This window comes from Gymnoscopelus braueri (genome assembly GCF_963280865.1).
Source record: "Gymnoscopelus braueri genome assembly, chromosome: 4".
NCBI classification, from domain to species: Eukaryota; Metazoa; Chordata; class Actinopteri; order Myctophiformes; family Myctophidae; genus Gymnoscopelus; species Gymnoscopelus braueri.
Window position 1 is genome coordinate 27316570 of NC_137605.1, and position 143572 is coordinate 27460141.

Here is a 143572-nt window from a genome sequence, read left to right on the forward strand (position 1 = left end):
TCCCATGGAGTTGCATCATCTTCTCAAAAACATAAACCAAAATGTTTGAACAGATGCTGGTGCTGTAAATTTAAGTTACAACTTTAAGACAGTATTTACCAACAACCTGTCTGTAACAACTACACTGACTCTTGTGCAAACCAAACATCTAATGATTGATAGATACTAGTGCGCTGGTAAATATTTATATTTATAAAAGCAGTATATTCCAATATAGTAAAAAACTAAAACGCTCATTTTGTTTTTATGGAAAACATCTTTAATTGTTATTTTTAGAGTACGGTTTCATCAAGTGAGTACATATGGATACAAAGTCAATGCATTATTCTAGCTATAATGAAGTCAAATAGTCAGGAATCTCCAGAATACTCCAGAAAGAAGATTCCATTACTTACGTGTGTATGTATAGTGTATTTGTGTGTCAAGACTGGAATCAAAATCCCCAACTTGATATCAGGCATTTTGACAGTGAAATCAAAGTTGAAGGTCAATGCAAGTCCAATGTCAATGCAAGTCAGTGTCAGGGAATTCCACAACATATACAGTACATTACAGATACAGACACACCAAAATCAAAACAAACTGTGTCTGAATGCCTTGCTTTTGTCCCCCAAAGAGGGAAATTGTAAAGAATGTGGCTGTATTTTATGTCTACTTGTAGAACTCGTGTTCCTGCTCATCCTTCTTGATAACAGTCTTGTAAGCTTTCTCAAAGTCTTTAGCCAGGACGATGTATCTGTTCTCACGAACCGCTAACATGCCAGCCTGAAAGAGCAGAAGAACAGATGAACACAGATTAAGGACAAATGTGGCTAAGGGAAAACGGTGCATATTTTTTAGTGTTGTAGTTCTGTTACAAGGATGTGAAACGCCGTCAAAATGTTTTTTATTTAACAAGGTGGTTGGCAGAGATGTTCCAGTGTCTTTGAGAGACAAGCTCTTGACACACAGAACACACATTGGTTAAGTGTTGCATCAGATTTTCATGTCTCATCACAAAAGAACGTTAGGGTTCAGATTAAAAACGTTTTTGTTTTTGGTTGAACCTTAAAAATAAATGAATTATGATACGCCTCCAGAGACAAACAAGTGTCCATTATGAGTACTTATGCTCCCACTCACCTCCTGGCAGATTGAGTTGATGTCAGCTCCTGAGATCTTGTCTGGTCTGGCCACATCTGCACATTAGTCAAGGATAACGCTCTCTCAAATTACAAAATAACAATTTCCTAATAGCCGACTTCTGTAGAAATACACAGGAATTAGTTGGGGAATTATAACAGTCAACATTTGTGTTTTTCAAGTCAACTAGGTGAGTCAATCTCCACCAGACCGGAAATATGGGATGTGGAGATTATGTTTTAATCCCTGTTTGTCTATGTGTGCAGCTAATCTTGGAAACACCTGGACCGATCAGGGTCATACTTCATGCACACTGCCAGTAGCCAAGGAAGGCACTAAACCTCAAATCTTTCAAATTGGCCTCATGGTGGCACCTGGCCGCTTTACATTTCTTGACCCTTGTTTGTACAATCAGCATTTTTTTCCCCCAGGGTTCCATGGATCATGATGCAACTCCCCCATATAGCCTTGCTCAAGTCCACTTAACTAGATGTTCTGCTATTTCACATTAAATTCAAAACACACTTTTTGCTACTCCTCCAACCGATTTTGACAAATGCACATAAATCACTACACATTTCTGGAGTTATTGGATTTTTAGTATTCCATTCCAATTGGCTATGGCAGCCTACCAGGTTTGCGGGACAGGCCAATAAAAAAAAAGAAGAGTGAAGCCAAAAATCATAAACATATCATCCGATCAACCCCAAATTAGAATCACACATTGAGGGACCTCTAAACACAGCACCAAAAGGTGTTGTACAGAGGAACTATTTGCCCAATAATGGGTGTTATTGTGTCAGACAAAAAGAGGACCAAAAATAAACATTTGAATGTAAATATTTGAATATGATCTCCTATTCAGCCGTGAGCTTCTTTGTTCTGAACAGGAAATCCTGGTTTGCGTTTCTACAGGCATGGGTTTCACTTGAAAACACACATTGTAGAAAATATTTATTTGCCACCCACAACATACACCAAATTATGAGGTCACTAAAGTGCTCTTAACATAATTTAGAGTTTACTGTAACTAACTGGAGACAAATCGTAATGTTTAATTCAACATTTGCTTTTCTCTCCGGTCTACACTTTACTGGGATCTTTGCAATTCAAAACATCCTCTTGTTTTCAAGGTATGACTGAAAGGACTACTATGTAGCTACTAATCTCTCAAGACGGCTCCACTGTGTCTGCCAGCACCACTGCCCTAAACATTTAATGTTGTTGTTAGTAGGAATAAACACAGAAGCACCTGAGAGGAAGTGGACTAAGAAAGGGAAGGATCCAAACCCAGTTCCTGTTTCTACACAAAAAAGGAGGTGGTGCCAAGGAGGCAAAAACAAAAAAAGGGGGAAAAACAAAATTCCCCTTTTTTTAATCGAATGGGTTCCGAGATTGTGTAGCTACACACACAAAAAATGACAAAACATGTGCACAGGGGCCATAAGGATACAGTCTTCCAGGTCGACCTCTTCAGAAAGGTTCATCTTGCTTGTGATGGTGGAAAAGATCAGGCGTTTCTGTCTGCGGTCTGGTAGGGGAAACTCAATCTTCCTGTCCAGACGTCCAGGACGCAGTAGGGCCGGATCCAGTGTGTCTGCTCTGTTGGTGGCCATAATGACCTGAGGGAGGTCAAACGTCAGTGGATGTGATCATGACAGTGAGCTCAAAAGGCATGAGTTTATAGAAACTTTTGTATTTAATGCAGTCACCCTTGTTAAAAGCAATACATGTGGTTTAAGTGTCTTTTTTTAAACTGCTGACAGTGCTGATAGCTCTAAGGTTTTCTGGAAGGGAATTCCAGAGTTTGGTATTCATCATGGACCTAAAGACATTTCTGAGGTGATCATATGCCATTATAGAAACTTAGATGACTATCGAATAGAACGTCTGGATTTCTGTTGTGGTTTTTGGCCTTCAGACTCATGGAGTCTAAGAAGTTTCAGTTGATATACTTGTGGGCATCAGGTGCTAATGACAGTTATAGCCGAGTGCACTGCCATCTGATAGACACTGCTACATCAGCTATTTGAGTGACATGTCTAAACCACGTGAAATTGTCTATAGTTATTTATGAGTGGGACCAAACACAAGCTTAATACAATCAAAGGAGTTTCTTAGTCGTTACCTCAAAAGTTTTAGAATCTGTAGGTACATCCATGTATGCATATAAAAATTCTGGATAACAAATCCCCAAGCTTGTCTAGAAAACCTGTGCCAACTCTTGGTGGGTGATAGGTAACTAGCATGAGAACTAGCATGAGAACAGACCGATTACGTTCATTTATATAGCTAGGTATTCAAATAATATAAATTCCCCAAGAGACAAACTCCTTAATAACCCTTTGCTTGCCTGCACTCTAATGTTACATGGAGGCATTCTCTGACATCCCTACATATCCTCTTCATTGGTATTCCCATGGGCTGAGTCCTGGGTCATCTTATCTTTCTCTAAAATAGACTATTTGGGTCGATAACCATATCATACAACTTCTCCGACCATTGGGTTGGGGATGATACTCAACTACACCAAGGGCACCTCTATCTCACGCTATAATTTTGGGGTTAAAGTTATATTACATCTGCTATCATGGCGCTGAGGTCTAAAAGGATAGAACCTCAGTGCCACGATAACAGATGTAATATAACTTTAACCACATCTATGTAATACTGGGAATTAAGCTCATTCTAATCTAAGTAGCTAGCATTCAACCTAAAAAAACTGAGGCTTTCGTGGGAAATAATCTGTGGTGTACAAATAGCTGAAGACAAACAGTCCATTTGAAGAAACGAGGAGCTTCTAAATAAACAGAACAGGCTTAGTGACTGGCATATTGAATGGGAATGTCAGGGCAGAGGTACTGTAGTCTTGCTGCTGTCCATCCTGTACCCCTAGGGGAAATAGCAAACAGCGTTCTCAAATGAACCGACAAAGCTCACCTTGACGTTGACATTCTGGTCAAAGCCGTCCATTTGATTGAGCAGTTCAAGAAGGATTCTTTGAACTTCCCTGTCAGCTATTGGAGAAGGAAGGGAAACAAGGTACGGCTTTTAAGTGAAGGCTTTTATGGCAAACCTGTTCATACTTCTCCTTTTACACCCCTTGTTAGCGGACAAAGAATTTAACTGAATGAGTTTGCATACACTGAACCTTCAATCCATCCGTGCTGAAAATGGATATACTTAATCCATTAAGACCTGGAATGCGTCATTTTCAGATTTCTTTGGCCATTTAAAAATAGCAGATATACAAGCTCATAGCGCGGCACAGAGTGCCGCGCTATGAGTTTGTAGATCTGCCATTATTTTTTTATTTTTTATTTGTGCAAATCTTTTAATATATATATTTTAAAGTGAACATTTGTAAAATATGTTGTTCCAGGGACCCCCAGAAGCAAAGATTTGAGTTATAAATGTTCACTTTAAAAATCTATATTTCAAAGATTTGCAAAAAAAAAAATCAATTTTTCAAGCGCGCAATGAGCTTGTATATCTGCTGTTTTTGAATAGCCAAAGAAATCTAAAATGACAGAGATGCATTCCCGGATTGAATAGGTCAAGTATTAGCACAACATTGGATACATACAAAATTGTCTGGGGGGACAACAAGACTGAACGGTACCTCCAGTCTGTGCATCAAAACGCTTTGTGGCAATGGCGTCAATCTCATCAATGAAGATGATGGCGGGGGCGTTCTCCTTTGCCAGCCTGAAAACGTCACGCACCATACGAGGACCCTCACCCAGGTACTTCTGGACAAACTCAGAGCCTACAACGCGGATGAAGGCAGCTGGGAGAAAACAGAAAGTTTATAGATAAGTTGCTACTCACAGGATCTACAGTAGGGTTTCACATGGGTGGCAACTATTGATTTTTAAATCAAAAAGCGTATATCACAAGTATATCACAATCCATATGTTACATAAATTAACACAATGTCAAAACTTGCGTTTGGCTTAATCTGGAATACAGAATAGACATTGAATAGACACATCTAACACATGAGCCAAATTTCAAGTATAGTCTTAAGGGCCGTTCACATCCAGCACGATAACTATATGTGAACTGATGAACGATATGTTCTGTAAACAGTGGCACCAAACAATAACACACACTGTGCAGTCCAGCTGTGAGCCTGTGTCTGTGTCAGAGCCCACATGGAGAGGGCGAAAGAAAGAGCTCCATCTCAGTGAGGCTGAAAGACGCATGCAACAGGATATATGGATAATCTGACTCTGATCAGATTATCATAATAGTCTCCTCATCTCCGTTAATAACAAAACTTTCCGAGGGTGAATGAATCCCAGATGTCCTTCTGATGGACTTTGAATGGCTGTCTGGATGGATGTATCAATCATTCATAAAATCAATCAGAAGATGATCCAAACCATATCTTTTACAATTATCTTTGTAGTTATAATCGTGTTGTGGACTCTTGCCATCCACTTCACTTCGAACAATTTTTAAAACAACATATATATTTGCAGTTATCGTGCTTGGTGTGAACGGCACTTTACAGAGGAAGAGCAGTTTGATGTCAGATGCATAGACACAGTAAAATCCTCATTTCATTTCAATGGGCACGGAAGATTTGACTGTGTGATGCCTCTGCAGTGAGGTGTGTCTACCTGTGGTGTGGTGAGCTACAGCCTTGGCCAACATGGTCTTTCCACAGCCTGGAGGGCCGTACATGAGGACACCTCTGGGTGGGTCGATGCCAATCTGAGAAGAGGAACAGTCGGTGAAGATCAATAATGGACATGGTCCTCAACAGGTTGTGTCAACAAGGTATGTTAACTCTCTCAGTGCCAATGAAATAAAAAAATATGTTCATACTGTGCCAGCAATTTTTATTTTGTTTTCAAAGTAAGGAAGCGAGATACAGCCTTTTTCAGTTATAAGTTAAACAAGGAGTGGATGGAGCTGCAAATCTTTAGATAATGATATCTTGGGTTCTGAACTTTTTCTTTCCCAAAAACTCTGGATAAATCGTTCTGGCACTGAGGGCATTCAGAAAAAAACTCTGGATAACTCGTGGCTTGGCACTGAGAGAGTTAAGAGTCCACAACCATAATTACTCTACTGGCAACAAAAATGTATTTCTTAGACATCACCTGTTTATAGAGATCAAAGTGTGTGAGGGGCAGCTCCACAGCTTCTCGGACTTCTTGCTTCTGGATGTCCATTCCTCCAATGTCAGCATACATGACATCAGGCTTTTGATCTAGAAGGACAAACAATCAAACTAATGCAAACTGATGCACAGCATAAAAGTGATGTTGGTCATGCCACCACATCTACACTAAGATGGTCATTATAACATAATGTTTTTAGATTGTTCTTTTGTATCTGTTATGACTTTTCAGTTCTAGAAGACAAAATGGCGAATGGGTAAAATGTCCATGTGAAGGCTTCTGAGAGGGATATACCAGATGTCAGCATCATGATGCTACTGTCAGCCTCTGGAGGCAGCACATCCACCAAAGCATTGCTGTGCTTGTGCAAGGCCACAGAGGCATTGGGCTTCAGCAGTTCTCTGTCAATGGTGCTCAGGATACGCACATAGTAGTTGGAGCCTGAGGGGGAAAAGATTAAAAAAACCTATGTCATCTTTAAGAAAGGAATCATAACAGACAATATGACTGCAGTGCACATAGATCTGCACACGGTTGACTGGTGTTAGCTTTCCACTATATACCAGTGAATGAAAACACTGCATGTACAAATAATTCCAAAGCAATTACAGAAATAAAAGTCAACCAAAGTAATAATTTCTTAACAAGTTGATCTGGTTTCAGCCCTAGTTTCAGACACATGGTGTTTTATCGTTTAGGTCAGTGAAAATGAAATGGGGAGAGAGAGATTCTTTTTTATTTTATTTCAAAGTTTATAATTTAACCCAGCCCACTGGATCCAATTAAGTGGATGTGATCTTTGTGACCTACAGGCCAGGTTGAAGAGCAACACTATCATACAGTATGATACACGTCTCCTCTCTGAATATTGGACTGCCCTGGGCCTGGGAAGTTTCACATTTAAAAATAGAGTGCTGAGGGAAGCACGCACATCCCAACAAAAACTTTTCAGGTGCTGAACAACAATACGTACTTAGGAGGAAAGGAAGTGTATGTAACATGCCCTCTTCATGTAATGTATCAGACCTGATGAAGACCCACAGTGGTCGAAATGTTGTTTATACTAAATAAATGTTCTACTGGGAGCTACAGTTTGCAAACAACTTCCCTCCCTTTCCTCTTAAGTTTCACAATTAAACAGCTGGCAGAGTGAACAATAAATCAATGGCTATTTACTGCACAGTAGTATTAGCCTGCATATTGATGGTAACTAATCAATACATTTTTAAAAAGAAAAGAAAAGAAAAAAAGAATCTAAAATCTAATTTGCAATATGAAAATAGAGTGTGGAGCCTGGCATGAATATTTGTAAATTCAAATATTCAAATGTATGAATATTTGTAAATTCAAATATTCATGCCCATCCCTAATGTCTGTCAACAACATATTTGAAATCAAAACAATGCAAATAGATTTTCTCAATTCTGTCTTTCAGCATATGAAGAACTACATTAGCTCTCAAAGGGATTACATGGGTTATAATGAAATCGTTTCATTCGTTTGGCTTAAAAAGGAGTAGTTCACTCACAAAACTACATATTTTCTATCAATTACGCACCCCATGAAGCCTTGAATTCATGGAGATGTTTTTGTCGCATTCCTGAACCAATAATTTGATGACCAGCGGAAAGATGCTAATGACTCTCACAGGACCGCGACAAAAATTAAACAATCTCCATTAATTCAAGGCTTCCTGGGGTGCATAATTGATAGAAAATAAGTAATTTTTAGGGTAAACTACTCCTTTAAGCATTTAAAAAAAGAAAGTACCAATGGTTCCCATTCCCACGATAAACGGGGTCTTGAATATATTTCCGGATAATCTTCCTTTTAGCAGTACCTGTGGTGGAGCCAACAATGGCAGTGTTTTGATCTACAGCCTCCAAGAACTGTCCGATGACTAGCGGGATGCTCTGTATCCTCTTCACCTCCTCCTGGGCGTGAAGGAACTCCTTCTTCAGGTTCTTCTGTTCGTCTTTGATGTACTCCTCCTGCACCTCCAAAAATTCCAGCTCCAGCTGCAACTTCTGCACCGACACACAACAAAGAGGAGGAGAGGCGTGAAGGGGTGTCAAGAGACCGGAGGTGAATATCAATATCCTGGCTACAAAATCTGTGGGTGAGATTCCTTGGCTGTACAAATTGTTAGGTTGGTATAGTAATGTCACCAGAGGGTTTAGCCATAGCCATGTAACGGTACAGAACTACAGTCACAAACCATGATAAATGGTAAAAATGAGGTATTTATGGCATATCTCATTACAACATGTCGGGTTGTAAGCGTGTACATTTCTGTAAATGTTCGCCCCCCAGAATAGGTGCTTTAACCCATTTAGACTGATACCCAAAATGATATGTATTTAGCCACGGACCCCCCACCCCCATCACAAAATATTGTGCCAAAGTATAAAATATGGATAGAGTGGTTCATGTGGTTAAGGGGACAAAGATAGGGCTCGCAACTCACTTTTGTGCTCCAGGTTTTATTTAAACAAAACAGCTGTTTTGTTTAAATAAAACCGGGAGCACACAAGTGAGTTGCGAGCCCCATCTTTGTCTCATTATCACTGTTCTTATAGTTAAAGCTCAGCACCAAAGAACGGAGGATGTGCGTTAGTTGTTTTTCTAGCATTGGAGTCGTTTTAATGTTTTGCCAAGAAACCAGACAAATGGAATAAATGGATTAAGCAGCGTGTTATTCACTAAGGGCTGAATAGTAAGATATGCTTGTGACTTCTTTGCTGCATCATAAGCCTAAACAAAGAAAACCAGGTTAGTTTTATACTTTCAACTTGTGACATGTTGCCAACATCAACATGACCACCATACAAGAGATGACAATAAGAATACCAACATAAAAATATTCAGGGAGTACGTTTTGGCCTCAAACCTTGTATCTGCTGTAGAGGTCTTCAAGATCTTCTGGTTCTGGTGCCAGAAAGGACAGACCTGTCTGAGGTCTGGAGCTCACCATGGCTGGCACTTCGTCCTGTGGGCAAGAGGATGGGATACTCTCAGTGGTGGAAAGTAACTAAGTACATATACTCAAGTACTGTACTTGAGGACAATTTTGAGGTATTCTTTACTTTACTTGAGTATTTCCAATTTTCAATACTTTTACTGCACTACATCTCAAGAGGCAAATATTGTACTTTTATTCCACTACAGTTATTTGTCAACTTTAGTTTCTAATTTAATTATTATTACAAAACATACATTAACCACTTCAGCTATACATTTCTGCCATTTGAAAATAGCATTGTGAGCTTGTAGATGATCTGCTATTTTCGAAAAGATTTTTATACATTGGAAATTTGACAATTTGCACAATGCGTACTTTTACTTTTCGTATTTAAGTACATTTTGACACAAATACTTTTGTACTTTTACCCAAGTACATTTTGAATTCCGGACTTTTACCTAAAACAGAGTATTTCTACATTGCAGTATGGATACTTTTAGTTAAGTAAAGAATGTAAGTACTTTTACCACCACTGCCTGTAGGCAAGAAGATGGCATAATACTCTTCTTAACATAACTATATTATCTGAAAACAGCACAGCAACAAATAAACTCCTTTCATTCATCCTTGTAGGTTACAGCTATAATTCATAAACAAGTGAGCAGGCTTAACTTCAAAGGATCAAAAGATAAAACATAATCTGCATACAATAACAAAAGAACGCAGGTATAGGCATCGATACTGGTACAAAATGATATATTTAAGGATCAATATTTGTCATTTCATCTCTGCTTGAGCTCATGCTAGCAGCTAAATGTAGTTAGCTTGCATGACATGGCAGTTGCATTGACAGGACGCACTGGCACCTTTACATTTAACTACCGTTAACTAAAGACCACGACAAAACCTAACATACGGACAATCTCGAGCGTGTGTGTTTTCAAGTTACAATTGAGAACGATTCATTTGTGAAATATCTGTCAGAATGTAAGTAACTCATACCGGGTTCTTTTCTACAGCAACGATATCCTCCATGTTGAATTTGTCAGTGCGATCTGTGTGTGTGTGTGTGTGTGTGTACCTCAATCTATCGCGAGACTATACATGCACTGACGTTTACGTAGGCAGATGGATTTATGGGTAATGGTGTTCTGGCTCTCAACCTTTTCAGGCCGTGACCCCCAAAATAATCATATTTGAACTGGGGACCCCCCACCCCTGACAAGCACTTGAAATGTAGGCATTTCATAACTCAGTTCCACAGATAAATATTGTGAAAATAGCCAATTTGCAAGGTCACATCGCCTCTCGTTGCGAGGCATTGTGAGCTTGTAGATTGTCAATTTTCACAATGCCTCTTTCTTATATTATTTGACAATTTGGCCAAAATTTGACCAGTTTTTATAGTATAGTTTGCTGATTACTTTTTATGCAGTAATGGTCTTTTTTCTTTTCTTTTTTTTTGGGGTATGTCACTTCACTCACTGTCATTTGGGGACCCACCAAAAATCATGTTGGGACCCCCATTGGGGATCCCGACCCACAGGCTGAGAACCACTTCTGAGCAGCAGTAGGCTATCAATCTCTTTCAACATTTATTTCATTGATTTTTGACAAAATTACGTGCACATTACAAAGACACACACTTAGGACAACATACACACAAAAAAAGAAGAAAAAAAGAAAAGAAAAACACAAGACAGAATCAACAGCAAGCCAGTAGGCCAGTAGGCCTGATGGGGACATTCAGTAGCAGCAACAGCAGTAAGCATGAAACACAGTTACAAGAGCAGAGAGATAAGAATAAAGGTCCTTAGATTAAAAAAATAAATACATAAATTGGCCTGTTTAATTATTCATTAATTAATAATTATGATAATTCATTCATTCACAATTCGAATAATTAATAATGAATTAATTCATAAATCCTTATTAGGAGCACTTCACCAATTTTCAACAGTATCTTCATAAAATAAAGCAACAACCCCCACAAAAATGTTCATAGTCAGTGCATGGGGTCAAATATTAGTATCAGATCTTTGAGTCAAATGTAACTCTCCTTACACATGTAACACTCACCTGGCAAATAAGTATTGCGCTATTGCCTAATAAAGCCATTTTTCTTCAGAGTCAGTGAGAAAAACAAAGTGAGATCAAATAGTGCTGGCATCATGTCTTTGGGGCAGTGAGGAGTTGGCATAGCCAATTTCATACAATCATGTACGTACTGTACACTCACCTAGTCTGAGAAGAGGGGGGGCCGGGGGGCATTTCCTAACAGGGAAATCTATAATGCCAAATTATGCATCCCGGTTTGTGTTTGTTTTTCAGAATGACTGGGGTTAGATAGTGCTCCCATCTTGTCGTTGGGGCTGTTTGGATTTGGCATGGTGAATTTCACACATTTAACACTCACCTGGTCTGAGAAAAGGAGGGGGGATATTTTGTTGCTGTCCCCCTTATTATATTTGTACAGCATTTCTTATTTTTTACATTAGTTGTATCTCTACTCTTGTATGCATTCTCTTTTTCATGCTACTGTAGTGCTGCAACAAATCCTGAAAGGTGAGTTTAAGTAATTTTGAACATTGATTGATTTATAGATTGCTATGCATCTTTGCCCCCGCCTCTCTCTCAACCCACCCAGTTCAGGCTGATGGTCGCCCACCCTCTGTTGTGTTTCATTTCACTGGAACTTACATGTACGATCGTTTACAGGAAATTCTCAGTTCTCTATGCAGTTGTTATTTCTGAACTTGGGGGATCTCTCACCAGTGGAGGACGACATATAGTTTTCAAAGGAAATAAAAGCGTGGTAACAAAACCAAAGTAGAGCAACAGTTTTTTTTGTGTTTTGTTTTTCAAAAGTGTGAGAAAAGAAACTATAACTTTTAATTTTTCGTAGGAGGTTTGCACAAAAGTAGGCCTATTTCACCCACTCCCTTGTACCTGGGTACCTAAATCTTATACAGTTGAAGTCAAATGTATTGTAATACTGCAGTACATGTGTGTGTGTGTGTGTGTGTGTGTGTGTGTGTGTGTGTGTGTGTGTGTGTGTGTGTGTGTGTGTGTGTGTGTGTGTGTGTGTGTGTGTGTGCGTGCGTGCGCGTGCGTGCGTGCGTGCGTGCGTGCGTGCGTGCGTGCGTGCGTGCGTGCGTGCGTGCGTGCGTGCGTGCGTGCGTGCGTGCGTGCGAGTAATTATGGATTATAAATAAAGCATTTTATCTGTTTCCTAAAAGAAAGATACCAGATCAGACGAAAGCAGAAACAATTTCAATGAAGAGCAAGAACTGCAACAAAGTACTTTACTTTATTATAATGTGCTCTGATGCTGTAATAAAATATAATATACAGTACCAAGCGGAATATGAAAGGAAAGTCTGCATTTCTGTGAAAGTAAAGCACGGTCAAATTACATTGCAACATTGTACCATACAATGACATAATGTGACATATCAGGCCTGCTCTCTCTCGCCTGGTGGCACAATGACATGGTACAAAGCATCAAGCTATGGAATTATAACCTCTGTGTTGTGGGAATATGGGTAAAAACACCCCCTCTGGAGTCTGGAGACTGCAGCATGTTGGCCCCCCTTTGACCTGGCACATTTACAGTGGCTCGTTTACCATGATGATCCTTGCCATGAGCCTCCTTACTTCTGACAAGTTATAGCCTGCTTCATCCACATACAGTACATGATAATACAGTACAGTATGTGGAGTTTCATCGGCTTCAAGCTCCATATATTGTGGAATAGAGTAACAGTAAAATAAATAATTATAAATAATTATGAATACAATATATACACTACATTATAAAATATTCCAGCTGCCTGCATATCTCTGCTGTCGGGCAGAAACACAACACTGCCTCATCAAAGTTGGTATGGTGACATTATACATTGTCAGATACTTGAATGTGTCCTTATATTATCATCACTTCACCCAAATACAGCTCAAGTGGAGTTCGGAGGTTTTCAACCATTAATGTGGAGATTGTATACTAGTATCTCTTTCACTCAGTCAATATTCCTCTATTGAGCCGTTTCATTCCCATCTGATGTCATTTACAGTAAGGATCTGGTCAGTGGTGCCTACACTTACACTAATGACATTGGCAAATACATAGTGCTCCTGAATTACTGCTGTCGGGAGTTCTTCTTCTTGTAATCAAATAGCACCTGCCAACAATGTCATTGAATATTTGTGAGAAGAAAAGGCAAAGGTATATTGATGATTAAGTAAAGGACATTGACAGAAAGTTTGTTTTACATTATTGTATATATTGTAGTAAGAAATACATTAACTTATAATAGCATAGTCACTTACTGATTAATCATTCCTGAATATTCATACTATTGATGATGCCACAGTTGATCTTCTGAGATTGGGCCGCTGCCCAGCCTCTCTCATTGAAAAGTCTTGATTGATTACATGATCAATGGCAGTATGGCATGGATTTAATCAAAACATTGACACTTTGTCTTCCCCCTTTGAGCTAATCTACCACTGCACATCCTTTATAGCCCCTCTTCCCCTATGGGCCCCTCTTCCTCTCCTTTGCACTTGTCCTTGATCTCTTACTTGTTCCATTCTTGCAAACATCAACTCAGAGGTGACACTTTTATGCATACTGTGTAAGGCCTGTTTGTGTTTGTTCATTCTAAAAGGATACAGGGTTTTCAAGTGGTGAATCCAAAAACATTCCTTTGTGCCAGTAATTCTTCAATATTCCCTCCTCTGTTTAAAACAGACGTTTTCAATACCACTACATTCTAAATCCTTTCAGCATTTGACCTATTGTATGTTATTATGTTATGTGTGATATACTGTCATTGTTATTGCTGCTGTTTTGTCCAGGTCTCCCTTGTAAAACAAATCTCACATCTCAAATGGAAAGTTGAGTCAAATAGAAAAAATAGGAGTGTTCAGAAAGCTCCAAACCACACTCTGCAAAGAACAGCACAAAAAAAAGAACAGCGCTTTCACTTTGTAAGTCGCTCTGGATATATAAGCGTCTGCTAAATGCCCAATTTGTAATCGTAGTTCTACAGTTGTACTGAGCAACACAGGAAGGAAGGTGATATCTTCATTCAAGATGTTTACGGTTGTCTTCTCTATTTTGCCTCACTCTTTAATCTGGAAGAAATGTGTGCATTCTTGGATTTCTCTCTACTTACTGTTCTCAGGTGAGAATTTAGTTTAATTCTTAAAATCTGCAAAATCAGCAAGTTGGGTGGAATTACAAATAAATATAATGGAAAACTAGAATAAATATAATGGAAATATAATGGAAAACTAGAATAAATATAATGGAAATATAATGGAAAACTAGAAAACTAGAATAAAAACTAGTTGGTCTACGCCAAGCCGGGTTGCCTACCCAGGGCCTGCAAACTTTGGTTATAGCCACTTGGAATGGGATCTAAAAAACTAACTTATACACGATTTGTGTGAGTTTTGGATACAATCTGTAGGAGTAGTAGCAAAAAGTGTGTTTTGAAGAAACGATTCCAGCCCTCAGCAATGTGTTGAAGTGTTCCTGAGCAAGACAACTCCTAAATGCTCCCCGAGTGCTATAACCAACGGGTGCTCACTGCTCCTTGGATGGGTAAAATGCAGAGGACAGATTTCATGTAATATGTGCAAATATACAGTGACAAACACTTCAAGGTGTGGAGACCAAATTATTATATATAAGTTGTGTCATGATCCAAGGAATCCAGCAAAAGAATATCTTGATTGTAAGACCTATGTTCAAGAGTTATAAGCCAAAATGCTGCGTCCACTCCTGCAAACTTTGGAAGCCAATCTTAGCTAATCAGGATGGAATATGAAAACTATTTCCAAACTGAGTGTACTTTAGACTTTCTAATTACTGAATGAAGCCTTTCTTGCCTGTTTTGCTAGTCAATAATTTTCTACTGAAATTTATCTAATTTTCCTGACCATTTCTGGTTGCTTTTTTTCACTGTCTCTGCCTGTATGTTGTCAATGTGATATCAGTCCCAACTCATCATACAATATCTATTATCCTGTGTATCCCCCATGTAAAATCATTGTGAAGTACAATAACAACATTGGTTAAACATTTTATGTATGAGTAATGCCTGTGTGCGTGCGTGCGTGCGTGCGTGTGTGTGCGTGCACTCGTGCACAGGGGTGTCTCAGCTTTTGTCAGAAGTAAGAAGGGGGCTCCAAGGATAAATGGATTGGAACCACATATTTAAGTTATATGAAGCGTAAATTTTAGTACCTCAGCCCATGGCTTTCATCATTGATTAGTCCCGTATTCATCCATCCCACTCTTTCAAAACACTGACATTATGCTTATTCACTCAAAAATTGCATTTAATCTCATCATCAGTTATTTTTATTTCTGTGCTGCAACCCACCCACTCAGCTGTTACAGTATCTCATAGTCTCAGTGTAACATGTTTTACATTTATATTCATGGCTCAAAAACACTCTCATAAACAAAGACACAAATACAAATATAACAAAAAGAAATATAGAAAAACTAAATTGCCCACAACATTTGGAGCAAGACAGGAGACAAAGTTTTAAATGTTTTTCTACCTTCAATACAATATTATTGTCTCCGCCAGGCCGAAAGGCATGGCGAGAGAGTATGTTTTGCCCCCCCGTCCGTCTGTCCGTCCGTGTGTCCGTCCTTGTCTGCGACCAGCTAATCTCCGCCACCGTTGGCCCGGTCGCTGTGAAACTGCACACACACACTCCCTGGATGTCCCAGCAGAACCTCTGCCCCACATTTTTCAGATCAGGCTGTCATAGCGCCACCATGAGGCCGACTTTTGCAAAACACATTTTTGGATATGACTCCTACAGATTTTCTCCAAAAAACACGCAAATCAGTACGAAGCATGCGATTTCCGTGACATTTTCCACGTAGATTCCCACTTGGCCCAGAAAGAAATGCCACTTGAAAACTTTCCTAACAGCCTCATGGTGGCACTATAATAGGCCGATTCACGTTTTTCCCTATAACTGCACCGATCTGCGTGAAACTTTGCACGCACACTCCCCAGAGGCCAAGGAAAAACATCTGCCCTGCATTTTTCACATCTGCTTTTTATAGCGCCACCATGAGGCCGACTTTTGCAAAACACATTATTGGATATTACTCCTACAGATTTTCTCCAAAAAACACGCAAATCGGTACACAGTATCTCTATAGTCATGTGATCAACACGGATCTGTCTGATTTAGCAGATTCCATCCTGATTGGCTAAGATTGGCTCCCAAAATGTGCAGGATTGCTTCATTTTTAACACAATGCCTAAAATCATGAACGAAGCATGCGATTTCCGTGAAATTTTCCACGTAGATTCCCACTTGCCCCAGGAAGAAATGCCACTTCAAAACTTTCCAATCAGCCTCATGGTGGCGCTATAACAGGCCAATTGACGTTTTTACCTATAACTGCACCGATCTGTGTGAAACTTTGCACGGACACTCCCAAGAGGCCAAGGAAAAACAACTGCCCTGCATTTTTCACATCTGCTTTTTATAGCGCCACCAGGAGGCCGACTTTTGGAAAACACATGTTTGCATATTACTCCTTCAGATTCTATCCAAAAAACAAAAAAGCAAATCAGTACACAGTGTCTTTATAGGCACCGCTGGCCCGGTCGCTGCGAAACTGTGCACACACACTCCCTGGATGCCAATTCAGAACCTCTGCCTCAAATTTTTCACATGGGCATGTTATAGCGCCACCTGGAGGCCGATTTGTGCAAACTATTTATTTTTACATTACTCCTACAGATTTTATCCAAACTTCATGCAAATCGGTACACAGTATCTCTATAGTCATGTGATCAACACGGATCTGTCCGATTTCCCATATTCCATCCTCATTGCCTAGGGTTCGCTTCCAAAATTTGCAGGATTGGTCCGTTTTGAACAAAATGCCTCAAATCATGAACGCAGCTTGCGTTTTTTGTGAAATCTCACAAACACATTCCCACTAGGTCAAGGAAGAAATGCCACCCTTTTTCACATTGGCCTGTTATAGCGCTACCAGCAGGTCTAATTTAGCAAAACACATTTTTGGAACAAAATGCCTCAAATCATGAATGCAGTGTCCGATTGCCGTGAACGACCTAAGAATAAATGCCACCCTTTTCACATTGGCCTATTATAGCGCCACCAGGAGGCCACAATAACGTACCTGACCTGGCGGAGACCTGTGCTCCGAGGAGCACTTTGTCTAGTTGGCTTTGTAATGCAGCACAGAGCAGTTTAAGTACATTGACAGGAATTGGTTACAGAAATGTACAGTAAAAGGCTCGTTTCCTTTTCTTTCAGTAACAAGCGGCCTCATGTCTGTCAACCAGGCCCCTGTGGTTGTGACTGAACTCGGTCACAGTGTTACCTTACCGTGTGAGTTCTCTCACTCCCCTGAGGATAGTGTGACCAGCACTATTTTGTATTGGGAGTTTGCAAATTCTACTGACCAAGCTACCTGGCCCAGATTATGGCCCATGAATAAAAAGGTAAAAGAATATCAGGAACGTGTGGAACGCCTGGGCCTGAACCAAAGCTCACACAACAAGTCCATACGCCTCAGGAATATCCAGTGGCAGGACAGTGCTGGGAAGTACATATGCAAAGTTTCTGTTAAAACAATCCACAACACTGAGAGGAAGAAAGGAAATGGCACTATACTCAGAGTCTATGGTAAGATTACCTTCATTATCTTACTACTTATTTTGTATCTCTTTAGTTTCATGTTTGTAACATAATTTTTCGTAGACATTTTGACTGGTTAACGTAATATAATATAATCTCATTGTTGACAAGAAATCATCCATGGAAACACTACATGCTCACTTCTGCTTGTTTGTTTCAGATACCATGCTCTTCAACACCACCGGTGACAATGTTGACCAGCTTAGATGTGACATAAATGTGTCTCAGGATCCTGGCTTTGTCTTGTCTGTGGCTCATGGTGGACTGATCCAAACCGATGACAAAGCCCAGAACAACCATGACCCATCTCTGCCCTATGTTAAGCTTTCTGTGAGCATCTCTCTGAGGAACACAGGAGAATATGAATGCCTGCTCAACCTGAACAGCAATCTGATACTCAAAAAGATCTTTCTTTTGTCTGCCAACACCACTTTTGTCTCCTCTGGTAGGAACCTTTTTACTACATTGACTGATAAGCTATTTAATGTACTTGTCGCACACAACATGGAAGATTAACTGGTAAAAACATATTGTATTACATATATTGCTTCATTCCAGTGTATAAACTTCAATGGCCCTGAATTAACTTTGATAATACTGTCTGTGTTAGTATCTGATATGAAATATCCCGTATAAATCCTGACAAGGGAAAAACACAATGTAAGTAGATATGGTAAAAACACAGTTGTTTGTACTCACGTTGAGTTTTTATATCCCTACCGTATGTTGTAAATTCCATGTAGTACTACTTACACTTGCTTACAATAGTTTTCCCTATACTGCCACTGTAATGACCATTTGACCTGGCAGCAGCCTGAGGGATTAATGGCAGGCAAATGAATGTAATCAATGACAACTATTTTGACACTGCCCCCCAACCCTCTCCTCAGTATAACATAAGCCAAATGTACCAGGTAAATAAGGTCAAGGGGCTCCAATTTAATGTACAGTATGGTGACAATGACGTTCACACCAGTGGTTTTATGTTTCCAGAGGAGCAGGGGATGAACCCAGAGCCATGGCTGCTATACGTACCTCTCCTCCTGGTCCCACTCACCATGCTCCTGGCCCTGCTTACAGCCCTGCTGGTATGCACACGTCGGGCAAATACATAGCCTTCAGGTGACTAACAACGCGGACTTGAAGCAAACCAGGAACACCTTCTCATGAGTGTTCACATACCGGTATGCACAGAAAATAGCTGAGTCATGGTCTGAGTCTACCTCAGAGGCTGAAAGGAACAAGTTGTAAAACACCATGAGAGGATTTTTTTTTTAAATGGGTGAAATTCTCGGTCTTACAAGCTCCCATCATTTGCAGTTTCAAGACAAAACCCATCAGTAGATATTTCAATCCCTTCAGTTCAAGATTTGTTTAGGAATGTGAATGCTAGACTACTACTGCTGGTTCTGATTATGAGCATCATCTCTGGAAATGTAAAGGATCTGCCCAGTGTACTGTATAGGTCCTTGGATAATTCTTCTAAAGTGTGAAAACCTTGTTATTTGAACAAAGAGGGCTGTGCTTTGAATCATTAATCACATGAAACTTAGTATTCCTATTCTAGGGGGCGAACATCCGGCGTAAATAACAGATCTACAACCTCACAACGTGTCACACTGTGATGAGTTGGTGAGCTTGTAGATCAGCTTTGTTCTGTGAAGAGATTTGGTGTAGACAGGAAAAAAGGAGGTGACCAATAGTATAGGCCCCTGGGGGTCTATGGCCAAAATATAGGGTTTAAGTGGTTAATTGACGCAAGATTCAAGAAATATGTCACTCTCATAAACACATAAGTATGTGTGTGAATTTCTGGTGTGGCATTATCCGTCAGACTGTTCTAACCAATATATCTGTATAATACAGAGGTATAATATATGTACAACTGAACATTGAGAGATAATGTATAAAGTATACAAGTGTGTAGTTTGAGTCAGTATGTACATTGTGTAAACTGTAAAGTGTGATTTGTTAATAATAACTATATAGTGTGCAAAACAAATCAATATACTGTATAATGACAATTTAGGACTGGAAAAACATACGCAGAAAAGATACATGCAACATAAGGCTGGCCAAAGTATATAGTGCAAAAGCATAATATTGTGTGTAATAATGGCTATTGTTGAGTTATGATTTCACTTGAACGGTTACCATAGCTCAAACTGCTCATACTGTATTGCGTCTATGATTTATTGTGAACAAGAATTTCCACATGACTCATTCAGAAAGTTACAAATAAAAAAAGACGTTGGTTGTGGTTGTGATGCTCTATAGACCCAACTTGTGGTGTTTATTAGTTCCCTCTTCTCTGTTCTTCTTTTTCATTAAATTCAAATTACAACAATGTGTCAGACTGGAAGGAAAGAAGAGATTCAGGCAGCCCAGTTCTGAGGGGCCTACCACACAGCACATCAACAGTTTTCATATTCCAGTCAAGCAACGAGGTGTGGTGGCACGGTAGATGTGGACGCATACAGAGTCTGTTTCCATGGACAACTTGCAGCATGCGCAGCACGTACAAGTATAGCCTTTTCAAGGGCATGCATGAAACATTCAGCCTCTGCATTGGCCTGAAGCCACAGTGGAGTTATCTTCCTAATTCCTATCTCTGAAATCCAAGGCGTAGTATGCTGTAATGTCTACATATTCTGCAGTGTAGATGGGTGGGCCATTGTCTGTTTTAACCTCAATTGGAATTCCCAGTGTAGAGAATATTTTGTCAAGCTTAGGAATTGTGGACTGTAGAATATCTACCTCTGTATGCCTGCAGTATTCATCCAAAACCACCCAAAAGTAATCACCACAGGGGACTGGACCACAGTAAGCCACACCAACCTTTTCCCCACAGTGATGATGGCAGCCCAGACATGCAGAGGTTCTTTTGATTGGGCACAACATCCTGGGATGCAGCCAGCTATCCATGGTTTGGTTTCTACTTGTCTGTAAATACCAGGCAGGGAATCAGACTTTATCTCTGATGAACAATTTAGTTTTGACCACCCCCTGGTGGCCTTAATGTGCAAGTGATATTGCCCTGATTTGTAAAGAATGGGGGACAACAATCATTGTGCCTCGACACACTGCACAGTGCCATCAGTCACAGTCACTGTCAATTCATCCTTTATTTTCTAGAACTAGTGCAGCGTCAGAGGAAGCTACTTAGTACGCAGTACCTGTATTCAGAGTACTTGGAGGCAGTACAGGTCAATTATGTATGATGCACCAACCTGGAAAAGTTTGGGGATCTCCATATATGGAGACAAAGTGGACACAGACAGACAACACAGACACACAGAAAGGCCTTTATTATATTATATACAGGTGGTATATAATAGATACTGAGACCTAGCATTGCCCAGGTTATTTTGCTCAAGGCCAGTCTATGATGTCAGAAATTGTGTAAAAACGCATTAAACATATTGGAAAGAAAGAAACGGTTGTCTAACAGTGCTGAATTGTGTGTATGATCCGCCCACACAGCATGTCCTTATTTGGGCCTGATCCGGCAGTTGGCCTGGCTGCCCGCCACAACTTAAATATTTATATAGGCCTCCCTAGACATTAGAGCAGCAACATTACTCCGACATAAAAGCCTGCTTTTCAGACAGCAGTCCCCACTCCTGCTTTAAGGAGTCCAATGACTGAGCACAGTAGGGGTCAGCATTTGCTGCATCGTGAATTTCAGACAGTGTCATGGGACAGCATTTTGCAGTAATGAAGTTCATATTCTCAGTTGTTGCTTTTTTCAAGCATCCATGAACCAAGAGCCCATAAAGAGCTCATTTTAATTAAACACAAGAAACATGACATGCATTATACAGCAGCTTAAACATTACAAACCCTGAACACATTTGTACTACTAGCCATGCTTTGCTGCAATAACAGCTTAAAGATTAAAGATGTACCAGCTTTGCACAGTATTTGAGTGATTTTCCTCCATTTTTCCTGGCAGATTTGGTTGTTCAGACTGATTAGAATTAGCTTGTAGACTGCAATTGTCCTACCACAGAATCTTGTTTGGATTGAGATCTGGACTTTGACTTGGCCAGTGTAGGGCATTCATCCATCTTTATGTTGTGCTTGTTGAGGCATAAGCAGCATTAGGTTTGCGCCACACATAGCACTTTTGGTAAAATAGTTATATCTTTGTCTCATCTGACCACAAAACCTCAGTTGCCTCACATCTTAGCCTGTTATGCTTTCTGACAAACTCCAGATGTGGTTGGATCTGTTTTTTTCTTGAGTAATTCTTTCATCCCTACAGGCCAGTTTTATGCTGAGCTCTTGATAAGGTTGACTGGTGCCCTTCACTCCACTCTCGCAGACTGAAATCTGTTGCTTCTACAAAATTATTGTTGGCTTCCCTCTCTCTTTGCTCAGATGTGGAGTTTTGATGAACATTTCTTCACTATCTGTCCAACAGTGCTCACATCAGTTATTTATTGTTCACAAAATATCTTCTAACACTAGACACGCACGCACGCACGCACGCACGCACGCACGCACGCACGCACGCACGCACGCACGCACGCACGCACGCACACACACACACACACACACACACACACACACACACACACACACACACACACACACACACACACACACACACACACACACACACACACACACACACACACACACACACACACACACACACACTAATTATTTATTTGAATCCACAAATTAATATGAATTTACAGGGAAACAAATTGAATGGGGTTAGACAGTCATGGACACCTAAGGACAGATAATAATAATAATAATAATAATAAACTTTATTTGTATAGCACCTTTCATGACATGAAATGCAGCTCAAAGTGCTTTACAGAGCAAGAATACAATTACAGTTAGATAGCACCTTCTCCTCCACAGACAAACTGCCTTTAACAGCTGAAACAGAGCAATATTCAGCAAGTTGTTTGGCTTTGCTCTTTGTCATGACAGCGATTGTCAGCCCACTCGTGGTCAGTTTATATACATGGCCCAGGCTTCCAAATATGAGTTTGCATAACGTACATCTGTAAGTTTGTTATGATTCTAAGTATCTGTTCATCAGTTGGGAAGCCTGGTCCATGTAGGCTACAAATGAAAAACAGCTCACTTCCATAATGAGGACCTCCTTGTGACTGCCTGGTGTCAACAAAAACATCATCAGGTGTATTAGACACACACACACACACACACACACACACACACACACACACACACACACACACACACACACACACACACACACACACACACACACACACACACACACACACACACACACACACACACACACACACACACACACACACACACACACACATGACACAGGCAATAAAAACAGTTACCATAACAACAGCTACATACCTCTCCTCCTCCTCATCTCACTGCTGCAATGCATCACTCACTCTATTCCTCCTCCCACAGACATCATCCTCCCCCATCATCATCATCCCCACAGGCTGATCAGCGCTGGATCCTTACACTGGTCCATACAGCCTCAGTTTCACGTCTAGGCTACAGTTTCACGCCGCGGTCACCTTTCCCCAAAAAGGAATATATCATGGATCTTGGACAGACATTACATTTTTTCAAAGCGCGTCTGCATCTTTAGCAGCGACAGTAGAAGGGCTTTCTTTTGTTCGAGTACAAACATTGAAGCCACGCTTCGCCTCAGGCTGCAGCGGAGCAGAGGTTGGTTGGTGCCGATGTGACGGAACGGACCATCTGACTGACTGGGAACAGGAATTACCACCTTAAACCATTTAATGGGACAAGACTTGAGCGATACTATCACAAAGAAGAACATATGAGAGAAAAGGATTTCTAACGAGATTTTCAATAGCATTTTTAAGTAGCCTACACTAGTGGAGCAGGAGGTTTTACACCATATCTGGGAAATCATTGACAAACGGCTGCCAAGTTGCCAACCAATTTATTTAATTAGGATAAAGTGTCCGGATTTTTACACTCGTCCGAGTTGATTGCTTTCTTATTGGTGTTCTAGTGTAGTTACACATAGGCACCTCTTGAATGCATCATTTCATATTTCACATTTTAAAACATTGAAAAATACTTACTAGCCTATTGATTATTTACTGTAGGCTATGCCGTTTTATTTAATTTTCTGATGAATGGCATTTCGGACCGATGTGGTAGAAGGCTATGATAACTGGTCTGGACAAGATAACAAATAATCCGATATGGCGTAACCTCCTGTGTGCAAGGCAGGCATATTATGTAAATATATATTGTTTTAATCTGAAACCAACTGTATAATCATCTCAACGTAGCCTACAAGAGACTGTCACTAGATCACTGCATATGCCATATTTCAAGAGGTAGGTTACATGGCTTATGGTTCTGTTATAGAAATAAAACTATAATATTGGTGGTAATATTGATCTTTTTAGCCTTTCCCATCTTTTTCTCATGTCATAGTTAATGTTGAAGGAAGGACAGGAAAGTGTTACAGAATGTATTCAAGTAGATATAGACCAATTATTTGTTTACCAACATTGAGACTGGATGCACAGGTGATTGTTTCATGCAATCAATTCTCAACCTGTTGTTTCGGGGTGCGCAACCCTCTCTTGTGTGTTGGCTAGTGCTGCTTAGCGAGACCTGACAGAATGGGTTTCATTTGCAACCAGTATGACGCTTGCAACCAGTGTGACGTTGTCTGTTAAGGGGTCTATAGGTTAGTCACTGAGTTTGAATTGTACTTCACTCAAGCTCCGTTATTATGCACAGATTACACCAGATCCTGTAACATCATCCTCAATCTCATCAGCCTAAGAATAAAACCCTGTAATTTAGAATCATCAAGCTGTAATTTAGAATCATCAAGTGCTGCATAAAACTAAGGGTGTGTCACTCTAGCACCTTCTCTGGTGGCGGATTATAAATAGTTTAACAAAGGCGGAAGGAGAAGCATGATATCTGAGGCCCTGGGGTGCCCCAGTGGTAACTCTACACACTCAGAACAGTGCACACAGATTCCCAAACTGAAGCATCTGAATTACGGATTCTCTCTGTCCAAGTTGAGTGGGAGTGTCACCAACCACCTGCCACATATTTCTGGTGTGAAATTGCTGATAATAAGCTTGCATGCCACACCTTAACTCCACCTTTTACTACTGGACTACTTCCAGTGGCAAGTGAACACTCTGTTGGCATAAAGTAAGAGCAAGAGAAATGGGGGGGTGATAAGAGCAAGAGAAAGGGGGGGTGGGATAATCTGACAGTGACCCGAGTGTCACCAACAGCAGACTTGAAGAAAGAACGGACCTCCTCCATGACCTTTCTATTTTCCGGGGTGGGAAGTGGAGGGTGGGTGAGAGTGGCTTAAGTATCTCTGAAGTGAAAGTGCTTTTTCTGTGCTTCCTCTTGTTGCTCTCGCACACCTGAGACGCACAGACCTCGCCTCATGTCTGTCTCTGCATTTTCCTCAGCATGAGAGTGTGATCGTGAATGTGTGAGAGGGTGCAAGAGAGCGTGTGTGTGTTCCAGCAGCATCGAGTGCGGCCAATCCTTCCCCCAGTGAGGATGTCTGAAGTCCGGCTGCTGCTGCTGCATCTGACCATTCTGGTGCTGCAAGGTGAGTGGGGCAGTGGGTTTGTGTGTGTGTGCGTGCGTGCGTGCGTGCGTGCGTGCGTGCGTGCGTGCGTGCGTGCGTGCGTGCGTGCGTGCGTGCGTGCGTGCGTGCGTGCGTGCGTGCGTGCGTGCGTGCGTGCGTGTGTAAACATTGACTATGTGCTCATATGCATTCATTGTATTCATTTGTGTGTACTGTGTACACATGTGTGAATATTTGTGAAGTACATTTCCCTTATTGTGCAGGGTTGTTCACTAAAAGCTTTAACCAGGTGTTCTCATTTCAAAGCAGAGCAGTGAGATAAGGCCATGTGGCAGAATCTAAATTGAAGCAGTACTCTCACGTACACAAACACACACATGCAGAAATACAAATATGCGCCTTGATTAGTATTCCCCGAATGTCATCCAGCTAACGGGAATGTCGGCAATAGTTCATGCACATTTAATCAACATCTTTCAAGCAAAAAACACTTAGCCATATATCTTGCGTTCATTTGCATTTTAGCCAGTGTGGAAAAGCTTAGCCTGAACAACAGCCTTGAGTAATAGTTTGTTTGAAATTCCAAGCCAGTAACATGGCATCTATTCCTGCTAGACAGATCAGTGCAGTTATAGGTAAAAACACAATTTGTGTTTTTACCTATAACTGCACCGATCTGTGTAAAACTTTGTATGCGCACTCCCTAGAGGCCAAGGAAAAACCTTTGCCCTGCATTTTTCACATCTACCATATAGCGCTACCAGGAGGCCGACTTATGTAGAACATATTTTTTGATATTAAGCCTTCAGATTTATCCAAATTTCACACAAATCGGTACACATGATCTCTATAGTCATGTGATCAAGACGGATCTGTTTGATTTTTCATATTCCATCCTGATTGGCTACGATTGACAAAATTTGCAGGAGTGGCCTGTTTTGAACCAAATGCCGCGAATCATGAACAGAGCGTCCGATTGCGGTGAAACTTTGCACGCACATTCGTGCTACATTGAGGAACAAATGCCACCCTTTTACATTGCCCTATTATAGCGCCACCAGGAGGCAGAATTTTGCTCAACAATTTTTTAAATATTACTCCTACAAATGTTGTCCAAACATCACGCAAATCGGTAAACATTATCTCTATAGTCAAGTGATCAAGACGTTCTGTCCGATTTTTCATATTCCATCCTCCAAATTCCGAACATTGCTGGCCCACAATAACCTACCTGACCTGGCGGAGACCTGTGCTCCGAGGAGTACTTTTTCTAGTTTTGATATGCATTAGGCCACAGACCTACATTTGATACCATTACAGGTCTGTAACTGAGAGTGTTAATTCATCATACTGTGTTGCATGGTGAACACAACTTTGTCAAAAGCTCAATTTGATAATGAGCGACATAGTCTTGTGACTAAGTATCAATAGACTTCCCGTATTTTTCATCTGAAATCATATTTAGACTCAAGACAAGCCCAAGACTGTTATGAAACTCACAATGCTGCCATTTGTAAACACAATGACTATACATTTACAATAATGCGATTAAGTGTGTGTGTGTGTGTGTGTGTGTGTGTGTGTGTGTGTGTGTGTGTGTGTGTGTGTGTGTGTGTGTGTGTGTGTGTGTGTGTGTGTGTGCGTGCGTGCGTGCGTGCGTGCGTGCGTGCGTGCGTGCGTGCGCGTGCGTGTGTGGACCTCAAATCCATATTTTGCTCCATCCGTCTCCATCCTGCTCAGCTATTAGATCTACTAAATCAGAGCAGCAATCTCATGCACTTTAAAATCAATGTCAATTTGACTGAGAGTGTAAACATGGATCTGTAGGGGGTCCATTTTTACACTCAAGAGTTAAATTGACATTCAGGATTTTACAGTGTAGGCAATAGGCATACTGTAAGTGCTCCTGCCTTTGCTCCTCATATGACATACCATAAACCATCCCGATCAATGGACTGAGTCACCCCTCCAGTGCAAAGGCTCATAAAACCCAGTGCGGTTAATTGAGAGCCTTGGTGAAGGCAGCCGCATCGACATAGAAGCATTTAGGCAGCAAATGGTGGAAAACACAAATTGACAGCAGAAAAGGTGGTCAGTGATAACCGGATACTGGATATTGCCATCTTCTTAACAAGGAGATATGTCTCGTCAATTAAGCCAAACTGCCAAAAAGGCCAACGCCATCTGTTCATAGGTCATTCTTATTTAATATGTCTTATGTAGCTAATGTACCAAATTTGATTTTTAGAGTTTCTTTAAGCTCCCAATCACAAGGTGACAGCGTTGTGAGCTTGGAGATCAGCTATTTTCGCCAAAGAGGTTTGGTGTAGAGGGAAGAAACAGGGTGCCATGGATAGATCCCTGGGGGACCCCGGTCAATGAAGTACAGTATATACTGTAGGGTATACGTGGTTAATGACTTATGTCATCATCACCGTATACAGTGCTTGTACAAGCCTCTGTTGTAAGCCTCTCTGTCATCATGTTGTAGAATGGATGGATCTATATTGGTGGGTGGTGACTAGCAGCAGGTGGTCCAAACAAAGGCATCTTTCGAGTGGCCTCCGATCTCAAGAGGAATGTGAATGCACAGATGATCTTTCAATCAGGCCCCAATTGTGGTTATTGTAAGACTATGCAGTATGCTTCAGTGGTAGAGTCTAATGTCATAAACGCCATTTAACTTAGACATTTAACTCTATCATTTTGATTGTCAGATCTAATAAATCGCCACAAAGGGGATGTATCGTACGTCACTAATGCACTTTAGTGTCGTGATCTAATTGCATGCCATTGCTGCATGTCCCTTATTCACTAACTCTTTCTCCTATTCTCTCCGCACGCACACAGACACGGACAGACGCACGCACACACACACACACACAAATTAGCCTTGTTCCTCCAGCTGTGGCACAGAGGATAGGAAGGAAGTCCAGGGTGCCTTGTAGCTGATGGAGGGGGGGAATTTAATTATGAAAATAGGGCTGTGAAGACCTCCAGTGTCATCAAGATAACCATGTGACAGAGTATGATGTACAAATTAAGTCAATCTGCACTGTGCTAAAAGGAACTCGTCCAAAATACAGCTCTGTGAATTGTTCAGTAAGAGACAGAATCCGAAAGAAAGAAAGAAAGACGGGAAGTAGGAAAGAAACAATTAAGGAAAGAACGAAATGACGAAATAAATTTGTGTTTTAAAAGCGTCACTCTCTAGAAAAAATATATGTTGTCAAGCAAAAAGTGTGAATGTAATGAAATGTTATGCACATAGAGCACAAGAGCTTTGGTTAAAAGGCACTATAGAAATGCGGACCACCTTTCATTCTTATGGAATTAATCAATCAACATAAAAACATTTTATTTTATTTTTTACTGACACCAAAAAGCTAATTACTATTCACTCTATTCTACAGTATATTTGCCTAAGCAGCACAGGAGTGCTTCTTAAAGTCCAGATTGAATGGATATTCTACAGTATATTTGCCTAAGCAGCACAGGAGTGCTTCTTAAAGTCCAGATTGAATGGATATTCTACAGTATATTTGCATAAGCAGCACAGGAGTGCTTCTTAAAGTCCAGATTAAATGGATAGGCAGGTGGAACAGAATGTTGAAGTGGGCTTGCCATAATAACAAACATGGAGAATTACAGTTGAAGATTGATTGATGGGTGGATGTCATGATATTATTGGTTGAAATTGGTTGGTTCAAGCCTACAAAATACATCATATTTTGTTTTGCAGAAAGAAAATATTATTCGATTTTGATATAAGACTACAAAGATTCTTTTTTTTGGGGCATTATTGTTAAATAGGTGCTTGATATGAAATAAAAGGGTTAAAAATATATTTTTCATTTAATCTTGATTTTAAAAAGGAAGAAAGTCGTTCTAGAAGGACATACATGGCATGCAAGGAATGTGGTATCCAAATAAAGGAAGACAATGCAACTTCATCTGTGAAAATAAATACCTACTGTCTATTTAAGTTAGAAGACCCAGACTGTTGAGATGTAAGAGATGTAACATGGATAAACGAAAGATGACAATGCCCATTTGGAGCTCAGAGTCAACAAATCCCCAAGCTTGTTGTTGCTACTGCTGTCACTTCACTAGATGTGACAGCTGTTCTGGATGTGACAGCTTTGTGGAGTAAAATGGAACAGACCTACTGTAGACCTACTCACTCCAATGGAAAGTTCCTTGCTCGCTTGCTGTCAGGGGAAATGTCATGGATGCTTGGCATTCCCCCAGGGTGTGTGTGTGTGTGTGTGTGTGTGTGTGTGTGTGTGTGTGTGTGTGTGTGTGTGTGTGTGTGTGTGTGTGTGTGTGTGTGTGTGTGTGTGTGTGTGTGTGTGTGTGTGTGTGTGTGTGTGTGTGTGTGTGTGTGCGCGTGCGTGCATCTCTACTTGTCTGTCCTGTATGTGTGTGCGTGTCCATGCATGCGTCACTGTACACAGGTGGCAATCCCAGCATGGAAACGGATTTTGTCCTCATCTGTCTCTGAAGTTGGTTCAAGCAAACAACCTCCACCCTATCTGTATGTTCCTAGGCATCTGAGTCAGCTAACCCGGTGGTGATGGGTTATCGTTTTGTGCAGCTTAGGTTATAAATCTTTCGTTTTTGGCTGTGGCAGTCCGAGGGGTATATACTGTAGCAGATATGAGGGATTAGCCCACACCCCGCCCCATCAGTAAAATCTCCTAATCTGCAGTTTGTGGAATATCATTGCATAACCCTGAAAACCAGTCATCCACAGATTAAGCAATGGATTTGAATATTGCACGCTGTGTGTTGTGAACACTCTATCCTTAACCTCTTTCTTTGTCGTGCCTTCACCTGTCCCGTCTACTCAGCTTGCTGGTTCAGATCCCACTTCCCTCTCTGTGAGCAGTCAATATACCAGCCATCTCAAACCCTTATAGGCGTTTATATGCATGGAATATCCAAGTTCCTGTTTCAATCTGTGCCTTTCTATCTTTACTGTACTTTCTCTTTCTCCATAACTCCATAACCTCTGTGTTTTGCTCTCTTCGTGTAGTGTAAGTTGATGTGATGGAATTGTCTTGTAAGCCTGGATCAAACAGTTTTTGCAAAAAAAGTGCTTGAGTTATGAGATGCAGTGTGGGGTTTTTACAATTTGGACAGTAAGTTGTAAAATGGACTTTTATGTAAAGTACTTTCTAAGAATAAATGTACGTTCTAGTGATTTTAGAAAAGCTTCCTGTGGACAGGTGTTGAACATACACTTTAAACAATGCATCTGGTTTTGTCCAATGTGATTGTGATGTCCATTGTCCATATCAAATAAAATAAACATAACAATGCCTGAACCTTCTTGCGTTCTAAAAGGAATACTTTGAATTGTTTGCAAATCCTGTTTGCCTAAGAGCTGTTGTGTTGTGTTGTGTTCTTAAATTTCTCCTCTCTGCTCTTCCCTTTCTTTGTTTTCTCTTCTCCTCCAGTGCATCAGAAACCTCGTCCCTTCTGCCTCTCCTTGCTTTGGTAGAAATAGCTATAATAGTTATAATAGAAAGTCTATTCTAAGTCTTTCCTTCTTTCTCTTCCTTCACTCCTTAAGTCAGATTTACTTCATCGCACGGCAGTGTCACTCACCAAAAATAACTCAACTTGAAAATAGTTGGTTTCAGCTAGCGTAGTAATAGTATATGTTAGAAGTAAATACTCTCTCCTTGTCTGCCCCCACTTCTCTGGAGTGTAATGATGCAGTCTTTATCAATCTCAGCCAAACTACGGATGATTTTTCAGAGCCACCGTTCCTCTGACCAGTTTTGCTATGTGTTTCCTGCCCCTCCCCTCACCCAACCTGCCCCCTCCCATTCTTATGAATCAAATCAAAAGCGTCCACAGAGGACAAAGTTGAAAATAGCACAAGATCATTGGTTGAGATCGATGCTGAGGCCTCAGTGGGAACAGCAGGGTGCAGTGTGAGAGAGAAACTCTTGGAGTTACAGGTGTGTTTCTCTATGGCCGATGAGCAGTTATGTGTCATGATGATGATGATGCTGATGACATATATAGACTCAAGCTTCTATATATGAATTTAGCTCAGTTTCTGGAGGAAACGCTGCAAGGAAATGTAGAAGAGTATTGCTCACTGCAATCTGTTTATTTCCCCTCAGTTTCTCAAGTGAACAAAAAAGAAATTGTCTAAATATAAAACACCCCTAAAACTAAAATGATGAACCAAAGTCAAGACAAACAATATCATGAAATGAGTGGAAATAAAAAAAAGAGTAAACGCTATGCCCTGTTCCATAAAACAAGCATGTTATGGCCCATGGGATTAAGCACGCAAATAATCACAACAATTAGCATTGTTTTGTAAAATTGAGCCAGTTTGCCTGCAAGTAATATGTTATTGGAAAACACAAGATCTTTTCCTTTTATCAGCATCCAAGGTTAAATGAAAAAAAAAGGATGATGACCATTGACCACCTAAAACGAAATCATTGTAGAAATAGAGGAAAACCAAAATGGCCCTTTCTAACTACATCTTGCCCATCCTTGTCATACTTTAGTTTCCCTGTGCCATGGTGCCTGCGTGGAAGTCGACTCGGCCACAGAGGCCGTGTACAAAGGAGGCTTCAAGATGGGCTGTATCTCCTGTAAGATGAGGGGAGAGGTGCCTGCGACCGCCACTGTTGACTGGTACTTCAAGGCTGTAGATGAGAAAGAGGACACTCATGTGAGTATAGCTTATTTCTCAAGACAGACTGTTCAGAGATGTGTTTAGTGAGTAGCCTCCTCACAAAGCTGCTCGTGAAGTTGTGGTGTGAAGTTTAGGCTTGTGGGGTTGGATCTGATATGAATTGAGAAAAACAGAATGCAATACATAAAATCAAAATATATAGTATATATATTTACACACACCCACACCCACACCCACACACACACACACACACACACAAATTAAAAGTAAATACATTTCTAATAAAAATAATAACCATATTGGTCCAACTCCACATCAGAATAGGCATTCAATGCAGATCACTCTAATGATATAACATCAATGCAGTGCACATAAACAAGGTAATGTTCCCATTTGGAATAAAACTTGGCCATTGAACCTATCATTGAATGTTTGATATTTCTTCTAGCTTCGGGTGACTCATAACATCATTAACCCAGTGATTGAAGGTCGGAGGAGAGTTCTCCTTCCACTTAAGTAAGATTAGCCTTCTTGCTAATAAGGTGGTAAATGCAACTACAGTCAACTGTTTACTACGCAAGGGATAATTGACGGCGAGCCGTCATTGTTGAGAAATAAATCCTGACAGGTTGATTAAACCCTGAGGCGAAGCCGAGGTAATGAAAGTATTCCATTAATTTATGCCAGGTGCGGCCGTCCGTCCAGCACAACACAGTCGCCTCGGAAAACAGGAAGTGTTGATCAAATAGAATACATTCTCAGTTACTGCATTGTCTATTTCTGCTTCAAATGTTTTCAAAAACATTCTTGAGAGCAATGTTTAGCTGTAAATGACATTGTGCGTTTGTTCACATGGCTGTCGTGTTGGATACGGCATCAAATCAAACAGCGCCGCCAGGTGCTCTGAGCCTTTGATTAGACAGAGGTCTGTTATTGAGCTCAGTGGTCATTATCCAGAAATAACACACCGCTGAATTCAGTGATTGACCAATCAGAATCAAGCATTCAACCAAGCCGTGTAATAATGACAGATATATATGGAAGAGGTGAATCAAACGCTTATGTTGTCTTTTCAAATGTAAATGAATGCTGATAGGTAGTAAACTCAGCTGTCTCATTCCCATGTGTCTTTCAACCAATTACATGACACCTGAAAACACAACTCAATAACAGGAGCCACTTATACACAGCTAAGTGGAACAGAGTTTTGTCGTCTCCTCTTCCCTTTTGGTGAAATGACTGCCATGCATTTATCATGAAGAGAGTGCAGTGCCATGCATCTTTCATGGCAGGCTCTTTTCCTCTATGTCAGCTGGAAAACCTTCTCATTGCCTTGCCTAAGCCGCAGTCCATTATGTCAGAGTGGATGAGAGTCTCATTATTGTCATTGAGATTACATTAATTTAGCAGAAAGTGCCGTGGTCAGGTCTGGAGCCTTGACCAGTGCTGGGTGAGTCGTCAGGAAGGATGAGTGGCTGGTGGGGTGGATTGGGGGAGGTGGTTGTGTTGATGGCTGTTTTTCTGTTCTTTTAACGTGGAAACTGAAACGCAAACTGCCTTTTCAGAGAGGGGGTGGGGGAGGGGTACCGATCGAGGCTGAATAGGGCGTGTGTGTCGACACCTGTACAATCGCCGTGAAATATGCCGAGAAACATCCCGACACCCAAGTGAGAAGCACGTGAAAACAAACACACGGCTACGAAAGCCTAGTCAGGCCTTTATCACACCCAGAGACAAATAGAATAAATAGCCAGAAATGAATGAGCTATGTGCTCTTCCACACTCCAGGAAAAGCAACACCAGCTGTGTGACTGTACTGAAACAAAACCCAAGGACAGGTGGGGATTAGATAGATCATTGACCCAAGATACCCAAGATATTGACACAGAGAGCACAGAGGTCACCAGTTAGGCAGGCAGTTAGCATTGCGACTCATAGGGGTGTGCCGATATATCGTCCCGCGATATATCGCGATACGTTTTTGTGACGATATGTATCGTTTTGGGGGGGAAATATCGTAAAAAAAACAATATTGCAATAATAATAATAATGGAAAAACAGAAGTATTTGTTTGCATTTGCTTCCCCCCCCATATATTTTCATATTAAAAAAGTGCCATATATCGTATCGTATCGATGTTGTGAGTCCAATATCGTATCGTATCGTTTCGTGAAACACCCCTAGTGACTCATGATTCAGGCGCCCATCACATCAGTTAAGAGGAAGATGCAGTGTTCACACGTCACCAAGGGAACAACTGGTATGTTTTCAGCTAAATGTAACAATTATTGTGGGTGTTTTAAAGAGTTGTATTCTTAAACCCCAGGAATTAGTTTAGGTTCTTGTCTTGTTTTATTTTGGATCCTCCTTTAGTTGGAAATGTGTTTACAGTGAGATGCTGTACAGTAAATGCATGTAGCCGTATCACATCCATATTGAATTAAATCGCTCTACGGCCTAATTAAATCAGAGCCAGCATCTTATAACTTAAATGATGCCAGATTATTTGCCTTTACTCTCGCATTAAGAAATTGTTCAGATGGTGAAATAATAAATTATTGTTTTGTGACCAATTGACTGTTCTTGACGGGTTTGACTTCATTTAGGAACAATACTAACCTGACTCCGTCAAATGGAAGAAGCTTGCGACACACATTTTGTTTCACAGCCAACTAATGCAAATTAGATTTCCGGAGGGAGGGGGGTTTACCAGGCTAGAACAATACCCAATTAACTACAAAGTCCAACATGTTTAGTCATTTTAGTTGACTAAATATATTAGACTTTGTACTAGTCTAATATTTACTTACTTACCGTGAACTCTTTTTTATAGCCTACCAGGTAGGGTATAATAAGAAACTCAAGACAGAGAGATATAGGGCAGTAGGCTTAGCACACCACGATGACTAACCATATGCAATGTAACAGATCCAAAACTTCTTTCTGGTAGATATACAGATATGAGTATGAGGACGGTGAAATCCTGGATGAACGTTTCTATGAGCGCCTGGCCTGGAACGGCAGCAAGCGGACCGACGGCGACCTACAGGACGGCTCCATCTACATCCTCAATGTGACCTTCAATGACACAGGAACCTACCGCTGCTTGTTCAGTCGCATCCTCAACTTCGGGACCTATGTGTACAACACCAATGCCACCAAGGTCGTCAAACTCAGAGTGGTGCCAGAACGTAAGCATTTGGGTCCCGGGGATATTCTCCAAAAGCCTTTTATTTTTATAGAATCCTACAATAGGTCTTTATACCACATATGTACTGTTGCAAAGGGTGTTGTATGTCAAACGTTGTATTTTTAAACATTCAAATGGCGCAGGGGTTAAATGACAATTGAATAAGTCATGTGTCTGGGTGAGTCAAATACTGTGTTCACAATGTCTTGGAAAGGTTTTTTTGATTTTAGGTTAAGACTTAGACAGGGGCCATTTTCGAATTGCAGCCTCCCGAAGGTGTATCTTTAGGGCAGTTTTGAAAGTGAGTAGGGTTTTACACTCCTTTACTCCTTTTGGTAGGGCATTCCACATTTTTGATGAATAGCATGAGAACGAGTTCATTCCCTGTGTTGAGCCAAATCTGGGTTGAACATGATTCGTGGAGCTGCCTCTGGTGTTATGATCGTGGACTTCATTAACGTTTTGGAAGTATTTTGACAAATACAGGGGGATCCCAATGTTGTGGTGTATCTTGAAGACCAGGCCCATAGCAAGTTGCTGTACTCTGTCCTCAACCCTAAGCCATCCAATCCTAGCAAAATGAGCAGGGGTTAGATGGGTTTTGTGATTGAGGCCAAGAAGTAGCCTTACTAGTTTGTTTTGGGATGTTTGGAGCCTTGTTTTTAAGGCCTTGGAGGTGTTGTGATACCATGAGGAGCATGCATAATCGTAATAACCTTGTATGAGGGCCCCTGCAAGAATCTTCAGAGTATTCTTACTGACTAGACGTCCAATCCTATACAAAAATCCTATACACATCATCAACAAATAGCTATATTTATAAAGGAGAAAAAGGAAAAACAGTGGCATTCTTATGACCCCACTTCCCAGACACAAATATTGACCACAAATGAGCTGAAGGTAAACTGTGTGTAGGAATAGGTATTTTTGTTTTGGTCCGTTTTCTCATTTCTGCACTCAAGATGGGATTGCTACCTATCTGTATGTTTGTATGCATGTACTCTTTTGGTATACAGTATTAACTGGATAATTCAAAACCAAGGGCACATTAATGATGGACCCACAAATGTGTGTGTTCATTACCGAACTCTTTGTCTGCTTATAAAATTGTATAATTATTGTATGATTATAACTGAGTTTCAAAAAAAGTCAAAAAGTAAATTCCGAAGCTCTGATGTGGCATGGTTGATTTGACAAGTTATGGTTATTAATGGAGGTGTCCACCAGAGAGTGTGGACCTTTACTGACTGTAGTATGCTGCCATTATTCTAGCCAGAGTAAAGATTGGCAACAATGTTGAAATAGTGACATTTCAAGCAGAACACTGTCCCCCTGTGGCCACGCGGTAGGACTTATTTGATCTGAAGCAACATGCTGGAGAACTTTAAAAAAAAAGAAGAAATATATATATATATATATATATATATATATATATATATATATATATATATATATATTTGAGCCATTCTATGTAGAAATTAGGCCCGTAACGATACAGTAACTGCATCGATTGGTTTTAAAAACGATCTACTGTATCGCTTTATTAAACAGAAAACCATCCTTTAATGCCATAAATATGTATACCCAGGCCAGCCTTCATTTATTTCTGTTACTTACTTACCGTGTTTTGGTTCATCTCTCTCTCTCTCTGTACAGGCACCCGGAGCATGGCATCCATCTTGTCTGAGGTCATGATGTACGTCACCATCATTGGGCTGCAATTTTGGCTTTTAGTGGAGATGATTTACTGCTACAAAAAGATATCAGCGCAAGGAGAGGAAGCCTTAAGAGAGAGCGCGTGAGTGGCACATTTAAACACAGCACTCTACATGCACGACACACAAAACATGCAAATCAAACATTCACATTCACACGATGATACAGACACACAAGCACACACAGAGGAATATACCCATGCAAACATACTGCATGTACACAAAACATGGACACGTGTAGACGCACAAACACACACATGCACACATACGCACATCCCTGCCAGCCTCTTAGCCGGGCCAGTCCTGTTCATTTCCAGATCACGCTGGGCCGTCCAAATGTCCTGACCGTCCTCCTTCCTGTTTCACCCTCGTTTCCGTCTGCATGCCACACTCTTGGAGTAGTAGATACAGAGCCTGTATCAATCTATTTTTTTAAAGTTTTCTATTTTCTCTTCTCTGCTGAAATGACTTCACACTAATGTTGTTTCTATTCACTGCACTCACTGGTTCTCAAAGTGGGGTCCAGGGAGGGGTCCATGGGGTCCCCAGCAAACTGAGGTTTAGAGACAGTTTAAACACAATGTAACCCTAATTTTATACTTTGGCTTTATTCGAAAATGGCAATCTACAAGCTCACAAGCTTGTAGATCTGCTATTTTATGATCATTTTGATTTAGGAGTCTTTGACATGAAAATGTTTGAGAACCACTGATTGTCTCAGTTTCATACTTTACTCATACTTTCATACTAAATTCCTCCACCTGCCTCTGTACTTTTCTCCCTCTGCCTTTCTCTCTCTCTCTCTCAGGGCGGAGTATTTAGCTATAGCATCGGAGAGTAAAGATAATTGTGCAGGTGTGCAGGTGGCAGAATAGCCCTGGTAGGTGTGGATTCTCTGTATGTGATTTCTTTTTTCAGATTTGTCTCTTGGCTGCACTTTCCTCTGTTCAATTATCTTGTTCGTGTGGTGGATACTCAACTGTAATGTTTACTTACTGGACATTTCTTAAGGCAGGCTGTTACATTATCTTTACTGTTTGCATTTGTTCAGTCAACCTATTTAAAAATAAATAAAGTATAGCATATTTATTTATTTACTGTTTTGTTTATTCCTTTTCTTTGAAAGAGCACATCACCCATTTATAACCTTATATTTTCATATAATTGGTCTAATGCTTATTATAAGATCATACAATTTCTATCTACTCACTTTGCGTCTCATTGATGGGCTGTGGACAGTTCAGAAACCTGTCTATAACATTATCCATGGTAATACCAAGCTAATAAAAACTACAGCCATTATTCTTGCATTAAGTAAAAAAAAAAAAAGAAAGAAAAAAAGTTAGAAATCTTGTTTGATGGTGTCACTGGTAGGCCTGTTTCTGAACTGTCCACAGCCCTCTTCTGAGACACAGACCTAGTAGACAGAAATGGTACCAGATATTAAAATGAGTGAGGACCAATTACATGAAGATTGGTTGAAAATTGGTGACGTGGTCCTTTTTTTTAAAAGAAAAACATGCTGTAGAGTACCGGTAGTTAAATTTTATTATTGTTTTGACAGTTTCTGTTTTTAACTTTCTTGCAGATCGAAAAAAAACAGATCGAAAAGTTTGAGGAGTGTCACATCTCCATCATCACTGCCACTCACTTCCGACAACCCTCTTCTCAACGATGGGGAAAGATGAGGACCACGCAGGACACAAACTCCTCTCACAGATTTTCTTCATGACTTTCTGCAAAAGAGATAGGAAGGATTTAATTGTATTCTATTCTCGGTCACAGAATGGAACTGAATTGGCTGTTGTTCAACAGGAGAGAGAGAGCTGTATATAGTTGTGTAATTATGCAAAGGTGATCTTCTACATCAACATATATTGATTATAGTATACATTGTATATTCACCACTTGCATGCTTAGAAAGCCTATCAAAACCACTGATGGCGTGTTCTCTGGATATAGTTTTTAGGTAGTTTCACTTCAGTTTGGGTCATTTGTTGTTAGTGTCATACATTTTCATCACTCAATACCTTGCGCAGTACATTGCAACCTTCTCGTTCGTCTTAATCAGATGTTTAAAAGAAATAATTCAACGTTAGTAGATTACACCCCCGGAAACTGCAAAAATATCGCACATCGCACATTTAGATTAGCGACTAGGAGGTACATTTTACCAAAGCACTGCAGTGGTTAACACTGCAGTGGTTAACACTTCTCAAGTCATGATTGTATGCATTTGTCGTCAGGTCTGGTTTAACAGCATCTGTCTACAAAGCACTAGTGTCAAAAAAAAAGGCATGGGTTTCCGAGGCCAACCAAAGCGTGACCTACTGTACGCTTTGGTTGGACCTACTTCCTCTCTGGGAATAAACTCTGACACACAAAGCACCTCTGTTCGCACATACATCATGAAGTCATTTAATGGAAATGCCACCGCAGTAGACTTTTTGAAATACCGATCATAATCATTTTCTGATTTTGAGTTAGTAACTGTTGAAAACCAATTTTTACAACAGAGTGAAAAGAAAGGCAGTATGTTTTGTATGTTTTTTCATTAATTCAAGATTTAATTATTCTCTAAATTACACTGAGTAATTAAATCTGACATCGGTACAGAGAAGTGACTTGCATAATTATTAACTCAACAATCTCAAACATTTAATAATGCCACCAGATTGTACTTTTCTTCATAGCTCTAAAAAAAAAGAGAAAGAATCCTTGCTTTTGCAAACAACTACCAAAATGTTTTGTCTGCTAATATGAATAACAGCTTTCATATACAGCATCCTGCCTCACAAGCAAAACATAGGGGCTGCAGTCAACGTGTGACTTCCTGTGACATTTGAAAAGACAATACTTACCGCTAACCACAACCCTGTGTGTGCCACTTGATATGTTCACTCAAGACCAAAAATTAAGCTTTAATTTGGAGGCATGGTAATGAAGCAGTAAGCTATAATGTGGCTTAACCTTCCTACAGATGTCTGTCTTAGAAAATAAGGGCTATAGCTGCCATGGGCAATTGTACCACAAACCTGTCCAGTGTTCTTCCTATAGGAAAGCCTATGGAAACATGTTAACACTTGACCTGCTCTTCCATAGTTATTAGGTAACTATGCAGGGACTAAGCAGGGAAAATGAATAGTGCTACATTAACACGTCAGTCTCTACTACTGCATTGCAATTAACTGCATGTATTGTAGGTATTGTAGGTTACTAACCAGTAAGTAATAGCAAACTATGAATGGGGTTGTTCACTATTATATAATGAATAATTAGTTAATCTCATAACACAGGCATACTGTGCCTGACTACTGGCTATCAGCCCTTTGTAATAACTAATGAAATACTGATTACATAATTTGCTCAGATATCATTACTATTGAGTTACCATGCTTTTCACTTTACAATACGATTCCAAATAAAGGACACAGTAACACCTCACTCATTATTTATATAATCAGTGTAAATATTAATGACAAATTAATTTCTAATTATTAGAACCGATATTTCTAACATAGGACACATTTAATATTTCTGTGAGCCATCCGTTTCTGATTGACCATGGCCTCAAAGGGACTTGAACGTATAACTACATTAAGTAGTTCATTGAGATGCAGAGTATTGACTGAGGAGTTAATGTAGTGCGATTAATTTGTCCCGGCATGGACCTGCTGAGCCGACTGACTATGGAACATGGGAAAGCTTTACATAAATCTTTACTACCTTTTCTCCACTTCCTTGGCAGGCAATTATTTACACTTGGCTATCACTAGATAGCGAAATATAACACTGCCATCTTGCATGCATAGGCCCTCAGACCCATTTTTAGGCCTTCAAAATGGGTTTTGCAACTACAACAACCAATTAGAGCCCAACCATCGCTCCAACCCATGGGGTCTAGAGCTTGCTTGAGGGAGGGTGAAACACCAGAGAATTAAATACTCTAATCATACTCGAGCTGCAACAACATTTTCCTGAGATATGTCTGGTCTTTATTACATTATCCTGCTGACCAAGCAAGCATGCTCTTGATCATTAGTTGCTCTCAACGGGGGGGGGGGGGGGGGGGGGGGGGGCCTAGCTACATTTTGATATTTAAAAAATATCTCTATATACCTAACTGTACATAGTAGAAATTCTGAAACATATGACAGACCATATCAGACCAATCATGTCTTAACAAGTTTTTTTTACATTGGTGTATCAGAAAAAAATCTTATCAAATGGGGATCTGTGGCCTAATCTGATACATATAAAATTGGTGGTCCTTTAAATGAAAACATTGCTCTGGATAACAGCCTACTTTGTCCCCGGATTTTCTTCAGCAAAGAATAACTGGTTTTCTCTGAATGTGTGGAGAAATGTTTTGCCAAAATGTGATCTAAAAATAAAGGTCATGGGAAGATTTTGTTTATAAGTCCTAATCCTTGCATCAGTTGTCACAACCTAATCAGATTAATTTTCCGAATAATCTTCTGCCATACGTTTGTGTGTGTGTGTGTGTGTTTGTTTTACAATATCCACAGCCTTGTGTTGTAATGATCTGGGAACTTGCACTTAAAATAAATGTTTCCTCCATCATCAAAGAGTGACCGTTAGCTGTGCTATCAACACGCGAGAGAGGGTCAAACTGGGATTATACATCTTTTTTTAAAGCCTATATACAGTATAACCAGGCAGGTGGCCGTACAGTATGTTCACTATTCGCATACTCACAGTTCAGACATGCCCAGCACAACTCTCTTACAATATCGGACACTGAACAGCAGGAGAGCAGCTGGCCTGGGATCAGAGGAAGCAGTGGGATCTGGTGGCCTCAGCAGCACTGTGGTGGTGGTGGGGGGGGACTTGTGGAGCATGTCAGTTTCATTCTAATGAAACTGATATATAATCACTGCCGGGCAGAAATCTTATATCCCCATTCCCCAAATTTCAGCATTCCCCCCCCCCCCCCCCCAGTAAAGCAGCTTTTTGAAACAATTTGAAAGTAAAAGTGTTTTTTCAAATATTGAACCAAAGATAAATATTAACACGAGCGTGTGACTCAAAATAACAACTACACTGGATCCATGGGAACACATGCTCCCCCCCCCCCCCTCCCCAGTTCCTGAAAAGTAACGTTTTTGGACATACAAGGTTTCTGGCCGACAGCAACGATATGCAAGTGGAATAAGAGGAAACTAGAAAAGTGCGCTCCACAGAGCACAGATCCCCGACAGGCCAGGTTGCCTATCCAGGGCCGTGTTGCGATCTGATATTATAACGCCACCATGAGGCCAATTTAAAAAGATTGATGAAACCGTTCTTGGAATCTGATAAATCTAACGGTTACATCTTGATCACATGAGGTGTACCAAACATTGCCCTCGTGGTGGCACTATAACCAGCAAATTTGAAAAATGTGGAGCAGAGGTTCTTCTGTGGTGCCCAGGAGTCTGCCTGCAAAGTTTCACGCCGATCGGTCGAGCGGTGCCCGAAATGAGCCGTTTACAGACGGACAGATGGGAGTCACAGGAGTGAAAACATAATCCTTTGCTTTCGGCCTTCAGGCCTCGCTGGGAATGATTATGAAACACTCTGTTGACTCAATGAGAACAGAATCTCTCTTTAAATACCAGTTTAGAGAAAATGCACAGATCAGATCAGTCTCCTTTGCATGCCCTCACTTATGTCAGTCACATGCACACACAAAAACAAAACTCATGGAACAAGGAATCGTTGATTATTTTAGGACTTTTCATTTCTCTCCACAGCTTTGTGTACAATAAATTCTTTAGATGACATTCTCGCCCCATCTCCCATCCATCTCTTAATCCCATCTTCCCCTACCACCCGCCCACCAACCCCACCCCCCACAATAAATATTACATCCTGACGTTATCCACGACTGGCCGTGCACAGCAGGGCCCACGTGCTTCCATAGCTGTTATTCAGTGCACAGGAGACAAGAGAGAGGGGGAGAATGAGAGGGAGGGTGGAGGTGAGCGAGGGAGCACACAGAGGAAGGGGAGGGGGTTGAAAGATGAGAAGAATGCGCCGACGTACAAAAGAGATGTTTTAAGATGGTCACAGAGCAGGATGGAGAGTATGGGGGGGAATGGGTAGAAAGTGAATAGCTTTACAACTCGGGAGAGGAGCAAAAGACAGCGGGAATAGGTTAGAAAATAAAGACGATACAAAACGAAAAGAGAACCAATAAAAAAAGAATTAAAAAAACTAAATGGGCGAGGTCAGCTGAAATTTACATAAACAGAATACTGTAAAAAGTAGTTTCCCTTTTGTTCCTTCAACCAAGCCTCAAGTTGGTCCATTTTCTGTCATTCTTTTGTATTTTCATCTTGAAAACACCAGCCTGGCTGGACCACAAAGTAGTTATTGCATCTATATCATTATTGCATCTACAGTTCTACCTGGTCAAGTCTACAGTAACCCTGAACAGTTCAAGTCTTGCTCCAGTCCATGGTAAGAGTGAGTGACCAAATATGAAACAGAAAACTCCATAATAAACAGACAAAAAACAAAACAAAAACACACAACTCATAATAAAAATCATAATATGAAATGTAACATTTGAGGATGTAACGTCATGGACCTTTCCTCATGCGCACGCATGTCCGGCAAGTCCAAATCCACGTCTTCTTTATTTTATCTTGCTGCCCCCTATATTTACACACACGGCACGCACACACACACACACACACACACTCACAATTTATTATTATCATTATATTCTACATCGGTTCTACTCGAAACATTCAAAAAGTACTAGAATCACAATTGTCCTTATTGCTATGACCAATAATGATTCAGAGAATTCACGTGTAGCTCTTTTCTTGGTCCAACAGCAAAACGGAGCACAAAAAGCCCATGAAATGCCTTCTTGTGAAAAGGACATCGTTTTCTTTTCGAAAGTTCAAAAAGTCGTTTGGTAATAAATACTGCAACGGTCCGAGGCAACGCCCACCAGCAGCTCACTGTCCCGATGAACAACTCGGTCAGACTGACATTGAAATTATGAAATGAAAAAATAAAAAGCTATTGCAGAAGTAGCCATTGCAGAAGTCCCCCTTCATCCATTTGTCCTGCATTGTAAGAAATGTATACTTTGCCGATTGACAGTGTTGCAGTCAGAAAATACAGAAAATGCTTCGTGGACAGACATTATATTACAACACAAAATTAATTTTGTGGTATCAGACCATTCCTCATCACTATCAAAGGCCAATATGAGGGCAAAGCAAGATTTGTACGGCTTATAACTATTCCTCTATAGGACTGAGCAAAAGTGTAGCACCATCACAGGCCAGCTTGCCATAAAAAACAAAACAAAAGAAATTCTACAATGGCTACTACACATGGAACACAGAGCGAGTGGGATATGGATATGGAGTGTGATTGTTTTTTAATCCACAACTTTTTTTTAAAAGCCTCAAATCTAAACCCCTCATACACACAGAAGATGCAGCATCTTTGATGGGGATCAAGGCAAGGAACAAATCCCCCATGGAGAAAATGAGGGAGGGACGAGGAAAGAGAGGGATCACTGGGAGACTCCTGTTCCCCATCAGGCACTCTCTCTCCTCGCATGTGTGTTCCACCGCTATGACCGATATGTGGTGGTCTCATCAGACCCTTTGCAGAGTCAGACCTCATCAGCAGCCTTGAAATCAGGGCCACGAGTATCTTCTGTTCCCAGGACTAGGAGGACCGACTTAAACCTCCCACTTCCAAGAATCACCGTGCCCTTACCCTTCCCTGCTGAGCCTCTCCATTTCTGACACACTCCCAGAGGCTGAAAGGAGCGTCCATTTTGAAATCGGTGGTCTGCGTGAAGTGCATTTTCACTGCCCCGCTGGGAGTACTGAAATGAAGTTGGCTTGAGTTCAATTCACCCTGAAATGCAGCTGGCCTTTTTGAAATGTCCCTTGGAAGTCTGTGTGAAGGGTGGGGTGACTAGACTTTAGGCAGCAGTTCAGTGGTTTGTGGGGAGTGAATGGCCCTGTAGCCTTTTTAATACAGTACTCACTGGCTGAGTCACCCAGCTGCAGCTATATGTTATTGCTGAAGTCCTGAGAGCTTCCAGTCTGAATGTTTGCGATAGTTTTTATTTTTTATTGGCAGATGGCTAACGTCACCGCTTCAAGTCTCTCAGGCCAGGAGAGTTATGGGTAACTTAGTTCCAGCACGTCACTTCCTGTTTTTGATGTGGACAGACCCCAACCTGACCCGTTCCACCCCCTTGTGCCATCACAGCCATCCTCCCCTGTCACTCCGCAGGGTCTATTTATAGGCAGGGCTCTTCTAAGGCCAGGCTGTGAGGGGAGGTGCTGTAAGGAGGGGAAAGGCTCAGGACTCGGTCATGGATTCTGCCGGGGGGTCTGTGGGGAGGTCCTGCTGTGCCTCGGGAATGACAATGCCATGGTGGAGCTTCTCTAACGACTGTTTCATCTGTGAGAGAGAGAAAGAGAGAGAGAGACAGGAAGGAGAGAGAGAGAGATACAGAAAAAGAAATGCTGATTTACTTCAGTGAAGTCTTTCAACCCACTCCCAAGTCAAAAATAGTTTGGATGCACCATGAGATTGTTTTGTCTGACTGGCTTGTTGTCATACATTGTGAGCATTTTGCTTTGTTTCGCACATCTGCAGCAGACCTATGGTGAATTCTATTTAATCAATTTAAGATATTGATAAACAAAAATCAAAAGCTGGGATTAGTTTTTTGCCAGGTGCTTATTGGTTCATCGAGAACATCCTGCTTCACAGCCTGGTGTGGGAACGGCACCGCCCTTGAGCACAAAGTACATTAATTAAGCTACAGATGGTGTTACGGATGGCCCACGCAGCACATCATCGAAGGTGAGCTTCCCTCTGAGCAGGATGTATACGAGAAGTGGTGCATAGTGGAACAAAGTCACTCACCACCGCAGCCACAATCTGTTCATGCCGCTGCAGGCAGACAGGCTAGGCAGGCAATACCTTTGCATCAAAAGCCACATATCAACTCTATAGAACAGTTTCAACTAGGCGACAGAGTGCTAAGCCTTGTCGCCATGTCAGTCTTACTGTGTAGGCTGTCACACAGGCATTATAACTTTATGTATGACTATGAATATACACTCCATTGCTGCTGCACAGGCACCTTCATTTATGCAGTGCTCACATGTTTCATATCTGCTGCTAGTGTTGTCTCTTACTTGCACAGCAGACAGTGATATCCGGTCTCATTTTTATTTATTTTTGAGCACGCATGTGTTTATTGTATATGTTTATTGTTATCTAACTTTTTCCTTTGACTATATTTTGTAACTGAACATCGTTGGGAGCTTGTATGGAAAATCTTTTCACCCACCTCTTTAAACCTACAGTATAAACTTGTGATGTGACGTGACAATGAAGTTGAAGTTCTACAAATAATTTTGAGAATGAAATTGGTTTGGTTTGTTTTGTGCATTGAATTATAAGGCCAGTGTAATTATGATCGTTGTATTTTTGGCCATACAAATTATAGCCTACAAAGGTTTGGGAACATTGGTGATCTATGCCCTTTGGATATGAGCTATGTTTGTTTTGAAAGCATTTTGTGGGCTATATTGGCAATAAGGGGGAGAAAAAGATTCAGAAGCATTTGGAAAATAGGTTTTAAGTGGTGACACTAGGGCATTCACAGAATAGTCGAATATTCGAATATTCGAATATCAAACCGACTATTCGACTATCAAACCACTATTCGACTATTCGAAAAAGATAAAAAAAAAAAAAGCATTTTTTTTTTTTTTTTTAAGATATTTTTTTTTAGTGGCTTTTCTAGAGCAGACATGCAGCTGTGAGCTCTGGTGTGACGTCAACTCGCATTCCTTGAGTCATCAATGCAATTTAAAAAAAAAAAAAAAAAAAAAAAACTTTAAATTTTTTTATTTTTTTATTTTTTTATAATCAAATCGAATATTCGAATACTTTTGGGTCGAATAATTCGAATACCATAAATCACTATTCGTTAATGCCCTAGGTGACAGTTTTTTTTTTTTTACTGTGTGCTCACATAACACTTGCCACACTCACCTGGTCAAGCAGTGTGACAGAGGACTGGAGGATCTGCTGCCACTTGTTGAGTTGAGCCTGATGGAACTGTCTCTGGAGCTGTAAGACCTGGGCCCACTCCCCTGCTGTCTGGGGCAGAGGACTGACAGCACATCTCACATGACTCATTCAGTTAGGTCACACAATATCTCATCACTGTCTGGCAGAAACCTTATTTAATTTTCGTTAATTCATTTTCTAAAGACTATTAATTGACTACTTTATACTTCGTAGCGGAAGTCGCAAAAATATCCTTTCCTTGGATTTGTATAAATATTTAACCAATGAAAAGTACTAAGAGCCTGTGCCCAATAACTAGATTGGAATCACTGGAACACTGGGTTCTTTTTTCGTTTTCCTGCAAAGTAATGATTTTGGACATACAAGGTTTCCACTTGACAGTGGCGATATACATTATAAACAGACAATGAAAGGTACAGTACAAAATTGTCAGTACTCAGAGATAAGATTTTCCATGAGTAATTCTTACAATAGATTTAGGATTTCTTCCAGGAATAAAAGGTATATTATATTATATCTCAATGATGATTACGGTAGCTCAATGATGATCATCCATCAGAGTTTTTTTGTGACTACAAAATGCAATAGATGGAAATAAGTCATGTGTTTGTCAGGATATTGTAATATCCTGATAGATATGCATATAGTACCTCATCTGTGTATTGTATTTTAATTCATCAAATAAAAATCAATCAATTCCTGAAAATCTTAAGGTTTTCCCATTTGACTTAAATGACATTTAAAGCTATTCCATTTCACATCTTTTGCGTGAAATAGAAGAACTATTCTAAGCTTGAGGACTAACAGGTACATACACACTCCCCATTATTCCTAATTGACCATGCACCTTGGACACATTTTGCCATTACTTCATATACTTGGGGTAGGGGGTGGGAGTTGTGGGTCAGAGTATGAAGTAAAAGCAAAATGTCTGCCGTGTGAATATGATCAATGGTCTTTTGAGTTTACCTGTCGGCGACAGAATAGGAGTGCCATGTCTCCAGTGTATGAGCTGCTCTCTCCAGCGAGTACAGCTTGTAGAACAGCAGCATATTGAGGGCAACCAGCACCACCAGACTTAACATGGAAAGAGGAGAGAAGAAGACCATGTTAAATTATGTGTGACAAGCCAAAAATCTGTCAAAAATTCAAATGTAAGGAAGCGTGTTCATGGGTCTTCTTTCTGTGCGAGACATTCTCTTATACAATGTAAAGTACTATATCGTACTTATTGTACCAAGGCTCGCTTATCTAGAATTTATGAGAATGTATCGTCAGCCTGTGATAGATGTCAACACGCTCCGTCAGACCTCAAGCATAAGCTTTGGCTTTGTCCATCCCTCCAAACTTATTGGACAGAAATTTTGATTTCTTTGTCAGAGATATCAGGGGAAATACTCATTGGATGAGAGATATCCTGTATTTTCTTAAAACTGGAGAAAATTAGACTGTCCCTGAATGATACCACCGAAGAATTCTGGGAGGTATGGAGTCCTTCCATTTGCAGAGGATAAACTTTCCTTTCAATCCAGATTATGGTATTGTGTGAGGTCTGGTGATGTATTGTTATTATGGTGTCGTCTCGTGACGGGAGTGCTGTCCTGCGGATTGCACTGTAGATTATATGGTTCAGCTGACTGATGTAGGGTTTTTTTTATTCCAGTTTTTGGTTTTGTGTATTGTTGTTTTTCTTTTTATTTGTATCTTATTTCACTTTTTTCTTTTAAGACTTGTGTCTTTTGTGTTTTTTTATGGGGTTGGGGGGGAACAAAAACAAACTTGTCATGTTACTGTTTTTTCTTAATTGGGGATCTATATGAGGCAATGCAATGCTATATGTTGTGGATATGTATGTATGCAATGAATGCTTCTGTTAAATAAATAAAAAATTAGGTGTAAGGAGTGAGCAGTGTAAAATGTAATAAGAAAAATAATAAGAAAGACTAAAATGCAGGTGTTGTACAATGGATGGAAACATTAGGAATGGCTCAGAGTTCAGTGACTTTCGGGGAGGAAATATTCATTCATTCGTCAATTCACTCTGCACTTCGTCACTCTGTTATGAATCGTTTGAGGTGAATGTAGTTAATATCAAAGCCTCGTGTACAGTACCTGATACAGATCCTACGCACATGAAGAAGAGAAGAGAGAGAAGAGAAGAGAGAGAGAAATGACGAGGAAAGGTATTGAGCAGCTGTTAGTATGCAGAGGAGATATCCAACCATGTCTGAACAAGTACACATTCAGACGTGGATAAAAGCAAGACAGCAGAAAAGATAATACAGACTCCTACCAGGGCAATTAGGAAGACTAAACTAACAGGAAGAATGTACTTCTTAATAATACATGGGCAGACACGCATCACTTAATCCCAGGGCAAGGAAGAATATACACACAGAAGGCACGCACAAAAGTTCTTTAACTGCAAGATCATCTCCAACGCCCCAAGTCTATCTTCCTCAGTTCGTCATGTGTTCGAGAACCAAGTAAAACATCAAAATACTCATCTGCTTGATATGTAGTCAAGAAAAGAAAAGAAAAGTGTTGGAGATTATCTTTGGCCAGCATCTTCTACACACACACACACACACACAAACACACCCTACAACTTACATGAAGCTGACTATGAGAAGGATGGTGGATATACTGTTCTGTCCTCTGCTACTTGAGCGTTCTCCTAGCTTCATGTACTGAGCACCTGGAAAACACAAAAACAGGATGTTCAGTGATGTTTGGCAGTTCCACATACTACCACTAGATGTCAGTATAGCACTGAACATAAAGAGAAATGTAACTTCCTTGTGCTGTGCCATTTAATGCATGACCAGGAGAGGAAACAAACATCTTCTCCACTGGCTACAGTGACAGTCAAGACTTGACATTTGTACCAGTCAGCTACATTATTTTTTACAATAAAAGAAGGTGCACAGATGAGGGCTGGTTACAGTTCAAAGTTAAGTAACAAACTTGCTGATAGAGCAAACGTAGACAAATTAAAAGAGAATTTTAGAGTGTAGATTGGGGTCCCAAAAATAACAAATGGTTCCATTAGGACACTCTCAGAGTTACAGACGCATAAGGGTCCATTTTGGACCCCTGGTGCACACCAGAAGTTGAGAAACAGTGTTCTATAACACCCTTTCTGAGGGTCAAATTCTGAACTTGGCCAGGGCTAACCTGCTGACTTAGTGGTCTCACGCCTGTCCCTCTCCTCTCCGATCACCCTCTCTCCTCGGTCTCCAGCGCCTACACCCGCCCCTTCCCTCTCCCCCTGCCGTCGGGAGCTGGTGCGCTTGCGCCGACGCAGAGAGGGTGGCGTCTTGGTCGTTTCCACGTCCGCCACCTCCCCCGTGGTTACTACGGTAATCTCTGTCTGAAGCAGCGTCTCCAGCTTGGATACCTCGCTCTCTGGAGAAGTAGAGGGAAAACATATTGTCACATATTGTCGGGCAGAAACATTGCATCTCCATATTTCAACTTTTAAATGAATGCCCTACATCGTTGTAAAAGAGAGTTGCGCGAAAGCAACTAAAATAGCCGATCTACAAACTCACAACACGGTGCGACGGGACGTGTTGTGAGCCGGCTGGATTTTTCTTTTTAAGTCAAAGTGGTTAAGTGTGTATCTTTAACCAATCAAAAGTATTAGCAAGAGCTTGTGAATAAATAATTACATGGGATTCATTTGAACACAGGTATGGAATTCAGATCCATTGTCTTTCTAATTGTGTGAGATGGGACAAGACTCCCCATTAAACATAAAAAAAGGGCTTGGGGGTACTCAATATAGATACCGGTACTAGGATCAGGACTCAATTAGTAATTTTTTGGATCAAAAGGAGGGGTTTAACAATATGTCTTCCAGAGAAGAAAATTGCTAGGAAGAAAGTTGGCAAATTAAACATTACATTTGGGAAAGAATCATGTACTTTACACCAGAAGATATTGACAAACCATAATGACTGTTAAATGACTTGCTCCAAGTCTATGGATGGATGATTACACTTCGGCTTAGAAGCTCTCAGATTGGAACAATTAGTATTTGTCAAAGGGGGGCATTCACTTTCTGGACATTAAGAAGGGGACATTAAAAATGTTGGCATTTGAAAAGGGTTGAGAAAACATGGATTTCCATGTCCCAGCACAGATCTCCATCGATAGCACGGGCTTGTGACGCACTGATAATAACTAGAGGCTATGATAGAGGTGGGCAACTTTGATGATGGAGAGGGCAGCTATATTTCCACTCTCACTCCAGAGAGCCACATTGCAAATATCTCTGGTGTTGGGCAGAAACCAGCTAACTCCAAAATGTTAATTTTTCAGGAAATAAGCCGGTGTGAGCTTGGAGGTCTGCTATTCTCGGCCGTTCTCTGCGCACGACACATTCGCGGGATGGAGCATAAATTAGGCTTGATGGGCTGCAGCTGCACGAGCAACAGCAGGCTCTGGTGCCGTGATCATAAAGCATTCCCTCCGTTCTTACGACAGCTACTGGAGGTGGTGTTTTGAGGACAACTGCTACAGAAACCAAGGATTATATATTTGAATAGCGAGAGATCACAGTAAATATCCTAAGCATTCTTCCCCCATTGGAGAAAAACAGCATCTGAAAGTTTGATGGGATGCATTTTTACACGTGAGGCTGTGATCACTTTAGCATTGCATCTTATGAGCGGTGGGGTTCATTTGGTTCTACTGGTATACTGGTTCTTCTCAGTGTGACGTTGCCTGATAAGGGGTCTATGGTATTGGTTCCCATTTTTCAAGGTTTTAAAGAAAAAATACATTACATTTTTTTATAATTACGTTTACATAAATAATAATAATGTTATATCATCATTACAATCTTTGCAATATCCTCACGGCCCACAGGTTGGGAGTGACTGTTCTACAGTTTCCCCTGGGGGAGGGTGGACTCACCCATATGTCTATAGTACTCCTCAATGCCACTCCAGGTGTTCTTCTCTATCAGAGCTTTGACCAGACTCCACGGCTGCTTCCTGTAGCAGATGTCTGACGACACTCTGTAAAGAGGGAAAAACAAACGCGTCAGCCCATGCAGCAGCAATGTTTTTGTGGTCAGAAATGGCTGTCAGTGGGGGTGGAAGTGGTGATGTGATGTGATGTGAGATAAAGCGGCCATTATACTGAAACATAATCTAGCTACATTTTCCCACCATGAACTGTAGGAGCAAGACATTTCACAGACAGGCCTTACAAGCCTTCACACGCTTTGAATGAAAATAATAATTTACAACTGGAAAAAAGTAAACAAAACAAGAGCTGACACGCTGACGCATAAATTATGCATTAGCCCATGCTAGAGGTTCCCCAACTTTTCCATGCCAGGGACCACCAAATAGCTGTAGCCTCTGGCTGTGGCCCCCATATCTGATCCACAAGCTTGTGACACGTTGTGAGCTTTCGCAATTAGCCCCCAGGGCGGCCCCCCCCACCCCATTATGTGACAAAACAAACATACCTGAGCCTGCTCTTGTGTTTGTTTATGGAGGTGAGGCAATATCTGTGGACAGTGTAGAAGTAGTCCTGGTAGGGGATGCCTGAGGTGATGACCTCAGAATCCACCACGTAGCATTCACCACGTGCGCTGCTCTTGTACAGCGTCTGGGAGCAGGGTACAGAGGAAGAGGTGAGACACAGCACAACATGGGAAAAAACAGCCAGTACCACCACATAGGTATAATATTGATAACCATGAGCAGCACAGACAGACAATCATGTTCAACCATTTGATGCTTCTGTATAGGGGTGCAACAATTCGATTTTGGTGGGGAATTGAAATGTTTTCCCCCAACAATCTTCCAAAATATAGAAAATAGCCAATGAACAACAAAGTTTCACAATGTGAGCTTGTAAATCAGCATTTTCTTGCATGAAAAATTTGTCCGACGAAGTATAAACAGGACTTAAGGTGGTTAATCACACTGATTGATTCAGTCGATTATAAAAACTCACATAGTTAAACTCGCAGCCATAATCATAACCATGAGCTAGCTGTGTGGCTTCCTGGTAGCACACAGACAGACAATGATGCTTCTGTATGTTACTGAAGCGACTGAACAGAGTCTTCAATCATGCTCTCTATGTGTCGTCTACTATTGAAACACTACTGCCAAGACATTTCCCCACAGTGGGATCAGTTAAGTAATAATGCTACCTGATCAGTTTTCAGCTACCAAACAACCAATAGAACAACACCAATGCCCTTCTACATGAACATCCACAGTATTTCCTTCCTATTAGGCTAGAATAATATTCAAGCAGTAACCCTAAAAACAAACCAAGGAAAGAAAAGAAAATGAACACCTCTAAACCATCGTGTAGCGTTTACTAAGCACCAATCCAGTATATGCTTTTAACTCCACCACGCACATATGTAGGACATGCGACGAAAGTGGCTGAAGGCCTGGTGTTTCTCTCAAGTGACTGACCTGTGTTTCCACCACAGGGGCGGTCTTGGGGCCCAACGGGTTGTTGATGGCGATGGTATAGCTCAGCACACGGGTGGTGTTCCCACTGCTGCCGTCCTCCTGCCACTCGCCCACAGACAGATCTGAGAAAGTGAGACACACAGAAAGTGAGTAGAGCAAGATGGGTAGGAAGAGATAAGACACAGAGAGGGAATGGAGTAGCAAGAGAGAACGGGGAAGGAGAGGAGAAAGTCAGAGCAAAAGATGGTGTTACAGAGGGAGAGAGCGAGAGTGAGTTCGAGAAATAGATAAGAGAATTTATCAATGAAGTGTAGTGGGAATGTGGGATACGGTGAGGAGAGTAAGGGAGTGCAGACGTGGCGAGGGAAAAGAAAGCGGAAATAGAGTGGGTCAGTCCACACTTTCATAGAAAACAAAAGAAAGAAATGCCCCAATTACATTCACACAACCACCCCCCCCCCCCCCCATCCAAGGCTGGCAGGGGCACCAACCGGGGAGAACACCAACTGAGTGAACTCCAATGGCTTCCCCTTCCCTTATGCATCAATTGCAAACTACTGTACAGCAAAATGAGCAACTCACTATTGCCATGGTTTCTGGGCAAGACACTCAAAGCATTTATGAAAGAGAGTTCTAGAATTATTATGGCCCGACGCCCCAGTGACCTGAATATGTGTTGTTGAGCCAAAGAATGGAGTGCATGAAAATACAGAGGAGAAACAAACGATAGGCTGACAAGTGACGTAGGGTTGTTTAACACGCCGTAAACAATAACTGTGAAAGCTCATTAGCGGTGCGATGCAGTGGCGCCTACAGTATGTCCCCAGAGGGGAGGACAACAGACGCATGAATAACCAAATGGTGTCCACAACTAGACTCTGCAAAAGGGCAATATAGTTATGAAATCTGAAAAAAGCAGATTTCATAACTAAGCTAAAGAAGTACCAAGTACACTCCATCCATACCCCATGAAAAACGCCAGTACACTAATAATGCTGATGTGTGATGTCCAATTCACAAGGGGCCATGTAATTCTGCACATGCATGTGTCCATGTGCTAGACCTCCAACAATACTAACAACACCACCCTGCTTCTGTTAACCCATTAAGACCCCGAGTCCGATTCTATCAATGCCTTCTAAATTGGTCGCTCTCAAAAGGTTTTCGTAATTCGAAATTAACACTTTCAAGATTTTTCTAAAATGTTAAAAAGATATTATATATTATATATATTCAAAAATAGCAGATGTACAAGCTCGCAGCGCGACACGAAGTGACGCGTGTCGCGCTGCGAGCTTGTACATCTGCTATTTTTGAATACCCAACATCGAAAATGACATAATTTTTGGGTTTTAATGGGTTAACCAACTATTGAATGTTAAGTACAGGGCACTTCTGATTCGCTGCTGGCTATTTTCCTGCTACAATGCCGAATTGAAAATACGGTATTATTACAACCCTATTGTAAATACAGTATGTTGGTGGTTCTCAAAGTGGGGTCCGGGGGTCCCCAGCAAAATGTGTTAATTTAGCATAAAAATCAGTTTAACCACTTGAAATGTTAAAGCTGGTAGATCTGCTATTTCCCTAAACATCTTGTATGGGGTCCCTGGCAAAGAATCTTTTCAGATGTACAGTACATATTCATGTGGGGATCCTTGATATGAAAAGGTTTGAAAACCACTGCAGTGTGTGTGAGTGTGGTATACCAGTGAAGTGACGCTGGGAGAAGAGGTGGCGGATGAAGTTTGTGTCGCTGGAGAAGAGCAGGTCGTGCAGCTTGTCCACGCTCATACGCACTACCATGTTGATGTGCAGCCGTCCACTCAGGTCGGGGCAGAAGGACTCTACCTCACCTGCACGGGGCAGCATGGAAAATGTGAGACAAAAAATATTCACATCCCAATACATGAAATCATTGCTGTCGGGTGGAAACCTCATATCTCCACGTTTCAATTAGTTTTTCGGTAAATTAATGTCCTAATTTGTCACATTTATCACAGTGTCGCACAAAAGTAGGAAAAATAGCCAATCTACAAGCTCACAAAGCATCATTGTAGATCCGCATTTTTTTTTTAAAAAGTCGTTAAATGTGTGTGAGGGTTTTATGAATATTCAACAAATTAAAACTATTAAGAGCTTATGAATAAATAATAACTACATAGGATCCAATGGAACACAGGTTCTTTGAAAAGTAACCGTTTTGGACATACAAGGTTTCCGACAGCAACAATATGACCCATCCTTTATTTGAGGTCTTTTTTTTATTGCAGGTTTCAGTGGTGCAATATGTTGCCACCTGGATTATATTTTTTTATGTTAATTACATTTTGTAGGGCTACTCGGAGTATTATTGGTGTTTTGTTACATTGTGCTTGCTCTAAAAAGAAATATGTCATTCAAAGAAATGTGTCACTCTTACAGAAACCGCATGAAAATCCACCCAGGATATTATATAATGTTGTTTACCAGTTTTGTAATAATAAAATCAGTCTGAATTGTGACTTGTTTTGCAGGTGCTAACTATGCTAAACTATTATTGTACTGATACCAAAAACAATGGTTGTTCTTTTGATCACTGAGAGGATACAAAATTCCTGCAAGGATTCTCAGAACACTGACAAGCCAGCTAAGGGCTAATCGTTCCACAGTTGTACCTACTCCACTCTACCCAACATATAATAGAAGTAATTTCTAAATGTTTTCAGGGTTCTCATATTTGATCTCATACATGTAAATATGCTTGAAGGGAAACCAAATTGACCCTAAATATACGTACTAACACTGACCCCCCTTCACCAGTTTCCTTGGTTTTTGATAAATGACTAAACTGTGGGTGCCATAACCACTTAAAACCTAATTCAACCGGGGTCAAATCGTGTGACACGTCCCAAGTTTGTAGAATGTTCACCTACTTTCGCTGAATGTGTGCCTATTATGAAATGCCTAGAATGGGGACACTAGGGTTCAAGTGGTTCATTTCCCATTGCAGGGATGGCCAGATTACACAGCCAAACAACACTCACTCTCTTCCTGTGTGTCTGAAGAGTTGCTGGGGTCCGTGGGCAGGTCTTCGTCATTTGTGACGTCCAGTGACGAGAGGTTTCCCAGGCTGGTGGTTGGAGGGGGCATCATGTGATTGGCTGAGTCTGATAGGCTGTCACAGCCCTCTTCTAGATTCTAAGGCAGAAGGGACGGATACAAAATAATTTTAGTTACGCATTACCACTATACTGCACATATAGCCGTATGACTAACAGTGAAAATAGTCAATCTGCGCTCCCAAGATCAGCTATTTTCGAAAATGCTCTAAGTACTTCGATTTTGTCAATTCTTCCCCCCAAAATGTTCACCTATTACACCATGTCCAAAATAGGGACGCCACTGGGTTAAAGTGGTGAAAGGATGGTCACCGGGACGTTATTAACACATTAACTGCCAAGACCGTAGTCCTACGGGCCGTTAAATCCAACTGTTAAGCGCCGAGACCGTAGCCCTACGGGCTGCGGTCTTTTCGCGCATGCGCGGTCCGGGTGCACTTTCGGAATTTTTTTGATCCACTTCCGTTTCCGGTTTGATGACAGGAAATAGAATTATGTGGGATCCGGTTTTGACGAGCACGCCCGCTCGCATTCTACAGACGAAACTGAAACTCAATTCTCTTCCTGTAGTTTTTTCTCCTCGCATTTCACTGTTTAACGTAATCCGCTCTAACTCAAACATGGATGCCCCGTTTGACACGTGGTTTTCACTGGGAGATACAGGGAGATCGCGCGGATGTAAACAGACCGTGTAGCGCTCAATCTTAAGGATTTTAACAAGATCTATGGCGACATGAAAAAAACAAAAAAACAACAAAAACACCTTGGCACTGGTGAGTACATTATGAGATTAGCCCTTGGCAGTGGATGTGTTAAGGAAATCACACCACCCTCACATGACAGAGCGGAGAGGCTAGACCCAGCTTGACCGCCTGTTGCCTCAGCCTGAGTAGCACATACCACTGTGCAGCGTGAAGTTCAGATTAAATCCATATACAGTACAGTCAACAAACCACTCCATTTATGCACTTTGTTGTGACTTGTGGAAGGTTTTCCACCTCAAACGTAAGACTAGCTGAGCAGAATTAATTCAACATGGTAGAACATGCTTGGATAGCTAAAAATACGGAGCCCTTGGTTGAAAAGCATTCCTTTCTTTCTGTTTGAATGCATGAGTAGTTCACATCATGTCACTATCACTATATTTACATTTGGATTGTACATTTGATCACCTAGGAGTAACAGTGATACCACTTTTTCATTTGAACAAGAACAAACTACTTTGTCCTTCCAGTTTATAGGATCTGAGAAGCCAATGCATCCATCTGGGCTATGGGAACAATGTTGCTTGGAAACACAAAACTATCCCTCTGACATATGGGGAATAATGTCGCTTGTATACACAGCTCTTTTACATTATTTTGCCTTATTTTGCCTATTTGTTATCGTCCTGTTATCTGACTTTTTCCTTTGTTTCTTGCTCTATTTATAACTATAATTACTTTGTAACTGAAAACCGTTGGGGCTTGTATGGAAAATAATTTCACCCACTCTTTAACACCTGTAAACTTGTGATGGGACATTACACTTGAAGGTGACATTTTGGACAGAACGCACGCCTTCAATTTGAAAAAGTAAATGTGTGTGTGGACGTGGTATTGTTTCTTGGCATTGGCGTGCTTCACCGATGCCAAGAGTATTTTAGTCTAGTATCAAACCAATACCTAATATTACTATCGAATCGGTGCACCCCAAACATTTGTACATGTGCATGTTGTTGTGAGTTAGAAACTTACAAATGAGGCAGTGGCAGAGGCCGGGGCAGAGGCGGAGGAGGGCAGCGAGCTCTGGGAGCTGGGCGGGCTCGGCTCCGGAGGATCGGCGCTGAGTCTGCGGGCGGACGAGGAAGGCACCTCTATGGGAAGACAGGAGGCAAAGGAGGGGGGCGAGGAGCCCCCGAGGCTGGTTGCAGAGACAGGACTGGACGCCAGCACGGGCGGCACCGCAACAGGAGGGGAGCCGCCTGTGGAGGGGACCGATACGGAGCTCAGCTCCGACAGATCTGTGACAGAGACAGACTCGTCTCCTGGCCTGGAAGACAGAGGAGAAAATAGGGTAAATAATAGAAGTGTATAGATACATATGACCTTTCAACAACATTTAAAGGGTCTACACCATGAAAATCACTTTTTCTTGTTTTTTTGTATTTTTTGGGGTCCCCAGTGTCTCTTGTACCCCAAAAAATGTTTTTTTTTTAAATTCAGTCATTCCTTCTCATTTCATGGATTTCCAGAAATGTTTATGAGGTCACAAACATTATTGATGGCAAACCCAATGTTAAATGAAAAGTGCCGAATCGCTCCGAAACTTTTTCTACCCCCCCTAAGTGGGGGTCTACGAACAAATACTTCGGGCTCTGATTTTGGCTCCGCCCCCCGGAAGTGGGTGAAACAGGCACCTCAAACACTTGGTGGAATTGTTCAAAAATGTTCAAAGTGTTTTTTTTTCGATTTTGTATTTTTCTTAGATGCTTCTTTTTATGCAGAATCTTTCCTTTTTTTTTTTTTTTTTAATATTTTTTTAAAATATTTTTTTTTATTAACAGACACAATTGACTTGGGATGAGTATATCTGAGTGATGATTTAGGCTCAAACCTTTTGAAAAAGGTTTGAGGGACATACACCATATGATATTAAATATAAAAAATAAAAAATAAATTCATGGTGTAGCTCCTTTAACATGCTGTCTTCTGGGTCGTGGGCAGTGCTGGCATGAGTGCCGGTTCTCTAGTGTGTAGTTTGTTTGACTTACAATACATTGGAAGTGTTGTCTCACTGAAAGAAAACTACAAGCGAAATGTCTGCCAAGAGGGGTCAACACACAGCACTTCTGTCTTATTGAATGGCGTCGCCTGGTCGAGGTTCATCAATGTTGAACCCAAAGCCGCTGGCCTTCACATGCTTCAGCGCCATCGACGCCCTGCAACGGGATGCTCCGCCGCTTTACTCCCATACAATGGAAGTGAAGCTGGCGCGTTTGACGCGTCTGAAGCCTATCTCTGCTACTTCTGCTCCCTTTTTAAACAGGGGAGCAACCTGTAGGAGTCGCTAGAGCAACGACAAGAACACAGTGCCTATTCCCATTTGCTATGATGTTAGTTCGAGCCAATGTGCCTGGCAAAGCAAGAGGTATCGCAGAGGATGCAATCGCATTTTAGCTTGATTTAGCTAATTGGTCAGCTGCTTTTTATTCACCAGGAATATAGCTTATATCACCCCCCTCAGCTAGGACAAATAAGGTTGGGTATAGGATAACTACAGATGATCTACTGAAACTGAATGGAAACAATTCAGAAATTGAACTGCATTGCAGAACCAATGCAAAAACGTTAGGTTTGTTAGCGGTCCATCGTCTGGCTATGCAACACTAGGTAGGCTGGATATACGTGATAAAGATGTTAGTGTAGACTAGATGTAAGTGCATGGACAATGAAATAGGCCGTCTCTATTCTACACTCTAATACAAAAATGTCATGCAGGCAGACAAACGCAGAGGGTGATTTCTCCACACTCACAGTAGGCCGTTCATGTGCTCGGCGGTGGGGGAGACATAGTCGTCGTCTTCGCTAGTCAGTCCCAGTTCAGTGCCGTAACACTGGTGGACAATGTGCCAGAGTTCCTTGGGGGACAGAGGCTGGTGGATGAACACAATATTCAAAATCATCAAACAGATTCTAGCTCTGGTCAGTGTCTTGCTATGCAGTATTTCATGCATTTTATATACAGTCAAATGTACAAAATGTATCATGCTGGCTATGATATGTCTTATGCTACCCCATTTGATTTAAATTCTTTATTAGGAATAACCCCTTGAGATGTACCATCTCTTTTTCGAGGGTATCCTCTGCACTGCATAGATGAGTTGACTTTCCCAACCTGGCTGTTACTGCTTAGTATGTGTCTGCACTAGTGGTTTTCAAACTTCTTATGACCAAGGTACACTATTGGGCAAGTCTAAATCAAGGCACATTTGTAGTCATAGTGAAAAGAGCAGATTTACAAGCTCCCTTTAGCTTGTACATGTGCTATTTTTTTTTACTATTTTTGAAACTTTGTGGAAAAGAAAAGTAATTAGTTAATACATTTAAACCCCTTCTGCAGGGTTGCATTCAGGTTGAATGTTGTTTTAGGGTATAGAATTTGCTTCTGTATTGGGAAATGAGAGTGCACAAAGTGTTGTATACCATAGTTTTGCAATATATTGCAATAATAATGTGTGCTTGTCCCAAAATAATGGCACACCGTTTGGGAACAACTGGTCTACACGGTGTACATTCTGACATGTGTAACTACAGCCCTGTCAAGTAAGCCAGCAGGAACACCAGCCAGTAGGAGGGAGGAAAGGCGGTACCTTGTCCATCAGCGCGTTCTGCCAGAGACGGAAAATCATCATGTAGCTGCGATCCCTCGCTCCGAAAGACGTGAAGAAGTGCTGAGATGAGGGGAAAACAGCGTGAGAGAAAGGAAGGAAGGAAGGAAGGAAGAAAGAAAGGAGGGTGGGAGGGAGATAGTGTGAGACAGCAAAAAAAAGTGTGACAAAAAATGTGACAGTGGGATGACCTCCCCTGAGGATGTTTTCTCTTTCAAAGTCAAAGTATGATAGAAGGGCAACAACAGCTGATTTCCCAAAGCTTTAATGACCAAAAAAACTACAACAACAAAACAAAAAACATTAACTATCATATATGTTGAAGGGTAGTAGTAAAAATGTACATATGCTGTGTAGATGCTACATAGCAGATTCCCAGAGGCAACAAAAGCCTCTAATGGCCTTGTATGTATCCAGACTAGGGCGCCGGAGCATGATTTACATGCTCTGACATGGCTATGCTAGCAGGAAGAAGGAGAAGAATGGGGCTGCTGTCACACTCGTATAACAAAGTAAAAAAATTGGGCTTCATTTGTGCCGGTGTCTGACCTTCTCATGGTCAGTGCAGATCTGGATGGCGTTCGGGATGAGTTTGGCAGTCTTCTCCTTAGTCAGAGTCGTCACGTCTTTCAGCAGGATGGTGATCTACAAACAGGACCAGGCCAGATTCAGTATGTGGTTGTATATGCATATGAAGAGTTCTCCTTATCCGACTTAAGTGTCGGCGTATATCTATATTGCTCAATGACGAAGTGTTCTTAAATGGAACGTTATCTGATTAGAGTGTGATAACTCTCTGCCACGCACACGTTTAATTTACATGAGGGCTAGTGTGTGTGTGTGTGTGTGTGTGTGTGTGTGTGTGTGTGTGTGTGTGTGTGTGTGTGTGTGTGTGTGTGTGTGTGTGTGTGTGTGTGTGTGTGTGTGTGTGTGTGTGTGTGTGTGTGTGTCCTGGGCATGACGTTAAACTGCCCCGTTGTAACTACCACCGTTAATGTAGTAGGTGCACATTTAAGATGCATTCACAACTTCTGGGGACTGTGTGCTTCATCCGATCAAAAGCTTGCTTACAAGAAGGCGCTGCTCACCAATGGAGTATACCGACAGCCGACGCTGCCTGGCGGCCCTTCCCGTGAGCAGATACCGGGAAGAGAGGCGGTGTAACTACCACCCGGCGGTGGATAAAGACCCGGCGGCCATCTAGCTGTGTGTCCGCTAGCTGAGGAACAACAATGGGTGGACAGACGTTCGGGCTCGTGGGAGCAGCTACGGAGAGCGCTTTGACACCGGGCGGCAGTGCAGGAGTGGACTGGGAACTTTGTTTCCTCTGGTGGTCCAGCCTGGGATATGCCCGCAGACTGGTTGTTAGAGCGGGTTTCGAAAACTTGGGACGCCCAGAAACGAGGCAGGAGGGCTGGCAGAGTGTTGTGCTGTCTCTGCTATGATTGTCAGCCGCCAAGCGGAGACACTGCTGCTGGTGCCCACGGAGGGCTGGGTCACATGACATGCTTGTTGTATCATGAGGACATACTATGCCTTGACTTTGTGGATGTAACTTTGCTGCACCGTAATATTTGTGTCCTTGTATACATTTCCTTTTGTGTGGACATAAATAAATTGTTAAAGTGTGTGTGTGTGTGTGTGTGTGTGTGTGTGTGTGTGTGTGTGTGTGTGTGTGTGTGTGTGTGTGTGTGTGTGTGTGTGTGTGTGTGTGTGTGTGTGTGTGTGTGTGTGTGTGTGTGTGTGTGCATGTGTGCATGTGTCTTACAGTGGTTTCCCAGCGGAAGATGTTGCTGTAGAAACAGAGCCAGTTCTCTGATAGGTAGAGTCGACCCTGAAGCAGGATGTCTTTCTGCAGAGCACAGGAGTAGTCTGGAGAACAGAGCAGAGAGGGATAAGGAAAACAAACAAACTGAGAACAACTGCAGACCTCAGCTTACATAGATTAATTCCATTTCCATTGCCAGTTCGACTTATCCAGGAAGTGAATTTTATTTACAAATCTAATCCTGGGAACGACGTGGCTGCAATGCGGATCTCAGACTTCATGTGGTCAGCCTGTGACATCAGTCATCTATGAAATCAGTCGCCTACTTGTCTATGACATATGTATGACGTATGACTCCAAATTTGGGCAAGGTTTCAGCCCAATTAGAGCCCCATTGACATCCATTATATAATATTATATAAATATTTCAAAAAGTCTAAAACATATGTGAAAAACATTACTAGCCTACTACTACTGGCAGTGTGCACAAGAAACATGCGGTTTGCAAGAAAGCTCCGGACACACAGACAAACCCACAGCTATACTCCTGCAGAGCCATGCCGTAAAAGTAAATTTGTGACAATTTTTTAATTTTGTTTATGACGTTTCTTTTCATGAAACAATTTACACTGAATGACTGTTCTCATTCTTCTCAATTACTGAACAGTATTCTCACTTTACATTTTGAAGTGAAACTTGAATTCGAACCGAACTGACCCCAACCTTGGCTGGTATGCGGCCATCTTCACAATGAAAGGTTTGTAGTAGTAGACATGGATGACAAAGAGTCAGGAGTGCACACCTACCACCTTCTTTCGTGTCCGTTTGTGTAATGTGTGTGATTGTTTGTGTGTACGTGCATGATGCCACTCACCCACTATTAGACGTTCGGTATCAGGCAGCTTCTTGAAAAGTTTACGGAAATCCTCGTTGCGCTGTTTGTATGTAGGACTGAGAACCTGAGATGGCAAAAGGGAAGAAAAAGGAGAACTTGTTACTCTAGCTCTTGACTTGCCTCCAGGTACAACCGATGCCCTTTGGCATCGGTTCTAAAAGAACAAACAACAGAGGCTGAAAGACGTAACTGAAAAATGATTAAATAGGCATAAAGTCAAAAAGGAAGGGGGGAGGAAGCTTAAAATTCTGTCAGTAAAAAAATATTTTCTAATGGCAGGTGGCATACAACAGCCTTGTTTTCATCACCAATTGTTCCTATTTCACAAAGTCTACTGTAGTTTGACCTTCTCTAGAACAGCCTGCCATCAGCAAAATAATGTGCCCTGAAGTGGAAACACCTAATGACAGGTTCCTAATGTATACTTACATTGTACCAGCTCTGCATTTTCTGCAAGGAAAAGAACAGCACATAGTCAGACGGTGGTCAACAGTGTCCAATGCTCGCTCTAGTATATGACAGTGTGGCTAACAGAACAGTTCTCTTTACAAATATTGATGACAGTAGACTGCCTCAATGCTGCATTCTAGGACCACAGAAGAACCATTACCTTTACTTTCAGGTATGAGAGCCAAACAATGTAGGCCTACATTTATATGCAGACCAAACAATAACTATTTCCCCCACCCTTTGATTCATTGGCTTCATTGTGTTTTTATCCTCGTGCCGTAGGGCGGCTTTTATGTACTTTTAAAAGATCAAATTAAAGTGAACAATCAATGCTGTAGGACCCATGTGGCCTCAAGCTATAGCAGTTTTCATGTACCGGTACTTTCAGCATTAGCAGCACTTCTCTGTTTTTGAAGGTGGCTGTACTGTACATGTGTTGCTGACATGGAAAAACAACAGTCATTAGAGCAGTCAGCTGCTACACTAAGCATTCATTAAAGGGCTATGTTAGCTTAAACACTCCAGTGAGTTCCCACAGACTGTCCAATGCCTACATCAAATGAAGTTCGGCTACGAAGACACAGAGTTATTTTTCTACCTGGGGTCTCTTTTTCTAGTCGCTTTCATCATGATGATCCATTTTGAAAATGCATTTATTCAGTGTCACACACTTGAATCACTGTACCATATAGCTGTTAAACTGATGGACAAACGGTAAAAGTTATTAAACACACCCCTTTGTGGTGTGTTTGTGTTTAAAGTGTGAACAATTTAAACACTATAGCCTTCTATACTTCATTGTATGATTGTGTTGTGTGCCAAAATAGCCGATCTACAAGCTGACAAGATTGTCTATTTTTGGCACAACACCAGCCAGCGCACAAATGGGGTATACATTAGGCGTAACATCAGATAGACCTACAGATAATACAATTTTACCTGATATATGTATAGTATAAAAGGACCATACCGCCTCTAAAAGACCAAAGGCTCGACTGGTTGTCTAAACGTAAGTCAAGACCCGCTGCGATGGTTTCCAAGCAGGACTTAAACAGAGATGATCAATTCAAGTGGTTCACAACTTCACAGGGTGAAATAGCGGTGGAGGGAGGAGAATCAGTGAGAAGAGCTCTGTAAGTGAGTATCTGGGTTGTAAGGCCAGCTACCCGGGTTCGTACATAGGGCAACGAGCCCTCTCCTAGTTGGAGTAGAGCTGGTCAATGTCTTGAAGGTCTAGTCTTGCAGATAGTCTCAATGGAAGCTATATTGATGATCCTATGGATCTGATATAGCTCCAAGATTCCCTTCAATCCCTTGCCTTTTATATCGTTGGCTACGATATACCCAGATATGCCAAAAGATATCTATGAGTCTATGATGTCAGGATATGTCAGTTATCTCCATATATGGAGTTCCAGGCATCCTGTGACACGGTCTAACTTGCGGCGGTATGATATGAAAGCCTTCTTTACACACCGCCATTAATACACAACACATCATTGTCTATTCACAGCTTCATATAAAGCATCTAGCTGTAAAATGCATTAAAACGCAATGACCAAAAAATAAACTTGCATCGAAATGGAATGTGTTGGATTACCTATCTCAAGCAAATTCCTTGAAAATCAAACAAACTATGGTATGCTTTGGAAACTAATCAGTGTAAATGTCAAGTATACTGTGAGATGTAGTCAGTGAGATAAACATTCCAGACTGCTGGTATGGTCCTATGGGCTTTGTTAGGTGTTTGCTATTCATTCATTACTTTATTCAGCGGAAGCATGCAATCTGTAAACATGGAAGTATTTTGGGAGCATAAAAAAGTTATCAGCTGGACTGTTATTAATGGAATTCTATGATAACTGTTCATGGTCAGCTAATAGAAACACTTCAATGCTACGTGAGTGTTATTGTGTTGAAAGGACAAGTTCTAAATGCTTAATACAGTATGTTTTTTTCTAGTTTTGTGATTCAGAATTGTGAAATTTAATAGTATATGTGTCGACAGTAAATATGATTTTTTAAATCTTATCCAGTATAAGAGAACGTGCTGTACTAGGTGAGTGACTAGGGATGTCAACGGTTATTCGGTTAGTTGGTTAGCCGGCTAGCCAGTACCGGGGATGTCCGTGACCATGCCATTGGAGTGGGTGTTCTCGGCAGTTAACCTTACGCTCAACAGACGGCAGTGCGCACTAGATTGATACCGAAAAATGTTGACATGTTAATCTTCCTTAATGAAAATATTTAGACTAACCTAAAGCAGCCAGTAGCCTGGGTCAGGTAAAGCTGTGTAGGTTTGCCTACCGCATTTGAGCTGCGCAGATAATAACGAAAGGAGCCTAAATTAATGTCTTGTATTCTTATAAACATTCATTCTGTGTACATGCATTTTGCATATCGTTTTGGGTATGTGGGTCATCATAAATGTATTTCAGTCTTGGGCTACAATTAAAACATTTTATTTTATTTTATTTTATAATAACCAAATAATGATGTTGGCTAACCGATTGCAAAACTATCCATTAGTGACATGTTGCCTATAAGCGACAGTAGAATACATAGAGTCAACCTTCCACACTTTGAATATGTTTCAAAATGTAATAAGTTTCAAAATGTAGTATATCAATGGAATTCCATGTGTGCAAACCTCACTCTTGTACAAGCTGTCCCACAGATCCCGAAGGTCATTTGTATGCTTTTAGTAGAGCGGATAGTAGGAACAATCGTTCACTTTGTGATACAAGCGTGAAAATTGGCATGAACATTCCTTTAGGTCAACTCTTTGACTTTTTTAATCGAGCCACTCAAAAATCCAAGATGGCGGCCATTTTTCAAGATGGCCGATACCTTAGTGGGCAGTTAAGTGATATGATGGTTTATTTGGTGATACAAGCATGAAAATTGGCATGAGCAGTCTCTGTGGGTCACTTGACAATAGGCCACCCACAGCTACTTGAAATTTCAAGATGGCGGCCATTTTTCAAGATGGCCAACACTTTAGTGGAGCATTTAAGTTATATAATGGTTCATTTGGTGATACAAGCATGAAAATTGGCATGAGCAGTCTCTGTGGGTCACTTGACAATAAGCCACCCACAGCTACTTGAAATGTCAAGATGGCGGCCATTTTTCAAGATGGCCACCACCTTAGTGGACTAGTTAAGCTTAAGAAATCATTTAGTTGGTGATACAAGCATGAAAATTGCCATGAGCCGTCTCAAAAGGTCATTTGACAAGAAACCGCCCACAGCCACTTGAAATTTCAAGATGTCAATCTTTAAATGATACCTTTTCTCATAGAAATGTATTGGGTTCCTCAAAAAGCTCTGTCAAGAGAGGTTGTTTGACTGTGTTTTGTCTGACTCCTCGCCCACGACCTGTCCAGTTTGGTAAGACCTGTCAGGAGTTGCCTCCCACCGGCATAGCTCTCAGGGTTCACTGAGGTAGGCCTAAACAAGCTCCCTTACCACGACAAGGTAACAGTCACAAGGGAGGATATATATATATATATATATATATATATATGTATATATTGTTTTTTTTAAACTAACAGCCATTACATGTGTCAAATAAATACTAAGGGGTGGGGAAACAAAAAATAAGATGAATAAATTAGCACAGTTGTGGTGCTGATAAGCACAGTTGTGGTGCTGATAAGCACAGTTGTGGTGCTGAACGGACAGTGCTCCAAAATTATGAGTAATGGCTAATACTGAATGGCAATAGCCACGGAACCATGACAAACGATACTAAGGAACTAAACTGAAAATGTGCTTCACTGTTAGATATGGCAGTGGAAGGCAGTGGAAGCAATGTTACAAAGTAACAACTGAAAATTACACAGTAATAGACTAGATAAAAAGTAAAACATGATGCGTCGATGTGACGAGGGGAAGCCGAGCCATAGGCCTCCACTTGAAAACACAGAGGACAACAGGGAATAACTCTGGCAAAATAAACATGCAAATAGGTTCTAGCAGGGGCAACTACATAGGCATGTGAAACTGAGTCCATATCTGAAGCAGTTACACCTTCCAGTACATGCCTTGGAGCACCCACATTTGGTCAACTCCCAACAACTCTCCGCAATAGGTGGAAGTGGAGTCCAGAAGACTTTCCACTTCTCGTCCTGTTCCACCCATCCCCAGTCAGATGGGCTCGGCATTTGTGGATGTCGCTTCAATGCCTGTCCCCACACGTATCCAGCCTCATAAGAAGCATGTTTGGCATGCTCTTTGAGTGCTGCTTGAGTTGGTGGGATCAAGTCATATTGTCTTTGCTTTCTGGCAAAGAGATCAAGCCTGGCCTCGTTCACAGTTGTGACATCGCTGGACCGGTCATACATTAGATCTTCTTGGCCTCTTGACATGGATATCTTTGGTATCTTCAGTGTCTTCAGCAGATGTAGATGCTCTCTTTTGGGTCCTTTCCAGCTCTGTGTTGTTGAACCTAAGTTTACAGCTTGAATTATATTTTGCTCTGTTTCTTGTCGATGTGCTTTCTATGCCATCACCTTCATCTAGTCGGGTTGGACTAAGTAAGATAGGCAGAGCATTGATCTTATGAAATAATGGAACATTTCTTGCAATGGTATCATAACCAGTACGATCGTGCTCTCTGTTGAATAAACTCGGCTGAATGAGTTTTTCCTTGGTGACCTGCTGACAAATTAAACATCTGTCCCAGTTAGTTTTCACAACTGTTATGATGGCTTCTGCGATGTCTGCAGCATAGGCAGAGGCCGAGGGTTTATCCTTTTACCACCTTTTACCAAGCACTTTGATGTATGGGATACAACTAAGTTCGTGCCTTAACCCTACACTTAGTTCGATCGTTCATCCAATGCCATTTAAATCCTGAGCGATCTGTACACCATCCGGTTAACTAAAACCCCATTAACCTTGGCTCGGCTCTCCCGTGCTGGCACAACCTGTCAATTCAGGTGCGGCTATCTAACTGTTTTGGGGTAAATTAGACAGCATTTGGGATACCAACTTTCAATTAGCTGACATTGAACCCCAGTGATATATCACCAGTGTGCCCTGGTAGTGCAGATATTCACTCTTATCTAATCTATCTATGATCAACAAATCAACACAACTATATTGTGATGTGTTAAAAGTTGTTCTTTAGCATAATAATAATAATCGTCCTTAATGAAAAAAAAACATACATTTCTATGAGAAAATGTATCTTTTGAGGATCCAGGGGGTGGCCATCTTGAAAATAGAAATGTAAAGTGGCTGGGAGTGTTTTCTTGTCAAGCAACCCTTAGAGACTGCTCATGCCAAATTTAATGCTTGTATCACCAAATAAACCATTATATAACTTAATTGCTCCACTAAAGTGTTGGCCATCTTGAAAAATGGCCGCCATCTTGAAATTTCAAGTAGCTGTGGGTGGCCTATTGTCAAGTGACCCACAGAGACTGATCATGCCAATGTTCATGCTTGTATCACCAAATAAACCATTATATAACTTAATTGCTCCACTAAAGTGTTGGCCATCTTGAAAAATGGCCGCCATCTTGAAATTTCAAGTAGCTGTGGGTGGCCTATTGTCAAGTGACCCACAGAGACTGCTCATGCCAATTTTCATGCTTGTATCACCAAATAAACCATCATATCACTTAACTGCCCACTAAGATGTCGGCCATCTTGAAAAATGGCCGCCATCTTTGATTTTCAAGTGGCTCGATTAAAAAAATCGATAAATGACCTCTAAAGATGATCTGTACCAAGTTTCACGCTTGTATCACCAAGTGAACGATTCTCCCAAAATATTGCTTTTAGCCGCTGCACTATTTGTGTGTCTGACAAGTGTCGAGTCGACTGACGTGTTGCACGACTCAAGTGACATCAAACAACAAAAATGTGTCCAGAGGACTTTTGCAGAATGTGTTGTGCACCCCTGTAACGAACGGTCACGGACTCTTCAGAAAATGTTGCGTACTGTGATAGGCTGGGAAGATGAAGTAAGCTCCCCGATGCACTTGACCGTATTCACTTCCTTGTTTACATTTTGTGGCAGCGCTGTTGGCTTGAGGCTATTTCCGTTATGTTTTGTAAATATTTGTCAGTCATTTCTTTATATATTAGTATATAAGTTATTTGTCATATCTGCCCTGGGCAATTTTTGTTTACAAAGCCTAAAAGGTAAACATAAAGGTAATGTTTATTCATTTGTTCCAAAGTTCAATGCAAGTAAATGAATGCAAGTAAACACTTACCTTGGCATTGCGGCTGAAGTGGCGGGAGGCGAGGGGGTAGGCCGAGGTGAGGGAGGCGGCAGACGGTATGTGTGGCAGGGGACTCTCCGAACCCCCTCCACCTCCACCGCTGCTCTTCTCCCCTGCCGCTCCCTCACTCTCGCTGGCTCGGCCTCCCCCCAGGACCCTGCGGCGCAGGGAGGGAGAGCTGCCAGGGGTGCTGCGCGGGGAGTTACTGGCCGTACTGAACGAGCAAAAGAGAAAAGGGAGAAGAGAGAGGAAGAGAGACACAGGTTAGCTAGCTCGGGGAAAGGAGAGTGGAGAGAGTAGCCGCTTTCATATTTTATAAAGCAGCTTCACTCTGTAGGGCCAGCAATGCCTGGCTGGACAGAGAGGCAACGTTATACCCTCATCTCACAATCCCCTTGCACAGCAAAATCCTCAGTGTTAATTTAACTCCCAAGAGTGTACAAATGGAACCGGAAACCGGAAGGTTACTTGCACTTGGTTCCATTTGAGTGTACAAATGAACTCCTAATAGTTAATTTGTACAATTGTACACTTGTATAATCACTTTGTACAATTTAGTGTACACATGGAACCAAATGGGCACTACGGGTCCACTTGGTTCCATTTGTACACTCTTAGTTAAATTAATTAACACTAAGGATTTTACTGTGTACCAAACCCACACGAAGGGACCAAAATAAACAGATCACTCAGCTGCTTTGCCAGTAGCATCGATTGAACCAATTACTAGCTAGAGAGCTGCAGTAAAGACATTTACAGCAAATGGACTTTGAACCTCTGTCTCAGCGAGAAAATGCAAGCTACACAACACATGGCTAGCAGTTTTCTTGAGAATAAACAGCTGACTGTTGCAAGAGAGATTGTGGGGTCAGGTTACAACAGGTCCATTGAGCCTTTTCTTCCAGTGCAAAAAAAGTAAAGATGCAAAGGCAACAAGTCCAATAAATTGTCTAATGAGTGGTTATTTCCGCTTAATCAAGCTGAACATGTAAGCATAGATGAGGCTACACTGTTGTCTTAGCCCTGGGGTCATCACAAACAGAGAACTAAGAGAAGCATGAGACAAAGTCAAGCTTGTATAATATTGCTGCTATAAATAGTAGATTCCCGTCTCACTGTACACTTCAGTTAGAAATACTTCTGTTAAACCTAAAGTATTGTTTCTGCTTGAACAGTCTATTAGGGTTCTGTTGCTGCCAAAACATGTGCATCTCATGTTCACAACATGGACCCATGAAAATGTCTATTTATGCCACAACATAGTTACCATGGTTGCACGTCACTCCTTCAAAAGTGAAATGAGTCAGGCTAACGACAATCCTGTGAATCACACACACACACACACACCTGTTTATCCTCGTTTGAATTAAATTTGCCTAAAATGACGTCATGAATCAGGTGTCACTCCAGGAGCGTTCCCCCAAAATCAACATAATATCATTGAATATGAAATGACAAATATATAATCCTTCTAACCAACTGACTAATGCCCACACACATAGCATACCCAGTGTGGAGTACTACTTCTGTTTGGCACCAATTAGCCTAATGAACAGTTTCATTAATTCATCTAGAAAAATAACCCAAGGACCCACTCAGAAAGGACTGAACACGCATAACCGCCTCTTTTCCTCAAATAAAACCGGTCTCATATTCACTGACTCACTTTCCCTTTTCTTGCACACTCAGTTCCCTTTTTTTATTGCTGCACTCACCCCCTTTTGCATTATCCTCCCTTCCTGTGCTCTCTCTTTCCAAATCAGCTCCAATCCCTTAAACCTGCCAGAATGCAACTGGACTGCCGTTGTCCTGGTGACCAGAGGTAGGGGGGTGGGAGTACCGGTGTAAATATCAGCATCTCCAAGGAAACGTTGCTGACTGATGGAATAACTGGTGACTCTGAGAGGTGTCAATCTCAGCATGGGAATTAAAGAGAGTGGCCAGCAGTCACAGAGGCACATTACACCTGCTGCCAGATTTGAATCATTTGGGATAATAAACTAATATTATCTTATGCTTGGTTTATTATCCAAAGATAATCGGATTTTGTTTTTAAATAACAATCAAGCATATCAACTAATTCCTCCCATACCATTTCGAGAGTGATGTAAAGTGACACTAAGCTATCTTCAGTCACAGCACACTGTTAATAAGCTTGTTGTGGCATCCATATGACCTGGACATTAGCCAAATCGCGCGCGTGCTCGTGTGAATCTGTGTCAGTGTGTGTTTACAAACTTAAGGCTAAATCCTCCAGCAGACGTAATGGAAAGGCTACATGCAACATTGCCAGAATGTTCCTCGCACTTCTGTGTGTGTATGCTATCATGCTATAGGCCTAAGAGTGATGTTTAATTGCATCGGCTACATGTAAATAGCCGATCTAAAAGCTCGCATCGCAAGGCGTTGTAAAGCTTGTAGATCGGCTATTTTCAAAAACTATTGAAATAAAATGTGGAATATTTGGAATATTTTTTTTGAAACATTCTACAACAACACAAATGCTCCCTGGACCCTGGCACAAAACATTTATAAAAATATTCGAGAACCACTGGTTTAAAAAACACAGAGTGTAAACTGCATGGGAAATGATTTCAGATAATATAAGTAAAACGACGAGACATGGGTGTCAGTGGGTCGAATAGCATAACGTATACGCCTCGAGGCAGAGACTGTCTGTGACCGAATAATGAACCACACACACGATCACGTCATTCAATTCAACCGCCGACTACTATGGCTTGCAGATCGGTCCCATATACAATAGACAGCAGCACCATGGCTGTCCCACCCATATTCCCACTGGGATATGCACAGGCTGCGACTCCTTTTGATCACGCGGACGGAATGCTCCTGTGAATTCGCTATGTAACATAAACAAAAGGCACAGCGGACATGCTTCGCCGATGAGAATATCGCGCTGATTCGCGCAATCAACCAAGTGGTGTATATACGTATATCACTTACTCGAACATGTCATTAAGTGGTTTGCGATGAAAGTGATGTCCACACACACGATCTGTATCAATATGGCACCGGTCTTGTGTGCACTGACACTGTCCGACAGCCGCTACAGTGTATCCATTCTCCTCTACGCGGGTCGGCGAATGGAAACGTGCCCATTATTATTATTATCCTATTATTTCGGACCGTTCCCCACCATCCATCATGACCGATACCCTCGCACTGCTCGCAGCCACCAGGTACTACAAGACCTCTCTGCTCCTCGTCCGTTTCCACCAGGACGGTCAGGACCCGTTGCTGCGCTCATCAGTAATCCTCGTTGCACTGAACACAGAGAGAGAGAAGGGACGATCGACGGAGGGAGGAGGAGGAGGAGGAGGCACTGTGCGAGAGAACAGTAGTAGTGGTTCTCAAGTGGATTCCAGGGACTCTCTGGGTTCCTTTAGGGGGGTCTAAATTGACCCTTACAAGTCTGTAACTCTGACAGAATGGACCCTAACGGGTCCATTTGGTTCCATTTGTATTCTGTCAGAGTTAAAGGACGACTTCACCCATTTTCAACCTATCTTCATATAATAGGTCCTCACTAATGCTCATGATAAAATTATTAAAAAAAATTCTACTTGGTCTGTGTCTCAGAGGAGGGCTGTGGACAGTCCAGAAACCCGTCTACCAGTGACATCATCGTTAGGCAGGATAATGGGATCTATTATTGCATTGCAACTTTCCAGGAATACAAAGCCTGCAGTTTCTATTAGCTTGGATTCCCCATCGATGATGTCACTGGTAGACGGGTTTCTGAACTGTCTACAGCCCTCCTCTGAGACACAGACCGATTAGGAAAAAATTGTACCATTATATCATGAGCATTAGTGAGGACCTATTATATGAAGATAGGTTGAAAATGGGTGAAGTCGTCATTTAAGTTTGAGAACCTCTACACTACAGTAGTGTTCAACTGAGGAACCGCGATAAGGATGATGATGAAGCAGAGACAAGACAAGATCTATGGGTTCTATCAGAACGCAACATGGGGCTGAAAGTTCTCAGGAGAGAACAGCGTGATGGAGAAGGTAAAATGCATTGGACTAAATATCTTACTAGAACAGACTCAAGTTAATTATAGACGTCAAAGGCAACCCACATAGTGTTTCATCTAATAACGAAAATACAGGACAGATCATGGCTTTATGGCACTGTAATTATAAAGGCCATGGCTGCCTTTAGGAGAATCCACCTTGACCACATGGCTCCGGCTGCGACCATCCCTCTGGATTAGAGACCACATTATAATCCACAGTGGGTTTGGCCAGAGCCACAGCTCCTCCATTCTATCTCCCTCTCTGTAATCTGCTTTTCTGAGGTTCACCAGTGGCCTGTTGTAAGCTCTGAGTTCATGGGCCAAGTGGGCATGATGAAGGAGCGAAGGCAGGGAAAATCTGCTGTAGGCTTCAAGAAGAACCAGTCATGTTTTACTGGCTCCTTGCACAAAAGGACCATAATATCAGCGGGGGTTTGCAAGTGTTCTTGATCGATGCCAGTTACCTCAATGGCTGCTTACAGAGCTTTATAAACAAGCTCTGTACTCCGTTTTGGTGGACATGCTCCGCAGCCCCAGGCATATAACCACACTGACCTTGTTCTGTCCTTCGCTGTGCATAAACATACAACATACAGTGTATGTCTATGTCAAGCAATATGCTCACAAACAACTTTAATTGGGTTCAAACTAAAAGCTACATTCTGGGACTTATTTTAATGAATACAATCTGTATGGTATGGAGTATCTATAAAGTATAAAATATAACTTCGTCAACACAGACTAAATTGTTCATGCGAGTTTGTTTAATAACTTCGGAGAAAATGAAAACATTGTCTTACTGGCAGCATGCACAAGAAATTTGGATCTGATCGGCCCATGTACAGTCGTTTGCAAGAATATCCGCAGACAGATTCTAGATAGCTTGCCAATGACTGTAAAAATAAAGCCACTAATTATGGCAGAATGCACTGTTTAGGTAGATATGGTTGAAGCTGTGAATAGACAATGACAATATATTATATTGATGCTGGTGTGGACTTTAAAAGAATGTCTAACATGTTTATTTGGGGTGGCTGTAGTTTAGAGGGTCAGAGAAGCTGTCTGGGAATCAGAAGGTCACCCGTTTGACCCTTGGCTCGCCCAGTGTACATGTTGAAGTGTCCCCGAGCAAGACACGTGACTTAACCCCTAACAGCTCCCCCTGTGTGATCATCAAAGCTTATCTGAGCAGCCATTATCTGGGTGAAGCTGTCCCCCTGGAGACCAGAAAATACTTCAGTACTCCCTTGACTTTACTTGAGAACCTTCTCTAGAAAAACAAGATGGAGTCTAATAACAGCGTGGCTTACATGTTGATATCAGACTTAATGTGGCCAGTCGGTTGTCTCCATATTTGGACAAGGTTTGGGCAATTTGACCGCCTTTGACTTCCAGTATAAAATTAAAGTAAGTTAAAAGAAAACATTTAGGAAAAAAATTTGCTTTCTTGTAGGCCAGCAGGCACAAGAAATTTGGCACTGGTGGTTTGCGAGCTTAGATAAGAGAGATAAGTGCACATCCACTTAAGTGTCCAGGTGCAGGATGTAGATCAAGATAAAATAAAGTCTGCACACTCTTAATATGCTCCATGGCATGTACGTTTGTTTAATGCCGAAACATTTCGATCACATAGATCTTCAGTAATTCATTCATTCCTGAAGAAAATCTATGTGATCGAAACGTAGACTCTGCCATAAACAAAAGTATGTGGAGCATATTACTAATGTGCAGACTTTATCATTTTATCCCTGGTTTGTGAGATTACACAGACAAGACTCGAGAACCCTTTCTAGAAGACTCAGGCCCTACAGTGCCACGCCATAAAAATCACTCATTTGAACAGCGCAATAAAAAAGTGGGGGCAGTGAGGCAAGTTGATTATGGCAGATTGCCTGTAAGCCAATTAGAGGGGGCTCTTTATGCATACACTATTGCGCTCAGCACATTTTCAGCATTGACAAATCAAAATCTCTAGGGTATCTAGTTTCCTGCTTGAATGAGTGGGGTCCAAATCCATTATGCACGTCTATACTTTTAATCAACCAGATTTGTTTTGACAAAATAAGTTCCAATGTACGCAGTAGTGCTGGTATGGGGGCAATTGATTAGCAAGGTGTTGAAATGTCTGCACTAGGCGGCTTATCTATCCAGATAGAAGAGCTGAACATCAGAAGAATGTCAGGAATGAAGAGTACCTTTATCTTTATAAACAAGATTAGATTGAACTAGAAAATGTGCTCCTCGGAGCACAGGTCTCCGCCAGTACTGTTCCTGATTAATCCTGTCTTACCTATTTATATTACATATTGTCACGTGTCACTTGACCAATGTTAGCTTGACCAATGTTACCTCACTTAAAAAAATCACACCCTGTGTGAAGTGGGCGGTGTCTTGCTAGCTAATCACAATACTGAATGGAGTCAACCAATCATGTACAAAAGATAAATACATTTATTGAAACACTCTTTATGATGGACGAAACCATAACTTGAAAAAAACCAATTTTTGGTTTTTTTCAAGTTATGGTCTCTTATATAGGGCTATGCACATGTGTCATGTGACACTGGCCAATCACAGTCCTGAATAGACTGTGATTGGCCAATCACAGCGCAGGATAATTGTACAAATTTCCTGGGCCCAGATCACAGCGCAGGGAAATGTACATTTATCCAAATCTCACTTATAGGGGCGGTTTCACCGCCCAAAAATATAAATGGCTTTTTGAAGTGACACACCTATTCATGCGTCTCGCTAGCCAATCAAAAGCATTGGTGACAACGTATTGTCACGTGTCACGTGAAGCTTGACCAATGTTAGCTTGGCTAGGGGGGGGGCGACACACAGCGGGACGGGAACGAAAACATACTCTCCACCTCTGGCGGAGACAATAAAGGTGTGGCTTCTTGTGGAGCTCAGAATTCATGTGGCCAATCTGTGACGTCAGACACCTATGATGTACGTATGGCCTAACGCAAGGGTTCCTAAACTTTTCAGGCCACGACCCCCCAAAATAAATCATATTTGAACTGACAAGCACTTTGAATTGTAGGCATTTAGTTTGACTCGGTTCCACAGATACATATTGTGAAAAAACACCTCGCAGCTTGTAGATCGGCTAGCCTATTTCTCAGTTTGGGAACTAATGTACTGTATACTGTGTGAGCCAAGCCTTGGCTCATGGGTGCAGGGGTTTGTTTCTTTAATTAATGGCCTAGGCCTGCTCTATACTATGTGAAAAGCGCTTTTTGGTGAGGGTAATCTCTTTTTTGATTTGACGGACGCTAAAATAAAATTGACATTACTTAAAATCAACTTGACTTTACTTCCAGGGGGTGGGGCATTGCCTTGGGGGGCATGTAACGAGTTATCGTGAGACGATTAAAATCGATTCAAACTGGTGACTATTTAAAAACGGTGAAATAAGAAATTTATCACGATGCAAACAGCAGAGGGCGCAATCGAGTTGGACTCCCTTCCTTGCTCACAGCTATTATTTTGTCCCTTCAGGGGCTCTGTAATTTCTGCTTGCGTCGTCACGCACTGAACACCCGACCGAACGTCCTCTCATGAAGCGCTGCATAAAGAGGGAAATGTGCATCGCATGATGTAGGCCTAAACATGTTTATTTGATTGATGAATGGCCCAAACTATACCGTTTACTGAGAGGACCCCCTCCCCCGTCTGATTTAAACTCTGTAGGTGCTTCAAATGAGAGATTAGATAAGAATCAATTGATTCAATCGCTATATATCTGAAAAACAGTGTTGAAAGGAGTTTGACGTCAGTGGTCAGATTGTTAAATATTAAATTAGATTATTATTCATTGAACTCTGCTGCCGTACTGAGGCGCTCCAGATAAGCAGTTTTCATTAGAAGCCTATCAGTTGTAAGTTTCCCTTATTACATAAATGTGTTGTTTTGTGTGTGTTCCTTAGAGTTAATGCATGCATATCATGAATAAAAATGCATTATTTATTTTCATATATTGATAAGAGAAAAGATAAGGGAAAATACAGTTGTTAAAAAATACATGATTTTTGTAAGAGAAATAATCAAGGTTTTTCAGGAATTTGTCTGGAAATTTATTTTGTTAAAAAAACCGAACTGAGCTAATATCTTACATTATGTTTGGGATCTACGACTACTAGGCACCATGAAAAAAGAAACATATTTTTGCTTTTACTATGAATAATACCATAAACGGTTTATGCCTCTGCCGTCGTTATTTATTCAGCACAACCCAAATAGTCAAAAATAAAATATTCTCTGCCTGTGTGCCTAAATAAGCCTTCAAAGCAAGTCTTGGTTATGAGCCAAGACAAAGACAGCCTAAAGGGCTGTAGTCTATATGACTTATATGTAGTGGAGGACCATGTAAGACTAAACATCTATTGGATGTTGGAGAACTTGAACTTGAACTCTCTCAAAAGGAGTGTACCCTTAAGGTTTACCCTAATTTCTTCAAAAACTGTGAACTGGTTTTTCCAGTCTCCAAATTGTAAATCCACATAGCATACTTTTTTTTAAAACATTAATCCGACAACAAAAGATTAATATAATTCCACCTAAGGTTAAGGCAATATGTGTGATAACAAGCATAACTAGGTCAATAAATTGTTGGGTAAATGAAGTGGACAAGGGCACAGCTGTTCCCATGGAGCAAAGAGAGAAACACCCTCCGCTTGCCCTACAAGCCCTTTGACAGGCCCACAGAGCACACTGCAGCACCGCCAAGGACCTCCTCCGATTGGACTCACATGACATCATCAGACACAGAGCCCACTCCTATTGGTGGGAAGTGATGTCATGAATCAGAGGCAGGATGAGTGCGGCATTAAGACCACCTCTAGATACTTGTGACTGGCTGTACTCTAAATTCCACTTAGGTTCCTCACATTCCCTGATAACTTATGGTTTACACTTCACATAGCCTTGTTTTGCCCGTTACAATTGTATTTTTTAGTCTCATATCTCACAATCTTAAACCACTTAAGCCCTGTGAACATTTTAAAAAATGTTAAAAATGTTGTCATTACAGGCGACATTTTTGAAAAATGACTATAACGACATGCCCAAAATAGAGATGCCAAGGTTAGAGTGGATAAAGTAATATTCTGTACCCTCGAATATGCAATATTATATAACCAATTGCCATACAACTAGTTGCCTAACTATCGGTGCATAACCTGTTTGGAATTATCTGATCGCTGAAATTCCATCATCTGGGTGGTTATGCTAGTTCTTTGTCTTACAACATCATGCCATGAATCAACCCAAGTTAATCAGGACTGTCCTCTGTGGTTTCAGCCATTAGCTAATTAACTCCAACTTGTTCCAAAATAGTTGGCCTGCCCGGGCCCCCGCTTTGGCATCTCGAGAAGACTTGACCAATTGTATCTCTGTCAGATGTCAGGGCCTTTTCACCACTTAAGCCTATACACCAGGGTTCACAAGGGGAGGGGTCTGTACTTGGTCTTCTTTTTCCCTCTACACTGAATCTCTTCGCTGAAAATAGTCAATCTACCAGGTCACAAAGCAATGTGTTGTGACATGTTATGAGCTTGCAGATCGGCTATTTTTGCAGAATGTTTGCCTATTATGACGTGCCCACTTCATGGGGTTAAAGCCTCTAGAAACTTGCCTTGAAATAGTAAAAATGCATATGAAAAAGTTTAGGGTGTTATTAAGTATCCACTAAAATAAGTGAAAATAAATGTTTTTTATAACTATTAGAAAAACATAGTAAAAAAGTTAATCAGCTGTTTTTGTGACTGTATATGCATGCCAGATCACGTTTTGATCATCTCCCTGGTTTTTCCGATGTCAATAATCTATCAACAGTCACGCACAGTAAATGGCTACTTATTTTTTCCTGCACTTAAAGAAGAAACAGGATATTTTCATTATAAAACTAGGATAGTTTTAACATTTCTTTTTTGTTATTTTGGATTTGCCATCATAAAGAGAGATTAATCCTGTAATCTTAATTAATCCCGTCCTTGTGTTGTGTTTGTGTTGTTTTTCTTTTTTGTTGTGGATCTTATGTGTTTCAAATAATGTTGACTGAATGCAGAATTTAGGTTATCAGTTTACATGATCAAAACAGTGCCGGGAGAGAGAGGCAGATTGAGTGGGAGCAGAGAGGTAATTGTTTGTGCAACAATTACCTCTCTGCTCCCATGATGTGGATTTCTTTTATGATTGGTTCTCTGAATTAAATGCGTAATCTTTGTAATCAATGTCCCAGCATAACCACAACCCAATTCAAACCCAATATAAGTAAAACTTACAAAAACATGATATTATTTTTTATTGTTTTGATTGAAATTAATGTTATACTTTTTAGAAGCTTACTATTATACTTTTTAGAAGCTTACTATTATACTTTTTAGAAGCTTACCATTATGTACATAAGACACTAAACTACATAGTTAGAAGGCTATTGTTTTGGGTTTCCAGTGGCTTTAACACCAACATACACATAAACTATAGTTCAGACAGCTAGGTTTTAGTCTCTCTTCACAAGCAAATCTGGGTTCTGTATTCATGCAAATTCTCCTTTGAGTGAAAATAACTCCAAGCGTAACCCACGTTCATAACACTGATGTTGTGAGGACGCTCTGTTCTGAACCACTGTGACCTCGGGCTGCTGCAGCCACAAGATAAGTGAGCCCAACCTTGAAGGGAGGACCCCCGAAAGTTCACTGCATGACTACCAATGAAGCTTTACTTGCGGCCGAAGAGGAACACCACAATTAACCACGGTAGTCTTGTACACCTAAATTCCCACTGGCATACCATCACAATGGCCATTTAGTTATGCACCCTCCTGTGTTCACATGCTATTTGGGGCAAAGCCAGAGCACTAACCTGCAGCCGATGCTGTCCCAGTCACTGGAGTCCCTGCTGAGCAGGCTCCTGAGGGACCAGCGGGAACGCCGGACGGGGGACACGCTACGCGATGAGGAGCGAGAAGGAGGACGCAGGAGGAGGTCCCGGACATGCTCTTCTCCCTCTGTCTGAGAAGCCAGAGAGGGGGAAGGCGAGGGGCTCCTCCAAGAAGCGCTGCGCCTCTTCTCAGCCGTCTCCACAACAATCCGCGGCGGTACCTCCCATTGCCGTTTAGGAGAGCTGTCCTGCGGTGCCTGTTGCTCTTCCTCGCTCCTCTTCTTCGCGCGGGTCCTGCTGCGGTGCAGTCGATGGTGTCTGTGGGAGCGCGAGGCTCTGGGGCTAGGTGAGCAAGACCAGGACTCTGTGTCAGAGGACGGCGGTAGGATAGTCAGTGTGGGGATGGAGATGGGCTGGGCCAGAGTGTTACCTTCTGGTCTGCTTGGTGAGGACATTGTCATCATTCTCACCACTTACCTCAGCTGATTTTCAAAGTCGGTCAAGGGCCCAGAGCAGATGAGGTTGACTGTGTGACTGGCTGGGGGGTTCCAGTCATGCCAAGTTTCTTGGCAACTTTGTGGAAAATCCCTTCCAATTCACAGTACGCCTTGGATTAAGGCTAGTTAAGTGTTTCTCAAATAGTATTTTCAAAAAAATGCATACGATAGTAGTCTAACAGCAGAACAATATAGATGACAACAACATTGTGGTGTTTCCTTCTCATCTTGGCCCCCACAGTCAGTGATGCATCAGGGTGATGGTAGCAGGCCTTCTTCAGAAATTAAAAGCCCTCTGCAGCCATCTTTTAAGATAATCCATTAGCTGTCCAGCCCGTCAAAGCTTAGGCCTGTGGCCAAAACAGCAGTTGATTTCTGCACCTCACCAGGTCTACGCCGCGTTTTCTCCTTCAGTATATTGCCTCTCCCTCCTCCCCTTTCAGCAGATTTCACAAGGTTCCACTTGCATAATGAGTCTCATCATAGCATGGGTTGAACACAGACAGACCTATGTCCGGTGGTGTCTGGGGTCTGAGGGGAAGAGATACTTTGCATTCAAAATGGTAGTCAAACAACCTAATCCTTTAATAAAGTAGTCTTGAAAGATAACGTTTCACCATGACCGCTCGAATGAATGATTGTGAGGCAAAGACTATTTCTGTTTATTCACCGACTGTCTGTATAACCGATTCCAGGAATGTCAAGTATCACATTCCAAGATTGTTAGTTCCCATGTGGATGTAGATCAATAGGCTTAGTATTCACGGTAGGGTTGCTCGAAATTATTTTTCACATTGCCCAGCTTTGGATCATTGTTTGGATACTCTATTAGTAAGAGACTATTCCTCACTCCCTTCAAGTAGTAACTCTGAAACAGCCACATCAATTTGAACAGAAGAGCCCTAACCACGAGACAGAAATATGCTATTTTCAGGTAATACCATCACAAGTCCGACCAATGTCTCACCACCAAATTCTCAAAACAGTGAGCAGGTGCAATGAATATTAAGCCGTTTCCATGTCCAACAATGACTAAATTCCAAAACCCCACACTAAAAGCACAGACAAATGATCTCACCTAGATACAATATCACCAACTGAAATAAGAGTGCATAATCTGCATATAGTTGACAATCAATAGTCCATGTCACCATTTAATAATGATAACTGCCTCAACAACACAACCAAAGCAAATCTACTGCCAGAGAGGTATAACAGTGCAAAAAAAAAAAAAACTGTAACGATGTGATGTGACTGTAATGATTGGTGTATATGACTGTGTATATCACTTGTTTGATTTCAAAGCAGGCACTTCCAAAGCAATAACCCAAGAGAGCCAGACAGTATATTTGCAATGATCTGTTTGAACAAGAACAATCTTGGCATGGTGGTGTTTGCCCAGTGTAATCCATCATAATTATCCTCCTGCCCTCACAGGCCTGTATTTTATATTAGCCATATACAACACAAGACAGTTAAGGGCAGAGGTGAAGTTGTGCTCAGCTTAACTGTGTGATGATGACCCTTGATTAGATCATGGAACAACAAAGCAGTGTGCAGAGAAACTCACTTCTTAAACAAGTTCCCTAGAACAGTGGTTCTCAAAGTGGGTTTCTTGAGGGTGTTCCAAATGGACCCTTACAGATCTGTAACTCTGAGAGTGTACAAATGGAACCAAATGGACCATTTGGTTCCATTTGAACACTCTAACAGAGTTATGGGGGTCCTTGACGTTTTAAAGTTTGAGATCCACTGCCCTAGAAGCCAGCTCGCAGCATTACACTATTTGCTGTCTGTGTGATATCACACTATCATCAACTTATCAGTTTGTTTTGTTTACTTGAGCTCAAGTGACGCATTCGAATCGTCTGAAGTAAAATGTATGTTTTTTTTTGCTCAGCGACGTTGTGGTAGGAGTGTGATCTGCACTTATACTACACAAGACTCAGAGGCAAACAGCCCATGGCTTTGGACACTTTGCATCTTAATCATCAGAAGTAGAACACCCAGGCCCAAAAGCTAAACTGTAAATCAGGCAACGGGGGGCAAACTGAACTGGTGGTGGAAGCCAAACTTGATGGCGTTATTTTTTATTTCCTACCTCCCATTTGATGAATTTCCTCCATTTCTGTTATCTTGCTCGGCCTCGAAAACGAGCCTTGCGACGGTGCGAGGAGTGATGTTAAAATCCACTTTTTCACAGGAACACATCAACATTCTCAGAAAAGCATCTGCTACAGCTAACGGTTAGCCTCAGCCAAGCTACAAATACCCTACTACAGTACTGCAGAGTGCCCACAGCTCCCCAAAAATATGTCTATCTGGCTAGCAAACTATCATTCTCAATAACGGAAAACCTAGACGACACTTCTCCCACTTCTTATTTAAAAACATGATTATGTAAAAGTCTTATCAAACTAAACGACCGTCCAACCAGAAGAGTTCAGTGGGTAATGTAGCTTTCTGGCTTTTAAACTCGATCGCACAGACAAGCTTTTTTGTCTGAAGTAAAAAACGAAATGAAGTCAATGCCGGGGCCGATCAACTTGTTAACGCGGGGGGAACGTGAGAGGAACAACACCGAACACATTCTTGTGTTCACGTAGTTGTGGGGTAAAAACACAAACTTTCGCACATTTCCGTGCCTTCGTAACACCACAGTTCCGTAAAATACGACTTGCTGTGTTTCTAATTATACAAAAGCATATACGCTATGTCTTCTTTTAGCAGACGAGCTACCCCCGTGACAAACTTTGTGGTACGGTCCGGGAAATAACTGTTCAGACTGAGGATGTGGGCTGTTCTGCAAGCAACAGCTGAGAAGAGCATCTGGAGTCTACACAAGCCTATATTGTATCTACAGCAGTGGTGGAAAGTAACTATACGTACATTTACTTGAGTACTGTACTTAAGTACAATTCTGAGGTATTTGTACTTTACTGGAGTATTTTCGATTTCCGATTTCCAATCTTTTTACTTCTACTGCACTGCACTATACATCTCAGAGGCAAATATCGTACTTTTTTTTACTCCACTTCAATAAGTTGAAAACTTTAGTTACTAGTTAGTTTGATTATTATTACAAAACATACATTAGCCACTTCAGCCCTGCCCTGTATACATTTCGGCCATTTGAAAGTAGCAGATTTACATGCTTTTCAATCAAAGTATATTCTAAAATTGTTCTTCAAATAGTTTTCCCTCCTAGATCCACAACCGAGAACAGGCACTGTCATTTTACCCTGTGAAAGCCTAAAATATCCTGAAATGTAGCTAAATTGAAGGGAGAGTGAAAATATAATTCAGTTACCAGTAGAAGTAAAAGCATCTGGAAGGAATATTGCGACCCCTTGTGTCGAATAAGATTTTGTGCAGTTATTTGGAACTCGAGTCTTTGCCCCACAATACCGTTATAACACAGGCTACTACATATTATGTATTTAGTGCATTTTGTGAAGTGACGTAATGATCTTAATATAGTGCAAATGTATTAATTGTCTGTATGGCATAAAAAAACACCTTTTCAGGAACTTACCTCTTGCATCCCTCCGCAGCATTGCCTCATATGGCCACTGTTTCTCTATTCTGAACTAGTGGCATTACAGATGCAAACTGTAAGCGATATGATATCCTGTCCTCCAAACCACATGGTTAGGTCACCTTGTCAGAAGGGTGAATGCAAGACAGGAGATCTGTGAAATTTAGCATTTCATTTCCTATAAGTACATTCTGAAAGAAACATCGGAATTAAATGCACACAATTAAATGTAATTTGATTAATTGATAGTGAGTCTGTATGCCAAAGCTCAAATCCCTGCATATACCAAAGCTCAAATCCCTGCAGCCTCATGGATTACACATTCTCTGTTTCCTGTTTCTTAACAAACAGTTTTTTTGAGACATTTCTGAATATAAACACTGACTGAATTGTTGTTCATGTAAACACATGAACAACAGGTCTGCCTGGACATTTCAAATAGCTCTCCTAAAATGATAAACTGTATACAAGGGCAAGGGCAGATAGGCTACTCACCACAAACTACCTATCAGCTTTGAGATTGAGCCTGTTGTCGCTTCGGTGTGCTTTCGATAGACTATGGGTGTTGCAATGATGACTTGGCATTTTTTAATTCTCCATACATCTATCTTCTGTCTCCTCAGCCTGCTTCTTGCCATTAAGACATGGACAGCTCCACTTCCATCGGTGCCAATGCAGGATGCAAGAGGCTGTGTTGTAAGTAGCCAGTGCACACCTCTAGAAGTCACTATCGGGTATGCTGCTGAGCGCTTCTGAGCGCTGGATTGGGGACTGGAAACTCGATCTGAGCTAAAAATAAAAAGCACCAGCACACAGTGAAAGGAGGTGTGTCACTCACTGTGTGTGTGTGTGTGTGTGTGTGTGTGTGTGTGTGTGTGTGTGTGTGTGTGTGTGTGTGTGTGCGTGTGCGTGTGCGTGTGCGTCTGTGAGAAAGAGAGAGAGTGTTGCACCTCTGTCATCACACGTGCATAGGTTTATCATATGTCAACATTTCCTTGAAGTTTGTTTTCCCTACAGGACATGCAACTGACCAAGGTCTTTCTCTCTGTGCCTCCCTCCTTCTCTCAGAATCTCTCTCTCTCTCTCTCTCTAGCCCCAGTATCTCTCGCTCTGTCTGCCCAGTTACATGACTGTCTCTGTGCTGCTGTAGTACTCTGTTGATTCAGTTAGCATCATTATCATTCATTGGCCACCTCAAGGTCAAAAGATACAAGGAGAGCCCAGTGGTTCCTATGTCATACAGTCACATGACATGAAAACATCCTTGACATCCAACTCAGTCAAATAGCACTCATACCTTGACTAACAGATGCATGCATCACAGCCCAACTCATTCAAGTGCTAAAATGACATTTATGGCACATGATTACGTAGAAACTCATCCCATTTATCATGTCAGCACTGTGTGTTAACAAGTACCACGTTAATCTCTTGGTCAGTCTGTTTATAAGACAAGGACTTTGTCTGTTTTCTCAGCCTTGACTTCAGTGCCGTTGCTTTCCTACGTGGTTGTTGGCATTGACTGACTGTAAGAGCCTTTGATAGCGGGTATCAATGCTGATAATAACACCAAAAGATTTATACAATATTGTATACATCTATAAATAGTTATGCCTGCAGTGTTTGACTGATTGAATGATATTGTAAGTGAAATGATTATTGCTATAGTACAGCACAATTACAATATTACAATGTGCTGGAACATAGAAGGAACATAAACACGATTTACAGACCATGAGCTAATGGGAAGATTATCACTGCTGGCTCCAACAAGGCACACTCAATAAAGCAGATATGGCACACAAGCCTTTGTGGACTTATGATGAACAAATTGTATACATATCATAAACTTTATATAACAGTGATATACGTACAGTAAATAACAATTAATCACTTATAAGGCATGATTGTTTGTGTGATGTATGATGCAAATACAGATAGGCAAATACACATGGTATTTGCATGTTTTTTTTTCTTTTTTGTTTGTTTTGAATACAATTCAGATCAGATCATAATTCTTAGAAGTGCACATTATGTAATGAAGCAATGTATAGTGGGCTTTTGCTGGATTCATATAGAATGTTAATATTTCTAAGAAGCCCACTAATTGTTTGTAGGCTTTGTTGATTTGTAATTAATGCCAATGCAAGACTACAAGGCTGATCACCATTAGTTAAAACATGATATACAGAGGCTTCTTAAAAAACAGATTTTTATGTCACTGCTGTCTACAGTACACCTTGTTTGTCTAACTTGATATCATTTGCTTAACAAAACATTGTCAGCAGCCTCATTTTGCATATCAGACCTTGCAAACATTCTTCTAAGAAGCATGAATTGAAAATTACATTACATCAAAATTAACAAATCCATTGAACATTGAACAATGCAACCATACACAAGACATAATGGAAATAGATGACAGCGGGGCAAATTAATTTAGAACTCAGTAATAATTGCATCTCTGCTACTGAATTGATCACAATCCTAAAATAAAAATGAAATTGCATCTATGCTACTGAATTTATCACAATCCTAAAACAAAAATGTAATTCACTAAACAACTTATTGGACACGTTTTGTGAGGGTAGGCCTATAGTCCATAATTTACAACTATGCAAAACATTAATCAGAAGAGGCAAGCATGCTGTACTGTAGCCAGGCTCTGGGTAGCCTATCATGATAGTAGAATGGTGTTTCAACTTCTCCGATTCCAACTTGGCTTACGCTTGAAACATTTTAAACATGCATCACACGTGGATTCACACGCTCTAAATATAGCGGTCTTAAACTCAGACGTGGCCGGAGGGAAGACTTTAGACCTACTGCTACAGGACCTTTTTGACGCTATATTGACGCAGTGTTCAGTGTTTCTAATTGAGTCTTGTCTTTACTAATTTGATCTCTAAACATATGAGGAAAAGGCTGACAATCTGCTGATTAACATACTCATTCAGAGGGTGAAGAGGCTCGTCGCAATGAACACGGACTGTTTTGGAAACTGTTTGGAATAATGTTGTCTTGTTCACAGACAATATATTCGTAACACTTTGAGCAGCCTAAAGTGGACAAGAACGAAGCAAAGTTCCGTTGCACTGCCAAGTGGGAGTGAAAATGATACGCCATTTAGGCCTGTTTATCTCTGTTGTCTTCTGCCTATGCGGTAAGTTAAACGATAAGGGAGGGACAGGGTTCTGCAGGTGCAATGTAGGTTATGAGTAGGGCTAGTCTACCTGGCCCTGGTCCACCACCACAAATGTTTTGCTTTTGAAGACCTTTAATGTAACTCACAGATGTTATTCTTCATCACACTGGTGTATATCATAAATCCACAAACAATCACAATGGCAGCATTAATGAGGATATTGAGGATGAACTATGATGCTATTATTATTATTATTATTATTATTATTATAGTGTCTCAGTGCCATGGTGGCTGTGCAGAGGTGGACTCTATGACAGAAGCTGTGGCTGGTGAAGGATTCCTTCTGGGCTGTATTTCTTGCAAGATGAGAGAGGAAGTGCCTGCCAAAACCACTGTGGACTGGTACTTCCAACCAGCTGAGGAGGAGGAATTCAGGCATGTGAGTATATATGCATTTGTGATCTGGGGTCAATTAATTCACAAAATAGCTAAATAAGGAATACTGTTGTCAGGGTGACTTACAGTAGCAGACCTTGTAACAGACAAAGACAAATTGTACAAATGGAAAGGTTTAAAATGTGTCAATCTGTTGATGATAGAGTAGACCAATCTGGGAGAGATTAATGAGCGATTAATGGTAGACTAGTTAACACAATATTTTCATAAAATGTATCACTACCCCCCCTAAGTGGGGGTCTACGAACAAATACTTCGGCCTCGGATTTTGGCTCCGCCCCCCGGAAGTGGGTGAAACAGGCACTTCAAACACTTTGTTGAATTGTTCAAAAACATTCAAAAACATTTTTTTGTGAATTTGTATTTTTCTAAGATGCTCCTTTTAACGCAGAATCTTTTGGTATTTATTTGTATTTTTTTTTTTTTGGTTACCTTTTTTTAAATATTTCTTTTTCATTATTATTTTTTTTTTTTTGGCGTTCGCTTCCCGCGTTTGCGCGTCTTACTTGTCAATAATATCACCATTGGAGTAGTGACTTCACTGTTGGTATGTGCTATACCCAGTGTTATTTTTGACAGCAAATTCTGATTTAGTCTTAGTCTTAGTCTTTTGAATAACACACCATTTAGTCCTATTTCAGTCATCTGAAATTGTTTAGTCTTTTAGTCTTAGTCTTAGTCAACAAAATGAACACTGGCTATATCTCCAGGTATAGCAGCACACATTCAGTAAACATTTTCAGATAATGAGTCATGATCTCTTGTTGTCTACCTATAATCAGATCTTCCACTATGACCACCCCAACGCCAGCATCCTCCACGAAGACTTCAGCGGTCGTCTGGCGTGGCGAGGGACGAACCGAGAAGACATTCAAGTAGGAGCCATCTTCATGCACAACGTCACCTTTAACGACACGGGTACATACCGCTGCACCCTCCGGCGTACCCTCTTCTACGACGAGGTGTTCGAGAAGGACGTCGTCATAGAGAAGGACGTGGAGCTCAGCGTGGTGGTCGAAGGTGAGGAGTCCACCTAGTGATGTGTTTAAATGCATGTGTTCCATATTATAACCCATTTCAATCCGGGAACGCATCTGCGTAACCACTTAAACCATTATTTCATACTTTTTGGCTATTCAAAAATAGAAGATATACAAGCTCATAGCGCGGCACCGAGTGCCGCGCTATGAGCTTGTAGATCTGCTATTTTTGAAAAATCGTGAAGATTTGCGCAGATCATTGAATATATATTTTTTCAAGCAGACATTTTTTTACTCAAATATTTACTTCTGGGGGTCCCTGGAACAAAATATTTTGAGATGGGGTCCGCGGCCAAATACAAATATAGGCTAATGTTGGGGGGTCCTTGACATGAAAATGTTTTGAGCACCACTGATATAGCGACATAGGTTTTTTCAGAAAACTGTTAGGATTTAGAAGACATTTGTAGAATCGGCCTCAGGTCTTAATGGGTTAAGGTTAAGGACCACTGAAAGAGCAAAGTGACATAGGTCTTCATGTTAAGTCAAAGTGGTTACAGGTGCAGTGTTTCCCATACTGTAGGTCAGTGGTTCTCCACCTTTTCTGGATCAGGGCCCACTTGAAAATCTTGAAAGCGTTCGCAGCCCACCCATCTGACCACTTATAGGCTGCCGTGTTAACTCATTCAGTGCCAATGACGTCGCCGACGTCAGGTTTTTTTTTTTTGGAAAAAAAATGTTCAGAACCCGAGATATGATGATTTGAAGATTTGCTGCTCCATTCACTTCGTGTTTTACTTCTTACTGAAAAAGGCTGTATCTCGGCTCCTAAGCACCTTTTTTTTACAATGTATTTTTGGCCTTGGCACAGGGGTGATAAAGCCAGAAATAAGTTTGGCACTGAATGAGTTGTTAAGTGGTCAGATTGGTGGGCCGCGTGCATTTTCAGAGCATTTTTTATTTTAGTGATGATTCATTTTTGTCTTCAATAAAATTGTAGGAGCAAGAAGACGGTGCATATTTTTCTCTTTAGTTTTATTTTATTTTATCCAGCACCCAGCATAATTATGTGGATGTGCGTGCACCGCCTGTACTGCATCAGTTACATAATACCACCCTCCTTCTCCCCAGCCAACCGAGAACTGACGGCTGTGGTCGCAGAGATCATGATGTATGTGCTCGTCGTGGTTCTGCAGCTGTGGTTGATCGTGGTGCTGGTGTACTGCTACAAGAAGATCGCAGACGATCACGAGGCCCGGGAGGCCCGCAAAGCCCAGAAAGGCGAAGATAAGTGAGTCCCCTGCTCTTTATGTTGGTCATTGGGGGCAGCAGTACACAAATTCCTTTATACTTTGTTGCACGCTGGTGTCACACACTGAAAATAGCCAATCTACAAGTCCACAACGTGTTGTAGAGTGAGCGTTGTGAGCTTGTATATCTGTTATTTTTGGTGCAGTCAGATAAAAGTGAAAATGCTCATCAAAAAATATATATACTTAAAGCACCATTTCAACTTCTTCATTCACGCAGAAAGTAGAACATGCTCTAAATGTACTTACACTTTTAAACGAAAAGGTAATGCAGACTATATTATATAGTTCTGACAGTTTATGAGTTCAGCTCAAATCCTTTTTTCATTTTCCCAAATGAAATGACAAAGACAAACAGAATGTCTCATCTCCTAAATATTCTGTCTACAAGCGTCTCCGCCCAGTGCACCACACCACTCTTTGTGTGAGAAACTATGTCAGTTTCTTCAGTCCTGTGGGACATAATCTGTGGCAGTAAAGACTCATTGTATTATTAAAAACATAATTTTCTATGGACAAAGGTCATATGCAATACAGAATCATTCCAACTCTATTGGTTATAAAAAATATAATTCTGTATCATTGTAGAAGTAGCATTATCTGTTACGTTACTGTTTCTTTGCCATTGTTTAGTTTGAGTCGATTAACATTGAACTTTGTTGTTTCCAGACCTATAGAATCAAAAGAGAGCTGTGATGGGGTGCAGCCAGAGAACCCTGGTAAGTTAAAGTTCGGACAGTCACTTTTTCTCAACTTCACGCCCAGGGACCACCAGGTGTCCAAACAGACGCTTATGGGTCTGTCCATTTGGTTCCATTTGTACACCCTCAGAGTTAAATAAACACTGTAGATTGGGCTCCCAGAGATAAGGGGAAAAAAAGGTTTGTCCCAGAGATGAAATGTATTAAATGGGGGTCCGTGGCCTAATGCATATCAAACTGGGGGTTGAAATGAAAAAGGATGAGAATCATTGCTTTAAATCATAATTAGTGAAAAAGTTATTATGATGAAGATTATCACTGGTTTGTAAAACATCAGATTTCGCAAGATATGTCATCATAGCAAGCCCAGGGCAAGCCATGGCCTTTTTTTTGTCTGCTGGACATTTGACTACCATTTTTTTCTTTCTTTTTTTATCCACCAGGTGAAGAGAACATCTAGCACACTCTACAGTTGTCATCTGGGATTACAACACTCTGAGACTGAAGAAGAGTCCATCTTGATTTTGAATCCCTTAAAGGAGAATTCCGGACAAATTAAGTGTTATCTTTCATGTCTCGTTACTCACCTAGCGACGTAAAAAGTGGCGTTCTTTTTTTCCATATATTCCCCTGTCGTCATTTTTTAAACACCCTCCGTTGTTATAATGGGAGCGCGAGGGTTAGTGAAGTTCGTCTATTATAACCGACGCAATGTTATTTTTTTCTCTACTACGATTCATTGTAGAGTCTCATGATAGTCAAACATGCGCTGAAAATTCCTGCGAGCCTGCCGTTAATGGCGAACGATTTAACACTGGTTGCTTGTTTCCAGAATCTGGCAACACGAGTTGCCAGGTTCTGGAAAGAAACAAGCATCCAGTGTTAAATCGTTCGCCATTAACGGCAGGCTCGCAGGAATTTTCAGCGCATGTTTGACTATCATGAGACTCTACAATGAATCGTAGTAGAGAAAAAAATAACATTGCGTCGGTTATACTAGACGAACTTCACTAACCCTCGCGCTCCCATTATAACAACGGAGGGTGTTTAAAAAATGACGACAGGGGAATATAATTATGGAAAAAAAGAACGCCACTTTTTACGTCGCTAGGTGAGTAACGAGACATGAAAGATAACACTTAATTTGTCCGGAATTCTCCTTTAATGAACACTTACAGTACTGTAGTAATGCAACCTGTATGATTTAGGGAAATAGATGTCACATGTTCAAATTGTGATAATCTTGGCAGGTGCAAAATACACGTTAGAATGTTTTAGATCATTTAAGATAACCGCTTAGAATTAGCGTGTTTTCTAATAAGATACTAGGGCTGCAACTGTCGATTGTTTTATTAGTGATCATTCTATGGATTATGTTTTCGATTAATCAAATAATCGAGAAGCAATTTTTTATATATATATTAAAAAGATTATGTAAATGAATCAATTAACCACGTAAGCCCTATTTTATACTTAGTGTGCACAAATAGTGAAAATAGCTATTTTCACTATTTTCGTATTTTTTTTTTTATAAATAAAATAAAAAACATTTAGTGTATGACATGCCCAAAATAAGGATTTATCATTAACCAATGATTTTTATTCAATGATCGATTATTTCAAATTAACTGTTGCACCCATGTCAGATATACTATATAAATAGCCATGCATTTCACCCAGAGGTGTCAGAGCATGGTACAAGTCAGATTTGACATTGGTGAACCTGTGGTTGCTGTCATGGGACAGTGTTTACCAACTAAACACAGCAGAAAATGTCTTGGCATCGTAGAGCTGCAGTGATATATCTCCTGTTACAGCTACACAATTATAGGGTCAGCCGACCTCTTACTGTATGTGCCTGCATGTTATTAGGTAAAACCACTGTTCAGCTTGCTGTGAGTGCACTGGATTATCATTATTATTTGTAATCATTGTTATTATTATTATTATGTTTTTATTACATTTGGCTGAACTCTATCTTGTTAAATATCGACTAAAATCAATACATTATATATTCCACTGTAATCGTAACCTTAACAGAGCTGCTAATGTTATTGATCAACTGGGTAAAACTAAAGACTAAAAATGCACTAAAATGTCTATTTTACATGGATGGGTTTGGCAGAAAACATATCTCAAGAACATTGGGATGACTCTATTATCCCTACTACACATTTAATTACAAATGTATTTTAGAGACAAGTTTTCTTTGTACTTGGCATTGCAGTTCTTCTCTTTAATACCCTTCTACCTACCATAGGCTTTTGGTGAACAAACACACAGGATCATTCTGCACTGTCGGCGAGAGAAGGACATTTGGAGGTGATAGCGCTGTAACTTAATCTTGTCTGAGTATGGATGTGGTCTCGCCGCTCGCTTGCCAGTCTGAAAGCAGCTTTGTTCTGCTCCTGCCCAGCTCCATCCTAATGCTCGATGACAACACTTGTACAGACAGGACATATCGTCGCTGTCGGGTGGAAACCTTGTATGTCCAAAACTGTTACTTTTAAGAAAATGTTTGAAAAAAAAAAAAAGTATGTTCCAATGGATCCAATGTAGTTATTAATTAGTAATAAGCTCGTGTTAATACTTTTCATTGGTTCAATATTCATAAAACCTACAGACACTTAACCACTTTCACCTCCAATTAAATGTAAAAAAATATGGAGATACAAGGTTTCTACCTGGCAGCAACGATATACATTACAAACCTATTCATGTATCAACCACTGTTGCATATACTGTAGATCAGTGTGAATATTTTAAAAAACGTGTATACCCTTATACCCTAACACCAAAACTATGCCTATAAACTAAAGCATTTGTATCATCCACAGAAAAACATGTCCCGTTGTGATTTAAGAAGGCAAATCACCCCATTACTGAGGATCTGACCTTGTCCTGTGACCTCCTCATTTCATTAAATGTGTTGACATGTCGAACATGCTGTGTGACTCTCATGTGTGTACATATGAGGTATGAGCTAGAAGTAGGAGGGCACAGTTCGAGGCTGAGAGTGGGGAGATGTGCATCTTGAGTGTAGATGTATTTGGATTATACAGACAGCAGAGACACGCATACAGTATGAGACTTATATCAAAACATTGGGAATAACAGTAATAATCACATTTTTGGAAGGATTTTTTGCAACATGCACTAATCACCGATCCTTTATAAGGTAAGATTGTGTGTTTTTCACATCTTTCTGTCATTATTCAAATATTATTCCGAAATTTCAGGTGCAGGTGAGGTTCAAGTCTTTGTCTGTACATCTTAAAGTACACTCAAAACATAACAAATGTCTCTCTTTCACAAAGGTCAACCAAACTAGAGACCCAAGTGTGAAAAGCAGGTGCTCCCTCAACAAGAAGTACAACACATCTCCTGTTAGTGTTACATGTAAGAAAGCTCAGACAATAATTCCTGATTATTTTGTGATGTCAAATCAAATGTCAACCATGAACAAACATTATTTTCAACGCCTGCTCTCCGACCATAGGTGTCCCGGTTGCACTTCCACTGAACAGACATCACATCAGGCGTGAAGGATGTTGTATATCAACAGCACGGAGCTACAGTCTATCCTGCATGCCTTTCTGCAGCACTGCCTGAATGGAACAGGCATACTAGTAGTGCCAGTGCCACCTCGAAACTACAGCACCCAGCAGGCTGTGCTCCAGCTGGGCGGGGCAAGGGCTCAAGCTCAGTCACAGGGAATTATGTATATTTTGCTGGTCGTGGGCATGTTCAGTTTCTTCACATTTGGCATCATGCTTAGCTACATCCGCTCCAAAAAGCTGGAGAACTCCCATGATCCCTATCACCAATACATTGCGCATGACTGGGCTAAGGTCAAAACCCCTTCTAGAGTTGTTGTTGAAGCACTGCATGGCACAGCTGCAGGTAATAGAACCAGTGACAAAGAATCTATCATCATCTGCAACCCTGCAACACTGGAGCAATTAGAAGGCTAGATGGAGGCAATTATAAAGCAAATGGCTAAGAAATCGTAATATGATTGCTGTTTAAAACATACTATAACGCAAATGTTTTTAACATTCATTTACAATTATTTTTAATGTTACATGGCAACAAAACATTACAATATTAGTATGTTAGAATTCATAACCAGCTCTTATAACATTCAGTTCCTCTAAGTGAAGAAAATCATTGTATAGTCATACACAAAAACGTTGCTTATACGATACATTTCCTAATGTATCTTGATCAAATTGTCCAGTGTCCATAAAACTAAACAAATCAAACAATAAAATAAGTTAGATAAGGAGAAAGCTAGATTGTAGAACTGCATTTATGTAGTATTAAATGCTTAGTGACTTGTAACTTCGATTTCATATTAAAACCATGAGTAAAGTACATGTTCATATGTCTTTGCATTTTTGGTGTATATAAAAAATATTAAAAACTTTCATTTCAAATGACATTGCTGTCTCTTGAATCGAATGTTCAGTATTTTAATCTCAGTAAACTCTGCATCCAGGACATCAGATCTTGTTTAGTGTCTTTAGGTATAGATGCAGCAGTGCGCTCCCTCTCCCTCTCCCTCTCCTTCTCTTGGTCCTGTCTGTGCTGCCGTGCTCCTTTCTCAGCACGGGCAATCTCCCGTGCCAAACTGAAGTGAACCATTTGCATTTTGAGCATTGGCGCGATGAGGTTAAAATTATCCACCATCTTGTTGAGTTTGGACAGCTCTTCTTCCACAGATGCACATAGCTGCTCCCATTGGGCACGTTCCCTTGGGGTCATGGGGTCACCCAACCTGGCCCTACCCTCCAGGAGCCTACTGCGGATCTGATCAGTGGTCTCACGGATGTCTCGCTGTGTGATGATCCAGGCTGGCTGGTAGCCATTGTCAATGAGAATGCGGTTAAGATTGTGGGTCATAGGGTCGGCATATGGGTTGTGCTGAAACTTGTCCAGTGGCTTTCCAGATCCACTCAGATTCTTAAAGTCTCCGCGGGCCATTGACTCCTGGATGAGGTCCTCCACCAGCCTTTCCACAGCCTGAGTGATCTTGATCTTGCGGCTGCGCTGACGTAAATCCCTCTCCACCAGAGCCCCCTCTTCAGCAGCCGCCTTCTCGTGTACCATCTGTCGGTAGTTCAAAACCTCCTCAGTTGCCCGGTCCACACGGAACTGACGGTACTGCCGTTCTCTTTGACTTGGCGTACCTGAACCTACGCCCTCGTAGTTGAGGTAATGTCTGTGTTGAGGTGCCAAACCTTTTGACTTCTCGTCCTCGTCCTCTTCCATTGCATCTTTCTTCTTCACCTGGCTCTGGTGTGCCAGTATGGCACGGTAGGCCTGTTCTACCTGAGAAAAAATGACGGCATCTGCTGTTGCAGCCCCAGAGTCAGGGTGGTACAGTTTGGCCATTTGGAGGTATGCCTCTCTCACCTGGGCAGGGCTGCTCTTGCCCATCTCTGGCAGCTGCAGCAGTCGGTAGCTCTCCTTCAGACTGTGACTAATCCTGGAGCTGAGCAGTCGGAACTGCAAGTTCCATCGTGGGAAGAGGAATAGACAACGGCCATGATGTAAGTCACTTCGGGCGACACACAGCTGGAAGGTGTAACTCATATCTGCAAGCTGTGCAGAGGCTCCTGCAGAGGAAACATCATAATGATCTGTTAAAGAGGACGAGAGTACATTGCTACATTCTAAAGGCCAATCAATGTGACGATTACATTTTGAGCAGTGAAATGCCTTGTGCCAGATTTGGTGTAGACTGGGTCAACATTTCCATAACCAGGTCAGCGTGGCTAAATAAATGCACACAATGGCAAGCAGCAGCACTAGAATGGCAGATGGTTCATATTATGCATGTATTCAATACAGCCATAGTAGTAAATACAGTAACAGTAAATACATTCACACTACCTGATTTATTGAAGGAAGTTTTCATGTGTTTACTAGTGCTGCTGAGATTGCCATCACATCACATACAGAGAATGTGGTCTGTGTGAATATCAAAAGTGATATTTGACTAAATATGCGTTTTCTGCCAAAACTTTTAAATGGATTTGATGTTACAAGGGCTGACCATCAGGTGCAAAAAAAAAACATTATTGGGTGAGTATCCCAGAAAAGTGGGCACTTGAGAAGTTGAAGAGTGGATTTATTTCTGGAAGTGGGAAGACTGGGCGCTTTAGGGAGATTAGCTCCGACGGAACCTCTCCCTCCACTGTATAGCTCCGAGATGAGGTTTCTCGTTTCCCGGTGCCGTTTGAGCAGGACATTGTCGCACATTTTCCACTTTACATGTTTCTTACCCCTTTCTGCACATCGTATCCAAAAAGTAAAGGTTTTCTGAAACGCTCACAGATGTTTTAAGTTATACCTGGCAATAAAATCTATCCAACGAGTTGAAAAAAGTATTTAACTCGCTCCTGTCCTCAGCCGGTTACATGTTTTTAAGACATTGCGCAAGAGTTGCGCCCGTAGAGATAACATCACTGATTCCCCTACTGGTCAAATGTTGAATTGCATCTTCTAATGCAAAATATTATGGAACCGGCTGAGGACAGAGGCAAATTAAATACTTTTTTCAACTCGTTGGATAGATTTTATTGCCAGGTATAACTTAAAACATCTGTGAGCGTTTCAGAAAACCTTTACTTTTTGGATACGATGTGCAGAAAGGGGTAAGAAACATGTAAAGTGGAAAATGTGCGACAATGTCCTGCTCAAACGGCACCGGACCGGGAAATATAGGACCTCATCTCGGAGCTACATAGAGGAGGGAGAGGTTCTAAATGGGGAGATAAGACATGCAATGTATGGAATATCAGCCATTCTAGGCTGTAGATAACGTCCATTCATTATGTTATTTGCATAATTCCAACAAAACTAGCCTAACAAACTATGGGCTATTAATGTGATTACGTTCAATTGCAAGCCATAGTTGCAGTTAACGTTGCGGTTTATTCTACACCTGCATGCGTTCTTGCATTGTTTCGGCATAATATTGAAATGAAGAACACAAACCTGTTTGGCACACGGTTGTGAATATTGGCGCTTTTGTTTTATTTTGATCTTCTCAAAAGTCAAGATCGGTTATTCAAGGGGACATCGTGTACAGTCGACTCGTTTGTTGTTATTAGCTTCCTGGCTCTAAGGATGATGGGTATTGTAGTTCTGAGAGAGTATTATCCCGAGATAATCAAATTGATAAAAGGGAATTCCACCTCTGAATGTTGTCATGTTTATGCTAAAGCTAAGCCTGATGCCTCTCAAGGACCAAGAAACGAGCTGACAAGATTATTGCTGATTCCTGTCACCCCATCTACCTTACACCCATATATATATCAGGGTATACAGGTCTATCAAGACTTCCTTGTGTCACAGGAATAGCTTTTTTCCCTCCTGTGGCAATGTGAGGTTCACAAACAAGCCCACTGCCAACTACTGCATATTTGTACATTGTATATTATTTGTTTCTATACATTCTATAATGCACATACATATATTGTCTAGCCATTTCTATCTTATATGAATCATTGCTTATCTTTATTTAAAATGTGTATATAATGTTGCTTCAGTGTAGTGCACCAACCTCAGAGACAAATTCCTTGCATGTGCAAACATACCTGGCAATAAAAAAATACTCTATTACATAATGTGATAACCTCTATCACCTCATTATGTGGTACCTCAGTACAACTATAGTGTGAAGAGACAAGAGATATCAGAAATAATGTGTGATACAGCATATGTATTATTTTATTTTATTTAACCGATTATTTGACAAAGGTCACAATAATGCAACAGTACTACTAGTGTTTATTCATTGAGAGCCACCTGGCTTTCATTGACTTCAGTCCATTACATAAAACTTTCAGCACCTGTTTGCCACCCAGTGCAGTTCACGTCACAGAACGTAACATATCTAATCTTTCCTTCTTTACATGGCCTTGACAAGAACCAGGAAAATCCATAGTAAAATCCAGAATATAATTTAAATGTATTCTCTCCCTACAGCCTATAGGGTACATTATATATTGCTATTTATATAGTGTACATTATACAATTGCACATTGTATATAGTTTATAGCTATTTATGCATAACTATATATAATGTTGTTTATCTTTATATATGAGAGAGTTCAGCACTAAAATAGTGAAATTAGCCGATCTAGTGCAAGCTCACAACGCGTCGTATCTCGACGCTTATACTGTAGATCAACTATTTTCACTACTTTTGGGTGACACTCTTGTATGGTGAAGTAGAATGTTTATTTACGAACAAAACATTAAAAAGTCAAAACATGGAGATAAGAAGTTTCTGCACAACATCAATATCATATATTGCTCTATAGGAAAGAAATACATTTGTAAGAAACCTACTTCACTTATTGAAAATTCAAAGATTATGAATTAACCGAAAAGTATTTGTTTAAAATATTTTATTAAAGAAGACAAAGTAGTAATCAGAATGGACAATTTTGGTTTCTTGAAAATTACCTCACGTAAAGTTAGCACCTCAATAAAAACATGAAAACAACTATAACCCTGCCATGATATATTTTAAATTCACCAAACTTTTATATAGTCTGATCAATAAAATCTTTGATACAAAAAAACATAGATATTCGTAAGAATTAGGAATACATTGGATTTAAGTGTGGAGCGCTTGGAAAAGAAAGAGGATACATGAGAACTGTAACTGTCTGAAAGCATCATGGTCCAAAAAGGTATTCTCTTGTAGCCTACATCAGTTGGCCTAAAATTTTAATTGCCAGACTGCAGCTCCTCAAGAAGAAATTCCTCATGTTCCTCAAGAGCTTCGTAGAAAATACGTCTGGCTTTGTCGCTCTGCAGGTGGTCATAGATTTCCCTCATCTTTTCCGGGTTGGTGGGCCTAGACCTCACCATACTGTAAATCTCATGCTTGATGGCACCCTTCTCAAGGAGCAGATCCAGGATAGGTGAGACCGAGGTCACTCTTTCAATCAGCTTAGTCCGGTATTTTTTGACAAAGTCAATCCCCGGACCTAAGGGAAAGGAAAATTGAGTTGTGTGTGAGACTATGTGGTCAAAATAACAGTTACAGTACAGTAAAGGACAGGAAACAGGGAGAGAGAGACAGGGAGTGACATGCAGCAAAGGCCATCAGGCTCGGCTCGGGAATCGAACCCGTGACTCGAGACTCGCATTAGAGCCTACATGTGGTATTAACAGATATTAAGCAACAACACTACAGCTTATACGGTAAATGTATCAAAATCCAAAGGACTGTGATGGAGACTACAATGAATACAATGTGAATAGTAAGTAAATCAAGTAGGCCTAAAGGAAATGTTTCTGTTTTAGAGTCAACCAACTTTCAAAATCACCAACCTGGGACAGATGCAGCCGGGCCTTTGGGTTCAACTGCAAGAAATAGAACAGCATTCGAATTCAAAAGGTGAACACAATCACATGCATAATATGGCCTATAAAGTTGGAAACAAACTGTTAATTTATGTCACTTAAATGGGTATTTCACTTTAAAACACTTCTGGGGTCATTTTAACATCTAGGCTTTTGTATGCACCCCAGACAGTTTTTAAGTTGATTGATTGATTTGATATTCATTTTATCAGACACGCCTCCTTCATAAACAAAATGTAATGTCAAACTCCATGTTAGGTTTATTGATAACATATGTCCTTGATTCTGATGACTGATATAATGGCCGCGTTTCCCAACGAGATTCGTAGAGATGCTGCGTTGAGATCCTGCGCAGGTTGTACGACGGGTCTAACGTGCGTCCACACAATCTGCGCAGTATCATAGCAGCCACGTAGATTTCAGCTCATGCGCTGCCTACGCAGCCTGCGTAAGAGCCTGGGACCCGGCGAAACCAACGCTCTACCCTCATTAGTAGCAGCTGGTTCTGCCCAACGTGCAATCGCTTCCCACGTCCAGGCGTTACGTGTCTGCTAAAACTACATTTGGGAGATAGAATGGCGTATCCTACTCTCCTCCTACTTCTGCGAGAGGCGTAGCCCTGCAGTGCTCTCCTACGAAGCAGTTTGTTACTAGCGCCCTGGGGCGGTAGTAACACCGATCGTAGCGAAATAGATCTATGAAAAGACCGACCGACCACACACACACACACACACACACTCACACACACACACACACACACACACACACACACACACACACACACACACACACACACACACACACACACACACACATTTAATTTATATATGTATATGTATGTATATGTATGTATATATATATATATATATATATATATATATATATATATATATATATATATATATATATATATATATATATATATATATATATATATTGCGGCCGGGCCGGTGCGTAACGACAGCTTGCAGATCTTTTTTTTTTTGGGTAGGGTGAGCGTCCTCTATGCATGAACCCGAAGTTTACAAATTGTACTGTACTCTCACGAATGATCTCTGATCTGATCATCTGATAAAAATATTAAGCAAGCCAAGTTAACTAAAGGACGTAAGACCCCAGTTCCCCTCACAAAGTGACAGCTGACGTCTGCAAGATATAAATGTATATGAAAAAAATGTTTTTACCAAAAGTCACAGCGTTTAGTATGGGTCGTCCACTAGCCTAGCGGTCTAGGCGCATGTCACACAATTTGGGAATCCATCAAGATAGCTGTCGCGGGTTCGACTCTAGTACCGACGACCTTCTCTCCCCTTTTCCTGTCAGTCTATTGTCCTGTCCAAATAAAGGCAAAAAAGCCCCTAAATATATATTTTTAAAAAAGGACGCAGAATGTCCCATTTCCCAAGTTTAATATGTATAAATATATTTTTTTAAATAGCAGATTGCAAGCTCACAACGCCTCTTAAGCTTGTAGATGTAATTTAATGCATAAATATATTCAAACGTTGTATTTAGAGTGGACTGCTTCAGGACATCTGACAGTTGGCTCTGTCACCTCTTATGAGATGATCGGAATTTGCTAGAATTTATAAACACCGGATCCATGCATATATAGGGAAGCAGTGAGCTGGGATTGAACCCGAAACTCCCACTCGCCAGCACGACACGTTACCAGTCATGCTAATAAGCCTGAGCTCGATAGCCAGGTCTTTTGCACGCCCTTTCTCGTTTTGTGTTGTTGAAAGTCTATTCTCGGAGGTGGGAAGCCTCTCAGCACCCCACCTACTCTGTAAAATACACTTTTTGGGCAGAAAATAAAATATGTCAGCGAGACGGAAATTATTTTTATTTACTCCACAGTGCCCTCTACAGATTTTGGTTAATGGTAAGTTCAATCCTACAGATCTGTAGAGGGCACTGTGGAATAAATAAAAATAATTTCCGTCTCGCTGACATATTTTATTTGCTGCCCAAAAAGTGTATTTTACAGAGTAGTTGGGGTGCTGAGAGGCTTCCCACCTCCGAGAATAGACTTTCAACAACACAAAACAGCCTTTGCTTTGGTGAGTAGCGAAATGGTTTTGTTTATTTTTACTACTCTTGAGAACTCGCAGGGCAGCGGAATTCCTTGTACATGCGCAGAGCGAGGGGTCTTCCAGGGCGTTAGAGGGAACACACTAACGCTCTGAACCAGGGCTACGCTGCTTAGTCCTTTATGCATGAACCCGAAGTTTACAAATTGTACTCTCACGGATGATCCGATCGTCTGATAAAAATATTAAGCATATGGCAAGTTAACTAAAGGTATATAAATGATGCTGAGCTAAACATGTTTCCTAAATTTCGAAGTTTTATAGTTAAACGTTATGATGAAAGTCCCCAGTTCCTCTCACAAAGTGACAGCTGTTGCGCTCAACATTTTTATGAATGGTTAAAAAATCTTTTGAAACTAGCAGATCTACAAGCTCACAACGCTTCACAAGCTTGTAGATCTGCTATTTTCAAAAGATTTTAATACATATTAAATTTGGGAAATGGGACATTCTGCATACCTTTAAGGTCCTTGCACACTGGTGCGTCTTTTCGTTGCGTTTTTTTTACAACAATGAAAAAAATTGAAAAAACAATGAAAAAAAAAAAACGCAACGAAAAGACGCACCAGTGTGCAAGGACCTTTACTTTTGGTATTTTAAGTATATTTAATTTACTTGCATAATGGGGACACTTTAGTGTTTTATTTAACTTGCAGATGTCAACTCACCACTGTAATTTCATTCATAAATATATTATTCAAAAGTTGTATTTGGAGTGGACTGCTTCAGGACATCTGACAGTTGGCTCTGGTATTTTTATGATCCATTTCACTTTCGCAAAGGGTGTTTAAACTGCAGTGTAGCGTATGACAGCCCTACGTAGTTTACGTCGGCCTTACGTAGACTTCGTCCAGGAGGTCTTTACGTCTATGCTGTCTCGCGAATGTAGTTTTAGCACACACGTAATGAGAACCTGCGACGATGGTGCCTCCTGAAGCCAGTTTAGATACCACGTAGAGCACACACAGCTGCTACTAATGAAGATAGATCGTGGCGGGGTTGCTACTGCGCAGGTGCGTGGAGGCTCTCACGCAGCTTCTAGGCTGCGTCTGAGCTCAAAGTCGTTTGGGAAACCTGGCCATTGTCAGTCTAGTGCGTGAGGGGCAATGTTTTTTCCCTGAGAGCGTTTTTAATGGCAGCATCAACCTTTTTGGCATGTGGGCTTTTACAACAGGCTGGGGCACAGTATAGTTTGGCTGCGTCGAAGACCAGGGCTTGCGTGGAGATTCGTAAATTTATGATTTGATGACCAACATGGAAGGCGATGGAAGATGGCCTCAACCAAGACATGGGCATCTTGACAGCCTACCTTCGCAGGCGCCTGCATCTCAGCATTGGGAAGACAGTGTAGGCAGCATATACCACCTCAACAACAGCAAAGCTGGGAACTGCACGTGTTCTTTGAATTACCTTTTTCATTTAATTTTTATAATATTCTGGAAAAAGAAAAAACTACAGCCCCCTCATGCATTAGAGGGAAAATATCAGTCACCAGAACCAGGGATGTGTGTTTTCTAACATGGCTAAATGGAATTTGAAGTTACCATATATGTTTTTATAGGGACCTAAAAATCTAATATCTAAATATTGAATCAAGAAACTCGAAACTGCTATGGGTGCACTCAAAGGCCAGAGCAGATGTTAAAATGAACCCAGAAGTGTTTTAAAGTGAAATATCCCTTTAACACAGTGGGCTCCAACTATGGGTTATTTTCTTAGCAATTATTCTATTGATAGTTTTTTTTTATTAATTGAATAATTGAGAATCATGTTTTTTGTTATTTATTTTTATTTTTATATAATAATGAATGTTTTTTTATAATCAACTAAATCGATTAATCTCATTAGCCACTGAAGCCCTTATACTTTGTCACACAATGATGCAGCAATAGTGAAAATAGCAGATCTACAAGCTCAAAAGGCATCCATCATGATGTGTCATGAGCTTGTATTTTTTTTGCCTCTAATGACATGCCAAAAATAGGAATAGGACAACTAATCAATTAGTTTGGTTGCTATACCCATAGTGCCATTATAAATGTATACAATTCCATACAACTGGGGGAAACATATCATCACCAACGTAATTGATGATGTTAGGCTACTTATTTGCATATGTTTTAGCTAATACTACTACTAGTATTAGCTAAAACATATGCAAATAAGTATAATTATTAATAATAATCTGGAACAGTGCTGTAGGCAGTCTGTCTATACACAGTGGTGGACAGTAACAGTGTAAATGTACTTGAAGTACAGATTCTGAGGATCTGTAGGCCTACTTTACTTGAGTTAAGTATTAGATTAAAAAAAAATACTTACTCTTACTTGGGTACATTTCCAAGACAAATATTTTACTTTTACTCGAGTACATTCCTAGGAAGGCTGCCTACTGAGTACTTTAAAGCCAACTCCACACCAATGATTCGCCATGCAACTCCTTGCAAGTTGCAACTCCTTGCAAGTTGCAACATGCAACTACTTGCAACCATAATGAACCATTATCCCAATGGCAGTTGCAAGGAGTTGCATTGGTGCAGACAGTTGACATTTAAAACGGTTTTGTTGCAAGGAGTTGCGACTAGTTACATTGGTGCGGTTTGGCCTTTAGTTTGGCTGTTTTTTTAGGGTATCAATTACAGACTGTAACTGATACCCTACAATCAGCAACAGATTATAATCTCAATCAAAAGAGACTATGGGAATGCAATGAAAACTATTTGAATAGAAAGCGATAGCTACTAAATAGCCTAACGCTAAGCGTCACCGTCTGTGGGTGGGACTGCAATAAATAAAACATAGTGGAAATTTAATATTTGCCCACGTCACGATTTCACTACTTTAACACTAATAGGACAATATAAGCTACACATTACCTATACTGGCCTAGTTAATTAGTAGCCTGTATGGAACAGTAGGCCTGCAATGCAAGATCTGTCATAATATATGACAGTCAAGGTCCGCCCTCCTATCGAATTCAAAAAGAGACTCGGTTTAGAGTCAACCAATTAAATCGCCACTCACGGACAGATGCAGTTGTTCCTCTGGATTGTTCTTCTGAAAGACATAAAACAGCGTTCAAATTAAAACGTGATGAAACAAACTGCTAATTTAAGTAGACTAATTTAACACTGACTGACAGTTGCAGTCAGTCATAACTAAATGCATGACTTTTCCCTAAAGTGAAAGTGAAAGTATTTTCCTGTGCCACATAGGCCATATGAAATATGGTGAAAATTCCAGCAGGTCTAGGCATAAGTTAAGCACATAGCATAGGCCTATATTGCCTAGCCTATATGATTGCCTATTAATGCAATACTTTGTAATCAAGCATGTGGAGGCCTACTACATAATAATACACGAAGTAATCGATCAGATAGCATGCCTACCCTACTTACTCGCCCAGCTGTCTTTTAGATCCTTTGCAACATCGTTGATGTCGATTTCTCCCAGAATCTGCAGAACAACGTCAACGGCGCGGTCTTCAGTGAAAGTTGACACTAATTTATCTGTAATCTGTATTATACTCTTATCCTCGATTGCGTTTCGGCGAATGCGCGGTTCTGCTTTGCGATCCATCAAAACCTGGCAGAATTCCTCCAGTTTATCCTTTTTCAAATCAGAAAGAGCAGCGTTGATTGCTTTTTTGGCCATGTCCAAATATGTAGGTTAAGTCGTAGACAACCTTTGTCCAAAGTAGGCCAATTAAAAACAGTGGACGCGCTGTCAGGCAGTTGAGTTCAACGTCAAATGGTCAATGTTCTTGTCAGACCTCGGAAATGCAGCAAAAACATATAGGCGGTGTTAGGGTAGTAGGAGGCATCATACAGTAAGTAGGCTGTTCTTTTCCCCTTTTCTTTTACTTCCACTTTCACAAAATCACATTGCAGATATAGGCTAGCCTACTCTGTTCATGTTCAAAAACCTACTAATAGTAAAAGTAGGCTATTGTCATCAAAATATTCTACAGTAACACTTTATAAATTTCCTTCATAATTTACCAACTTGAAATAGACTAGGCTAGTCTACTAGTCATCTTTTGATATATTAACATAGACCTATACAGGCTATGTGCCCTAATTAATAATCCCATTTACATGCTTTCATAAGGACAATACTAAAATATGACTTTTAATGCAATAAGTCAGAATGCAATTGTGGGGGCAATTGTTACACAATTGTTAACACTATATCCATATACTTTATGCAGAGGGACTAGTGTAGGCCTGATTATGCAGCTGGTAAATGTAGGGCTGATTTTAATTAGCCTAAAGTTGTGCTTCTGGCCTGGGTAGAAATCATTTATCACTTAATTTTTAGTATGAATAGTCTAATCTAAATCTGAAAAGTATAGGCTAAACCTGTCAAATAATTGTATGGCGGCTACAACATTTCCCTCTGAGATTAAGTGGAGTAGGCTGTATTAAAGTAGCCTATTAAGTATCAAAAACTGGAAATGCTCAATTAAAGTTAAATCATCTTAACACATTGTCTCAGCACTTACAACTCTGATAATTTTGGTGTTAGATATTCCCATTTGTCTACAAATAGCCCTTTTTCAATATATAGTCTATATAATATCACAAACCTGATTGATGGAAAATGCAAGGAGTAACCTACCCAATATCAGGGTATAGCCTGTTTCATGTCAATAAGCATCAACATATACAATTTGTGTAGTTGTAAAGACGAGGTGAAATGAAAAATGCTTTTAACCCCGAGCATAGCCTGTATCCAAATGACCGAATCCCTTCGTGGTCATAATGGGGACACGTCGTTATGGTGCGCTCCGCGGAGTATCTCCGGCGTCAGCTGGGCTGGGTGCCTGGCCACCCGATAACTGAATGGTTATTAGGGAGTAGGGGCCGGGTTCATAACTATGGACACCACAGCATGTGGCCAGTATTTTTTCACGCACACGCGCAGGTAGGTATAGGCCTACGGCACGGCACAGCACGCGTGCACCATACCGCATAGAAAGAAAACCCCATTACACCACTGCTCATACAGACCCCCGCTTGGGCGGTGTGTCACTGGTCAGTGAATGCCATCATATATGGTCTAGATGGAAAGTGGGGTCCACGGGCAGGATGGAATCGGTGGATTTTTTTCCGCCACTTGGTTTTTCTTCATCCTTGAAGTGTGTATTTTAAGATTCTGCCAGGTAACAGGGTGAAATAATCTCCAATGAGGTTCATTTTTAACCCTTTATTACACAAATGAACCCAAACCTGAAAATGGAAGAAATAGAAAATAACTTTTGAAGGACACAACCAGAGACAAATAAAACCCAAGGAATTAATTAAAGTGGTTATTAAAGACGGGGTGCCGTGATTTTCAATGATTTTTCTCCCCCTAAAACATGATCATTGGCTATTATGGTTATACAAGGAGGAAGATTTTTTTCAAAAAAGTGTACAGAAAGTGTTAAAAATATGTTTTTATGTGGACACGCCTCCAGTTCATTAAGTATAGAGCGTCGCAGTTCCCGCCCACTTCCTGTTTTTTTTGGTGCCGGAAGAAAAAACTCAATGCATTTTTCCATTGACATTTCCAAAAATATTTATATCTATTAATTTAAGCCTCGAATCAAGCCATCACGAGATGACATGAATCATGACCATAAAACGTTTTTTTCTGTGATTTTTTTTTATTTTATATTTAATTATATGATATACTATATTTAATAAATACCCTTTGTTTTGCCGTTTTCAACACAAAAAAAAAATCACAGAATCAAACGTTTATGGTCATGATTCATGTCATGTCATGATGGCTTGATTCGAGGCTTAAATTAATAGATATAAATATTTTTGGAAATGTCAATGGAAAAATGCATTGAGTTTTTTCTTCCGGCACCAAAAAAAACAGGAAGTGGGCGGGAACTGCGACGCTCTATACCTGGTTCTCACCTTAGCACCTCCCACCTGAACCAGTCCCTCCGCCTCCTCCTACAAGACCACCCACCTGTCCTAGTCATAGAGTTAAAAATAATAGAGAGGGCAGTGGCACCCGATATCCCCTCCCATCCACTTGCATTGAGTTGCTCACACGCATGGGCCAAAATCACCCCTTCTTCCGGGTTGTGAAATGTGGTGGGCGAGGCCTATTTGGGGCTTCTGTGCGTCACTTTTTTTTGTTTTGCGTCACAGAAGCGTGCAGCCCGTGCGCAAGCTCGTGCACACGCTCGTGAGTCGAGCCCATTGGTCGAAACCGTTTTCGCTCGTTCGTGACAGAAGCCCCAGGCCGTTTTAAGCTGCAGTACCATGAATGGCCAGCATGTCCATTCGACTTCAATGAAACCACTGGGTTCTGGGGGCTTGGTCCTAGTCCCTCCTCCTCCTTATGCCCACACCTGTTGTGTTATGATAATGAGGGGGAGGGTATATTTCTACTGTGTCATTAAAGCGCTGTTTTTCTATTGGCACGTTTGACCCTCAAGGTTTCAGCCTCCAGGAAGAAACTCAAAATAGTCAGAGAAGACATAAAACACCATAAAAACACCACCAGGGGGCTTAATGAAGTTCTATCAACCTCATAGACACATGAAAAACAGAAAAAAAAACATAGATGCCGGAGGCGGGGTCACACAGTTATCAGCTATCGACTTATTTTTTTATATATATATATATTTTTTTAATTAAAAAAAAAAATCGTCTTTTTTTTCTCTACCGGCGCTATAGCAGTAGCTCCGCAGCCTCCGCCCACCCCACCGTTCGCATTGTTAAGCGGCCCCAGCCAGACATGCTAATTGCCTCTAATAAACAAGTCGTGATCTCTGTGGCTGTGCTAAACATGTTCTGCAGGTTTTGGCCATAGAGGTATAATATAACGGTTTTGGCTCTGCCGTATGCCCTTATTGAAATGAAGGGTCGCTATGCTGTGTCCCTCGACTCCCTCGTCCTGTGTGCACTAACCAGCTAGGGGCGCCGATATTTATAAGCTCCAGCGGGTGCCCAACCTGGCACACATGCACGCGCGCGTTTATGTATTTTGTATGTATTGTATTGTAGCCACATTTTTACATTTTCCCCAACAATAAACCCGAACAATGATGACACATGGGACGCATAACCTCATTATGTAAAGTTTATTGAAACAATTGTCACAGGTAGAAATGTTCACATCAGTAAGGTGTGAATCCCAGGTTCATTTATTCTGATTAGCAAAAGAGGTAGACATGAAAGTTTTGTATAAAAAATAATCTACAAACAAATGAATGCAAAACCTCAAAATATGAAAACTATTAACATTATTTACAAAGTGATGCATGCACTAAATTAGCCTATATTAAATGAAAACAACACATGTAGGCTGCATTTATTAAAGTAATTTGTTTACAGTGCTCAAATCATCTGTCTATAAGAGATTACAGTTTTATGTTTCATGTTGACGAGCATTAAACAGATGCTGTCAAATAACGTTATGCCTCAGTTGACAATATATCACACATTAACAGACCAATCTTATATTTACAGAAATGGAATGATGTACCTCAAATTGGCCTACACCCTAACCCCCCCATCCACAATCATTTTCAGCCAACTAGTTTCAGAGCCAGCACTCACTTGGCAGGGTAAATCTTTTGCCAGTAGACAGCACCACAAACACCAACAGTCCTGGCATACCCGTCTGTGGTGACCATGTTTCACTGCTTTGCTCTGACAAGGATGAAGGCGCAGCAGGACACTGCCACGACTCTGTGCTCGGCGGCGATACAACATTCAGACTGGCCAGGACTTCCTGTGCGGTCTTTCCCAGCATGCCCTGCACATCACAGACAAAGCGATACACGTAACGCTTGCCTGCTGTCTTGTGAATGATGTTCTTATGGTAATAATAATAATAATAAACTTTATTTATATAGCACCTTTTTAAACAGTGTTACAAAGTGCTTAACAACATAAAATCAAACATCATAGATAATGACAGTAAAAATAACACATAACAGTATCAGTGAATATAGAAGCACCAAACTTCTGCTGTTTAGGAGGTTAAGAAAGCCTTTCTATAAAAATGAGTCTTTAATTTCGATTTAAAAATGGTGATGGAACTAGCAACCCTGAGGTCCAATGGGAGACTGTTCCAGAGTGTAGGGGCCCTGACGGCAAAGGCCCGATCACCCTTGGTCACCAGCCTAGACGTAGGAAAATCTAGTAGGGCTGCATCGGAAGACCTTAGACGGCGGACAGGCACATGAGGTTTTAGGAGGTCAGTTAAATATTGTGGTGCCAGGCCATTAAGAGCTTTAAAAGTTAACAATAAAATCTTAAAATCTATTCTAAAAGTTACTGGCAGCCAGTGTAGTGCAGCCAGTACCGGGGTTATGTGTTCGAATCTTCTAGTCCCAGAAATTTGTCTGGCGGCGGCATTCTGTACTAACTGCAGGCGATGTATGGATCCTTTGGTGAGAGTGGAATATAGGGCGTTACAGTAATCCAGGCGTGATGAAATAAGGGCATTAATAACTTTGTGAAGGTTAGGGGTGGAAAGGACAGGGCGGATTCTATGAATGTTCCTTATATGGAAGAAACAGTTGCGAACCACGGTTTTTACCTGAGCCTCAAGGCGGAGGTCAGAGTCTAGTAATACGCCCAGATTTCTTGCTACTGGTGTGATATTGGCTGACATGGAGTCAAGACAGTTGTGTAAATGGAGTCTGGAGGTGAGAGGGCCGAACAGGAGAATTTCTGATTTGTTTGTATTGAGTTGGAGGAAATTAGCAGACATCCAGTTTTGGAGATCGGCCAAGCAAGCCTTGAGGGAAGATAGACAGTTGGGGTTAGATGTGTTGAGTGGCAGGTACAGTTGGGTATCATCTGCATAACAGTGGAAATGAATGTTGTGTTTACGGATTATTTGACCTAAGGGAAGCATGTAAATAGAAAAAAGTAAAGGACCAAGAATTGATCCTTGTGGGACACCGTGAATGAGGTGGTAGTAGTATCGCAGGCCACGACTCAGCTTCTCATAGTTCATCTTGGGTTTGTTCTTGCATTGGCCCCAGCGTTTGGCCACCTGTAGGGCAAAATCAGTTATAGGAAGGTGCGCAGTTGGGAATATAACTAGAAAAATCATTTGAAATATCCCCAGTACACATAATTCAAACCAAACGGCAAGGGAAATGGCCTCACCTCTGCGGGGTCAGACATCTTGAACTCCCAGCCATCTCCTGTCCAGCAAATGAAGTGACGACAGGCAGAGTCCAAAAGCAGTTCCAGCAAGAATTGCCACAGCTGGATGGGTCCAGATCCTAAATGAATTAATGAAACTGATGTAATGACTGAGACCATGTTTACTATGCTATAATAACCATGATTTCTGTATGATTCCATGGTATGTTTTTCTGTAAACCCAGACTGGAAATGAAGAGGAGAGCTTGTATCAGAGCTGACGTTAATAATGCTTAATGTGATGATGCCATGCATAACAACTTAATTCAGGGCTGTTCAGAAATCATCACTATAGGCAGCATGTCCTGTTCTTGACAAAATCCCAAAGTCCATCCTATACTGTGGCTCACAGGCCTATACTGGGATTGCATTAAAGGGATGCATCAATTTGCAGAGCATGTGTCTGGTGACGGTGTTATATATTTTTTCCATTAAACATTAATATCAATACACTTACAAAGCATATGTATAATTCTTTAAAGAATTACAATGCAAAGTTGCAAACTCTATACAGAATCCATTCTCATCTCTCACCTGGATAAGCTGACATTCCCGGCATCTGGCCTTCTCTGTCTGGCCTCTGGGAGTGTGTGTTTTTCCTTTTGGCCACACGGGGGCAGTACTGCCCCGTGGACTGAGGCCCAGGGTTTGAGGGGCACCAGGCTGCAGGTGGGTGAGGTAGGGGTGCACTCAGGGGCGGATATTTGCACTAGGCATACCACGCAGCTGCGTGGAGCCCCGAGGGAGGGGGGCCCCCACCTCCCCCCTAAAAAAAAAAAAAAACTTTTTTTTTTTTTTTTTTTTTTTAATTTGTATTGATATGAAATCGCAATAAAATACAAAACAAACACAAACAACATACACAAACAAAAAAAGTATCAATACATCTACGCATCGTTTTGAAAGGAAACAGATTTCTGGGGGCCCCTTGACTAACGGGCCTATGGAACAATGTGTGTTCTCTTTCTCATCTTTGCAGAAGGTGGGTAAGTAATTAATCTAGTGCTGACAGTGGTGGAAAGTAACTAAGTAAAGTACATGTACTCAAGTACTGCTATTTGAAAATAGCCGATCTACAAGCTCACAAGTGACTACAGTAGCGGTCTTAACTGTAGGCAAGTTTAGGCAACCGCCTGGGGCCTCAAAAGTCAGGAGGCCTCATGAGTAGGGATGGTAGGCTACTGAATGGATGCGTGGAGACGGTCAGGACGCACAGCGTGCACCTCTGTCAATATGGTAATGATAGACACCAGTTCTCTGGTTGAGATTCAACATCAAGTGAAACGCTGCACATAACCAGTGATAGGTTAGATTTAAAGCCTATATTCCAGTTTATAATGCGCGGAAGCCAAGCAACACTTTTGACAGAGAGAGAGGGGGGGGGGGGGGGAATTAAGAAATACTATATTTTAAATAGTGAAAAATACAGAAAATAGGGGAAAATACATAAAATCTCTAATCTGTGATTCTAATGTGATTAATGTGACCCCTACAGTCAGTGAAGTCCAGTGCTGAATGTGACAAATATTGAGACAAATAGGCTATAACCCAATACATAATTTTATGAAATAAATGGGTTATATTTTACAGATAGTTACACTATTCTTGTACTATATTAAAATTAAGTCATCCTTAAACTTCAAGTTAAATTAATTATTTCTGTGGACTTAAAAATCATCGTTTTATTTGATGGCCTTCTTTTTGATTGGCCTTTTACAGGCCCTACCAGCCTGTAGGGGGAGGTAGAGAGTAACATATTATAATACCAGCCTGTAGGGGGAGGTAGAGAGTAACATATTATAATACCAGCCTGTAGGGGGAGGTAGAGAGTAACATATTATAATAGCAGCCTGTAGGGGGAGGTAGAGAGTAACATATTATAATAGCAGCCTGTAGGGGGAGGTAGAGAGTAACATATTATAATAGCAGCCTGTAGGGGGAGGTAGAGAGTAACATATTATAATAGCAGCCTGTAGGGGGAGGTAGAGAGTAACATATTATAATAGCAGCCTGTAGGGGGAGGTAGAGAGTAACATATTATAATAGCAGCCTGTAGGGGGAGGTAAAGAGTAACGTATTATAATACCAGCCTTTAGGGGGAGGGAGAGAGTAACATATTATAATAGCAGCCTGTAGGGGGAGGTAGAGAGTAACATATTATAATACCAGCCTGTAGGGGGAGGTAGAGAGTAACATATTATAATAGCAGCCTGTAGGGGGAGGTAGAGAGTAACATATTATAATAGCAGCCTGTAGGGGGAGGTAGAGATTAACATATTATAATAGCAGCCTGTAGGGGGAGGTAAAGAGTAACGTATTATAATACCAGCCTGTAGGGGGAGGGAGAGAGTAACATATTATAATAGCAGCCTGTAGGGGGAGGTAGAGAGTAACATATTATAATACCAGCCTGTAGGGGGAGGTAGAGAGTAACATATTATAATACCAGCCTGTAGGGGGAGGTAGAGAGTAACATATTATAATAGCAGCCTGTAGGGGGAGGTAGAGAGTAACATATTATAATAGCAGCCTGTAGGGGGAGGTAAAGAGTAACGTATTATAATACCAGCCTGTAGGGGGAGGGAGAGAGTAACATATTATAATAGCAGCCTGTAGGGGGAGGTAGAGAGTAACATATTATAATACCAGCCTGTAGGGGGAGGTAGAGAGTAGCATATTATAATAGCAGCCTGTAGGGGGAGGTAGAGAGTAACATATTATAATAGCAGCCTGTAGGGGGAGGTAGAGAGTAACATATTATAATAGCAGCCTGTAGGGGGAGGTAGAGAGTAACATATTATAATAGCAGCCTGTAGGGGGAGGTAAAGAGTAACGTATTATAATACCAGCCTTTAGGTGGAGGGAGAGAGTAACATATTATAATAGCAGCCTGTAGGGGGAGGTAGAGAGTAACATATTATAATACCAGCCTGTAGGGGAGGTAGAGAGTAACATATTATAATAGCAGCCTGTAGGGGGAGGTAGAGAGTAACATATTATAATAGCAGCCTGTAGGGGGAGGTAAAGAGTAACGTATTGTAATACCAGCCTGTAGGGGGAGGGAGAGAGTAACATATTATAATACCTTTGCTTTAAGTGAAATGTTGTTGTCTTAATAGATGATATTTAAAATGCTCAAATATTAATAATAATCTATAATATATTGATAATAATAATAATAATCTATAATCTTATATAGATTATGATTATATAGATATAGATGATTATATATGACAAAATATATAATATATTTTTGACAAAATATATAATATATTTTGTCATGAAGACAGTAAAATATGATGACCTATTAGATGCTGAGCCTGTAGATAACATTTTTTTTGGAAAATCACCTATATCTCCTGGCAAATTCATTGGAATGTGGAATTATATTCATTTCATTCATAAAATACGCTTACTTACAAAGCTGCAGGAATCACTGTTTTAATTTAATTTTCTAATAAATATTCATGTATAAGGCCAACAATGTATGCTTTATTTTAAGATATTCTTTATTTCCACTTTGAAATTGCACAATAAATAAATAAATAAATAAAGTGTGGGGTCGCCAAAACAATTCCACCATAAAATGGGGCACCCGACTTAATGTTTTGAGGGCAAAAATAATGATTAATTAATTAAAAAAATAATAATAATGCAACATTTTGCAAATTTTTTTATAGTAAAAAATGGCAAATAAGTTAAGGGATAATGGGCCCTAAACTGCAAAATGTAGGGGCCCTAAATTATCCCATAAGGGATAATGGGCCCTAAACTGCAAAATGTAGGGGCCCTAATGCAAAATTTTTTTGCGCGCGCGCTTCGCGCGCGCGCAACGCATGGCACCCCCGCGCTTCGCGCGGGGGTGCGAGGAGGCCCCCAACCAGAGCTTTGCTTGGAGCCCCTAACTTCTTAAATCCGCCCCTGGCAGTGTAGCTGGGAGACGGGTAGTCAGGCCAGAAGGATGATGTCCGTCTCTGTGCATCCGAGTCGTACAGTTCTGCTGAGTGACATGTGTAGGTCTGGTCTGTCTCACCTGCAACAAAGCCACATGTGTTAATTTACTGGTAAGACACATCTTTGTAAGATTATTGGATTAAAATGAATAAATATACAATAAAGACTGAGATAAATTCTCGTGATGATGAATATGTAAGAGACTTAAAAAAAAACATTATTATTATTATTATTATTTTACATCCATGCATCAAACTATACTCTATAATGTGTTGACTCCTTTTCCAGGGAGGAAGGAGTTGCTGTCATCTCCCATGCCTGCTGGGCTGAACTGTCCATTTTGGGGCACTAGACTTTGGTATGTCTGGGTGGACTCCTGGAAGCCTGCTTGTGACTGGTCCAATGTAAGCCCATCTGCACATGAAAATTAAACAGGTAAATCAACCATTAATTTAAACCCCAATTTTAAGCAATAGCCTACTTCAAATTTGATCAACATGAGTATCGAAACACACGTTTTGGGCCTGTCTCTCCTACTAATTAACTCTAAACATGTTTAGAAGTGGGTTTGTCTTGTCACCACCTCCTTAAAACGAGTGCGACATCAGTCTCCAAAATGACGTGTTTTTATCAACAGGGAAAGGGGTGACATTTCAATCTGTATGGCAGCACTGACAACACTTTATCCCTGTGTTTTTGTCTTGCTGAAAATATGACTAGGATTGACTGGCACATTTTATGATAAATATAATATTATATATATATAAACATGATTTGATTTTCATTACTCTTTAAAGTGGTAAAACATGACAAATCACAAAATTAATCAGAAAATTGGTAGATGCCCACCATTTGGATATGAGGCCCAAAAGTTGAACTCTGGGTATGAGTCCAGGTTGAAGAGGACTGGGTCGTTAGAAGTAACTGTGAGACAAGAAAAGACAACATTAAATTGGATAAACTGGCAGACCAGATACATTGATAACAGTAAACATCATAACAGTAAATGTGCACAAATGTCACTGAATGTGCTGTGGGTATTGTAGTTCTGAGAGAGTATTATCCCGAGATAATCAAATTGATAAAAGGGACAATTCCTCAATTCCACCTCTGAATGTTGTCGTTCATGTTTATGCTAAAGCTAAGCCTGATGCCTCTCAAGGACCAAGAAACGAGCTGACAAGATTATTGCTGATTCCTGTCACCCCATCTCCACCCATAGAGTTATATATATCAGGGTTAGCCCTAGAATGTCTGTGATCTTACATACATTTCATGTATTCCAAATACACAGTCATAGATCACCCTGGACGACGCGCTGACGATCTGCGCGGCCGTAAAAGTGCTCTAAACTCTGTCTGCACTCACCCAATAATTAATTCCTAAGACTTGGAGTCAGATATTGTCCTCTAGTTTCATATCCATTTGAATGTTCTGCCAGAAAACGTGTGTTTAGTCAAATATCTCCACTTTTCCACGAGCTGCACACGGACGACTTTCTGTACGGGCGAGGGGCACGACTTGAGTGAAGGACCGAATTTACTCAAACATCCTCTTGTCATCACAAACGTCATAACAAATTGACACAGGGAAACACAAACGAATGGGGCACACAATTGACAGGTGCTTGTGATTGGTGTGGGGTAATGAATCACTCCATCTGCCAATTGTGTGTCCCAAACATTTGTGCGTCCTAAAGGAAGTTTACATATATTCAGTCCTGCACTCATTCCAGGCCCCTCGCCCGTACAGAATGTCGTCCGATGTGCAGCTCGTGGAAAAGTGGAGATATTTGACTAAAGACACGCTTTCAAATGGATATGAAACTAGAGGACAATATCTGACTCCAAGTCTTAGGAATTAATTATTGGGTGAGTACAGACGGAGTTTAGAGCACTTTTACAGCCGCGCAGATCGTCACTACACAGTGCGTCGTCCAGGGTGATCTATGACTGTGTATTTGGAATACATGAATGTAAGATCACAGACATTCTAGGGCTATATCAGGGTATACAGGTCTATCAAGACTTCCTTGTGTCACAGGAATAGCTTTTTCCCTCCTGTGGCAAATGTGAGGTTCACAAACAAGCCCACTGCCAACTACTGCATATTTGTACATTGTATATTATTTGTTTCTATACATTTTATAATGCACATACATATATTGTCTAGCAATTTCTATCTTATATCATTCCTTATCTTTATTTAAAATGTGTATATAATGTTGCTTCAGTGTAGTGCACCAACCTCAGAGACAAATTCCTTGCATGTGCAAACATACCTGGCAATAAAAAATACTCTATTACATAATGTGATAACCTCTATCACCTCATTATGTGATACCTCAGTACAACAATAGTGTGAAGAGACAAGAGATATCAGAAATAATGTGTGATACAGCATATGTATTATTTTATTTTCGTTAACCGATTATTTGACAAAGGTCACAATAATGCAACAGTACTACTAGTTTTTATTCAATGAGAGCCACCTGGCTTTCATTGACTTCAGTCCATTACATAAAGCTTTCAGCACCTGTTTGTCACCCAGTGCAGTTCACGTCACAGAACGTAACATATATCTAATCTTTCCTTCTCTACATGGCCTTGACAAGAACCATGAAAAAAGATAATATTTTGCCCATGTTAGCTCCTCTGCACTAGCTCCCATAGTAAAATCCAGAATATAATTTAAATGTATTCTCTCCCTACTACCTATAGGGTACATTATATATTGCTATTTATATAGTGTACATTATACAATTGCACATTGTATATAGTTTATAGCTATTTATGCATAACTATATATAATGTTGTTTATCTATGAGAGAGTTCAGCACTAAAATAGTGAAATTAGCCGATCTACAAGCTCACAACGCGTCGTATCTCGACGCTTATACTGTAGATCAACTATTTTCACTACTTTTGTGTGACACTCTTGTATGGTGAAGTAGAATGTTTATTTACGAACAAAACATTAAAAAGTCGAAACATGGAGATAAGAAGTTTCTGCACAACATCAATATCCTATATTGCTCTATAGGAAAGAAATACATTTGTAAGAAACCCACTTCACTTATTGAAAATTCAAAGATTATAAATTAACCAAAAAGTATTTTTTTTAAATGTTTTATTAAAGAAGACAAAGTAGTAATCAGAATGGACAATTTTGGTTTCTTGAAAATTACCTCACGTAAAGTTAGCACCTCAATAAAAACATGAAAACAACTATAACCCTGCCATGATATATTTTAAATTCACCAAACTTTTGATCAATAAAATCTTGGATACAAAAAAACATAGATATTCGTAAGAATTAGGAATACATTGGATTTAAGTGTGGAGCGCTTGGAAAAGAAAGAGGATACATGAGAACTGTAACTGTCTGAAAGCATCATGGTCCAAAAAGGTATTCTCTTGTACATCATTTGGCCTAAAATTTTAATTGCCAGACTGCAGCTCCTCAAGAAGAAATTCCTCATGTTCCTCAAGAGCTTCGTAGAAAATGCGTTTGGCTTTGTCGGTCTTCAGTTGGTCATAGATTTCCCTCATCTTTTCCGGGTTGGTGGGCCTAGACCTCACCATACTGTAAATCTCATGCTTGATGGCACCCTTCTCAAGGAGCAGATCCAGGATATTTGAGACCGAGGTCACTCTGTCAATCAGCTTAGTCCGGTATTTTTTGACAAAGTCAATCTCCGGACCTAAGGGAAAGGAAAATTGAGTTGTGTGTGAGACTATGTGGTCAAACTAACAGTTACAGTACAGTAAAGGACAGGAAACAGGGAGAGAGAGACAGGGAGTGACACGCAGCAAAGGCCATCAGGATCGGCTCGGGAATCGAACCCGTGACTCGAGACTCGCATTAGAGCCTACATGTGGTATTAACAGATATTAAGCAACAACACTACAGCTTATACGGTAAATGTATCAAAATCCAAAGGACTGTGATGGAGACTACAATGAATACAATGTGAATAGTAAGTAATGCAAGTAGGCCTAAAGGAAATGTTTCTGTTTTAGAGTCAACCAACTTTCAAAATCACCAACCTGGGACAGATGCAGCCGGGCCTTTGGGTTCAACTGCAAGAAATAGAACAGCATTCGAATTCAAAAGGTGAACACAATCACATGCATAATATGGCCTGTAAAGTTGGAAACAAACTGTTAATTTATGTCACTTAAATGGGTATTTCACTTTAAAACACTTCTGGGGTCATTTTAACATCTAGGCTTTTGTATGCACCCCAGACAGTTTTTAAGTTGATTGATTGATTTGATATTAATTTTATCAGACACGCCTCCTTCCTATATAAACAAAATGTAATGTCAAACTCCATGTTAGGTTCATCGATAGCATACGTCCTTGATTCTGATGACTGATATTGTTAGTCTAGTGCGTGAGGGGCAATGTTTTTTTTCCTGAGAGCGTTGTTAATGGCAGCATCAACCTTTTTGGCATGTGGGCTTTTACAACAGGCTGGGGCACAGTATTTGGCTTGACCAGGGCTTGCGTGGAGATTCGTAAATTTACGGAGGACATAGAAAGATGATAAGCCCGTCTCCCGTTCCTGGACCTGACAGCTGCCTATGACACCGTCTGGCAGCGTGGACTCCATCTGAATCTGCTGAGGACTCCCAGATCGCCATATGATGAACTTCATGATGGAGATGCTGTCAAACCGCAGCTTCACCCTGCAGACCAGCGATGGACAGTGCAGCAGGCTCAGAAGACTGAGGAATGGTGTTTCGCAGGGGTCTGTCCTTTCGCCAATGTTGTTCATCTACATCTACGATTTACCGGGGACAACATCCAACATCATATGCGGTTGACCAGGACTTTATTTATTTATTGTGGGTTTTTTTTTTACCCCTTTTTCATCCCAATTTTGATGCCGCCCCAGCCTGTATGATTACATACAGTCACAATTATGACCGGCATCCCCCCCAAACACGGGCCAATTGTGTTTGTGTAGTATTTTACCAATGCGCCACCCGAGCGCTTGACCTAGCAATTATGATTTGATGACCAACATGGAATCTTGACAGCCTACCTTCGCAGGCGCCTGCATCTCAGCATTGGGAAGACAGTGTAGGCAGCATATACCACCTCAACAACAGCAAAGCTGGGAACTGCACGTGTTCTTTGAATTACCTTTTTCATTTATTTTTTATAATATTCTGGAAAAAGAATACAGCCCCCTCACGCATTAGAGGGAAAATATCAGTCACCAGAACCAGGGATGTGTGTTTTCTAACATGGCTAAATGGAATTTAAAGTTACCATATGTTTTTATAGGGACCTAAAAATCAAATATCTAAATATTGAATCAAGCAACTCGAAACTGCTATGGGTGCACACAAAGGCCAGAGCAGATGTTAAAATGAACCCAGAAGTGTTTTAAAGTGAAATATCCCTTTAACACAGTGGGCTCCAACTACTATGGGTTATTTTCTTAGCAATTATTCTATATAGTTTTTTTTAAATTAATTGAATAATTGAGAATCATGTTTTTTGTTATTTATTTTTATTTTTATATAATAATGAATGTTTTTTTATAATCAACTAAATCGATTAATCTCATTAGCCACTGAAGCCCTTATACTTTGTGATGCAGCAATAGTGAAAATAGCAGATCTACAAGCTCAAAAGGCATCCATCATGATGTGCCATGCATGAGCTTGTATTTTTTTGCCTCTAATGACATGCCAAAAATAGGAATAGGACATGCCAAACTAATTAGTTTGGTTGCTATACCCATAGTGCGATTATAAATGTATACAATTCTATACAACTGGGGGAAACATATGTATCATCACCAACGTAATTGATGTTAGGCTACTTATTTGCATATGTTTTAGCTAATACTAGTAGTAGTATTAGTATTAGCTAAAACATCTGAGGATCTGTAGGCCTACTTTACTTGAGTTAAGTATTAGATTTAAAAAAAAATACTTACTCTTACTTGAGAATGGGTACATTTCCAAGACAAATATTTTACTTTTACTCGAGTACATTCCTAGGAAGGCTGCCTATACTTTAAAGCCAACTCCACACCAATGATTCGCCATGCAACTCCTTGCAAGTTGCAACTCCTTGCAAGTTGCAACATGCAACTACTTGCAACCATAATGAACCATTATCCCAATGGCAGTTGCAAGGAGTTGCTTTGGTGCAGACAGTTGACATTTAAAACTGTTTTGTTGCAAGGAGTTGCGACTAGTTACATTGGTGCGGTTTGGCCTTTAGTTTGGCTGTTTTTTTTAGGGTATCAATTACAGACTGTAACTGATACCCTACAATCAGCAACAGATTATAATCTCAATCAAAAGAGACTATGGGAATGCAATGAAAACTATTTGAATAGAAAGTGATAGCTACTAAATAGCCTAACGCTATGCGTCACCGTCTGTGGGTGGGACTGCAAGAAATAAAACATAGTTCAAATTAAATATTTGCCCACGTCACGAGTTCACTACTTGAACACTAATAGGCCAATATAAACTACACATTACCTACATATTATGGCCTAGTTAATTAGCCTGTATGGAACAGTAGCCCTGCAAGACGGTCAACTGTCATAATATATGACAGTCTTGTATCAAGGCCCGCCCTCCTATCGAATTCAAAAAGAGACTCCGTTTAGAGTTAACCAATTAAATTGCCACTCACGGACAGATGCAGTCGTTCCTCTGGATTGTTCTTCTGAAAGACATAAAACAGCGTTCAAATTAAAACGTGAAGAAACAAACTGTTAATTTAAGTAGACTAATTTAACACTGGCTGACCGTTGCAGTCATAACTAAATGCATGACTTTTCCCTAAATATGGTGAAAATTCCAGCAGGCCTAATAACTAGGCACAAGTTAAGCACATATAATATAGTGTAAGCCTATATTGCCTAGCCTATATGATTGCCTAGTATTCATGCATTAATGTGTAATCAAGCATGTGTAGCCTAGGCTACTACATATACACGAAGTAATCGATCAGATAGCATGCCTACCCTACTTACTGTAGCTCTCTTTTAGATCCGTTGCAATATCGTTGCAGTCGATTTCTCCCAGAATCTGCAGAACAACCTCAACCGCGCGGTCTTCAGTGAAAGTTGACACTAATTTATCTGTAATCTGTATTATACTCTTATCCTCGATTGCGTTTCGGCGAATGCGCGGTTCTGCTTTGCGATCCATCAAAACCTGGCAGAATTCCTCCCGTTTACCCTTTTCCAAATCAGAAAGAGCAGCGTTGATTGCTTTTTTGGCCATGTCCAAATATGTAGGTTAAGTCGTAGACAACCTTTGTCCAAAGTAGACCGATTAAAAACTAGTGGACGCGCTGTCAGGCAGTTGAGTGCAACGTCAAATGGTCAATGTTCTTATCAGCCCTTGGAAATGCAGCAAAAACATATAGGCGGTGTTAGGGTAGTTAGGAGCTTTTATACAGTCTATGAGTAGGAGGCGTCATACAGTAAGTAGGCTGTTCTTTTCCCCCTTATCTTTTACTTTCACTTTTAAAATATTACAATGCAGAAATAGGCTAGCCTACTCTGTTCATGTTCAAAAACTTACTTTAGTAAAAGTAGGCTATTGTCATCAAAATATTCTACAGCAACACTTTATACACTTCCTTCATAATTCACCAACTTGAAATAGACTAGGCTAGTCTAGTCATCTTTTGATATTTTAACATAGACCTATACAGGCTATGTGCCCTAATTAATAATACAATTTACATGCTTTTATAAGGACAATACTAAAATATTACTTTTAATGCAATAAGTCAGAATGCAATATGGGGGCAATTGAATTGTTAACACTATATGATATCCATATGCTTTATGCAGAGGGACTAGTATAGTGTAGGCCTAATGTATTAATTAATGTTAGGTTAGGCCTACTGTTGCAGCTGGTAAATGTGGGGTTGATTTTAATTAACCTAAAGTTGTGCTTCTGGCCTGGGTAGAAATCATTTATCACTTAATTTTTAGTATGAATAGTCTAATCTAAATCTGCAAAATAGGCTAAACCTGTCAAATAATTGTATGGAGTTAAAATATAGGCTACAACATTTCCCTCTGAGATTAAGTGGAGTAGGCTGTATTAAAGTAGCCTATTAAGTATCAAAAACTGGAAATGCTCAATTAAAGTTAAATCATCTTAGCACATTGTCTCAGCACTTTATACAACTCTGATAATGTTGGTGTTAGATATTCACATTTGTCTACAAAATACAAATAGCCTTTTTTCAATAGGCTGTAGAATACAACTCTCGTAGAAGTATTTATGATTCTGACGTTTTCATTGTACGAGAGTTGTAGGGTTGATCCCCCATGGACACAGAAACTTTCAGCACTATACCCCGTAGACTCGCCAAACATGTACAAATTGAAAAATAAAGGTGCTTAACTCATCGCAACAAATGTTAACTCTTTCTACGGCATAGTAGTTTAATGTAATAATCGATATCTTTCAATAAAGAAGTGTTTTAATGCCGTCTGTGGCCGATTCTGTCGGAAGTTCCCAATGGGCGGTAGTGACGCGCCCATCCGGTGAAACCCGGAATTACACTCAATGTAAACAGAAAGTAAAAGAGGGTGAAAAAATGGCGTTCGGCCACAGACGGCATTAAAACACTTATTTATTGAAAGGTATGGATTATTACATTAAACTACCATGCCGTAGAAAGAGTTAACATTTGGGGCGTTGGGATAAGCACTTCTTTTTTCTTTTTTTTTTGCATTTGTACATGTTTGGAGATCTACGGGCTAGGAGATGAAGTCCCTGTGTCCATGGGGGATCAACCCTACAACTCTCGTAGATTGAAAACGTCAGAATCATAAATACGTCTACGAGAGTTGTATTCTACAGCGCATAGGCTATAATATCACAAACCTGATTGATGGAAAATGCAAGGAGTTATAACCTAACCAATATCAGGGTATAGCCTGTTTCATGTCAACATATCAATCATTGTGGCCCGGTCTGTAAACCCAGCTTGTCCCTGTGTAGGGCCAAGATCCAGGGGGAAAAAAATCAAAAAAAAATCAACATTAGTAGCCCCTCACCCTATTCTGTTGTAGCCGACCACAGAAAGTCGCATTTGTTTTCAAATGGGGCTCATTTGCATTCGGCCGAATTGTTAATGAGTGGCCATTAAAAACCAGTTTAGCCGTCAAACCGGTTCTGGCCCGGTTCTGGCCCGGTCAACGTTAGAATCCACCAAACGCCACTGCTACAATGTGTGTAGTTGTAAAGACCAGGTGAAATGAAAAATGCGTTTAACCCCGAGCATAGCCTATAGCCTGTATCAGAATGACCGAATCCCTTCGTGGTCAATTTTAATTAATTCCTCGAGTCCAAATTGTATGGAATATGTGTTTGTTTGTTTGTTTGTATGTTGCATACTTCCAGATATTTGCTATGTTTCCCTTTTTGGGTGTAACAGGGTTAAAAATTAACCCTGTGGGACATTATTTCAGTCTGGTACATGGCAGAATCTTAAATACACACTTCAATGATTAAGAAAATGCAGTTGTTAAGAACTATTTAGTAAAAACAGAAATATATGATATGAAAATTTTCAGCTCAGTTTTTTTTGGTGCTGTTTTTGTCCTGTAGCCTAATATAGAGTCAAGATGTGCCTGAATCTTAATAATAACCACTTTATTCCTTGGGTCCAAACGCATCTGTGTGTCATTTTTAGGTTTCTTTGGCTATTCAAAAATAGCAGATATACAAGCTCATAGCGCGGCACCGAGTGCCGCGCTATTCGAGCTTGTAGATCTGCTATTTCTTTAAAAGAAAATTGTGAAAATGTGTGCAAATCTTTGAATGTATATTTACATTTTTAACTAAAATCTTTGCTCATGGGGGTCCCTGGAACAAGATATTTGGAGATGGGGCGGGGTGGTCCGCGGACAAATAGGCTACATATCATTTTGGGGGTCCTAATAGGCACGAGAACCAATGAAATTGAATGCTGCTCTTAGAACACATTTGGGCCCCTATAAGTCACATCTGCGTCCTTGACATGAAAAAAGTTTGAGATCCACTATATAGCAACATATGTTTTTTTTTCTCAATCATTTTTTGGGGATTTAGAAGACATTTGTAGAATCCCCCAAAGCAAAGATTTGATTAAAAAATGTAATTCAAAAAAGTAAAATGGCAGATCTACAAGCTCGCTATGAGCTTGTATCTGCTATTTTTGAATAGCCCAAGTATAAGATCATGGTTTAAAGGGTTAGTTCAGATTTTTTGAGTATTTTCTGTAGGAAATACTTACCATTAATGTTAGTGGTTGCAAAGGGATTGCCCGAGTCCCGTGGTCAGATTTATGGTCCGGTTCTGATAAATATGAAGTAGTTCCGGTAGATTAGTAGATTTGGTGGGGGCCGCTCATTTAAAATTAATTAATTAAAAAAACTAGCGTCATTTGTATTGTTGACCTATTTCTACCATATAGAGCAGGTTTCGTTCAATTTCGACCCCTCTGTCACATGGTACTAATGTTTGTGTCCAGAATCACTGCGCCGCGGCAGCCTACTCACTCACAAAATATATGACACAAAAAATAGTACCATGTGACAGAGGGGTCAAAATTGAACGAAACCTGCACTATATGGTAGAAATAGGTCAACAATACAAATGACGCTAGTTTTTTTTATTAATTTATTTTTAATGAGCGGCCTCCACCAAATCTACTAATCTACCGGAACTACTTCCTATTCATCAGAACCGGACCATAACTCTGACCACGGGACTCGGGCAATCAATTAATACCTTTGCAACCACTACATTAATGGTAAGTATTTCCTACAGAACATACTAAAAAAATCTGAACTAACCCTTTAAAGTGGTTAAAATCTAAAATGACAGATGATTTCCCGGGCCTTAATGGGTTAATGAATGATATTTTTTTGGTTAGCCTTAGATATGTTTTCTGGAGTTAATTCAACGTGTCTTCTGTGCAGAGTGTGCATTCTGGGTAGCATTCTTTAGCTGTCAGAGGAGGCTTCAGTGTGTGACCTTTGACCTCTAGTGAGAATCTTCTGCTGGCCAGGCCCAGGACAGGCATTGTGGAGCCAGATAACAACTGTCTTTGGACATACAGGTTTTTCCTTCTATGATATCATCAATCAGCATTTTTAGAAGGTGATGCTTCCTGTACCCGTGATCTGTATCCTGAAATACTTGTTGTTGAGTTTTACCAAGTTTGTGCATCTACTATTGTTTGTGTTCAAGAATTTAAATGTGTGTGTGTGTGTGTGTGTGTGTGTGGGTGGAGCATGTTGAAACCATACTGGACAACAAGATATAACCTGTTCTCCTCCCTAGCCCCCCCTCTCTCAAAGCACACCTAAAAGCACAAATAACAGCAGAGTGACATGCTAATTGACACACACACACACACACACACACACACACACACACACACACACACACACACACACACACACACACACACACACACACACACACACACACACACACACACACACACACACACACACACACACACACACACACGGAGATGGCGCTATACTCCTGCAGACCAATGCAGTAAAGAAATGTTTGCGCAATTGAAGTACAGGCCCACAACAACATGTGTAAAGAGTGGTTAAAGGTAGGGTAAGTGATATTTTTGGGTTAAAACAAAAGGTTTTGGGTTAAAATGTTAAAGCTCTACAAAAGCTCTATATATTCTGATAGTACTCATTGTAGAGTGTATGTCCAGTTATCTCTCCACTTCTTTAATAAACAGAAAATACGTTTTCAGGGGGGTTGCAATTTTTCAGCCAATCTGGAGAGAGTACCTATTCATCAGCTTCAATTTTATATTGTTCCAGTTCCAATGTTGTGTGCTCATTTCTTTGCGTCACTTGCAACACAAAAAAATCGTGACAGTACAGCTGCTTTGATTGTGTCAACTGGAATGGCTGCCATGCAGCCACAATACACTTAATTCAGCATTTCAACTAGTACCAATAATACCAGTTTGTATGAAAAACCACAATCTGAAGTGGTAAAAAGCTCAAGATTCTAATCATTGGTGACATTTTTTACACAACCTTTCAACACCTGAGAGCCTTCAAAATATCATGGAATGTCCTGGCACACCTTTGGGTGGAATTTCAATCATTGCTATAGAGCATCGCAGTTCCCGCCCCCTCCGGGTGCCGGAAGAAAAAACTCAATGCATTTTTCCCATTGACATTTCCAAACATATTTATATCTATTAATTTAAGCCTCGAATCAAGCCATCATGACATGACATGAATCATGACCATAAAACGTTTGATTCTGTGATTATTTATTTTTTTAAACGGCAAAACAAGGGTATTTATTAAATATAGTATATCATATAATTAAATATAAAATAAAAAAAAATCACAGAAAAAAAACGTTTTATGGTCATGATTCATGTCAAGTCATGATGGCTTGATTCGAGGCTTAAATTAATAGATATAAATATTTTTGCAAATGTCAATGGGAAAAGTGCATTGAGTTTTTTCTTCCGGCACCAGGAAAAACCAGGAAGTGGGCGGGAACTGCGATGCTCTATTGGCGACCTGTTTCAACCAAATTCTGTTGGTGGTGATAAAGCTGTGCATTCACCATCAACTGGTTGTGCTGCATTAGCAGGTTCTCTATTGCACTGGTTCTAAATCTTTTCAGGCCGCGACCCCCCAAAATAATCATTTGAACTGGGGACCCCCCACACTGACAAGTAGTACTTGGAATCGTAGTAGTTGAGGCATTATATTTAGTTTAATTCGGTTCCACAGGAAAATATTGTGAAAATAGCTACAATCTCACAACAGCTAGCATTGTGAGGCATTTGCTTGTAGATCTGCTATTTTCACGATTTACGAGTCTTTTCTTAGTAATATTTGATCATTTGGCCAATGTTGAACCATTTTCATATAATTTAGTATAGTTTGTTGATTACTTTTGAAGGAGTAATGGTCTTTTTTCATTTATTTTAGATAAATTAAAAAGGTCTTAAGAGTCCTTAAATTGTCACTTTAGAAATGTTCAGATACCCTGTGTACACTACCGTAGCCTATGTTGGTTTGTTTACTGTTGAGTGAGAAAACAATGTTGCACATTAAACTAATCATCTGGGAACCCGCCACAATAATTTGGGGACCCCCCTGGGGGTCCCGGCCCACAGGTTGAGAACCTCTACTCTATGCGAACAGCGTTTTCCTATCGCTTCGCAGTAGCGGGGGGCCTGCTCTCAGCAGGACGAGCAATGCTCTCACTAAATAAGTGTAGAGGAATATCGTGTGGAGTTTCAGCTTCTATGCATCCCAGAAATATATAGCTTTAAGGATTTGTAATGTAAGGAATTTGTAAGGAAATGTAAATATGGCAACTCATTTAGATGTAGGCCTACGTAGGTTTATGGTTTCCCAAGGACTAGCCGTTTCACTCATGATACAATTTCTCTTTCATAACAGATAATCCCCTACAACAAAACACCAAGAGAGTAAAAAGAAACGTTTCAGTCATTCCGACTTCACTGTAGCCTATAGTATCCTTTTCATAAATTATATTTGTACTTAGGCTGTCGTGAAAGTTTATAATATTTAGAGAAATTAAAAGTTTCAAATACAAAAGTAGTACGTAGTAGTTGTGAATTAGCAAACTGGACATTTAGACTGAATGTTTCCTTTATCCTCATCTTGCACTAATGTAGCCCTGAAACATGACTGTCATACCATGACAGTCATGGTGCCGAGTCCCCCTGGTCTAAAGTTGTGTTCGATTTTTTTCACATTGCCATCTCTCACATAACCATAAACGTTCAGATTTCAAATATAAAGTGCTTACCACCGAGCCACGGATGTTACAAGGCGATGCGGACCGCGATGAGTACCCGTATCTCCCGTATTGTTCAATAAAAAGCATTTTAATCCCATCGCCGGCCATTTTCTTTTTTTGATTTTTTTTGTTTTGTAATGTATCAGAGTGCAATACACCTCCCAACCATTAGTGTCGCATGGTTGAAAGTATCGGAGACAATTTGGAGAAAATGGCCGGCGATGGGATTAAAATGCTTTTTATTGAACAATACGGGAGATACGGGTACTCATCGCGGTCCGCATCGCCTTGTAACATCCGTGGCTCGGTGGTAAGCACTTTATATTTGAAATCTGAACGTTTATGTTTATGTGAGAGATGGCAATGTGAAAAAATCGAACACAACTTTAGACCAGGGGGACTCGGCACCATGACGCTTGTATACAAGCGTCATGTGAACCATGGCTAGCACTAATGCAACTGTTTCCCCAGGTTTTTATTTTTGTTGTTTCTCATAAGCGTGCATCCGTTGTCCGTCAACAACACAGCCGCCTGTGCTTTGACTTCTGTGAGCTGACTGCGACGACTAGGGGCGTCGCCAGGCTCTAATCCAATGTTTTCTGGGTCAAGGAATCCAATAGAGACCTAAAGGATTGTGCACAGGGACTTGCAGTAGCGCCACCTAGGGGATGGCCAGGGAAATTCAGGTTTACTATGTTAAAAAATATATTTTCATTAAAAAGTTTAGATTAGCAAAAATATACACTTTTGGAATCTTCAGAGCATGAGGAATCCAAAAATCCTTGTTTGCATTTGCACAGATACCTGCATGGCCCACCATATTGTTCTATATGGACGACATAAAATATATAGCCTAATTTGTGCTATCTTGGATTCTAGACAACCAACCTTAGTTTAATATGTTTCCAGGTCAAGGAGTCCAATAAAGACCTCAATGTAGTTATTATATAAAAGCAAGAAAACAAATGTAAATGGAAAATATTGTCTTTATATATTTGTGTCGTATCAACACATCATTGACTTTATTACACCACAGGTGTAAAGAAATGGGTGAAAAACTCCATTGTTTCTGTTGTTTTCAAAGAGAAGAAAAGAAGAGAGCGGGGAGAGCAAGGAGAACAATCTAACAGTAATAGAAAACATGTCAAGGATATACAAATGGCATAAACCAACAGATACAGTATGTACATGAGGTTAGACATAAGGTGCAAGGTGGTGACACTTTGGTAGGTCTACATTAGCAGCAGGTATGTACATGAGATTAGACATTAAGGTACAAAAACAGTATTGACGAGTTATAAGATTGAACTATATACAATATCATCGATCATTCAGTAATATTCTTTTACGGCTCTTCATCACTGTCCGGAGTGTCATTTTCAGCATTACAGTCTGCGTCGTTTTCGCAGTCACTTCCACACAAAGTTCTGTGCAAGCCAAGTTGTGTCCCCTGCATGAACATCTCTGGGTTGTACAATGGGTTTTGCACTGACATCTGACCAACTCTAATGGCCTGTGGTGCAGGAGGAACCTTAGTGGTGGTTGCGAACGCAGCGTAAGGAGGCGCGCCGAAGGCCATAATTTAACTAGTCTTCACCCCAGTTTGACAAGCTCACAACAGCATCTCTATTGTCAAATATACTGTAGTGTACAAGCTCTTGCAGATATGTGAAGAGAGAGATGTGAACTTGAGACGGTACAACTCAAAGCTGTGGCCAACTGTGAGGCATGTGACGTACTAGACACGGCAATTTCTAGGAAATAGCAGCCACGGCTTTCTCTACAGGTGTGGTGGTGTGAATAAACATATAGACCGAGTTATACAGAGGGGAAATATCAGTTTAGAGCGGGGGTGGTTTGTTTTCAGCACAATCAAATAGTGTGGTTGCAACAACTGCTGACATCTGCTTTTTTTTTTTATTATACGAGGACAGTTTCAAAGTTCAGACCAGTTGAACAGCTTCTGCTTCGACTAGTGAAAATAAACTGCTAAACCAATTTTAGTATTGGAAGTCATGCACACAAAATAACTCAGGCACTTAAGGTATGTAGATCATATGAGGACTGGGAGTCTTGGTGCGTTTTTCATCATCTACATTAAATATGTACCGAAGCCAATTTCCATCTATGTTTCATGCCCTCCTATTATCTAGCCTTACTGACCATTGCACTGCCAGTAATCCTCAATGTGCTCATTCTTCAGGCCTTGTACAGATCTAAACATACATTTTCCTAACAAGGAAATTAAGCTAGACTGATGCAAATTACAGCCCATCACTGGGCATGCGTGGACTATCCATACTAAGTGCAGGATCCAACAGTTGGGAATAGATATACCTTAGGAAATAGGTTTAATGCCTGTGTGGAATTAACATGCAGCACAGGGAACCATGCCTAGAACATGGCCTACTAGTTTAGATTTACAGTGCATAGAAACAATGTGCATTTGTAATAGATTTATTAGAAAAAATAAAATGTGTATTTTGTACATTAAATAAAAGTTGATGCATAAAGACGCATACTGCACAAACTTAAACGTCCTCTCACGCAATTTCCAAATGAAGGGGAAATTGAAAAAAAAAAAAAAATCACAAAATATTCAAACTCTTTCACTCTATGGAAAGTTTCCTCTCCTCCAATTTCCCATTTATTTCCTCACATTGCCCATTGCCATCTGACGGTCCAATATGGAAACAATGGAATCTTTGAGCATGTGTCCCATTTTACTTGGTTCAGGATAAACAAAGTCTCTTGAGTCCAACATTTCACCTGATTAACAGGGCCAGGGTCGCCCCGATCCCAGCAAATCCAGCAACTGCCATCAGTGTGTTCCTCACTGTGGAAGTGACTACGAAAACGACGCAGACTGTCTGTAATGCTGAAAATGACACCCCAGACAGTGATGACGAGCTGTAAAAGAATATTCCTAAATGATTGTATGTATATAGTTCAATCGTCCATACTGTTTTTGCACCAATGTCTAATCTCATGTACATACCTGCTGCTAATGTAGACCTACAGTACCAAAGTGTCACCACCTTGCACCTTAAGTCTAACCTCATATACATACTGTATCTGTTGGTTTATGCCATTTGTATATCCTTGGCATGTTTTCTATTACTGTTAGATTGTTCTCCTTGCTCTCCCTGAACCCCCCTCTTCTTTTCTTTTCTTCTCTTTGAAAACAACAGAAACAATGAGGAGTTTTTCACCCATTTCTTTACACCTGTAAACCTGTAAAGTCAATGATGTGTTGATACTACACAACTATAAACACTATGTTTTACATTTACATTTGTTTTTTTGCTTTTCTATAATCCTGAGAACTAAATTGAGGTCTGTATTGGACCCCTTGACCTGGAAAACATATTTAATTAAGGTTGGTTGTCTAGAATCCAAGGTAGCACAAATTAGACTATATATTTTATGTGGTCCATATTGAGCATACAATATGGCGGCCATGCAGGTATCTGTGCAAATGGAAACAAGGATTTTCCCCATGCTATGAAGATTCCAAAAGTGTATAGTTTTGCTAATAAAAAATTCGTAACAAAAGTATATTTTCTAACATAGTCAACCTGCATTTCCATGGCCATCCCCTAGGGGGCGCTGCTGAAAGTCCCTGTGCACACTCCTTTAGGTCTCTATTGGATTCCTTGACCCAGAAAACATAGGATTAGCATATTTAATTAACTTTCTATGTCGTCTAGAAGCCAAGGTAGCACAAATTACATATTTTATGGCGGCCATTTTTAACGTCCAATATGGCGGACAAGCAGGTGTCTGTGCAAATGCAAACATAGATTTTTGGATTCCCCATGTTCTGAAGATTTTAAAAATGTATAGTTTTGCTAATCTCCACAAATTTTGAACAAAAGTTTATTGTTTTACATAGTGAACCTGACTAAACTGTGAGACCAATGGAACCAAGTGGGTCCGTAAGGGGATTTAGGTAAAACAATGATAAAAAGGTATGTTGTACGAAGGTGAAGCAAGGTCGGACTATTATGCCCTCTGCCCTGCCAAGGCAGAGTGCAGTAACTACGAAAACAAAAATCACTGAAATATGGGTTTAAAAGTGATTCAACTGGTCAGCCAAATGAGATATCGGCATATAAGTGATATTACACTAGTAACTATTATCTGTGTGCACACACTGAAAAGGTACTTAAACAAAATGTCATCAGACTTGTTTGAAGTCCAGGATGGTAATGTAATGTCATGTTATGTGTTTCAAAACCCTTCTTCCCAACAAAGTGGAAACATTTCAGGATACATTTTATGGGGGCTTTTGTGACAAAATGAAGCTCTGAATTCTGCAACTCGTTTGAAAACCTTTTTTTAGTGACTTCGCTCTAACGCCCTGGAAGACCCCATGCGCTCTGCGCATGTACAAGGAATTCCACTGCCCTGCCAGCGCTCAAGAGTAGTGAAAATAAACAAAACCATTTCGCTACTCACCGAAGCAAAGGCTGTTTTGCGTTGTTGAAAGTCTATTCTCCGCACTGGGGAGCCTCTCAGCACCCCACCTACTCTGTAAAATACACTTTTTGGGCAGAAAATAAAATATGTCAGCGAGACGGAAATTATTTTTATTTACTCCACAGTGCCCTCTACAGATTTTGGTTAATGGTAAGTTCAAATACTCCAGATCTGTAGAGGGCACTGTGGAGTAAATACAATTTATTAACGCTCTGAACCAGGGCTACTGGAACTGGTACCTGAGACTGTCGGCAAAGGTAGGGTATTGATATTTTTTGGTTAAAACAACGTTTTTTGTTAAAAAGTTGCTATAGAGTGTATGTTCAGCAACAGGAGTGTCCATGTCTCTCCAGATCTTTATTAAACTGAAAATGCATTTTCAGATCGGGATACCAATTTTATCCAATCAGGATAGAGAACTCAGTCAGGACACAGATTAAACAAGTGAAATTGGAAGTGATGACACAAAGAAATGAGCAGACTCTAAACATGAAGCTGATAAATTGGTAGGTAAGCCTACTCTCTCCTGATTGGCTGAAATGTTGTCACCTACCTGAAAATGTATTTTCTGTTTATTAAAGAGCTGGGGGAACAGAGAGACTCCTGTTACTGAACAAACACTCTATAGCAATGATTTCTATACGAAAATAGTGCTTTAACCTTTTAACAAAAAACTTTTTGTTTTTAACCTTTAACTTAAAGGTAGGTTAAGTGATATTTTGGGGTATTTTTTTGTTTTTGTTTAAAAAGGTTAAAGTACTATATTCTGATAGTAATCATTGCTACAGAGCGTTTGTTCGGTCACAGGGGTCTCTCCAGCTCTTTAGTAAACAGAATATACGTACATTTTCAGGTAGGTGACAAAATCTAAGCCAATCAGGAGAGAGCACTGCTCTTTATTTCTGTTTAATAAAGAGCTGGAGAGACATGGGAGACTCCTTGAACAAACACTCTATCAATGAGAGCTATCAGAATATAAAGCTATTTAACACTTGTTTTAACCAAAGTAAATCACTTACCCTACCTTTAACTGTGCCATTCGGTCCAAATTCGGTGACGTTTCAAGTTACACGCTCTTCAGACTCATCGGGTCTGATGAAGAGCGTCACAGAATTGTTTGGGTGCCGTGCAATAAAGCACTTATATCATTGGAGCCCTACAGTATGCGAGCGTTTTATTATTTCTATAAAAATGTTTCCATATATGAAGCAAAAATATCACAGTTATCACGCATAACCTGCATCTCATATGGCACATAGGCTGAGGAGCAAACTATTTTGTTAAAAATATTCATTTGTGCTCCACTTTTTTGTTTCCCCAAATATGTATTTTAGCCACATTTTTACATTTTCCCCAACAATAAACCCGAACAATGACACATGGGACACATAACCTCATTATGTAAAGTTTATTGAAACAATTGTCACAGGTAGAAATGTTCACATCAGTAAGGTGTGAATCCCAGGTTCATTTATTCTGATTAGCAAAAGAGGTAGACATGAAAGTTTTGTATAAAAAATAAACTACAAACAAATGAATGCAAAACCTCAAAATATGAAAACTATTAACATTATTTACAAAGTGATGCATGCACTAAATTAGCCTACATTAAATGAAAACAACACAGGTAGGCTGCATTTATTAAAGTAATTTGTTTACAGTGCTCAAATCATCTGTCTATAAGAGATTACAGTTTTATGTTTCATAAAAAAACAGATGCTGTCAAATAACGTTATGCCTCAGTTGACAATATATCACACATTAACAGACCAATCTTATATTTACAGAAATGGAATGATGTACCTCAAATTGGCCTACACCCTACCCCCCTCCCCCCCCCCCCCCCATCCATGACTAGAGTCATGACTCCATGACTCCAATCATTTTCAGCCAACTAGTTTCAGAGCCAGCACTCACTTGGCAGGGTAAATCTTTTGCCAGTAGACAGCACCACAAACACCAACAGTCCTGGCATACCCTTCCTACTGTGGTGACCATGTTTCACTGCTTTGCTCTGACAAGGATGAAGGCGCAGCAGGACACTGCCACGACTCTGTGCTCGGCGGCGATACAACATTCAGACTGGCCAGGACTTCCTGTGCGGTCTTTCCCAGCATGCCCTGTACATCACAGACAAAGCGATACACGTAACGCTTGCCTGCTGTCTTGTGAATGATGTTCTTATGGTAGTAGTATCGCAGGCCACGACTCAGCTTCTCATAGTTCATCTTGGGTTTGTTCTTGCATTGGCCCCAGCGTTTGGCCACCTGTAGGGCAGAACCAGTTATAGGAAGGTGCGCAGTTGGGAATATAGCTAGAAAAATCATTTGAAATATCCCCAGTACACATAATTCAAACCAAACGGCAAGGGAAATGGTCTCACCTCTGCGGGGTCAGACATCTTGAACTCCCAGCCATCTCCTGTCCAGCAAATGAAGTGACGACAGGCAGAGTCCAAAAGCAGTTCCAGCAAGAATTGCCACAGCTGGATGGGTCCAGATCCTAAAAGAATAAATGAATTAATGAAACTGATGTAATGACTGAAACCATGTTTACTATGCTAAGCAACCATGATTTCTGTATGATTCCATGGTATGTTTTTCTGTAAACCCAGACTGGAAATGAAGAGGAGAGCTTGTATCAGAGCTGACGTTAATAATGCTTAATGTGATGATGCCATGCATAACAACTTAATTCAGGTCTGTTCAGAAATCATCACTATAGGCAGCATGTCCTGTTCTTGACAAAATCCCAAAGTCCATCCTATACTGTGCATCAATTTGCAGAGCATGTGTCTGGTGACGGTGTTATATTTTATTTTCCATCAAACGTTAATATCAATACACTGACAAAGCATATGTATAATTCTTTAAAGAATTACAATGCAAAGAGCTGCTAACTCTACACAGAATCCATTCTCATCTCTCACCTGGATAAGCTGACATTCCCGGCATCTGGCCTTCCCTGTCTGGCCTCTGGGAGTGTGTGTTTTTCCTTTTGACCACACGGGGGCAGTACTGCCCCGTGGACTGAGGCCCAGGGTTTGAGGGGCACGAGGCTGCAGGTGGGTGAGGTAGGGGTGCAGTGTAGCTGGGAGACGGGTAGTCAGGCCAGAAGGATGATGTCCGTCTCTGTGCATCAGAGTCGTACAGTTCTGCTGAGTGACATGTGTAGGTCTGGTCTGTCTCACCTGCAACAAAGCCACATGTGTTAATTTACTGGTAAGACACATCTTTGTAAGATTATTGGATTAAAATGAATAAATATACAATAAAGACTAAGATAAATGCTCGTGATGATGAATATGTAAGAGACTTAAAAAAAAAAAAACATTATTATTATTATTAGTTTACATCCATGCATCAAACTGCTTACTCTGTAATGTGTTGACTCCTTTTCCAGGGAGGAAGGAGTTGCTGTCTTCTCCCATGCCTGCTGGGCTGAACTGTCCATTTTGGGGCACTAGACTTTGGTATGTCTGGGTGGACTCCTGGAAGCCTGCTTGTGACTGGTCCAATGTAAGCCCATCTGCACATGAAAATTAAACAGGTAATCAACAATTAATTTAAACCCCAATTTTAAGCAATAGCCTACTTCAAATTTGATCAACATGAGTATCGAAACACACGTTTTGGGCCTGTCTCTCCTACTAATTAACTCTAAACTTCAGCTAAATAAGGTCTATCATGTTTAGAAGTGGGTTCATTTTGTCACCACCTCCTTAAAACGAGTGCGACATCAGTCTCCAGTCCAAAATGACGTGTTTTTATCAACAGGGAACATGGTGACATTTGAACCTGTAGATGGCAGCACTGACAACACTTTATCCCTGTGTTTTTGTCTTGCTGAAAATATGACTAGGATTGACTGGCACATTTTATGATAAAAATTATATATATATTTAAACATGATTTGTTTTTTTCATTACTCTTTAAAGTGGTAAAACATGACAAATCACAAAATTAATCAGAAAATTGCTAGATGCCCACCATTTGGATATGAGGCCCAAAAGTTGAACTCTGGGTATGAGTCCAGGTTGAAGAGGACTGGGTCGTTAGAAGTAACTGTGAGACAAGAAAAGACAACATTAAATTGGATAAACTGGCAGACCAGATACATTGATAACAGTAAACATCATAACAGTAAACGTGCACAAATGTCACTGAATGTGCTGTGAGTGCTGCTTACCTTTGGTGTCATACAGGCGAGAGGTTTTCAGCGGCTCTGCGAAGCTCTCTGCTGGGTACTGTTGTTGTCCAGGTCCTTTACTGTCTAACAAAAAAGACAGGTCTTCACCACCGTGGTCTGGAGGTTACATACAACATAGACACATGGCTTGAGGTCAGTGTGCATGAAGCCAGAAGAAGAGGAAAACATGTTATAGGGTTCTAAATAGGCGGTGCATGAAGCCAGAAGAAGAGGAACAATTGTTGGGTCCTAATGGGAGGTTAAATAAAGTTGGAAAAGCTCATAAAAAGACAGGAAAAGATGAGATGAATTTTCATGCACAGTGTGAACAGAATAATGTTTTTTTGGGGGGGAAAAAACTGTATTTGTGTATACTGCCGAATCAGCAACACTCAGGTCCACCTCGGGTTTTTGCTCAATGGAGGGAGAGGAGGAAACAGGGGGAAGAGATGAGGAAATGCTGCAGGGGGAGTTTGGGGGAATGTGTGTGTGGGTGGGGGGGTTGGTGACAGACTAGTGATGGAGGGTGGGGGGGCCCTAAATCTGTTGGAGGAGGAAGTCTGGAGGAAAGGATTAGGGAAGGGAGGGAGGCAGTCAAATGCAGGGAGTATATCTATAACCTGGCCGGCCACCCTCTCTCTCTCTCTCTCTCTCTCTCTCTCTCTCCCTCCCTCCCTCTCTGAGCCCATTCAGATATTCTTCACATGGTGGTCACTCACACACACACACACACACACACACACACACACACACACACACACACACACACACACACACACACACACACACACACACACACGTATGCACACAGTTTGTCAAGGTCTCAGTCAGTGCATTCTGACAGGAGTGATGATACTGGCTTCAAAACATTTCCTCTGTCCTTCAACATAAGCATGCTCAGCGGAAACAGAGTTGGGCGGTTGATCATACAAAGATTTGAAATGTCCAGAAATGCCAATAGGCCTATACTGTATGATCATCATATCAGTAGGCTGCCAAGTTGCACAAAATCCAACTGAATTTAAAGTATCAAATATAACATTTACTTTACAATGTAATGTTGTGATGGATTAAGTTAGTCAACTGTGGCCCTCATGTGATGAAGTCCTAACATCAGACTTACCATATGATGCAAAATCAAATCCAGCTGGTACTTCCTGGGTCCTGAAGTCCTCTGTGTAATACCCAGACTGGTAGATCTCCATCTGCAAGAAACAAAACGTTTCAGTCACCCATGCAGGCATAATGTGCTATTGTTTGTTATAGACCTAATACTCAATTACATTGAGTGGCTAAATAATTCTGTAATGACTGTTATAATTATAACTTTTTTTTGTAACTGATCACCATGAGGCTAAGACACTCAACATGTATGTGTCTTTCTTTTTTATGAAACAGAATGACAAACGACCCCCGTTCACATCTTATAAAATCCTACCTTTATTTTTGCGTCTTTGCTGTCCGTGTTTCTGTCGACTGGTTTTATGAAGGAGTCCCAGTACATAATATTTTCTCTTTCCGGCTAAATCCTCTTCCACTTGCAGATCGTCCACAACAGAGTGGTCAATCAATGGCCAGCCAGGTCCCGTTATAAAGGGGGTCCAGGGGGCGTGGCGGTGGAGGAATGCTTTGCGTCGTGACCACCGTGTCCAAAAACATTGCATGCGCTTTAATAGAGCGTGACGTCGTCAGCCACGACTCACGAACACAGATCTGGCAGCCAAACATTCATTCACAAAAGACTCCCATTATCACCCCATCAATCACCCCAACGAGTTTACAATAGCTAGTGATTGGTTATTGGATATTGATGAGGCTTATAAGAGAAACAAGCCAGATTGGCCTATAGGCTGTTTGTTTAATACGGTATTTGTTCTTATTGGGCGGATAATATAGATCAAATAGGCCTAGAATATAGTATGTAATATTTCTACATAGTTACTTATTATTGGTAGACTATTTTTGAAACACATGAAAACAAAAATTTAGGAACGAATGAGGCTACTAAAGAGGAAAATAGGCAAACTGCCTGCGCCTGCATTAAAACAAAGAGAAAGGGCATTACCATAACAAGATATAGATAATAGATAAGTAGGCTATAAGGCCGGTTAAACAATGAATCGGCTATAAGTATTTGTCATATTAATACCCTGACATCCTTGACTAAACACCAAGTCATAATCTGGGTGGAGTTGAAGTGGGGCTTTTGAAAAAAAGAAAAAAAAATCACAACTTGCGAGTTGTGGCTCTAATGAGGTGGGAGGCCATGAGCATATCTTTAGAAGCCATTCGACAGAACAATGGCCCGTAAAAACGACTTGCTGAAGAAGTCTGAAATCACGGCGTGAGTGGCTTGAGCAGATAAGGCCGACCCAAGGGCCTTGTATAAACAAACATCTTTAGCCATTCTCCTCCGACAAGAAAAAATAGCCTACATCTGGAAAAGTGAGCTGCGGAATCGTGCACGATGTGAGAGACACGAGTCGTGATTGGGACGTCCCATCAAGACAAGGACACAACGGGATAGAGTTACACAACCTTGGGCCACTGATGAGATGATTAGAACTGTGGAAAACATTTCTTTGGCAAGGAACTCAAGGAGGAACCACAGAAAATAACAATTTCAATAAAGTCAAATCTAATCTAATAAAGATTTTTTTTGGGGGGAGGATTGGTTGATCGATATCAAATATATTATTAAGATGTAGGTCAAATTAATCGGATTTTTTTTTTTTTAAATTATCAGTGAAAACATTGCCTAGCCTAGAACTGAAATGGTTATTGGTGGTTATGAAGCAGCATAGTCCCGTTAAATATTTAGCATTATAGTCGATTGTGTTCCATGGAAAGTAGAATTCGCCAACCAAATCAATTCACAGGAATGTACTTTACTACTGCAATTAGGACACAGCAAGTTTATGTTTTCCAGTGCATGGCCTATGGATTATGAGCGCCACATCTTCACATAATATGTCTGTGATGACCCATAAATCACTTGAGTCAATCAGATACTTAATAGCTTCAAGTTCTGAGGCCTCCCCGCTTAGCCAGCTTCTTCCCACTTAACTAGTTTATGAGGTCTCCCCACATATTAGATAATATGTAAAAATTGCTACAAGTACCTTATGCATGATTGCTTTCCAATGTCATGCAGGCCAATTACATGTTATGAGTAGCCTTATATAATAAGTAATTGGCTGTACTCTCCAGTGGTTCTCAACCTGAGGGTCGGGGCCCACAGGGGACATGATTTTTTCCTTTTTAATACCTACAAAAAGACCAAAAAATAAACAAAAAGACCATTACTGCATCAAAAGTAATCAATAAACCTTACTATAAAACATTGGCCAAATTGTCAAATAATATAAGAAAGAGGCAAACATTTTGGAAATAGCCGATCTACAAGCTCACAATGCCTTGCAACACCAGGCATTGTGACACACATTGTGTCACAATATTTATCTGTGGAACTGAGTCAAACAAAATGCAATGTCTCAACTCCTACAATTCCAAGTGCTTGTCAGGGTGGGGGGTCCCCAGTTAAAATATGATTATTTTGGGGGGTCATGGCCTGAAAAGGTTGAGAACCACTGGGCTATACTATACTTCTAGGCCTATATGCCAACAAGCAGTGTTATAGTTTCAGTGTGAGGAGCTCAGCTTCAAGGCACTGTTCTTCAGAGTGACTTCACTTCCCAATTTAGAGAGAGAGCGAGAGAAAAAAAACTGTCATCCGGTTATGGTCTCTGAGAGAAATTGCTACTGCAATGGTTTGCGCCAAAGAGTAAATGCTCCCCTCCATGAATTGATGCGATTATTAAGCGACGTTAAACAGGACTGAGTTATAGCATTAACATTTCTAAAAACGACTAAATGACAAAGACTGAGACGTTATTTCTGCAATGGACTGTACGATAAAGGTAGGTGTTTGATCTGGTTTTAACATTGCTTGTGAAAGCCACCCACATCAAGTTCTCTGTTTGCTGAGTGAGAGGCAAGTCCCCACTCTTTCCTTCTTGTACAAAATTTCCTCTTCCTTCCCGTTCGTGGTTGTATGTCGGCTCTATAATAACACAAGTAACCACTACATCTTTACACTCAGATAAAAACTAATTGGAGACTCGTAGCCTACGCGTAAAAAGACGATTTCCAAAACTCGCGTTTTTAATTGCTTCATTTGATCATGGTGATCTGCCTATAGGCTATAGGACGACACAAAATATAGGACAAAATGTTATTTTTTATTTTTACTTTCTTTTTTTGCAAACTGTAAACATCTGTTGCGAACTCGATTTAATTAGGAATAGCAAGGACATTATGGTGCGCTGCAGGTGTCTGATGGCGCCATGGACCCAGTTGGACACAATGAGATAAAGGATCACATTCCATGAGGTGACTGCTATTTACATTTGATACTACATCCTAACATTGGCTTATT

General features: G+C 40.6%; 11 protein-coding genes across 20 annotated transcripts in view; 4 read left to right on the top strand and 7 right to left on the bottom strand.

Moving 5' to 3' along the window:
* Nucleotides 1-236: 236 nt before the first annotated feature.
* On the bottom strand, nt 237-10290 carry psmc4 (proteasome 26S subunit, ATPase 4). The gene is made up of 11 exons (XM_080426877.1): nt 10222-10290; nt 9148-9246; nt 8098-8284; nt 6552-6698; nt 6237-6346; nt 5751-5844; nt 4745-4912; nt 4063-4139; nt 2576-2744; nt 1123-1178; nt 237-765 (listed from the first exon to the last, which is right to left on the bottom strand). The coding sequence occupies exons 1-11, from the start codon at nt 10252-10254 to the stop codon at nt 652-654; spliced, it is 1254 nt and encodes a 417-aa protein (XP_080283003.1). The 5' UTR covers nt 10255-10290; the 3' UTR covers nt 237-651.
* A 3988-nt stretch (nt 10291-14278) lies between these two features.
* LOC308084303 (uncharacterized protein) lies at nt 14279-20148 on the top strand. Its single transcript, XM_080426882.1, has 4 exons — nt 14279-14408; nt 17551-17922; nt 18095-18379; nt 18928-20148. Exons 1-4 carry the CDS (start codon nt 14318-14320, stop codon nt 19047-19049), a joined length of 870 nt encoding a protein of 289 aa, XP_080283008.1. The 5' UTR covers nt 14279-14317; the 3' UTR covers nt 19050-20148.
* A 3208-nt stretch (nt 20149-23356) lies between these two features.
* scn1ba (sodium channel, voltage-gated, type I, beta a) lies at nt 23357-41418 on the top strand. 2 transcript variants are annotated; one of them, XM_080426884.1, is made up of 7 exons: nt 23357-24269; nt 25383-25528; nt 32047-32213; nt 35128-35368; nt 37024-37165; nt 37891-37962; nt 38671-38796. In XM_080426884.1, the coding sequence occupies exons 2-6, from the start codon at nt 25402-25404 to the stop codon at nt 37955-37957; spliced, it is 744 nt and encodes a 247-aa protein (XP_080283010.1). In that variant the 5' UTR covers nt 23357-24269; nt 25383-25401; the 3' UTR covers nt 37958-37962; nt 38671-38796. The 2 variants fall into 2 exon arrangements, with proteins under 2 accessions (XP_080283010.1, XP_080283009.1); XM_080426883.1 differs by lacking the exon at nt 37891-37962 and having other exon boundaries at nt 38671-41418.
* Nucleotides 41419-42936: 1518 nt separating this feature from the next.
* On the bottom strand, nt 42937-85546 carry gramd1a (GRAM domain containing 1A). 5 transcript variants are annotated; one of them, XM_080426854.1, is made up of 20 exons: nt 85428-85546; nt 81378-82423; nt 70454-70676; nt 64201-64221; nt 63751-63835; nt 62877-62980; nt 61658-61753; nt 61091-61171; nt 60255-60373; nt 58476-58770; nt 56665-56818; nt 55348-55494; nt 53639-53760; nt 52669-52811; nt 52107-52210; nt 50373-50591; nt 49797-49881; nt 48153-48260; nt 47145-47265; nt 42937-45533 (listed from the first exon to the last, which is right to left on the bottom strand). In XM_080426854.1, the coding sequence occupies exons 2-20, from the start codon at nt 81857-81859 to the stop codon at nt 45432-45434; spliced, it is 2811 nt and encodes a 936-aa protein (XP_080282980.1). In that variant the 5' UTR covers nt 81860-82423; nt 85428-85546; the 3' UTR covers nt 42937-45431. The 5 variants fall into 5 exon arrangements, with proteins under 5 accessions (XP_080282980.1, XP_080282979.1, XP_080282982.1 ...); XM_080426853.1 differs by having other exon boundaries at nt 50361-50591; XM_080426856.1 differs by lacking the exons at nt 81378-82423; nt 85428-85546 and adding an exon at nt 83994-84385 and having other exon boundaries at nt 50361-50591; nt 60255-60358.
* A 2626-nt stretch (nt 85547-88172) lies between these two features.
* LOC308084306 (sodium channel regulatory subunit beta-1) lies at nt 88173-95504 on the top strand. The gene is made up of 8 exons (XM_080426891.1): nt 88173-88593; nt 88848-89014; nt 89814-90051; nt 91143-91302; nt 91991-92040; nt 92466-92555; nt 93184-95200; nt 95340-95504. Exons 1-6 carry the CDS (start codon nt 88545-88547, stop codon nt 92480-92482), a joined length of 681 nt encoding a protein of 226 aa, XP_080283017.1. The 5' UTR covers nt 88173-88544; the 3' UTR covers nt 92483-92555; nt 93184-95200; nt 95340-95504.
* A 706-nt stretch (nt 95505-96210) lies between these two features.
* Nucleotides 96211-99129, bottom strand: dnajc28 (DnaJ (Hsp40) homolog, subfamily C, member 28). The gene is made up of 2 exons (XM_080426880.1): nt 99028-99129; nt 96211-97643 (listed from the first exon to the last, which is right to left on the bottom strand). The coding sequence occupies exon 2, from the start codon at nt 97618-97620 to the stop codon at nt 96490-96492; it is 1131 nt and encodes a 376-aa protein (XP_080283006.1). The 5' UTR covers nt 97621-97643; nt 99028-99129; the 3' UTR covers nt 96211-96489.
* A 1299-nt stretch (nt 99130-100428) lies between these two features.
* On the bottom strand, nt 100429-107309 carry pycard (PYD and CARD domain containing). Its single transcript, XM_080426892.1, has 4 exons — nt 106904-107309; nt 106530-106562; nt 101380-101412; nt 100429-101033 (listed from the first exon to the last, which is right to left on the bottom strand). The coding sequence occupies exons 1-4, from the start codon at nt 107157-107159 to the stop codon at nt 100771-100773; spliced, it is 585 nt and encodes a 194-aa protein (XP_080283018.1). The 5' UTR covers nt 107160-107309; the 3' UTR covers nt 100429-100770.
* Nucleotides 107310-111056: 3747 nt separating this feature from the next.
* Nucleotides 111057-119276, bottom strand: LOC308083540 (protein c-ets-1-B-like; the record flags this gene model as incomplete). Its single annotated transcript, XM_080425854.1, has 7 exons — nt 111057-111332; nt 112437-112523; nt 112640-112758; nt 113213-113341; nt 116571-116711; nt 117482-117556; nt 119273-119276. 7 exons carry the CDS (start codon nt 119274-119276, stop codon nt 111057-111059), a joined length of 831 nt encoding a protein of 276 aa, XP_080281980.1.
* Nucleotides 119007-124058, bottom strand: LOC308084308 (apoptosis-associated speck-like protein containing a CARD). Its single transcript, XM_080426893.1, has 4 exons — nt 123648-124058; nt 123305-123337; nt 120682-120714; nt 119007-120335 (listed from the first exon to the last, which is right to left on the bottom strand). Exons 1-4 carry the CDS (start codon nt 123898-123900, stop codon nt 120073-120075), a joined length of 582 nt encoding a protein of 193 aa, XP_080283019.1. The 5' UTR covers nt 123901-124058; the 3' UTR covers nt 119007-120072.
* A 12326-nt stretch (nt 124059-136384) lies between these two features.
* On the bottom strand, nt 136385-140685 carry etsrp (ETS1-related protein). 3 transcript variants are annotated; one of them, XR_013933072.1, is made up of 9 exons: nt 140573-140685; nt 140258-140339; nt 139135-139251; nt 138936-139010; nt 138322-138474; nt 137876-138136; nt 137330-137448; nt 136822-137213; nt 136385-136767 (listed from the first exon to the last, which is right to left on the bottom strand). XR_013933072.1 is itself a non-coding variant. In XM_080426879.1 (8 exons), exons 1-8 carry the CDS (start codon nt 140636-140638, stop codon nt 136929-136931), a joined length of 1125 nt encoding a protein of 374 aa, XP_080283005.1. In that variant the 5' UTR covers nt 140639-140685; the 3' UTR covers nt 136385-136928. The 3 variants fall into 3 exon arrangements, 2 of the variants coding, with proteins under 2 accessions (XP_080283005.1, XP_080283004.1); XM_080426879.1 differs by having other exon boundaries at nt 136385-137213; nt 139135-139218; XM_080426878.1 differs by having other exon boundaries at nt 136385-137213.
* Nucleotides 140686-142865: 2180 nt separating this feature from the next.
* fli1rs (Fli-1 proto-oncogene, ETS transcription factor-related sequence) overlaps nt 142866-143572 on the top strand; it is a 14649-nt gene continuing 13942 nt past the window's right edge. The window contains exon 1 of one of the 3 annotated variants that reach the window (XM_080426869.1): nt 142866-143054. In XM_080426869.1, coding sequence (XP_080282995.1) covers nt 143037-143054 — 18 coding nt within the window. In that variant the 5' untranslated portion in view covers nt 142866-143036. Of the gene's footprint in view, nt 143055-143196; nt 143527-143572 lie in introns of those variants that run through there. The other 2 variants (XM_080426871.1, XM_080426870.1) reach the window with 2 other exon arrangements.

Excerpts from the sequence above, each read along its gene's own strand:
- psmc4 (XM_080426877.1), bottom strand. The coding sequence starts at position 10,254 with ATGGAGGATATCGTTGCTGTAGAAAAGAACCCG. Across the intron at positions 4,913-5,750 it reads TGTAGCTCACCACACCACAG|CTGCCTTCATCCGCGTTGTA; the intron begins GTAGACACACCT and ends GTTTTCTCCCAG. Across the intron at positions 2,745-4,062 it reads ACCAGAATGTCAACGTCAAG|GTCATTATGGCCACCAACAG; the intron begins GTGAGCTTTGTC and ends GACCTCCCTCAG.
- LOC308084303 (XM_080426882.1), top strand. The coding sequence starts at position 14,318 with ATGTTTACGGTTGTCTTCTCTATTTTGCCTCACTCTTTAATCTGGAAG. Across the intron at positions 17,923-18,094 it reads CACTATACTCAGAGTCTATG|ATACCATGCTCTTCAACACC; the intron begins GTAAGATTACCT and ends TGTTTGTTTCAG. Across the intron at positions 18,380-18,927 it reads CACCACTTTTGTCTCCTCTG|AGGAGCAGGGGATGAACCCA; the intron begins GTAGGAACCTTT and ends TTATGTTTCCAG.
- scn1ba (XM_080426883.1), top strand. The coding sequence starts at position 25,402 with ATGTGTGAGAGGGTGCAAGAGAGCGTGTGTGTGTTCCAGCAGCATCGA. Across the intron at positions 25,529-32,046 it reads GACCATTCTGGTGCTGCAAG|TTTCCCTGTGCCATGGTGCC; the intron begins GTGAGTGGGGCA and ends GTCATACTTTAG. Across the intron at positions 35,369-37,023 it reads ACTCAGAGTGGTGCCAGAAC|GCACCCGGAGCATGGCATCC; the intron begins GTAAGCATTTGG and ends CTCTCTGTACAG.
- gramd1a (XM_080426853.1), bottom strand. The coding sequence starts at position 81,859 with ATGATGACAATGTCCTCACCAAGCAGACCAGAAGGTAACACTCTGGCC. Across the intron at positions 70,677-81,377 it reads TGGGACAGCATCGGCTGCAG|TACGGCCAGTAACTCCCCGC; the intron begins GTTAGTGCTCTG and ends TTGCTCGTTCAG. Across the intron at positions 52,812-53,638 it reads CCCCTGTGGTGGAAACACAG|ACGCTGTACAAGAGCAGCGC; the intron begins GTCAGTCACTTG and ends CCCTGCTCCCAG.
- LOC308084306 (XM_080426891.1), top strand. The coding sequence starts at position 88,545 with ATGATACGCCATTTAGGCCTGTTTATCTCTGTTGTCTTCTGCCTATGC. Across the intron at positions 89,015-89,813 it reads AGGAGGAGGAATTCAGGCAT|ATCTTCCACTATGACCACCC; the intron begins GTGAGTATATAT and ends ACCTATAATCAG. Across the intron at positions 91,303-91,990 it reads GCCCAGAAAGGCGAAGATAA|ACCTATAGAATCAAAAGAGA; the intron begins GTGAGTCCCCTG and ends TGTTGTTTCCAG.
- dnajc28 (XM_080426880.1), bottom strand. The coding sequence starts at position 97,620 with ATGAGTTACACCTTCCAGCTGTGTGTCGCCCGAAGTGACTTACATCAT.
- pycard (XM_080426892.1), bottom strand. The coding sequence starts at position 107,159 with ATGGCCAAAAAAGCAATCAACGCTGCTCTTTCTGATTTGAAAAAGGAT. Across the intron at positions 101,413-106,529 it reads AGGAACAACTGCATCTGTCC|TTGAACCCAAAGGCCCGGCT; the intron begins GTGAGTGGCGAT and ends TATTTCTTGCAG. Across the intron at positions 101,034-101,379 it reads CCCGGCTGCATCTGTCCCAG|GTCCGGGGATTGACTTTGTC; the intron begins GTTGGTGATTTT and ends CCTTTCCCTTAG.
- LOC308084308 (XM_080426893.1), bottom strand. The coding sequence starts at position 123,900 with ATGGCCAAAAAAGCAATCAACGCTGCTCTTTCTGATTTGGAAAAGGGT. Across the intron at positions 123,338-123,647 it reads GGATCTAAAAGAGAGCTACA|AAGAACAATCCAGAGGAACG; the intron begins GTAAGTAGGGTA and ends TATGTCTTTCAG. Across the intron at positions 120,715-123,304 it reads AGGAACGACTGCATCTGTCC|TTGAACCCAAAGGCCCGGCT; the intron begins GTGAGTGGCAAT and ends TATTTCTTGCAG.
- etsrp (XM_080426878.1), bottom strand. The coding sequence starts at position 140,638 with ATGTACTGGGACTCCTTCATAAAACCAGTCGACAGAAACACGGACAGC. Across the intron at positions 139,252-140,257 it reads ATTTGATTTTGCATCATATG|ACCACGGTGGTGAAGACCTG; the intron begins GTAAGTCTGATG and ends TGTAACCTCCAG. Across the intron at positions 137,449-137,875 it reads GGGAATGTCAGCTTATCCAG|GATCTGGACCCATCCAGCTG; the intron begins GTGAGAGATGAG and ends TTATTCTTTTAG.